The 144,179-nt window shown below is 42.2% G+C and overlaps 2 protein-coding genes across 2 annotated transcripts; both read right to left on the bottom strand.

Moving 5' to 3' along the window:
- Positions 1 to 29,420: 29,420 nt before the first annotated feature.
- LOC129149821 (glutamate receptor ionotropic, NMDA 2B) lies at positions 29,421 to 73,039 on the bottom strand. Its single transcript, XM_054719257.1, has 6 exons — positions 73,016 to 73,039; positions 44,865 to 45,025; positions 42,522 to 42,709; positions 39,858 to 40,096; positions 35,414 to 37,274; positions 29,421 to 29,547 (listed from the first exon to the last, which is right to left on the bottom strand). Exons 1-5 carry the CDS (start codon positions 73,037 to 73,039, stop codon positions 35,436 to 35,438), a joined length of 2,451 nt encoding a protein of 816 aa, XP_054575232.1. The 3' UTR covers positions 29,421 to 29,547; positions 35,414 to 35,435.
- A 5-nt stretch (positions 73,040 to 73,044) lies between these two features.
- LOC103285105 (glutamate receptor ionotropic, NMDA 2B) lies at positions 73,045 to 142,540 on the bottom strand (the record flags this gene model as incomplete). Its single annotated transcript, XM_054718620.1, has 8 exons — positions 142,524 to 142,540; positions 141,852 to 141,966; positions 86,608 to 86,810; positions 85,473 to 85,644; positions 85,006 to 85,159; positions 79,841 to 79,966; positions 77,243 to 77,472; positions 73,045 to 73,074 (listed from the first exon to the last, which is right to left on the bottom strand). Coding segments are annotated over exons 1-8 (1,047 nt in total), but the record flags the coding sequence as incomplete, so codon positions are not given.
- Between the last annotated feature and the right edge of the window lie 1,639 nt (positions 142,541 to 144,179).

Raw genomic sequence — 144,179 nt, 5'->3', positions numbered from 1 at the left:
TTATCTATCTCATTGGGTACTTGTGAGAAACTGAGAAACATAATGTAAGCCACTTGGCCAGTGAATGGTACATAATTATCTCTCAGTAAATGTTAGTATTGGTCACCTTTTCCAGAGACTTGTCTGTGGTGGGAACTAAAAGAGATCGGATTATAGCTAAAAGTGGATCCAGGACTGGGGAAGGGCACTGCTCACTCAGCACAGGAAAGTTTGCGTACAAGGGAAGAAAGAGTGAGCCAGGCTGAGGAGAAACACAACTTGCAGCATGAGCACTGGAGGAGAGCGGAGGGGCCGTGGGCTGCCGTCGGGTGAGCAGCTATACCAGACCTACTGTACTACCTGGAGGCTCGGTCAAGTGAAAGAAAATGACCCTGATTTTTGAGTGAATGACCGTGCTCATGAACTTCCATGTTGCTTTATTTTTCACTACCTTCTTATCTGTTTCTGGATTGGAGCTGCCTTGCCCACCTCGGGAGTAACCCCCTAGTGTGCTGTTGGCACACTTCATAGGAAGGGTGACCATTCACCTGAAGGCTCCAGCATGCTGTTTTTCACATCAACTTGGAATTCCGTGCTTCCTATGCTGTAGTCTCTTCCTTCTTGGAATTCAGGAGCAGTGGGTGTTGCAGGAGCACGTGAGCTGTGAAGTCAGATAGGCCTGAATCCCAGTTCTGTCGTCAACTAGCTGTGTAGCTGAGGAAAAGTTTCTTAATCTCTCTGAGCTTTGTTTCCTCCATGATGAACATGAGACCAATAATACATAGCTCATAGTGTTACTGGGTGATTAAACCTAAAAATGGAAAGTACCTAACCCACTGTCTGGCACTTATTAAGTGCTGGATCGGTATTTTTTATCATCTCAATTATCCCTGAAGTATACAAGCATGCAATAATAATATAAATGACAAATACAAATATGACAGAGTCATTTACTTAATAATTTTCCATCTATTTAATGGGGATAACAATAGCTACCCTCTGCATGGTGAGGATTATCCTGACCCAGGTATGTGTTTTCACACCTCTGTGGTTAGTTTGGCTATTGCTATCATGAAGGCAAAGGAAAAATGCCCAAGGCTACTTGCCATCAGGTCAGAGATCTTGGTACTAGATGCAATGAGGTGAAAAGTGAAGTGTGATTCTTGGTTGAAGGTCAGATAGGAATCCTTAAACTAAGGGGCAATGTGCACCTTCAACTTCAAGCAGGACTGTTTGCAGTCCAGCCAACATTTCCATGAGTGCTGACGTAAACACTCTACACGCGTGGACCGGTAACAGCGCCCTAAACATAATCCTCAACTTCACGCCACAGAATCTTCCTAGGCAGTGAGTATGGTTTTATACCAAACCATTGGCGTGACAGAGGCCTGGAATAAAGCTACATCCAGACAAGTCGAAGGTCAGGAGAGACATAGGTAGGTCAGGCCACCAGTGAGATCTCCTCTCATAAGTAAAGAGGGAACCCCGGGATGTAGCCTTGGCAGAGGTCAATGCAGGAACCCAGCAACGTGTGTCCAAACAGCCTGTGCTGCTGCCTGGTCCCCCCCCCCCCCCCGCCCCGTTACAGCACTCCTGCAGGGGTTCCCGCCACTCCCTGTGGTTTCTCTGTCCCTCTCAGATTTCTGTTTTCATCTGGATACTCTGCACCTGGGAATCCATCACAGGGACTGGGTGCTAGAGAAAGCTCGGCAGCCCTCCAAATGTTCTGTTAGCAATACAATTAACTAGTAAATGAGGACTTTTCAAAGAAAATATGCCCTTTTATATGTCACTTAGCCAGGCCTACTATGTCATCCAATGAGATGCAGAGAAAGAAACCCAGGGTTGGATAACGCCAAGCAGTTGGCACTGATAATACTGATTCTGTCTGCCATGATGGAGAGCATCTCTTAGAAGACAGTGAAGGTAGAGGGAAAAAGAGAGAATATCACATGTACCATTCCTCCTGTCGGTCCATCTTACTCTGCTGTTTCCCCAGGACAACACACAGGTCCCATTCTCCAAGCCTTTGTACTGGCCATTCCTTCTGCATAGATGCTCTCCCACTCTACCCACGTGGAACCTTCTCAGGGAGGCCTTCCTGGCCACTCTCTCTGGACTGTCTCCCTCCTTCCCTGTTTTACTTCTCTTCACAGCACTAATCACCACTAGGCACAGCAAATCTCTTCCATGTTTGTTTCCCATTTGTCTCCCTTAGCGACTCTTAAGTGCCACTTGGGAAGGGTTCTATGTCAGGTCTGAGTAGTGCTATAGCTGCAGTTGAAGCATTACCTGGCACATAGTAGGTGCTTAAACATGTGCATGAAGGAAGAGATAAAATGAGAAAGGGAAAATAAAGATACAAAGAAAGCCAAAGTTACAATTTTTTGCCCCCAAACTTTTCACTTACTTTAACAAGCATTGTCTCAACTTGACCACCATGCTGAGATCTTGCTCACAGTCTTGAGAACAGAACCTCATTGGTGGTGGCCTCTCTCACTCAGGCCCTGACTGTTAGAAAACAAGTGGCCTGAGAGACATGTGGGCATCACAACAAGGAAAGGCCACTCATTGGGGTGACTGGAAAATGCTCCATGGAAGAGGTGACACTTGAGGTGGCACTTTATGGGTTAGAGGAGTGGGACATTGTAATTTCCTATATAATAGAAGGCTAATATGCAAATAGACCGAATTGGTGAAACAATCAAACAACTGAACAACCGGTCGCTATGACTTGCGCTGACCACCAGAGGGTGTACGCAGAACATGGGGGTCATCGGCTATGGTGGGACGGCGGAGCAGGTGAGCGGGGGCACCAGACCAAGGCAGGGCGCCAGTTGCTACCATCTGGGCGAACCTCTGATGGTTACTGAAAATTCTTTGCTACCGCACATCGCCCACCTGGTGTTGGCCCTGATCACTCGATGTCATCAGTGGGTGCGAGCAGTGGCTGCCATCCCCAATCGCCCCTAAGGGCTTCTCCACCTCCCCCTGCTCCTGAGGGGAGATCGGGGCTGGCAACCGCCTCTCACACCTGCTGCCAGTGCCAGAGTCATCGTTCACACCCACAGCTGGCGCCGGAGCTGCCACTCACACCCGCTGCTGGTGCCCAGTGCCAGTCCCAATTGCTCAGCGCCATCAGCGGGTGCAAGCAGCGGCTACCAGCCCTGATTGCCCATGAAGGCTTCTCCACCTCCCCCTGCTCCTGAGGGGTGATCAGGGCAGCAGCTGCCACTTGCAGCCACTGATGGCACCCGCCCTGCTCACACCCGCTGCTGGTGCTGGCCCCAATTGCTCCAAGCCTTCAGCAGGTGCAAACGGGGCAGGTGCTGTCAGCACGTGGAAGCAGAACTGCTGGCAGATAGGGGACCTGGGGCCGGAGTGGGAGGGGTTGGGCGAGGGCATGGAGGATGGGCCAAGACCCATCCCTGTGCCTACCATAGCCTCACGACCCACAGTTCCTTTCAAGGTGCACGAATTCGTGCACTGGCCCCATAGTATATGAATAAAAATATATTGGTCTTCATCCTTATATCTGGTACAGTTTTTAAAACCCTTGTGATTTCCTGAGTGGTAAGAGACATAAAGTTGTCTTGTGCTGTTCATAAGAAGCCCCTTTCAACCATAGCTGAGTTTATGTTAATGAGGTGAGTTTTGGAAAGCCATAACCATGCGGGTGACTAGACCAGTGGTTGGCAAACTCATTAGTCAACAGAACGAAATATCAACAGTACAACGATTGAAATTTCTTTTGAGAGCCAAATTTTTAAAACTTAAACTTCTTCTAATGCCACTTCTTCAAAATAGACTCGCCGAGGTCGTGGTATTTTGTGAAAGAGCCACACTCAAGGGGCCAAAGAGCCGCATGTGGCTTGTGAGCCGCAGTTTGCCGACCATGGGACTAGACAGATGGAACTTTCACATCTACCCTCTCTCCTTCCCCCATCTCTGGGAAGAGGAGAGGAGCTGAAGGCTTAAACAGCCCATAGCCAATGATTTACAAGATGGAGCCTCCAAAATAATCTTGAACAATGGTGTTCTTTTTTTTGTTGTTATTAAATGACCATTTTAAAATAGTTTTTGTTGATTTTTAGAGAAAGGAGAGGGAGAGAAAGAGAAACATAGATCAGCTGCCTCCTGCATTTCCCCTTCCAGGGATGCAGCCTCTAGTCTGCAACCCAGGCATGTGCCCTGACTGGGAATCGAACCAGCAGCCAACAGGCTAGGACAAACAATGGTTCTGAGAGCTTCTGGGTTGGTGAGCACATGAAGATTCCGGGAGGGCAGCGAGCTCAGGGAGCTCCGCCCTCTTCCCCATACCTTGCCCTGCACATCTCTTCCACCTGGTGTTTCTGAGCTGTATCCTTTTATAACTGGTAATCTAGTACACAAACTGTTTTCCTGAGTTCTGTGACCCACTCTAGCAAATGAATTGAACCTAACAGGGGGAAGGGAGTCGTGGGAACCTTTGATTGATAGACAGCAGCACAGGTGACAACCTGATTGCCTGAATGAGTGATTGGCATGGGAAGTTGGGAAGGGGACAGCCTTGTGGGACTGAGCCCTTAACCTGTGACATTGAATGCTATCTCCAGGAGACAGTGCCAGAACTGAATGAGCTGTAGAATGTGCAGCTGGTGTTGGAGAACGCACACATCTGTTCACAGAAGTGCTCGGTGTTATAGTAGAGGAGGAACACAGGAGTGTTTCTTACTAAATGGGGTGTAAATGGGAATATCCCCATGAAAGTGGGGCAGTATGGGGTGCAACTGAAGAATAGTAACTTAACCAATTCGGGGGCTTCAGCTCAGACTGTGTAAGGGAACACTAGATAAGGAGGCTCCAGAGTGAGGCCAGACCAGCATGTCAGGGACAGCATTAGGGAGCCCTGGGTGGCTTAGGGTGGAAAATGGCCAGGGTTGTGTTGTGTTGTCAGGTCAGCCTAGCAGGTTTGAAGGAGGAATTGGCATGAGGAGCTGTGAGGGGAGAGGATCCTTCAGGACACCACTGCCATTGTCCCGGAGAGACCAAGAGGGCCTGACCCAGACTGAGGGAGGGCAGGGGAGGCATTCAGACATATTTCAGCAGCAGATTTGACAGGACTTGGCAACTGATTCATGTTGGGATGGGGGGCACAGGGGAGTCCAAGATGACTCAGGCTTCGAGCCTGAACACACCGGAAAGTGAAAACGGGCTATAAGGAGGAAAAATTCATGAGGGCAAAGGGGTGTGTATTTTTGTAGAGGGCCTGTGTGCAAAGCTCCAGTTGGTTCACCTTCTGAGTAGGAAAGACTCAGGACTAGGATACTGAAGCAGACACCTGTTCCCATTCGGCTCCTCCCTTTGGGGATCCTGCAGAACACCTGAGCTGTGGAGCGACACAAACAGCTGCTCAGCAACATGCTGCACAACAGAACATCCATGTCAGAGTCAAAGGACTTATCGCTGCTCCTGAGCTCTGAGTCACCCTGGACAAAACCCTGAACCAACAAGCGCCTCAGTTTTTCCTTTCTGTTGGCAGCAGACAATGGTGATTTCCCCAACACCCTCTGCAGCATTCACATCTGAAGACAAAGTTTGTTATGTGCACTGAACTCCAGGCCTGAAAGGGACTGTGCTGGAAACACAGTTGGTCTGTCCACACAAAGGGCCCGTTGTGTTAGAAGTGTTATTAAAGACCCCGCTGAGCTTTTCAAAAGGTGAGGCAGGGCGGGGCGGGTGGGGTAGCTCAGGAGCAGCCAGATTCCAGCTAATGGCATTCCTCTCTCCCTGTGGACCTGCCTGGCCCCTGCTTCGGTTTCCTTTGTGCCCAGCTCCCTGCTTGCTGCTGACCCTCAGCAGCAGGGCTCTCTGTTCCTGTGGGCATGGTTCACCCCTGCTAGGCCCCACCAGGGAAGGCATTGCATTTGTATGAGGACAGAAAGGGCACTAAATGGGTCTGAGAGACACCGGCTGTGAAGCCTGGGGACACTGCAGGGGCCTGAGCAAGGCGAGGTTATTATTTTTCCTTTCTCAACCATCCAAACAGGAAGCTACCTGAGGCCCCTAATTGCAAAGCCTAAGCTTGGAGCCTGCCTTGGACCTATTGGCTGAGAGTAATTGGGAAAAGAACAGGGAGTTCGGCCAGGCCGGCCCCATGTGAATGCAGCCGCTGCTGTGAGGTGGAGGCTCACGGTGCAGTGACTGCCCCTTTCCCACAGGATGTAAGGGGTAAAGCTTTCTGTCCTCTGCTATGGCGGTGGCAAAAGACTGCGAGTATTTTATGAACTGTAGCCCGGAAACCAGGGCTCTCATCTGAGTGGCTGGGGAACTTCGCACAGGTTGGAGGGAGCGTGGGTCAGGCGGCACAGGGAGAGGCTAGTGTGAGAGGTGCCCGTGGTCTTCCCTGAAGCATCTACGGGTTGACATGCCTCCAGGCTCTGTTTTTATGAGCCAGCCCTCCAAGGGCAAGCAGCTGGAGGGGAGAGCTTGGCTGGCCCTCGCTCACATGGAAAGCGTGTCCTTGAGGTCATGGGACTGTCTGATCCTGCCACTTTGGGGAACTCCTGTCATCTTCCTTCCCAGGCCTTCTCAGGCCATGGCGATGAAGTTAAGCCTGAAGCATGTTAAAGATGAAATCTGAGACGGAGACGGAAAAGCAAGGGTTCAAATTAAAAATAGAAATCTGACCCACATCTCACATTGACCTTCACGCTGAAAAGGAGAGGAAGGTTTGGCTTTCTATGTTTTTGTTTTGTTGGTTTGTTTTGCTACTGGGAAGGGTGACTTAATCATAGGGAAGGGTGTATGTCGGCGTCTATATTTGGTTTCATTTCACCCTCCCTTCTGCCAATCCTCACAAAATCGTGTAGTGAGGCATTGTGTCCTTTTTCCAAACGCTCTTGGGAAGGTCTCCTCCCTAAGCGAGCTGTTGCCTTTGCCTTCCCCTCCCCTTAATCGTGCTTGCAATTCTTCCTTCCAATCCTGCTTCTTTGCTATTCACCATGGAAGGTAAAGACCACATGGCTCAGAGCTCTCAGGAGGGACAGCAAGGCGCAAGAGCTACAGCAGTGGGAGAAACAGGGAGCTTCATCTTCTCACACTTAGGGCCCGAGCCCTTGTCACCCTTGGGCAGTGTGGTGTGGGAGTATCTCAATGGCCAACTCTGGATTTTGGGTGGTTGAATTCCTACAGTGGCTATGTGGCATCCTACAGGCTCCATCATTCATTTCTCTGTCCCACTTAGATAAGAATGGCCGTGAGTTGTGGAATTATGTGGGAGACAGAGGACTGCAACCCTATAGACTCTACAGGATGGGGCAGAGAGAGTTTAGAGCCTGAAACACCAGGAATTACTGGCAAAGCAGTGGCTCAGCAAGAACCTGGTACATTTCCTGCCCCGAGGAAAACATCTGTACTTGTTGACTTAGCAGGATGACAGGGGAGCAACATTGCAATCAGGGCTCCAGTTCAGGCTCAGCTCTGTGGGAAACCACATCGCAGACCAGCAGAAAGGAGGCTAAAGTGCAGCCCTCACTTTGTTTTTTTCTCAGGTTCCTCTGTGCAGTTAGGTATCGTCACCATGACGCCGTGGTGGTAAGACAAAGAGCTGAAGCACATTTTATGGATTTGTGCTGTTCCATTGTTGCGGATAAATGTTCAGAGAGGACCTGCCAAACTGTTTTCTTCAGGTGAAGGTTTTGTAATAGTGACTAAATCAAAGTCACGAGGCAGGATGTGCACCTGTCTCTCTATTTTGTTCCATTTTACCTTCACTTCTGTCATATCATCCTCAGCACCTTATGTCACATGTTTTCATAAATTCCCACAATTCCCCATGCCAATCATCATGAAACTAGGATGGTGCAGTGGGGAGAATACTGGGCTTAGAAAACCCGGGATTCACTTTTCACTCACTGTATGACCTTGGAAAAGTCACTTTTCCCCCAGTTTTCTCCTCTGTAACATGATAATGATACTCTCTGTCTTCCTACCTGTCAGGGATGCTATGAGACTCAACAGACAACTGGAACAGAATGCCATTTCTCTTCCTAAGTCACTCACCTCTATCCATCTCTCCTCTCCCAGCCCTCTACCCCAATTGCAGAGTTCTTACACTCTTACATATGAGTGTATCTGTTTCTCACTTCGATTCAGGTATGGTTTTCATAATGTTTTGTGGAAGCATCCCTCAAAATGCCTCTATCTGAAAGAGAATCCCTTCTTTGAAGAGGAATGAATGCATCCATTAATGAAGCTGGCACCTCATGCACAGGTAACACTTTCTGGGATAAGGGACTGGATCTATATCCTTAAGTATATGTGCCCTAGACCTCAACTCCTGGGTTCTCTGGGGCCATGTATGGTTTTTCAAGACACTACCAAACTAAGTGCTAGCTCGAGTTCCGCGAGGGCAAGATGATTTTTGTTTTCCAAGCTGCTGAATCTTTGACTCCTAGAACGACACCTGGCCCTTGCTAGACAATAAATATTTGAGTAACTGGGTGAAAAATAAGCAGAAGCAGTGAGAACAGCTCTTCCCTGAGAATCTTCACGTAGGCTTTGCCTGGGAATCTTCTCGACAGCTTGTCCCAATTTTTGTGATCATTTGTTAACTTGGAATGGACCATCTTTATCAAAATTTCCCAGTAAGTTTACCCTCATTAAAAGAGACATAAACAAAATAATTAAGACTTATCTCTCCCCCCACTGCCACCTGGATAAATATAAAACATGAAAACCTATAAACATCTACTTATATAAACCATATTATTAAACAAGCTACACATAAAATTGATTGTAAGTTATATATTATGTAACCAAGCTTATGTAAATATAATTGTCTATATAAAGCTGTCAGGAAATAATGTCTCCTAATTATATGCAGCTTGCAAGTTAATTGACTTGAATTCTCTTACCATGGTGACATAGCAATGGAGGCAAAGCAAAAGTCTATCATTAACTTAAAGAGTTGTTTACTGAGTAATTGTTTACTGGAAAAGTGCAACTGAACTCTGCATAGAATGGCTTCCACCTGTGGGACTGAGAAAGCATGACAAGGAAGGGACTTCACACTTGGAGGAGAGAGCTGCATGGCCGGGACTCAGCCCCTGTGGTGAGATCAGGGCTGCTGGTGGCCGGGGGGTGGTGGGGGTGGGCGGGGAGGGGGGGGCGTGGGGGGGAGGGCACACTTAGCTACACATGAAGACACTATCTGGAGGCTGTTCTGGAACCATGTTAACTGCCCACTGGTATGGTGTAGACCTAGGGCCAGCTGCTCTAGAAGCAGCCGCTTGCTGGCTGAACAAAACCCTTCCTCCACCTGCCTCCCAGCCTCCCTCCAGTGCCCTCTGCTGGCAGAGGCTGGCAAAGGAGAAATGAAGCTTGCAGGGACCAGCTCCAGCATCCAAAGCTGGGCAAGAAGGGTGTCTGTAGAATTTGGAGGCCAAACTTAGTAACTGACACATCCCCGAAAGATATATGGGGTAAAAAAAATATTTCTGGGTTTTATGAATTCCGTCCATGAGCCCACCGCATTCACTGGGCTGTAGAAATTTATTCCAGCCTCTCTCCATCTCCTGACCTGGTTTTATTTTCTGGCATTGACTGAAACCACTGTTCCCAATCCTGGCTCAATATTAAACATCATCCAATGAGTTTTCACAAAATACTGAGTATTTAGCATCTGTATCTTCAAAATCTCCTCAGGTAACTCTAATATGCAGCCAGAGTTGAAAACTTCTGGACTCGTCAGTGATAAGAAGATTACTACAAAAATAATGTTTTTTGGGGTATTATCGGCCATCCAAGGCTCTCCTGGGGAGAGGTTCAGGGGTGAGGTAGGTTTGTCCCACCTGAGCAACTCCAGGCAAGCTAAGTAACCTCACTAACCCTCGATTTCCTTCTCTGTAGAATGAGACATGGAGAGGGATATATGATCTGTCCTAACATTATTATGAACAAAATATGAGATAATATATGTGAAATATTTAGCATAGTGCTGGTAACTATTAAGTATTCAATAGATGATGTTTGTAGTGATAGAGGTGGTGGCTATTTTCACTTGCAAAGACTATTTCTGCATGAATTTCTCTGAAGGGCTACTAACTGTGACACTTCAGACAGAGTAGAGTATTACAGGGTCCAAAGGAACAAGAGTTCCAAGACTGGTGCGTAAGTATGTATACGTGACTAATTGTTGAGTATCAGAATCAAGCAAGTGAATACTAAGCCATTACTAGTCATAATAATATGATGTCACATTTATCCTGAGTATAGTTTCCAGGATAGCTTCACATTGAATGTTTACTTTTTTTTCAATGCATCTTCGTAAGGCTATTGAACTTCATGATGAGAGTGGGTTGTGTGGGACCAGCTTTCTGGTTTTGACCTGCAGGTCTTTCATTTAATAGTGTTGATATAAACTTCTAAGCCCAAGCTCCTTCCCAGGGTGCCATGTCAGCAACCCAAAACTTAGATAACTTTCATGTCCCTGTAAATGCGTTTCTTGACCAGAAATGCAGCATGCCCAGTCATCCAGTCCCCAGACACCATGCCAACTCTGGGCTCTATACTGACTCCCTTGTTCTCTGTTCTTTTTTTTTTTTTTTTTAAAGATTTTTAATTGATTTTTTTTTGAGAGAGAGAGAGAGAGAGAGAGAAACATCTGTGTGAGAGTGAGACATTGATCAGCTGCCAACTGCACACCCCCTACTGGGGGTTGAACCCGTGACCTTGGCATGTGCCCTGACCAGGAATCCAACTGGCAATAACCTTTTGGTGCATAGGATGACACCCAACTGAGGCACACTGGCCGGGGCCCTTGTTCTTTAGTCTCCATCCTATAAAAGTCTCTTGCTCCATTTTGCAGTTCTCCAAATAAAGACTGACCACTTCATGAAATGTTAAGTAAATATTAAATATAATCTGAAGAAATGGCAAAAGAAAGAGAAAAAAATTTGACATTCAAAGCGTTTGTGGCTGTGTGTACTTAAATGGTGTGGACAGTCAGGTAATGGCCCATTTTATTAGTCATCAGCAGGACATAGGTACAAAGATTGAGAGCAAGAAGAAAACATGGTCACTGCTTCTCCCTAAACAAGAAGTGCTATTGCATGGTGGAAACACAACTCTGTTGAGTATGCCACAGCAGCGAGGAGAATGGAGTTGTGCATGTGTGTGCTGAGGGCAGGTGGTAGGGAATGGGGAGAGTGTTGCTAACTTAACTACCTCCTAAGATAAGACAGGTCATGAAAAATGAAGGGATTGTGCTAAACTCAAGAGCACATAGCATTTAGAGGCATTCAATTGTCAATATTCAAAGGAGTGTGCCAGTCCAAAGAAATCCAGCTTCCAGCTAGAATCAGCCTGCGGGGCACCAGGTTCTGACCTTTGGGTTAGGCTCTGGTATCTGTAGGATGATACCTGGATGCCTACTGGCCAACCAGGAAAAACCTGCTTCCTACTCCAGTGGGGAAGCCTTAAAGAAGATTGAATGTGGGGACCAAAGCCCACCTTTGATTGTCCTGATGAAGCTCCTTGTGATGTCAGACTGCTTTGAATTGTTCAGATTACAGGGCATGAACTTGAGAATCACACCTAGGATCACCTGGGAGATTGGAAGCGGCTAATTCCTAGGCAGAGGACATCACCAGTTAGGGTAAGTTTCCCTGACTGAAGGGGATGGAGAATCAGGATTCAAGCTGTGGAAGGCTGAAAAGAGAGGCGCATCCTTGGAAGATGGAAGATTTTCTAAATAGTGGAGTAAACACAGGAATTACAGTATGTATATCCAGAAACCAACCTCTTGTGAAAGGTTTACTTTTTGGTTTTCCTCCCACAATCATGGGAATAGTCATATGTAATGTCCACCTCAAATTTAAAATTTACGTGTAGCATTTCCTTTAGATAAACAACTTTTCAGAGTGTCTCTCCTAGCCACGTATTGAGGTGGAATACAGAATTTAAGAACCAGAGTGTGACAGTAAATGGAGGCTTCCCTGTAGTCATGCTATAGCTCCAGGTGTTCCAGAGGGCAACCATCCAGAACTGAGTGGTGGTCCGTAGTGAGGTTGAGAATGATAACAGGCAGCAGCTGCAGCACAGAGTTGAATTCCAAGTAAGTATGAAACCTCCTTTCCCTCCCCTCATACACTGAGATTTATAGTGGTAGTGGTTCTCAATCTGTGTATTAAAATCACCTGGGAGGTTTTAAAATGCCCAATGCCCAAGTTGCACCCTGGAACAATTGAATTAGAATTTTTTGGGGGATGAGATTCAGGCATCAACATTTTCAAAGCACACCAGATGCCTCCAATATGCAATCAAAATTGAGAACTGCCGCTCTAGGTGACTTTTGTTAGGGGAGGGCAGGCAGGTTGATGTCTGTGTGCAGAGGTAAGAAAACTGTAGTGTACTGAAGTGAGATGATGTGTTGAAGACCACAAATTACAATTTTGGCCTAATTTTTTTTTCTCTTTTTTTATGGCCTAATTTTTTTGACAGGTTCCCAGACTCTGTATCAGAACCACCTTTCTGGAGCTCTTTCCCATTCTCTTGGTCATTCTAGAATTCTACAAAAAGTTGCTTCATGAGAATATATTTGTGAAAGGATTATTTTGGGCTTATAAAAGGATAAGGTAGGTGTTTGAGTGGCAGTGCAGAGAAAGGATATCAATGCTGGAGCAGCGGGGAAGCCCATCTTCCCGAGGCAGTCAGCTGACCAGGACAGGACTGCATGCCTCCTCCACGCATCTTTAGCCTGCTCTTGCTGACAGTCCCTTACAGTGGGATTCAGGGTGGTGCAGAGACATGAAGAACACAGGTGCTCTGAGCTAATTAATTAGGAGGTCCCAGGAGGTAGGCAAGGAAAACAGGATAAAGAACTCACACCTGCTACAGTCTCGAGAATTCCTACAGGGTGACCTGATTAGTTCAGTCTTTTTATTTATTTTTATTTTGAGGTGCTCTGGTTGTGATCCTAGCTCCAACTAAGTCCTTGCTGGTGTTCCCACCAGAAGTCAGATACCTGCTCTTATGCTTCCTTCCCCTTCTTAAAAGCAGAGCCAAGATTTGAGTGGAATTTTTATCTTCCCCCAACTTTTTATTTTGTAAATCAAGTCTCAGATTTTCAAATCAAACCTACCACAGAACTTTCAGATTCTTGCTAAAGTAATTCTATGGCAAAGAACAGTTTGGACTTGAAGGTGGTATCTCCACAAGTGAAGAGAACGGGCTATAACAAAAGAACTCTGGTTTTGTTAGGGCTTGTCTACTTCTGGGAACATTCAGGGAGAAAAGAGACTTTCTGTTTCAGTGCAGAGGGAAATACAGGAGGAACTGTCACAAGGAATCCCTCTGAGAGAACAACTCCAAAGAGACACCACGTCACCTGGAAGATGCCCTGAACCAGGTCTCAGGAGTGCTGGCCTCTAGCCAGGACCCTGCCACACCCCAGCTCCCTGAGGCTCCTCAGCCATAAGTTGGGTTCTACTAACCATTCTCTTTAAAAGTCCTTTCCAGTGCAGTAAGTCCTCACTTAACCTCATTGGTAGGTTATTGGAAACTGCAACTTTAATCGAGACCACATATAATGAAACTGATTTTTCTGCAGGCTAAGTGATACAAACAAGAGTCGAGTTCCTACAGGTATTTCTGATCATAAAAAATCACCAAACTTCTAAAGACCCAAAACACTTCTAATATTAAACACTGAAATAAACGTGAGTTATACACACCTTCAAGAAAGATTAGTAAAAAGAAGATAATTATTTTCCAACCTGCTTATTCCAGTTCAGGATCATGGACAGCTGGAGCCTTGTCCTGGCAGCTCAGGCTGCAAGGTGGGAACCCATGCTAGACAGGACACCTTTTGACTGTAGGGTACACTCACACCCACACCCACTCAGATGAGAACAATTTAGAACCTTCACCAATTCACCTCAGGTGCGCAGCCTTGGGATGTGGGAGGAAACCTGAATCCCTAGAGAAAACCCACACAGACGTGGGGAGAAACTCTATACAGACAGTGGCCCTGCTGGGAATTAATTATTTTCCCTCATCCACATTAAAACAAAACGACATTATTGGAAGATTAAAGGGGGAGCACATGGCTTGTAATAAAGCCATGCTGGAATGTGCTTTATGATTTCAATTTGGAAAGCTAAACCTATCTATGTTATTTTCATTTATTATGAGAAATATTTAACTTTAGTAATTTAGAAATCAAAGTAGAGTAAGAGAAATCATCCAGTACCCATATATGCAGTCAGTGACAGACTGGGACTAGATAAAAAAAAAAAAAAAAAGACCATTCACGTAAATGTCACCTTGTAAATAGACCCTCATTACTGTTGTCCATCTAGAACAGTGGTTCTCAACCTTTCTAATGCCTGACCCTTTAATACAGTTCCTCATGTTGTGGTGACCCCCAACCATAAAATTGTTTTCGTTGCTACTTCATAACTGTAATTTTGCTACTGTTATGAGTTGTAATGTAAATATCTGTGTTTTCCAATGGTCTTAGGCTCTACAGCAGTGAGAACAGCTAGCAGGGTTGCCTAAGACAATCGGAAAACACAGATATTTACATTACAATTCATAACAGTAGCAAAATTACAGTTATGAAGTAGCAACGAAAATAATTTTATGGTTGGGGGTCACCACAACATGAGGAACTGTATTAAAGGGTCAGGCATTAGAAAGGTTGAGAACCACTGATTTAGATGTATGTGATCAGCTAATTATTTGAAATACACTGCACACTGGTTAAAATGAGGGCCGTTTTGCTTTCCTGATACCTCTAAACAATGGAAGAAGAATTCATTAAAGAGTAAGACAATTACCAGTTTATAAGAAATACAGAGGGCAGAGGGACATGTTAAATATTATCATGGGACACCACCAGCAAAATCCAACTGTGGAAACCTCTACAAGACAAAAGGCTCAATTTCTTTAACAAATACATTTCAAGAAAAAGAAGAGTTAAGGGGTGATCTTATGATTCAAACTAAATTTAAGAAATAGCAACTAATTTTGTGGACCTTATCTGGTTTACAATAAAAAAAAACACACTTGTAAAACAGTACTATATTTGAGACAATTAGATTTTGAGCAGTAACTAGATATTTGCTAGCAAGGAATTATTGCTAAATTTTGATGTTTATAATAATATTATAGTGACTTTAAAATGGAGCCCACACATAGTGAAATATTTACAGATTAAATTACACAATTATGGAATTTGCTTCAAAATAATATAGAAAGGGGAAATGGATATGGTTGAAACAAGACTGGCATAAGTTGATCATTGTTGAAGCTTGGTGATGATTACACAGAGGTTCATCATACCATTCCATCTATTTTTTAATACGTTTAAAATTGTCCATTCTGAGAAAAAAGTAGATGACAATTATGTAGTAAAGAATCTTATGGAAACTAAGAAATTATGTTAAGATCATAATCTTATAATCTCCCCCAATCCTTACCAAGAGACGATAGCCTCAGTGAGTAGAAACAGATTCCTAACTCAACTGGATCCATCAGTCCAGGTGAACACTGACAACCAGAAACCACTGGAAAGAAGTTTTCCCAAAGAGGATCTTGTTATAACAAGGTTTCCCAAGCCACTGTAAAGAAAGCACAAAGACCCCTCCCCTGAAAAAAAAAAAAAAAAGGAAACAACTCTGATTCTTGATTGTTTTTACCCTGATAATTTGTGGTAAGTTTCTTTATTTTTTGAATATAAAGTGACAGAAATAATTTGCCATTAGAAAAGAGAAAGAATCTGACTATTTACAGCTTTTATACATCACAAAGTTTTTCTGGTTTTTATGTTGTGTCTTTTTTTAAATTCATTTTGATTTTTGTTCCTGCATCATTTGAACAAGTCCAAACTGGAAATCTATACAGCTCACAAAAAAGCCCTCCACCCAAAAGACCCCCCACCCCCACCCAACCCCAATGAGAAACAAGATAAATCAAAAGAATGAAATCAACTTATTTCTTTTTTTAAAGGTAAGTTATTTGCTTATATATATACTTGTGATTATTTTTTTTCAAGTTCAAACACCAAAATCCAAGAGAGAAAGGAAAAAATAAAAAGACCCAGTCATCCGCCCCCTCCCCCCCCACTCCAGAATCTCAATTGATCCCTGCACGTCCAAAATAAGAAATATATATTTACAGAAAACAAAAACAAAACAAACAAACAGAAAAGAACTTGGAGGTGGATGGGCTGGGGATCTGAGAGTTAAGAGGAAGGAGAGCCGGCCCCAGGGAGGGGGTGGGATCTGGGCCTCACAGATCCAGGCAAGTCTGAGCCTTCTGTGTCTTCCCTGGGGAGGATACCACACCGGAAATGGGGAGAGCTCTGAATGGGTCCCCTTTGCCATGTTGCCTTGGGAGGGGTTCTGCTCTGAGTCTGTAACCCAAGCAGCCAATGGATTCATATTTTTGTGGTTTCCATCATTAACCCCTCACACTCACTCACACGTGCACGCACTCACAGGCACACACACATGCACCAATCCTGTGACTAAGTATAATTATGACACTGCTGGAGCACTGTCCCCTATCTAGTGGAGGAAAAGAGATTTGCCCTTAGGGACAAAAGTTCATTGCTTTCTCCTGTCCCTTCTCTGATCTGCACTGTAACATGCCATCTAGTTCCCTGAAATGTTTCCACAAGCATCAGGGCCACTCTGAAGTATGAATGCTGGGGTGGCCATTGGGAAACAAAGCTCCCATGAAGGTATTCCCCACTTCTTGTAAATGCCCTTAAAAAACAGGTGCACCCACGGAACTAGGGTGGGAGGCAACCCGAAGGAGGGGAAATCTGAGGCAGAGGCAATGGGAGCCACATTGTTTTCTGCTCGCCCTTGAAAGGTTGCATTCCCAGAGATGAGAAAGCAGAGGGCATGACAAACACCATCCCAGGTCAGCTTCTTCTTTCCTTCTTTAATTGGCTTCTTTAGTCTTCAGTGTGTGAAGCACAGTATAACCCCTTGAATTGGTTGCAATATCCTTCCAACACAAGAACCAAAGCTCTGGCATGAGACAAGCCAGGATGAACACAACTTAATCTTCTGGGGAAAATGCCAGGTGGGACATGATGAGGCATGTGGACAGAGAAGTTGAGCCAGTAGAAGCAGAGTTTGTGGTCAAGTTCATGCCCTGTTCTAGATTCTGCAGAAGCTTGGAGAAATAGTGCACCAGAAATGGTGGAACAGCTTCTGTCTTTTTTCAAATTATGAGTGTTGTTTCTTTTTAAGGACACAGGAAAGAAAATAGAATCGGCACACCATCTGTGTCTGAAGTATGGGGAATGTTTCTGGGGTCAGACTCTAGGTTGCTCTTGCTAAATCTCCAAATGCCAACACTGTGGATCTCCCTCCACCCTGCCTCCCTTGGCCAAATTTCAGATTTTTTTTTCAGGTTCTCCCTAAAAGCCTTCACTTGTTCCCTTTTCATGTAGCACCACTCAAATTCCTCCCCCACCCACTTCTCTCCTGATCAAACCTCTTGCCCAAGGCTTTTGAAGACTTTTGATCATTTCCTTATGCTACTGTCCTACTGTTTGTCTCTGTCCCAAAAGAAAATACTAAATAAAAATGATCAGTCAGAGAAAACTTTCATTTAGCAGAACTGGGCAGAAGCAAAGCTACTTTCTAATCCTTTTACTTTGATTTTTAAAAAAGAGAAACGAGGAAAAAGGTGAACAAAGAATTATGATTTCCCCAAGGAAACTAACTTAGTTGGGAGCCTTGAAAATAGAAAGGACAAGATTTACTGTGCAAATGTGTTCTTTCCAGGGCAAATAATCAAAATGCAGCCTTAACCCATGATCACATTTGCTGACTTCTATGCTGTGACCTGCCTCAAATGGCAATAGTGTTTTTAGTGGAAGTTAAAAAAACAAACATTAGGACTGAAGAAGAGGAACCTATATTGTGTGTTCTGCTGGTGAGACCCTCCCCTGAGCACTCACAGCCTGACCACCTCAATCTGACAAAGAGACCATCTGACTGATGCAAATGCCCAAAAGTCTTGCCTGGGACAGTCACCATGAGAACTCTAAGACTTTCCGAATATCTCTCATCACTCAGACAACTACTCCCAAGTGACCAGGTACCTCCCCCATCTGTGCTCATTTCCCATCTTTTATGAACTCCCCAAATCTTTCCCTGAATCCAGGGTTCATCAGCCACAATCCTGACAATAAATTTTACCTCTTTTCTCTCACTGAAATGTGGCCCTTCCTTGGGAATCCTATCAGAGGCAGGCATCTCTGTCCCACATTCTCCATGCCACTGGGCCTAGAGGTGGAATAGACACCTTCCTTGCCACTTTTGGACTTCCCTTCCCTCTTCCTTAAAAATCAAGCCAAAACAACAATTCAGCTTTGAAGCATATCAGACTATACTAGTTGCTTCCTTTACTTGAAGCAGGAATTTAGATATTCCTGTCACTGTCTCAAAACCACTCTCATCATAATTTTTGTTGACTTGATAGTCAGATGAACAACTGTTGTTCCTACATCCTGGCCTCTCAGTTCCCTGGCCTCTGTTCCTTCAATAACCTTTTCCAACACCTAATCTCAGCCCACTCCCCACATCGACCCCAGATTATATCACTACCAATAACTACAACCTCTCCATCATCAAAGCCTCCAGTATCCCACTCTCTAACTCAGTTTCCAGTTTCCAGATTACTCCTTCTGCAACCAGATTCAATAATTTTGTGACTCCAGCCTGCATCTCAATCCCTTTCCCCTACCAGACTTCATTATTCCCGATTCCCTACTGCTGACTTTGCATTGCCATTAATTCTGTGTCTCTTGCTGCCTTCATTAGATTCACCTGGTTAACCCTCAAACCTGCTTAAATCCAGTTTGCCACACTATCAAAGCAGCTGAAAGTACCTGAAGAAAATTTCTTAAGTTTCTTTCAAACTCATGACCATAGAAACCTCAAGTAAATGTTTCATGCCACTTAGCATGTCTCTTACATATCCTTTGTCTCTTTACTCTTCTGTTAGATAGCTCTATAAGTAATTCATGACTTAGTCTCTTTTCAAACCTCCAATATCCACTCCCCAATACTCAGCCTCAATTGACAAAATACCTTTGTGTTTAATCAAAAAATTATCAATCAGAAAATACACACTCCCACTATCACTTTACCAATGCACTTGTATCTGTGCCCAAATATACTATCTGCCTGCTACTACTTTAGGGAGGGTCCTAAAGCCAATCCCTCTACTGTGCCCTGGATCCTATCCCTCTCATTTCATCCAAAACACCACTCCAGTAGTTATCCCCTTTCTTTAAACATCATTAATTTTCCCTCTCTTTTGGGTCATTCTGATCAGTATAAAACAGGTATAATTTCTCACATCTTAAAAAACATACACACAAATCCCTCCTCAGACCTACATCATTTACCATCTACTGTTATTTCTATGTTCCCTTTATACCCATACTGAAAGAGTTGCCTATTCATATTGTCTTCACTTTCTGTGCTCCCACTCTTTCTTGAACCCACCCCTATCATGCTTTTGTCACAAGCAGTCCGCTGAACTTTTCCAGGTCATCAATGGAGTGATCTACAGGTTTCCAGATTATCTTATTCTACTCAGTAGAGCCTGACTTACCCCTGGCCACTTCTCCCAGTGCAGGTCCCTCCTCATCTCCTGGGGCTCTGAACATCCTGGAAGCTCTCTTCTATCTGCACTCACTCCCTAGATCCAGCCTCATGGCTTCAAGACCATCCAAATGCTTATGAATTACAAATTATATCTTCAGGTTCTACCTCTTTCCTAAATTCCAGGTTCATATAGCCAATTAGCATTTCCATTTGGATGTCTGATGGGCATATTGCTATAGGGTTCTCTTTCCCAATCTACTTCATCTGCAGGATTCTTATGTTATTAATGGTGACTCCAAAATTCCAGTAGCTGAGGCTGAAAATTCTAGTGTGATTCTTGATTCTTTTCTTTCTCTTTCTTGATAACTAATTCATTAGCAAACCTTTAAAAATATTCCCAGAATTCACCACTTCTCACCACCTCCTTTGTTAGCACCATAGTCATTGACCTGGGTTATTGCAGTAGTCTCCTAACTGGTCTAGCTGCTTTTTCTATTGCCCACCCTCTCACAATATATATTTCAATACAACAGTCACAATGTTTCTTTTAAATGGAAGTCCAGGTTCATATCACTCTCTACTCAGAACCTTCTAGTGACTTTGCATCTTGCTTTTAGTAGAAACCCAAATATTTACCAGTAATTAGTGTACAAGCCTTATAGGTCAATAACACCTCTCTGACCTCAACTCTCACATTCTGCCCTCAAATATTGGCCTCCTGGCTCTTCCTCAAGTACTCCAAGCACGGGGCTTGACCACAAGGCCTTTATAATTATTTTCACTTGAAGAACCTTTCACATAGAAAGCCCCAAGTCTCATTTCCTCATTTCCTTTAAGCCTTGCTCAAACATTACCTTTTCATAGAAGTTTTTCCTGTCCACCATATAAAAGTAACAACCATTTGCCCACCTACTCCCTTAATCTGCCTAATTTTTCTCACAGCACTTTACAGTATCTGACATGAAATATGTTTATTTGTTTATTGTCTATTTCCTTTCAGTATGTAACCTTCATGAGGGCCTGATTGTTCACATATCCCTGGCATGGGGTTCCCACTCAGTAAATATCAATGTGTGACTAAATCATCTCTCCAAAACATTCTCATACACTGCAGGCCAAATCTCTCCAAAAGAAGAGTTTCAGGGGGAAAAATTCTGGATATTTAACCGAATATCTAAATGAGGATAGAGCTCACTTTCTCTGCTCTCTTATAATTTGAAGATTTAGGTTTATTATTATTTTTTAATCATTAAGAAATGACTTCGAGTCTCAGTCAACAGCTCTCTGAACCTCTCTTTCTGTTGCCTAACTCCCAAATCCTTTGTGGATACAGTAGAATTTATAGAGACTCTGAATGTTTCAGAGGAATAGTTAACATTTTAGCTCAGAACATTTGATCTATTGCCCTTCAATAATATTTTATAGCTTAAAAGATCATGTCTGAGTCAGTAAATTCCATGTTAATATGTGTAATACTCAGGATGAAATCAATCTGTAAATGTTTATTTGTAATCTAATCGACCCATTTCCTTCCTGAAGTAAATAGTAATCAGATTATAAACCTGGTGTTTTCACTGGAGATGAGGAGATATAATTTTATTTAAAGAGTTTCTTTCTCAGAGGTCACCTAACTTTGTGATCCAAAATCATTTCAAAATTGAGCAAAAGGTTCTACTAACTCTATTCCCCAGATGTGCTTTAATCCACACAGTGCCCTTGGCTTCCCAATTTAAGTAAGTGTAATCATAATGGCCTTCTACTCAGGATATTCTTAACTGGAGAATATAAATCACTTGAGAGGGGCTGCTCTAAAGGTTTGTAGGCAAGGTTTGGAAAAGTTAAGGTGTGATGCTCATCAGCGTCTTCCTGGAAGACAATGCTTCTCTCTAAAGTCAGGCTGTCACCATTTCCTGAATAGTCATCAGCAGCACAGCTTCTCCTTCTGCCAGAGCTGATAGGGAACAACAAACCAACCTCTTACAGAGTAAACCAGAGCATCTGAATGCCAGGGTCATTGTTTCTTTACCCCAAACCATTCTGCTCTGGCTTCTCCCTTCCTTGCTTCTAGGTTCTTCTCAGCTCCGTGAAGAGCATTCTTTTTAGGACAAACCTTTCTGTCTGCTTGTCACTGAATCTGTTTCCTAGTCCACCTCCTTGCTCTCATTCCAACAGAAGACACAATATTAATGGTTAAAGAAAGAATGTGCAACAACAGCTCATTGGGTGAAATACATTTAGAAACACAGTGGTCTTTGGGCTGTTCTGTCACCAGCATATTCAAACTGGAACTCAAGCCTCTCCCATCCTGCAGGGCCTGTGTTTTGAAACAATAAAAAAGAGAAGACAATAACAACCACAAAATGCTTCCATGCACATGACAGGTACCTCTGTCAAAGCTGCGGTGCTTAAAATTCCAGAGCACACCTGTCTCCACTAGCAAAACCGCAGGCTATCACTGGAGGTCACCCACTTCCCCAGCACTTGACCTTGAGTTGAAATATCTGGTAATAAAACCTTTCTTGTGTGCTTATCATTCTTTTTACCTTTTCCATCTTCCCAAGTTAAAATATAGTGAGAAAATCATGAGAAATTACTACCAAGGGTTTCTTTTAACAATCTAATAGGATAGATGATAATGCAGCTTAAGAAATACATCCCACCTTTATAGGAAAGAAGGTGAGGAGGGGAACCAAGACCTGAAGGGGAACCAGGAGAGCTGCCAAGAAGGCTGTGAGGTGAGAAATTTGGAAGGCTATTCTCAATGATAAAACTCACTTGGGCATTTTAGTCTATTTACAATTACAACTATCATTGTTTTTGTTCAGCACCAATGACTGAAATTTGTTGTGGAATCATGACTTCCCAGGAGAGGAAAGAGGACAAATGCCTCAAAGAAGAGATGACTCTGGGGGAGAGAATAATAAACCAAAAGACTGTCAAGATTAAATGAAATATGCTTATTCTATTTGTTCTTCATGTCAAACTTTGCCAATAGAATATTTGATTGGTAATGACCAGACTGGATAGGTTTTTCCATCATGTGGCAAAGAATACTGAAAAGGAAACAAAGGAAATCACAATACAATCATACCTGCCCCAGAAGATAGTTGTTTTGTTTTTAGTCTCATTTATCTTCTTGTCCACCAGGCCTTACCCAAACAGGATTATACAGATCATTCCTTCATGTAAGCTACAGGAAGCTAGAGGCCAAGGAAATAAAAGGTTCAAGCCAATAACCCAATGGACAAGCTTAGCTTGGGAATAAATCAAAACCATAAAATCAGAGGAATTATATTCTGCCCCCAGGCTGTGAGAAGGAGTTTGAGCTCATGTGAAGGCTGCTGCTCAGCAGTGCCTTGGGCTCTGAAATGGACTTTATCTAAACCATTCTGCCTTTCCATAAGACACTTAGTGCCCAGCACTAAATGTACTTCAAATGGGAAGGTACCTTCATTTTAAATGTGACATTGGCTTTAGCAGTGGCTTTAGTCTTGTGCAGATCAGGATCTTTGTGAAACTGTCCCTCCATAATGCTTCCCTAAACTGTTTTCTTGGTAGCTATGCTTGAGACTTGCAGTTTCTATTGCCACTGTAGTCTTGAAAAGTAAGCACAAGAGCTCTGTCATTTTGATTAAGTGACTCTCTGTTATTTCATGCCCTAGGGTTCCCATGAATCCTGTGATTTCCTTCTCCAATGAATATAGCTATAGCATAACAGGGAGTGGTCATCTCAGGGGACTGAGATGCTCCAAAGGCTCTCAGCTGTTGGCCCTCTTACTTGTCATCAAGAAGCATTGTGATCCAAGTATTTGTGATGATACTCCTGTGAAAGATGAAGCTACCCTAGGTCAAGATAGAATATCCCTGCCCCTCTCTCTTTGCTTACTATGATACCATCATGATTTCATGTGGCCTAGTGGGAGGAAAAAAGGAGAGAAATATTTGTAATTGGCCCTATTCTAAACTTTGAGCTTAAAGAGGGTTCTAGTAGCCCCTCCAACACCATTCCCAGGCATGAAGATAAAACTTAACTCTTCACTTTGCCCATATCCTCTCCTGAAGCCAGGCTTCTGAACCAGGCTCTGGGAATGACTACACTGTGCAGTTGATAGTATAGAAGTCTCTCCACTCACCCATTTAAGGATTTTTCCATCTTCCTACTTCCTCTCCTATCTTCCCTCTAGGAACAGGATGAAATGAAAAAAAAAATTCTACGTTAAGCTAGGACACTTAGAGCTTTTTCACTGCTCTTAGAACCAGCAGGATCTCTAAAGAGAATGTTCTATGACACAAACTAAAGTCACTGAACTCTTTGGAAAGACTGATGATTACTTCCTCAGCTTGATACCATTCATCAGCAAACAGGTAGACTACAAGAAAAGGTGGTTGTAGGATTCCCTGGTCCTTGGGTGCTTAAAGAAATCACCATTTTAATCTTGGGGTAAAATTCAGATATCATAAGAATCCTCTGGAGATCTTAATAAGTCTTTATAATACCCATACCTCCCTTCCTTCAGGTTTTAGGCAAGCAATAATTATTGTTTCTGGGGGATATAGATCCTTCCTTCTGGAATTCATTTGTATGTGAGTCTTCCTAATATTTCTATTTATGCTACCAGAACTAACTCATGCCTTAATACTAGAATCCAACTTGTGGTGTTAGAACTTGACTCAATTACGTAGCAGTCCCTAGAAAACAAATTTAGGGAATACTCTCTGGAGGTGGCCCTCCTCACTCTGGGCTGACCCAAACTACTGACACCTTCAGAGTATCAGGACATTCTTTGCACACATTCCTGAAGGCTGCCTTCCCCATGGAACACTCTGGAAGAAATCCTGTCTTAGTTTTTCTTGAGCTTTTATTTGTATGAGTTACATGCTACATAAAAAGCTTTTAATAATAAATAATTTTCCACAATGTCTTACCCCACAAAATTCAAAAATACTTACGTTATTCGGCCTTCAACCTCTCTTTATTATAGAAACTTTTCTACCCCTTCTGGTTTTCAAAGCTCTTGTTTTGTTCTTACTTAACTTGGTTCTGTAGACTCAAGTGAAGTGTGTGTGTGTGTGTGTGTGTGTGTGTGTGCGTGTGTGTGGTGTGTGTGTGTGTGTGTATGTGTGTGTGTATGGGTCTGTGAAGAAGACAAATTTCCATGGGAAAGATTTGGATAAATCAGCATCCAGTTAGATGCTGAACACTTAGGGTAGGGTGGACAATTCAGGCACCATTACTCAGTGGGCCAGGCTGAGAGTTGAAAAGTCAGACAAGTTTTGGTTCTGCCAAGAATTTCCTATATAGCCTGCCAAGAATAATCTATTCAATCATCAAATTTTGCTGTGCTCCAACTTTCCTATATGTAAAATTAAAAGATGATAACATTCTTCTGCCAAAGGAGGCCATTTGGTGGTTATGGTAAATTATTCCACATCCACATATCAATTACTTTAATTTACTCAGAATATACCACAGGCTCAAAGTGGTGGAGGCCTACATGGGCTGCTGGTGATTCTAGAAACTCCATCCTTCTCCACGGATGCAGATTCAGGCTACAAACTGCCATAGCTCGGGCCTTTTATATGTGACTTAAGCTAAAACTGTTTAAGGAATGATCCCTCAAAACATTTTTGTTATTCAGCCTTCAACTTCTATTATGGAAAGTTTTCTACTCCTTTTTTTTTGGGTAGAAAATGTGCTCCATATCTTGTGCCTGCTACCAAGAAATAACCAATATAACTTCTCTGATCATTGCAAGTGTCCAGGAGTCTCAGGAGCAATCAGTAGCAATGTTGTTCTCTTTTCTGGGACCCAAAGTACCCAGTCTTGCACAGCAAGCTCTGTCCTCTGTCATTAAAACATGGGAGTGCTGATTGTACCAGATTTGTTGGGTTCTGGTTTAGAAACATTAAAGTACCCAGTCTTGTACATGTTCAAGCTCTGTGCTCTTTCAGCTTCTCATCCTAACAGTGGTGTGTGTGTGTGTGTGTGTGTGTGTGTGTGTGTGTGTGTGTCTTTTGAGGGTGAGCTACTTGAAGCTGACTCAGGACATAGAATACCTCAAGACTCTTAAATTGAGAAACAGTAATAAGATAAGTCAAAGAGATGACAAGTGAATGAGGAAAAACACAGTTGTAAGTGCCCTGGTTGACTTCCAATTGTATTCACATCAAAGAAAGGGTATTTTTACTATGTTGTGTTTTTATCAGTAAGAGTTCTACCTAGATGCTTCTCTAGCCTCCTTGCTTCCTGCCGATGTGAAGTTTTGATATTTTCCTTGCTCCTGACCCTGGGAGAGAAAAAAAACTCCTGAATCACCTAAAGTACATATCACCATTTCCACCCCACTGAGGACACATCTCTCCACCCATGCTCATGGTGTTGTCAATAAGAGATGTGAGCACACATGGATCTGAATGTGTCTAAGCAAGGGGACTGTCTATCCCTAGGAAGACTGGCTTCTGCTCCACCATCCTCCCAGCACTGATTCATGAACCTGACATCAGAAGACCACACAGATTCCAGAGCAAAGCAGGGACAGTTGGCACAACAAGTAGGTTGGTCCATCACAAACAAACAAAATGCTCCCTTCACATAAAGCCTGGCTATTTCTGTCAACCCTGTAGGTGTTGGTGATCCACAGGCAAGACAGAGCAGAAGAAAAAAGAGTAGCTCAATAAAGTATTATATGTCTGCCCAGTTCTAAATGAACACTTTTACCTACCAAGAATGTGTCCCTGTTCCTCCAAAAGTGATTGAAATGGGCAATTTGGGATCTATTTGTTAGGGTGTGTGTGTGGGTGTGTGTGTGTGTGTGTGTGTGTATGTGTGTGTGTTGGGGAGATGCACAAGCATGAGGGAGCTCATGGCAAAGAGGTCAAATTAGGTGCAATAATTGTGTTGTTTGGGTGAATTTGTGGAAGCAATTTATAAGTTACTGATAGCACAACTCAAGGAGAGGCAGTGTAATGGCCTGGTCTCTGGTTTGCAGATGGATCTTATGTCACAACTAAAGGGAGCTTTAAAATAGCCTTTGATTTAAAATAAAATGATCAATTACAATTAAAATGTGACAGTGACATTGGGAGTTAACTACACAAACTGTTCTGAATATGACAGAAGTTTCAGGTAGGTATTTTTTGTTTTTCTTTTTTTAAGTACTCCCTCTGGAAACAGGTAATATCTATATCTAAGAAAAGCAGGTAGTGCAGGCCATTCATATTCCAGTGACCACATCTCCTGAAGCTGCATGTCTATCAGATCTGAGAGACATGCTCCTCTCCAAGCATCTGAAAAGCTCCTTATAACTAACATTTAATCAGTATCCTCCATGGTCTCTCCCTTTGTCACTTACTTTGTTTGCATACATGTATTCCAAGTACACTTTACTAACCGAAAGACTGTCTTAGAAAAATATGGAAACATGGAAAAATATGTAACGTGGAAATGTGGGCATGTGATGTACTGCTGTGATTGCGGGGAGGTGTAGAAATAGAGAGTTAACTTCAGAGGGATTCATCCTTAGATTTTTACTTCAGATCAAGTATCCTGAGGTTAAAATAAAGTGATTCCTTTTCAATTATAATTTATAATATCAAATATTTACTAGTGCCTTCCATATATAAGATGCACTGGTAGATGCTAAGGAGATAAAAAGATAACTAAATATATGACCCCTGACTATAGGTTGCTTATAATCTAGTCTAGTGAGGGAGATAAGATGTAGAAACTAATAACTATAAATTAAGATGGCCTGTGATAGTTGCTATTAGAGAGATACAATTAAAGTGTTATCAGCGTTCAAAAAGTACCTACTTTTTTCCTTGATAAGAGTTGAAGGAAAGTGAATATAGTGGTCCATTTGTTCTTTGAAGATTTTTATAGAGGGGGGTGTAAGAAGGGCATCAGATGGGAGATAGAGAGAATTTGGAGCAGTTTAAGTAAAGTAAGAAGTGGGAAAACAAGTCAGTATAGGAAGGTTAAGAGACAAATATCTTGTTCTTCGAATGAGGATGAATTCCAAATTTCCAGTCCTACACCCTACTTCTCACTTCAGCTTAGTGCACGTATTTCCAACCACCTTCTGAACAATTAACTTCATATTGAGTCAGATCCAAGACCATCTCTGCAAACCAACAGAAGGTGGCTGAAGATTTGGAATTTATTATCATTCAAAGAAATGCTGAAGCCATAGAAGACAGAGATATTGCTACAGAAGCATGGACATAAGGAGGATAAGAGTGTCAAGCTCAGAGCACCACGGCAAGTCAATGCTGAGGAGATGGGAGGAAGAGCAGAAACCAATGGTGGATACAGAAAAAGGACCAGAGGGCTAGGATGAAAACCAGAATGGGTTGCTTCTCCATCATAAGTTTAGGTTAATCTCCATGAAGCTGAAGAACAAGAAAAAAAGGGAGGTTTGAATTTTGTAACAAGAAGTTCATTGAAATTTGCCATAGAATACTTTCAGTAGAGTGGTAGGGTGATGCCCAATTTTAAAATTCAGTTCACGAACACTAGATGAGGAAGTAAAAAAGAAAGACTACCCTTTTGAGAAGTTTGGAAGTGAAAAAAAATAAATGGAGATAGTACATGAATTCGAGAATCTGATTGGATTGAGAGATTTGTTTTTCAAGATTGTTGTAAGATTTGTTTTTAGAGATGCTGCTGAGGCAGGTGTGTGGAAGAAATTAAAGATGCAACAGACAAAAGGATTATTGGCTGGAGTGGAACTTAGAAGAGGTTAGAGGGTGGGTACCAGAGACAGGGAGTGAGGATGAAAAGATGAATAAGGACAGAAGAAATTTAAAGTAGAGAGGAGAAGTTACATGAGAACTCGTAAATTAGATATCTTTTCTTAGTAGCATGATAGGAAAGACTGCCTGTTGAAACAGAGTAGATAAAATGATAGGCAAAATGAAAAATAAATTTAACAAACACTTGGAGAATATGACATGGAATTAACATTGGAGAATGAAAAGATGCCCAAGCTGGGTAGGGATCTGGTGAGATTAAATGGGTCAAGTTTGTGCACTTCGGCATCAGTTTAAGACCTTGGAGATGGAAGGAAAGAAGACATTGCTGGTGACAGTACTGTTGATGTGGTGAACATGGGGTTAGATCAAAGAGGGAAGTACATGAGGTCAGAGGGTTTTATGGACCAGAACAACAGAGGGAGCTTGAAGGAAGGTAGATAAGATATAGAAAATGCAAGGTTGTGGCCAGAAAGGGAATTTCAGAGTTTTACTTGAAATAATTCTCAGAAGAAGAAATCTAGGGCTAGCCATGATGTGGAAAGCTGAATCTCTGCAGTGTTTTTAAAAATAATATAATGGGTAATATATTTGATGCACACCCTGAAACCAGAGAAAATTAAACCTGCATGGATAAATATACTAATTTATACACAGCTATTTATACATACATACTACATACATTTAAATATTTTATACTTTTGTGTTCATATATTATATAAACTTAATATATGCCATTTTAAAATCTTTGCTATTCTTCACAGCACCAGCCCAGGGCATAGTATATACTTAATAAACATTGGTTTAATTTAACTTAACATATTCAACTATGTTAAAGAGCTTTTATTTCTTCCCTCCTACATAGTACAGGAATCTGCTCCACTCCCTAAAGTACAATGCTAAAATAATTACAAATTAAAGAGAATTTGGATTTAAAATGTGGAGACTAAATCTTTAAAGTAACAGTTTTATAGTGGGCTTAGTGTTGTGCTTTTAATTGTACCCTAACTCTTAGACTGAGTTCCATTTATTTTACCTTTGCCAAAATACAGATTCCATTCCCCAGTCTCAAGGCTATGTGAAATACTACTCTGCTTTCCACCTTCAGTTCTCTTCAGGAGTCCTCACCCTCCGACTTACACCAGCAATTATGTTTAGAAGTATGGAACAATGCCAGAAACTCTCTGTGATGATTCTGAAATGGATGCAAATGGGTACACAGGCAGAGAAGGGTTAATGATTTCTAACTTTCCTCACTTATTCCAGCACTGCTATCCTAACCCATCACTCTTGGGGCAAAATTCGTTTTCCTTGCTTCAATATTGTAAATGAGAGGCCCCAAACTTCACTAACCTACTTTTCTCTCTCCAAAGCATGGGAATAGTACTGACTTTAAGGTGTTTTTTTGACGGGGTTCTTGGCCATGAGAATAGATAGGTCTATATACTTGAAGTCATAGAACCCATAAAGCATGATTGAGTCGTGGCTGGAAAGAGATGGAGATGGGATGTATTCTGTTATCATGTGATTATATGTAATACTGGAATCTCCAAAATTAGAATGGAATCTTCCATCTAGATCAGTAGAAGTTCTCAGAATGACAAATATACATTTTAGTGATGCCCCAAATATCTGGTAGGTCTAAAAAAGAATTGCCCACTGGTTAAGTAGCACATGGTAGTCCAGTAGCTCCTTAACAGTTAGTTAAGTGTGTGTTGGAATCATTGGGCACCCTCTTTGGAGGTTGGGAAGTAAAACATACAGAACAACTCAGCAAAATTGGAAGATTAATTGAATTGGAACAGAGAACAGATAATTACAATAACTTTTTATTATCATAACATTAATTCAATTGATTTTTCTAGCTGCTCACTCCTGTAATGGAGGAGAAGCATTAGTATTCCATTTTGTGTTGAAAAAGTCATAGTCCTTAACCCACCCTATAAGGTACTGAATTTATAAATTTGTAAACTACATATTCATGTAACTGCTTATTGAAAATAATTCCTAACTAGGAGTCCTAATCCCATGTCACATGAACCTTAAGTAAACGCAGATGGAGGATGGGAGGGTTTAAATGTCCTTATACTCTAGAACCTATGTCTTTACTCTCTACTCTGTTACTCTCAGTGTTCTTTGCTCTCTCTGTCTTCTCCTATATCATTAATTTATTCCCAGGAAAATAAATGAGATACCTAATGTACACTAGGTATTACAGTGTATAAATCCCTAATATGGCTTAATATATCACCGTTCCTGGTTTCATTTAAATGACAGATGAGCAGCTCGGTGCTAACGGAGTAAATCTGTGTGGAAAGCCAGTATTTGGAGAAGGATGGGGAATGAAAAGTGAAGGTCTTCTCAGGACCTCTAAAATCACACCATGGATCATATGCCTTTTGTAAGGCCAGACACATTCCAGTATAACTATCTACTCTTAACTGCTTCTCATCCATATAGAGTTCCTAAGACAGGAAGGATAGTTTCTGACACTCAAGCGAAGAAAGCAAATGCTCTACCAAAGTATTTGGCAGTCTACTGAGCACACATTTCTTATATGGCTTTGGGCTCAGAGCACACATAATTTATGGCCACAATACCTGGAAACGCCTAATGCATTCATCAATAGCACTGCAGCTGCATTATTTATGCACACATCTAAATCATTCCTAACACAGCAAACAGACACATACAGGTGTTAAGCAATGACTAGGATTTTTATAGAGAGTTTGGGATTAAAAGAATAAAGTAGTTTTAGAATAGCTTTCTCCAAAGGCGACTGCCCAAGCCATCTGGTTATTCTGTCCATAAATCTTGAACTAACTAATCCAACCAAACAACAAACAAAACCCCAAAGAAACTCTAGTTCTTAAATGAGAGGTGCAGGTGACCAGCACACTGCAGTTTTGGTTACACATTTCTTCACCTCTCATGCAGAGAGTTTTCCTTTGGACAACTTTAGATATAAAGGGAGACTGGGTGATATTCACTTAATTATAGATGACTCTCATTTTATCACATTATACATGCATTTTGGCACTACTGACACCACCAACATTTAATGGAATCATTTGGGATTTTCTCCCCCAATCACAACATGGGTGGCTGGCACAGGGGAATCCACATCAAGAATGTTTCCTGCATTCTGGCTGAGAATACACAGTGAAATACTTTGAAATTACAAGACCCACTCTACATGCATCACTCTGAAGGGTATGCACATTCTTGACTCAGGCAAATTCAAGGGTCAGATTATTTGAGGTCAGTAGAAATGTTGAGATTTAAGCAACCCACTGAAAGGAGTGATACAGGACCATACCCACCGACCCACTTCCACAGTGGAAGGAAATGATAGAGGGCACAAAGATGGGAAGCATGGACTCCGAAGAATATTGGAACAACTATTGCTCCAATGGTGTCGGTGGAATCTCACAGTTTTGAATAGACTGGGTCTCTGTCCATCTGTGGAATAGATGGGGCTTATTGCTGAATTCATCCTCATGCATTTTACTGGTTTGTTATTTTGGAATGAAGTAACACCTAGAATTTAACAATGCTCAGCCATCCTTTCTTCATGCTTTCTTGAGCAGGCCATGAAAATCTTATTTGGTCCTAATTCAAATATCCAGTTGAAGAGAGATGACCAACTGGGGCCAAAGAAGGGGTTAAGGAAAATAAAATGACTCAGCTGACAGATTTGATAATAGAAGATAGGAAAAAAAAAAGTAATGTAATATCACAGGTAAATAGATTTGGAAATTTCACCCTGTGGTAAACATAGAGAGGCTGTCGTCATTCACAAAGCCAGAAGTCCAGTGAAAGAAATTCAATTTGCCTGGCTAACCCAAGGTCAGGTTAAGAATACCTGGCTTGAGGCAAATAGCCCCCTCGCGATGGCAGAAATGAGGGCAGACAAATATAAAGTCAGTGTTGGCACCATCCTTTACATACGTGCCCTTCTACCTCTAAAACCAACTTCTGCTACCTAAAGGAATGATATGGCCACTGAGTTTTGAGCATATCTGGTAATCTTTTCAGAAAACCATTTGAATTTGTAAGACAGGCATCCAGTGCTACCTCCCTGTAACCAGATCATCATGTTTCCAAAAGGAGATCTAGTGGGGATTTTCTAGGTGTGATTTCCGTGGAGGAAGGGAGGGGACAGTGAGAAGGGGGGTGCCCAGGTGCTAGAAAGAAGAGTCCAAGTGACTGAGATGGTTGTTAAACATCAGAGGGAGCTGCTGGGAGAGCCCTTAGGACTGAGCTTCCTGAAACCTCTCAGCCATACCGGAAATGACAGGTTAACTTGACCTCCATTCTGCTTTAAGTCCTCTTGAGAATCTTCCCTATCCTAAATACTGGCAGGGAAAAATATGGTGCCACCAGCTTGACTTTGCATGGAATGCTGGTGATCTATATCTACCTAGAAGTTAGGAGCTGGACCTGGGGTTTGCTTAGAGCCAAACTGGACCCTGTGCTAAGTAAGCTCAGGCCGATGGGCATGAACACTTCTCACAGACCAATAAGACCAGAGAGGTGGGGAAGCATGGACACAAATGACTCTCCCTGGCTTTCTCACCACAGTGGCCTCCACTCGCATTCACTTTTTTCCAGACACCCTGAAGCAAAAGCCATCCATACAATCTCCCCAATGGAAAATGAAAACCCATAACAGAACACTTTCCCCCCCTTCACTCCCATCCCCTCCCCACCCCCTCCAGCCCAACACCCTGAATACTCACAAGAGAACACTTTATCTATACAAAATTAATTAGAAAACAAAATATTTACATATGAAATAAACACCGTCTTGATTTCTGTCACCAGTGGAGACCAACAGAGCCCCCTTTGTTCTAGATTGCTGTTCGCTAGGTTAGTTGGTTTGGTTTTGTATTTGAACGGGGTGAGGTAAGAGGAAGAGTGAGGGAGGAGCCCCTGACCTTGGACAGAGTCAGGGTGAAGCAATGTTTATATGGCCCTTCTCCTTCTTCCTCCTGGAGACATCTCACACCCTCTGTCCTCTCTCTCAAAGTCTTTCCTTGAATCTAAAGTAAAGCACTCCGTGCTCCTCTCTCCAAACTTGTGAGAGGTTCAGCCCCTTGTCCCCAGGTTCATTTTAGAAAGAAAACAAAGCTTTACAAGGCCTTCAGTTGGCTTTAAAATGAAAGATACTGAGGTAAAAAATCAAGGAGGAGGGTGGGGATAGCAGTCAAGGGTGGGGAATGAGGAAGGGTGGTGAGTCAGGGCAAACAGAAGGCAAAGAGCAGCCCTGGAGGGTGTGACTTGAAGAGACATGGCAGCTTCCTTCCAGAGGAGGATGAGCACCTTTCTGGTTTGTGTGTCCTGTGTGCAACATGGAGGTCCTGCAGTCAAGCTTCCAAACAGACCTGGGCTCTGTGGCTGCCACCTGCGTAAGGGGAGGGCGGCAGGACAGCGGAACTGACCCAGAGTTTCAGGACCGGCAGTGACAAATATTCATTCCCCTTCTCAAGTTTCCGACTTTCAGTGAAAGGGGCATCACATCTGCAGGTACCCTCATTCCTGGAGTTTTTCTACATGTATATATTTTATTCTTGAATGGTATACTCTGGGAGAGAAGGGTGTTGCAGGAAGATGGAAGGGCTTCTACCAAGAGTGGTCACATTGGGCTCAATGTCACATTCTCAGGGAGCCAGACTCAATGGCTAGTAGGGGTGTGCCCCTCTCCTCACCACTTCCAAATCTCTTCCTTCCCTCCATACCTCCTGAGCTATACTCATGAGCGAGCTCCTTCCTCTTACCTGTTGCCTACCAGTTGTGATGGATTCTGAGGGAACAAGGCTGTTCTCCTAGCTCCAGGTTAAGTAAGAAGGGATCAAAGCATTGAAAACATCCCCCTCTCTCACTTACCCTACCATGAACTACTCCCCTATTTTCCAAAGCCTTACTTAGCTCCTCCCCAAACCCTGACCAGCTGAGGGTCTAAAGCTCAAGAGAGCTTTATAGAATCTTTTGCTCTCTAGAGGATCATGGCTATTTCTACTTCCATTTAGCCTTCCTGGGAAGTTCTTGGCCAAAACCAGTTGAAAGTATTGGCAGCTGGAGAAACCACTTTTGTACCTTGCTCTTGTAGGATTGTTTACCACCTTTTTGTCTAGACCACAGAATCTTCTCTGACAAGAACTTCCATTCTCTTCATTCAGGAAGGTGAAGGGATGAGGGAGCCAACATTCAGCTAACATATGACCATCTCTGCTTGTATATAAGCCAAAACAAGCACACTGCTGAGGAATATTGAAAGAAACACGAGGCTTGGTTGCTTTCTCTACATTTATAGGCCCCTGACTCTGTGTGTGTACAGATCATATATGTGCAAGTGTATTTGCACACACATGCACACACAGTCAGTCCATCCTCTCTTGCCTTTAAGGCACCATGAAAGATTGCTATGATGTACTTCCCATCATCCACCAATGACCTTTGTTCACCACTAATGAGTCTCATGGAATTGAAGCAAACATTTTGGCTTATATACCAACACACATGGCCTCCCCGCCTCTGCTTGGCACATGATTCCTAAACAGATGCCATCAAAGCCACAAGAATTTAGCAAAAGCCTCTCTTCATTCACAGGCAAGTATGCTAAATGGTCTTATTTGAATGCTTTTGCTGCCTCATCTAAACATAAAGATCAGTTTGGGAAGAGCTATCCTGTGCTCACGTGGCCTCCTTTTGCTTCTCCTTGCTTCACTCAAAGTGGGTGACAGAGTCCTTCCATGCTAGCAGGAAGCTCACGAGCAGCCACTTCCTTTCTTCATTTTGGCCTCCCATGCTGACCGAGCCCACTGCATCCTCTCTTGGGAACAGGAATGACTGACAGATGGGGGAAAGAGGAGCGAACTGGAAAGGGAGGCGAGATGGTGCTGGTCACCAGGGCTGCCCTCCGAAAGAATCAGAACTCCAGGATCCCATAAATAAATTAAAACAATAAGAAAGGAGCAAATGGGAACCAAGTTCACCCCCGTGACCCTCCGTGACATGCCCACCACCACAGGCCCACAGCCCAACCCTCCCATACCCACCTTAACCTCTCTCTTTCCTCACTCAGACATCAGACTCAATACTAGAAAGTTTCTCATAAACATGACCATTGCTGGAGCCATTGAAAGCCCTGGGGTTTTTGTTGTTAGGCACACAGGGGTTGGACTGGTTCCCTATACAGATGTCTTTCTGGAAACGGCCTGGCACAGCCCCATGAAGGGCCGAGACCACTGGCTTGGTGGTGACAAGGGCGCGGAAGTCCGGCCTGGCTTTTGGCGCCCCTGGCACCGAGGGCTGCCTGAAGAAGTAGGATTTGCTGCCATGGAGCAAGCACTGGTCGTCCCCAAAAGTGGGGATGAATGGGTTTTGCGTGACCCGGTCAGGGTAGAGCGACTTGCTGAGCATGTAGCCGCCGCCGGGGTTGTTGTGGTGGTGTCCGGCAGTGGGCACTGAGGACTTGTTGTTGGCAAAGGTGCTCTCGCCAGCTGGCATCTCAAACATGTGGGCGTAGGGACTCCCATCCACGAACCGGCCCTTGTCTTTCAGGCTCACACTGCGCGGGGCCAAGGCGGCTTCTTCCTTCTGCAGATCCACGAAGGTGTCGTAGGAGTGCTGCCGGCGGAGCTTGTTCCGGTTCTTCTTCTGGGCCTTGGAGTTGGTCGGGCTCTGGGGGTACTTGGTGGTGGAGGCGTTGGACGTCACGGCCACCGGGGCCGCCGGCTGGTCCAGCTCCTGCAGGGAGTTGTCCTCGCTGATGTCATACAGGTTGCCCGCTTTCTTGCAAGCCTCACAGCGGATGCACGCCTGCCGCCCCGAGTTCTGCCCTCCCACCGACGCGGAGTAGTTGTGCAGCTTGGAGGGGCAGCTGCGGCAGAAGTTGCCCCCGGAGCGGTCCTCCCACTCCACGTTGGTCAGGTTCTTCTCCCAGGGCGCCGGCACCCCGCCGACCACACCGTGCTTGTCCCCGGCCCCGTGTTTGAGGTGAGACCTGTTGGTACAGGGCCCGCCTCCGCTGACCGAGTCGCTCCGCTCCTTGTAGATGTCCGTCAGGTCCACGTGCTCCCAGTGGGGCGAGTTCTCCTTCGGGCGGAACTGGTCCAGGTAGAAGTCCCGTAGCCCTTCCTTGTCCCTGAAGTAGCGCTTGTGGTCCGGGGAGCGGGGCGGCCGGCGGCGGTAGGCCAGCTCGATCTCGTCGAACTCCCGGCGGGACTTGGCCGAGGCCGGCCGCTTCTTCAGGCTGTCCTTGTACTGCTGCTTGCGCCTCTTGGCCGCGTTGCCCTCGATGTTGCCGTAGGTGACGGTGTGGGTGGAGATGTCGGACACGTCGGAGCGGATCAGGTCATCGTGGCCACCGTAGCGGTCGCCCTTGAAGGAGAACTTGCCGTACAGGTCACTGAGCTGGCTGTGCTTGGAGGAGGGGAGGCCGATGTCCAGGGGCTTCTTGCTGATGGAGCGCGGCTGGGCGGTGAAGGGCGGGTTGTCGCAGTCGTAGAGCCCGTCGATGGAGCTGGTGCTGCCGATGCTGTGGGGCCGGTGGTGGTGGTGATAGTGGTCTTGGTACACGTTGCTGTCCTTCAGCTGCAGGTTGCCGAAAGTCCTCTCCACCTCGCTGATGTAGTCGCTGAAGAGGTTCTCCTCGCAGGGCGGGTTGTTGTAGGACTTGCAGTCGGAATGCGTGAAGCTGCGGCGGTGCTCGGAGATGTCGTAGACGGAGGACTCGCGGCGGATGAAGTCCAGGGCGCTCTGCGGGGAGCCGTTCACCCCGGACAGGTTGGCCATGTTCTTGGCCGTGCGGAGCAGGCGCAGGATGTTGGAGTGGGTGTTATTCATGGTCGCGGTGGGGGAATTCATCACGGATTGACGCTCCTCGATAGCCACTCCATGGATGCAGCTGTAGATACCCTGCGGAACAGGCAGGATGGGAAGGATTAGGTCTCCAGTGAGGCTAAAACATGACTGTAAAGAACCTCCGTCCGCCCCCACTACTAATTGCCTAATGATAAGAAAAGTTAGGGAAAATATGAAACGGATAGCCTTATACACTCATAAAAAGATGTGGCTAGAAGTTGCACGATTTATCCCCCTGCATTTAGAAGTCTCATATTAGGAGCTAATGTCATGGCCTTGCTGGTTATCTGAGAGGGTACATGATTACAACAAGTGACTTGAGCAAAGAGGATAAAATCATAGACATTCTTGCTCTGACTCCCTCAATGACTTGCACTGATGTTCCTTTTTCTGCCCAGGATTCACATCTTAAAGTTGATGCATGGCATTGGCCAATAGCAGAAAATATTGTCAGCCTCCTGGAAACCAGTGGCAATGCTCTACAGATGTTGAGCCTGCTCTGCCCTGGCTGGCCTCACTGGCTGGCAGGAAACCACAGGGAAGCTCTGTAGCTTACAATTGCCATTCTTTTCCAGCTCTGACAAATTTTGAGCAGCTTTTAGAATTTTGATCACCAAATAACAGCTGAGCAGTTCTCTTCTTGAGCCAAGCATGAACTAAATTCAAAGAGAGAATTAGGAAGCCCTTGGGTCAAAGACAGATTTTTCTCCTGCTGTGTCCCACACCATGGGAGGGAAGAATTGGGACAGAGATCTACTACTAAATAGGAATAAATAATTTCCTTGTTGAATTCTTTTATATGTTCTCTCTTTAGCTCCTGCTAGTCTTCTTATATTTTTTCCATTCAATCTTATAAATATTAATTAATATCTTAGCAAATTAGTACTGATTGAGCACTCCCTGTATGCAGGACCTTAAACACCACTACCCAGGAGAAGGAATGGGTTGGGTTCAATTCTAAAAGTCAAGCCAACCTCCTGCTAATATTTTGCCCCCTGCCTTGAAAGGTGAACAAATTTGGAACTTTTCTCCCTGGCAAGGGAAGGTATTTGAAGAGGTGGTTGTTTGAATTGTGTCTTTAAAAGAAGGGGGACAATTTGAAAAGGGAAGTTGTCCCAATGGGTGAAGATGGGAGGAGAGAAGGTTAGGAAGGAGGATGATAACTAAATAGCAAAGAAGAAAGGTTTAGACGAGATGAGCCTCAGTGTCCCAGAGGACACAGCAACATAGATCAAGGTAAGGTTACTCACTTTGTCAGGCCTCCTTTCTAACCATTCTTAATTATGGCCAGGAGAAAATGCCAAGCATTTTTTCTGGACAGAGGCACTGATTATGTAGAAGGGCTATGAATGGGGTTTCTATTCCAGGTCACCAGCTCCTATTGTTTCTGCCATCACCCTATCTAGGACCTTAGGGAAGGGCCACACAAGGAATCAACATGACTCATGGTCCACAAGTTCTGTCATCCTGGTCCAATGTTACTGAATAGCCTGAATAGCCGAGAGGAAATTGTTCTGTATCACTGAAATACTACAGTAAAATGATCAAAAGATGGAACAATTTAATGAGAAGTCTACTTTCCTCCTCCTCTTTTCTTACTTTTCCTTGTGACATGTTCATATTAAAAATGTTATAAATCCTTAGTTTGGACTAGAAACATAGAAGCCTAAATAAAGAGCAATTTCAGAGTTATACTTTGCTCCAATTAAGGACATTTCTGGATGTAAATTTCTTATGGGTCAGGACTTATTTCTGAAGGTTCTGTTAAGTTTTTTAACTCCTTATAACTCACACATGGTTAAAACGCAGAGGGGAACAATCTCTATATATAAAAGCCTAAGTGACCGTTTGACCATTCAACTGGTAGCTATGACATGTACTGACCACCAGGGGGCAGACGCTCAAGAAAGAGGCATGGAAACATGGAACAGACTGATGAATCTCAGAGGGAAAGGGGGAGGGGGAGGGCGGAAAGAGATTAACCAAAGATCTTATATGTATACTAGAGGCCTGGTGCATGGATTCGTGCACCAGTGGGGTCCCTTGGCCTGGCCTGCAGGGATCAGGCTGAATACGTGTACAAGTGCTCTGACATCCCCCAAGGGGTCCCAGATTGCGAGAGGGCACAGGCCAGGCCGAGGGACCTTACCAGTGCACGAACCTGGGGGACCTTACCAGGGGGACCTTACCAGGTCCTCTAGTAAAACAATAATATACGTTTGTATGTTAGAATAAGAGAGACATATTACATTTCTCTATCTGAATAGAAATATCATTTTTTAAAAAAAAGGATTAAATGATTATGGCAGCCTATACAGAATTAACTAATGGTGATGAAAGGCATTTGGTAAAAGGCCAACTTTTTTATTCTGATAGATCTGCCAGTTCTCATTGAGAACCAACTGTCCAAACCCTACACAGAAAGCTGTTTCTTGAAGGAAAAAAAAAATAGCAGCACCTGTTTTTTAAGCCCCTGGAAATTATGTCATGCAACCCTACTGGGGAAACATACATGATGTGGTTTCTTGCTTCAACAGCACAGGCTGGAGTCAGTGCCCTCCTGGGTCTCTCGGCTTTGCACAATGCTAGACTAAGCTGTCTTTTATAGGCTCCAGGCACCTAAATCAGCCCACTTACTCTGCTGATGGAGAAGACCATGCCAGGCTTGCCGGAACAGACGCCCATAAAGCAGTGCCGGAACTGCCAATAGAAAAGGTGTTCACAGATGAAGGTGATAAGGCTGAGAGCCATGGCTGCCCCCAACATGTAGAAGACTCCTGCCATGTTATCAATGTCCAACTGGCTGCTCATGACCTCGTTCTTCTCATTGTGGCAAATGCCAGTGAGCCAGAGAGCTTCCAGCTCCTCCATCTCCCCTGGAAACAGGGCAGGAAGAATAGGTAGAGAAAAGAGCAGAGGAGTAAAAACAAGGAAGAAAGAGGGGTGTTGGGGAAGAGAGAAAAACATGAGAGAGAAAGAGACAGGGAGACATAAAGAAAGAAAATTAATAGAGAGTTAACAGTAATTTTATTAATACTATTATATTCAACAAGTATTTATTGTATTCAACAAGTATTCATTGAAAACTTAATGAAGGTACTGCAGAAAATACAAAAGATATGAGACATTAACTGCTTTTCATTATCTAGCCAGTGTAAATTAGCATATACATAATCAATATGATAAACTATAAGCAAGTAACAAGAGTTCAAATTAGTGCAAGTAATTTTGTAGGTGAGTGGCCAGTAGGTGTTCATGAGAGAGATAAGACTTGGAGGTGGGCATGGTGAGTGAGTGTATTTTAATGTATGTTGTATAGAAATGCGCTCCAGGCAGCAGAAATAGCAGGATCAATGGAAGGAAGGTGGAAAATTGAAGGCTTATTTAGGGAAAAGCATGCGGAACAGTTCAAACAGAATACAAGTAGGCAAAGAAAGCTGAATAAAAAAGGTTGATGCAGGATTGCTGAGGGCTTGTGCATCAGACTAAGCATTTGGCACTTTATTTTGTCGACAGTGAGGAATAACATCATCAAACAAGTGATTCAGAAAATTGCTCTTAAACAAATGTGCAAAGCAATTGGGTAAAGGGAGGAAAGACAGAGATTAGCAGAGATTGACTGATTCCCTAGGGACCCTCACACTTACTGGTCTTTTGTTGCCAAGGAAAATACAAACATTAAGAGTAGAGGGAAGTGAGCTTGAATAAAATGAGACCACCAAATTCAGACCTGCCTCCTCTTAACACTGCTTAAGGGAGCTTTGATGGACTCAATTCATGTCAGGTTTCAATAATCTTTATCCATTTCACTAGATACTAGGACTTAGAAATGTAGAGAACCTAAACAAAAGGGAAATGAAAGAAACTACATCCCCTAGAATGCGTCTAATTCTAGATGTGTAACATTCAGAAAATCTCATGAAGGGAACTGCCTGTTCCAATAGTTCTGGTTTGGCTAAAAATCTGAACTTTGTGTATTCTGACTAGAGCTTTGGTCACTTTTTCAAATCGTATCTATTGGTGTTCTTCCTCAGAGATAGATTTCTGTTATTGCTAAAACCATAGAAGCTCTCACAAAAAAATGTCCAGTTTACAGCCCAGCTATCACCCCTCCTCTTTCCAACATCAATCAAATCATCTTATATTCATTTCTTTGACCAAACTATGATTTTCCTAACTAGTGGAGCAACCACTTCACCTGGAGTCTGAAAATCCAGCTGTGCTCTTCTGCCTCTTATCTTATGCCAAACAGCAACGATTCTGCAGACATAATTTAGAGAACTGCTTGGTTGATGGCCTGTGGGACCAAGTAGAGCAAGTTGCTCAACCGTAACTGGATTACCTTCTCTGAGGCCAACAGGAGGAGGAGGTACTTTGGACAATAAAGTGAAAAGGGATGCAGAAAACATGCTATACTGAAATAGGAGATGAGATTTTTTTCAAAGCAAGTTGGCTGCTCAGTCTGCTGCTGGAATGGCACTGGGGAATACCTTATGGTGTCTGCCTCCTACCTCTTCCAGCTGAAAGAGCATGATGGGAGAGAGGGAAGAATGAGTAGATGGCCACAATTTGATTTCTCTACCCTTTCTCTGGGTACATACAGAGCAGAGACCTTTCCAAAGTTCTATCCACTTTGGCCACATGTGAGATGATTGTTTGGAACATCTTATATCAGCCTCTCTTACTCCCTGGAGATTTGATCATAGCCTGCAATTCCGAAACATACCTCCTTGATCAACTACTTTAATCTTTTGTCCTATCTTTCACCCTGTCATAGGTTGAACTGTGTCTCCTAAATTCACATGTTGAAGTCCTAACCCTAGTACCTTGGAATGTGAACTTTATTTGGAAACAAGGTCATTGCAGATGTAATTAGTTAAAATGAGGTCATTCTGGAATAGAGTGGGCCCCTAACCTAATGTAACTAATGCTCTGAAGAAGGGGTAAATTGGACACATACACAAAAAGGAAAAAACACGCACAAAGGGAAAAGTCACTGGAACTTGACAGCAGAGATGCGATAATTCTCCCTTAGCAGCTCTCAGAAGAAACCAACGAACACTTTCATCCTGAACTTCTGGCCCCCAGCACTATAGGTCAATATATCTCTGTTGCTTAAGCCACTCTGTGGTTCTTTGTTATAGCAGCCTTAGGAAACTAATACAAACCCTCAAATCTCATAGTGTATTTGTGACATGCTTTCCTGGAAATGCAGGAATTAGCAGAATGGAGAAATCAGGTTGATGTTTCAGACTGGCCATCAAAAGAGGCTAAGAAGGCACTTTTCTTTTATTAACTCACCATCTCCAAAAAGTTGCAGGATAGCAAGGTCCACCTGGCGTTTCCACCCAGAATCTTTTTGGATGGCAATGCCATACCCAGTGGAAGCAAAGACTTTCCCACTGCCAATGGTCACCAGCTTGCAGCCTTCATCTCTGCCTGCCATGTAGTTGAGCACTGCTGCATCATAGATGAAGGCATCCAGTTTCCTGTGCAAGAAAGAAACAAAGAGACCAAATCCAGTGGAGGAATTTTAATACAGAACTACCTATGGGGACATTAATATGAAGCAGTAGGGCTCCAGAAAACTGTGGGGAGAATTGGTTCAAAGAAAGGCTCAAGTTGGAACTCAGCCAGAATCTAAAGCTTACACCCCAGGTTATTCTTTATGTGATTTCAAGTAGAAAGGAGGAGTTCTTTCTCTCCTACTGGGAATGATGAGAATGTAAGTTTGGCCTGAAGCCAACTTATAAGCTGGGTCTGAAAGGGAGAGGAAGTAAAAAGGAATCAATAAAAATAATAACAGAAATAATGAAAAGTAACCATCACAATGATAACAACAAATAGTGTGGGTTAGATTTATATAACATTTTTCATTTTCCAGTTCATTACAGTCCAGAGTGGGGATAAGTGTAGGTGTATGTATTTCAATAGATGTGCAGTGCTATTTTTGTGGTCCGAAAGGTTTCAATATTCTGCTTTGCCGCACAAGGAAAAACGAATAGTTGAGGTGGTGGCAGCACAGGCTTGTGTTAAGAGCAAATGTGTGAAACTAACAAGAGATTGCAACATAGAGAAGAACTCAGATCTCTCGAATTCCTAAGCATATATAAGAACCTCCTTTTACAGGGGTGGGCAAAAGTAGGTTTGCAGTTGTTTGTATGGTAAATATAAGAATAAACAAATAATACAAGAATAAACTCTGTGTTTTGTATACTCATAACTATAAACCTACTTTTGCCTACGTTTGCATATTGTACTTTGTAAGAAGGGAATATGTAGGGAAGTGAGTAGACTAGGAGTAAGAGTGGGAAGGCATAAATCAATATTTGAAACCAACATTCAAGCACATAAAAGGTAGAGGAAGAAATTCAGACATAACCATATGGATAATAGAGAGGCCTTCAAGGAAAGCATGCATTATCCTTTACTTGTGTAAGTAAAGCTAGCTTTATTACCCCTCAGGAAAAAATAAGCCCTTTCTGGAATGATAAGACTTGCACCAATGATAAGACTTGCACCATAAAAGGTCCATGAGGACCCTGTAGAAAGCTTTGATATGATTAATAACTGTGGTGTGCCAAGGGCCAGACCAATCAACCCAGTCCTATCCCCAGCTCAAATCCCATCTTCTAAAATCTGCTGTGGCTTTAAGGTGATAAGATAGAGTCATATGAAGGTGGGGATGAGTAGGTGGGAAGAGCTTAACCAAAGAACTTATATGCATATATTCATAACCCATGGATGCAGAAATAGTGTAGTGAAGGCCTAGGGCAGGGGGTAGGTGGGGTAGGCTAGAAGGGGCTAATGGGGGAAGGGAAGGATACATTTGTATTATTTTCAACAAAATAAATTTAAAAAAAGAGAGAGTCATATTATAACATATCGAAATACTTAAATAACAGTATTTAGATAACCATACATCTGGTGGCTCTTCCAGAACTGAAGCCACCAGAAGGTACGACTATTGCTAGTTATCATACAATACAGGAAATTAGCTACAGGACCCTTTGACCCCTCAAACTCCAATATCTATAATGCTCAACTGTGGTTTCAGGAGGCCAAATGAGTAAAGAGATCTATGTGGCTGGGATTATGCAAGCCAACACATTTGCAGATCATGAGCTCCTTTTAAAGAACAAATATTTCCCAGCGTATAGAGCTGGATCAAAGAAAAACAACAACAAATACAGAATGGGAGATCACTCAACATATTCTTATTGTTTGTTGTCTAAACATTTTTACCCTTTTTTTTTCTTTTATTTCTCCTTTGTCTATGAGATACTAGAACCATCATTCTCACCTCTTGTTCAACAGGTCTTTATTTCATGTGTAACACATGAACCTTATCATTGACTTTTCGCTTCTACTTTTATATCTATTCAAATTCCTGTTTCATGGTTACATTAATGCAAGTAGAATATAATTTGTAAAACATGTACATAGAAGTAAATAATAGCATAGGAATCCTTGTGCACTGGCCTGAATAATACTGTCAAATTTAACTTGGAAATCCATGAAGAGCAAGTGAAATATTCCCTGCCATAACTTTGTATGGCACCCCAACATAGTACGTCTGATTCAATGTAAGTTTAATAATGTGAGAAACATACCACGGACTCTGAGCTTGGAAGCAGTTCTTACCCTGTTTTCAGGGAGAGCAACGCATCATCCACATCCCTCTGGTTGAACTTCCCCATGTAGGCATGCATTTCCGCGTAGTTATTGCGAATATTCCTCTCTGTGCTGCCATTGGGCACCGTCCCAAAGCGAAAAGGGGGTGAGAAGTCATTAGGTCTCTGAAACTGGAGAGATAGAAAGGGAGAGAAAGAGAAAGAAAATGCTTCAGAAAATGTGAGTAGCAGTAACATAAAGTTAGCATTAGTGGATTTATAATGGAACATACCCAACTATAGTTCACCAAATACACTAGCCCTCACCCAGGAGTCACCCAAAAGTGGACTTCAATTTAACTCAATTTGCGAGTTATTTGCCTGACTAATCTATAACCCCTGTGTGCTCCTTTTATGCATACTGCACAATACCAGTGACAATGGAAACAAGCTGTGGTACACTAATCACCTTTATTTCTGAACATTGTGTAAAATCTTTTTCCAGGCCTCTTATTTAGGGGGCTAAATATATCGTCCCTGCACTATTAAGGCCACAGGACCTTGATGAGGCAAGCTACACAGTACTCTTAAAAATAATTTGCTGGGTATCAAATATATTTTACTAAGAAATTTTCTCTTGACCTTCCCTGATGCAGTTTAAGGTCACGTTCATCCTACATAAGTTGTAGGATAAATTTTAAAATCAAATACAGTTTTAATTAAGTTTCTTCCCTTGCTTAAGAACTGAGAGTGGCTTGCTAGTGCCTACCATAATAAAGTGAAATCTCTTGGATTTTCACCCAATGACATCAGTTTTATTTCTGACTTTTGCCCTGCAATGACTAAGTCTGTGTGTTGCTCCCTAAATATATCATTTGTTCATTTGTATCTTTATAGTAGGTCCCCTCAGCATGAACTCACCTTTCTCTCTAGGCCAAGTCATATTCTTCATCTCAAAATATAACTCAAAACAATTTCTCAGGAAACCTTCTATGAGTTCTTTCTTCCATTAAGTCTACCCAAAGTGAACCGTCAGTCCTTGGTGTTCTTTGTTTAGATCATTCTAATTCATACTACAAATTCCATTACTCTTTAAATGAGCTGATTAAGTTATGAGAGAGAGTTTCTGATGTAGTCACTAAGAATTTAAGCTCCATGACTGAGACAGATATAGATTGATGACCAGCTCTGCCACTTACTACTGTGTGACCTTGTGCAAGGAACATGAACTCTCTGACTTTTTGAGATTGTTGGGAGGATTAAATTATATAAAGTATAATAAGTTCTTCACACAGCACCTTGCATACAATAAGTGCTTAATAAATAGGCTCAATAAGTGTTCCTTTTATTATTTTAATTCATATTTATATTCTGTATTCTCTAGCAAACTTAATGCTCTTGGAGCTTCTCATTCTATTAGTACAGCGTGTCCCAAAAATGTATGTACACTTTAACAGCTGATAGCTTAATTTTGAAAATGAAATGTATTTTAATAAACATTGCCTTTATAATTATTCAAAGTGTGTGTATACATTTCGGGGGGCCATCCTATATAGCAACGAACAGATAGGATATGACAGGAGTAGCTCTGTTATGCCTCGACATAGGAAGTGATGTAGATATTTTTAAAAGTCTTTATAGTTTCAATACTATACCATGCACTTGGGAGATACATTTGAAAATCTAACCTGCCAACTCAGGAGCACACTGAACCTTTGGAATAGCCTGGGCTTAGAGTAATTCTCTTAGGGCCATTCTCTTAAAGCCATTCTTTCTCCTTTTCTTAATCTGAGAAGCTAAAGAGCATCTCAGAATATGGGGTTCAAGGGCCACAACATGTCACAGTACCAGGAACCATAAATGCCATCTTACTTTCTCAGAGTTGGCCATAGTTAAAACTAGAATCATGCAGTGGCATTAGGTAATCTGTAATATATCAAATATCACTACTTTCTGACTTAAAAAGCTCCTGGTCTGACTTACCACAGTGCTTTTTGCCATTAAGAGTTTTTGTTTAATTATTTTGAAAAGGATTGTGATTTTTAAGTCAATGAAATTACTACAAAAAAGTCAAAAGAATTTTTGGAGTTGGATGAGCCACTCAAGGTTAGCTAGTTCAAACCTTTCATTTTACAAATGAAGAAACTAAGGCCCAAAGAGAACAAGTAGTTTGCCAACTGTCACACAGTTGTGGCTAACATTATCAGGGATCAATTAATAGTACAACTCATTGTCTCCAGCAGGTAGCACATTTAAAGAGAACAAGTATATGCTTTATTGGAAGAGACAGACTAAAATGCTATGCATGTCACTCTCAATTATAACACTTTAGACACTTGAAAAAAGGTTTCCTCCAAATCACAAGTAGAATAGATACCACTGCAGGCAGCATGTAACCAAATAAACTCCCTTTAATCGGTAATTCTCCACTTTGCCAGGACATTGACAACCAATGCTCACTGTGACTAAGATACTCTGGGGCCCAAAATATCTTCTGACACATCAATTCTGGTATAAATTTTTATATTCTAATTTTTTGAAAATTGGAAATCTATGAAAGGTATATGGAACAATTTTGATTAACCAAATGGAATCTGGAGTACCCTGAGTGCCTCATTTCCTGGTGAAGCTGGATTATGGAAAGTTTCCATATTATTCTTTAATAACTTTGAATTTTAAGTTATGTTTATATTTCTAGATGCTGTTTTATAACCACATGCCTGAATAACTAAAAGCTAAAGAAATTATAAAGGACATCATAGACAAGAGAACTTTGAAAAAAAAGAACAAAGCTGGAGGAATTATGTTATCCGACTTCACGACTTATTTTAGTACATGACAGTGTGACATTAGAATATAAATAGTAAAGAGATGGCTGTAAAAAAATAAACCAACACATGCCCACCAACAGACCAACACATGTGTATTGCAAAGGTAATTCAGTGGAGATAGGACAGTCTTCAACAAATGGTGTTGGAACAATTGGATACCCATATGCGAAAAACAGAACTTCATTCCACACTTCACAAGGTATACAGAAATTAACTCAAAGTGGGTTGTATCTCTAAATATAATTACTAAAATTATAACATTTTTGGGAGAAAAATCTTTGTAACCTTGAGTTAGACAATGATTTCTTAAATACAATACCATAAGCACAATACACACACACACACACACACACACACACACACACACACACACACACACACTCCTGGTCTTCATCAAACAATTTCTCTTTGAGGAACACAGGATCATGAAAAGAAAAGCCAGTGACTGGGAGAAAATATTTGAAAATAAATTAAAGCAATTAAAACACTGAAGGAATTAAATAAGAACATAGCAAGGCTCTTACCGTTAAAGCACCTTCCCTAAGAAAACAATCAGAGAAACCAGTCAGCCCTGGAAGAATGCAAAGGCACAGTCCCATGGAAGGCAGACAATTTGGAGGCAGAGGACATACTAGTAGATTTGAATCCCAGCTCTGTTTCTGATCAGCTGTGTGTACAAGGGCAAGTTACTATATTCACGAAGCCCCATTTTCCTCTAAGTATTATTTTTCATGAATAATAAGATAATGTATAGGAAATCACTTAATACAGTATCTGGCACATGGTGGAGTCTCAAAAATTATTAACTGCTTTTACAAGGATGAAGTTCTAATCTTTAAAATTGTCTTATGGTAGGCAATGTTCCCTAAGATTGAAAACTCTTGTTCTCTCATTTGTTCCTTAAACTAGGCCAGTCTGGGGACCAACGGGGCGGGAGTGCATCACCCCAGAAGCACAAGCCAAAGCAGAAGCAGAACTGAGTTGGCCTTTTCCTTTGAAAATGCTTGTCCTAGCTTGGTGAGGTTTAAATAAAACACAGGTTTTTAAAAATAATCTTCCAAATACCTGATGCTTCCAATAAATGCCGTGTAATAAAACACCCCAAGCCGAGAGGCATTATGTAGCACTTCTTTAACCTGAGAGGCAATCAATACTCTCTGGGGTTTGAGAAAGGACAAAAATTTAGTACTGTCAAGACCCAGGAGTCTTACAATCTATTTCTTGACCCCAAGAAACAATTTTTTTATAAAAAATTTTAAAATCTAATACATCAAGGAGACCAGCATTGGGTTAAAAAGCCCAGTCTTATTTTAAAGTAGGGAATTTTATACAGTACTTCTTTATTTTACTTTATTAAATTTTATTGGGTTGACATTGGTTAATAAGATTATATAAGTGGTCCTAGCCTGTTTGGCTCAGTGGATAGAGCATTGGCCTGTGGACTGAAGAGTCCTGGGTTCGATTCCGGTCAAGGGCACATGCTCGGGTTGCAGGTTCAATCCCCAGTGGGGGGAGGGTGTGTAGGAGGCAGCTGATTAATGATTCCCATCATTGATCTCTCAATCTCTCCCTCTCCCTTCCTCTCTGAAATCAATAAAAGTACATTTAAAAAAGCTTATATAAGTGTATATTTCTATGATACATGGTCTGAATATTGTATTGTGTGCCCACCACCCAAAGTCAAATCACCTTCTGTCCCATATGTCTGGTCCCCTTTACCCTTTATTACCTCTTCACCCCCTTCCCACTGACTCACAGATATATGAAATGATGCTCAACTTCATTAGCTATTAGGGAAATGCAAACGAAAACCACAATGAGATACTATCTCACACCTGTTAGAATGGCTATGATAAACAAGACGAGTAATAACAATTGTTGGAGAGGTTGTGGAGAAAAAGGAACCCTCATTCACCACTGGTGGGAATGTAAACTGGCATAGCCAATATGGAAAAAAGTATGAAAGCTCCTCCAAAAAATAAGAATATGACCCATCAATCCCTCTTCTGGTTAAAAACATTTATTCACAAAGATATATGCACCCCTATACTCATAGCAGCATTATTCACGGTGGCCAAGACATGGAAATAACTCAAGTGTCCTTTGATGGAGGACTACATAAAGATGTGGTACATATTCTATCTAATAAAGAGGGAATATGCTAATGGACCATCACACCCTCACAAAGATGGTGGTGCCCACAGCCAATAAGGAGGGAATATGCTAATTGACTGCCACACCCTCAAAGATGGTGGCGCCCACAGCCACAAGATGGCGGCACCCAGTCCCCTAAGCCCCGCTGGGGTGGCCATCGTGCAGCACGGCCGGGCCCACCCCCAGGCAGTTCCAGCCACTCCGTGCACCTGCCTCCAGAGTCCCCCAGCCCCCTCAGCCCCCCAGCCACCCAGGGCTGGCCTAAGGTGCAGGCAAGCCTCGGATGGTGGCTTCCCAGCCACACAGGGCTGCCTAAGGCTCAAGTAACCAGGGCCGGCCAAGGCTTGCGCTGCCGGCAATGGCAGCAGCAGAGGTGTGATGGGGGCATCACCTTCCCCTGATTGCCAGGTTGTCTCCTATCCCTGAGGGCTCCCAGACTGTGAGAGGGGGCAGGCTGGGCTGAGGGATCCCCGCTCCAATGCATGAATTTTCATGCACCAGGCCTCTAGTATACAATAGCATACTACTCAGCCATAAGAAAGGAAGAAATAGTGCCATGTGCAACAACATGAATCTTGAGAATAATATCATGCTAAGCGAAATAAGCCAGACAGAAAAATCTAGGGACCATATGATTTCACTCATATGTGGGATATAAAACTGAAGCTCATATACAGTACTTCTTTCTTACTAGTCACCTGTGGTCAAAACAGGGCTTCTTTAAACTTGGAATTTTTTTCTAGACTTGCCCAGATTGGGATTGTTAAAACAAAACAAAACACACACACACACACACACACAACACAAACACAAAAAAAAACACAGATTCAGATAGGGAAATAAAAACACAAAATGGAAGGTACCTGAAGCCCTGAAGAGTTCAAGTAAATTGTCTGAGGCCATGTGGTGAAGGAGAAGGACTTGTCCCCCAGGAGCTGAGCCTTTTCTAGGTGGGCTCAAACGCTAGCCCACAAGTCCCATTCCTGCTTACTGGGGAGTGATGGCATATCAAATGCCAACTCCCACTCCCTCTCTGGATCCAACTCATGGCTTTCAGCACTTACTGTAAGCACACACTTGTGCAAGGGCAAAACAATGCCAGAATGTTATGGGAGCTATAATTTCACTTGCTCCTCCTTGAGAGGGGCAGGGAGTCAGAATCTAGCCATCTGAGCTGTTCAGCTCATCATCTCAGCCTCATCGTAATGACCTCAAAGTGAATTAGACTTGGAAGTCATGCAAGGAGAAAGGAGCCAGGAGTAAAGGTCCCTGCCCCCACCCAAAGGTGATCAGATTGGAAGGTTCTGTTATGGCTGCTGCCGAGCCTCTTACATGGCCTATTAAAGAGAAAAAGGGAGAGGGGAAGAAGTCAGGGAAGTGTGGATCTGGTCCATTTCATTTTTATTTACTAAATAAATATATAAATTGACTTTCCTATGTATAAGGCATTATTAATTCAACACCTATGCATGTGCTTGGAATAAGTCATATTATCTCCTTTAACAATAAAAATTAAAATGCATTAATTCATTTGGCAAATATTTACCAAGCATCTATTAATGCAGATGACTGTATCAGGAACTGAGAATAAAAGATGAAAAAAAAAATCAGAATCTGTTTTTTAAGAAGTTTCCATACCAGAGTGTCAGAAATCTAAACATTAATTTAATTTTTTATTCATTTATTTTTTCATTAATTCATTTGCCTATTCGCTTATTCTTTCATTCATACAGAAATTCAGCAAGTATCTGTTGGCATCTACCATGTGTAGACACTTTTCTGGGTGCTGAGGACACAGTAATACAGAAGAATAAGATCCTGCCTTCAAAGAATTGACATTGTAAAGAAGTGGGGCAGATAAGCCTATTTTTTCACTTCTTTTTTAAATTTAATGTAGTAGACTAATGTCAGCCACAATTTCTTTGTCACTCCTTGCATCAAGAGGTGAGGTCTATGTCCCCTCCCCTTGATTCTGACCTGGCCTTGGTGATTTGTTTGACCAATAGAATGTGCAGAAGTAACACGCTGGGACATCTGGGACTAGATCACATGAAGCTTTGCAGTTTCCACCTGGGCCTCTTGGAACCTCGTTGAGAGGGAAGCAGTCCCCCCTCTAAGAAATCCAGCAACCCCAAGGCCACCATGCTGGAGTCACCACATGTAAGTACTTCTGCCTACAGTCCCAGCTGAGCCCAGCATTTCAGTCTTTCCAACCAGGGCATCAGACATTAGAGTGAAGCCATCTTGGACCTTTCAGCCCAGCCCAGCCACCAGCTGAACACCGAGTGACCTCAGTTGATGCCACACAAACCAAAGAATCACTCAGTCAAGGTTTGCCCACATATCTGACCCACAAAACTGTGAAATACAATGAAATGGTTCTTGCTTTCAGCAACTAAGTTGGAGTAGTTTGCTGTGCAGCAATAGATAACTGGAACACAGATAATTTCAAGTAGTGAAAATGAAGTGCTATGAAGAAATGGAAACAGCTATTATATGGAATAGAGAGTGATTGGTAGGAGAACAAGTTTAGACTCGCTGTCCTGAAAAGGCCTCTCTGAGAAGGTGACATCTGTACAGAGAGCTGAATGATGAGAGGGGAGCAGACATGCAAAGATCAGGGGAATATGTATGGAGCCCAGGGAACAGGATACACAAAAGCCTGTCAAGGGGACAAGCTTGGTGTGGCTAGGGTGTAACGAATAATGTGATGGGTGCTATGGAGCAACATGTGCATTTGGCAGTGGGTGCACAGAGCAAAGTGTACTGCCCGGAACAGGGTCAAAGAGGCTGTTGTATGGGGCTAAGATTTGAAAGGAGAGTGTTCCAGTTAGACAAGAGGAGCAAAGAGGTTTCCAGATGGAGGCAACAGTGTGTGCAGACAGAACAGTGTGAGAGCCTGGGCATGATCACAGACCACGATAGCTTGTCATTGCAAGAGCCTAATGAGGCTGAAGAGGGGGGCAGAGCTGGATCATGAAGGGAGTTGAATTCTGTACAAATGAGTTTAACATTCATGCTAGAGGGGATAAGAAACAGCAGAACCTCTGGAGCCAACTTCTTGAGATCCAGTTCTAGCTCCACTGCTTGAGAGCTGAGTGACCATTTAACTTCTCTATGCCCCAGTTTCCACATTTGTACATTGAGGCTAATAATAGTGCCTATGTAATAAGGTTCATAGTATTCAACCAGTTAATCTGGGCAAAGAGTTAACATAGTGCTGGTCACATGAAAAGTACACTAGGTTAGCTGTTGTTACATTATCATTATTATTAATGTCATTGCCATCATCATCATTATCAGAAGCAACTGAAAAATTCTGGTCCTGTCAAGACTGAGTTTTTGTGTTAGAAAGAGCCTGGAGGAAGAGCAGGTTCTCAAAACAGAATAAAAACTCTCCTAAACATTGAGGGCATCCAGGCTCTTGTACTGACCACCAGGTCCTTACGAGGTCAATCAGAGTTAGATCTCGTGAATGACAGCACGCAAATGAAAGCAGCTCTACTACAATGAAGAGGGCGAGCGAATGCCTTCATGGGTAGTTGGCTCCTCTGAAAAAAAGGCTCTTCTCATTCGGTCGGAGTCTGATCAGCACATGCAGATTAGGACACACCAGCACTGTGACCTTGCAGAGATGGATATTGTACGTCCTGTTTGCAGGTTCATCCGCATGAGACACGGAATTGGGGGACTTTTGTCTTCAAAGCTTGACAATCCAACACATAAATATTCATTCCATTACTCCTGATTTTACATTTGAATCACAAAAAGAATCAATGCCCAAATGCCACTCAATTCTCTGAGGCACCCAAGAGAAAAAGGGGGGAGGCTTAGGATGCAAGGCCTGCTTTTGGCTTGTGCTACCAATTATGAGGGATGGCAGAACATCAGAACTCTGAAGGGACCACTCTTTTACCTCCCCAACACCCTCCCTTATCTCTGTGATCACCATCAGTAGCCTCTGTTTTCAGAGTACTTTTTAAGTATTTGACTTACTACTTTTTAAAAATATATTTTTATTGATTTCAGAGAGGAAGGGAAGAGGGAGAGAGAGATAGAAACATCAATGATGAGAGAGAATCATCGATTGGCTGCCTTTTGCATGCCCCCTACTAGGGATCAAGCCCACAACCCCTGGCATGTGCTCTTGACCAGAATTGAACCCGGAACCCTTCAGTCCTCAGGCTGATGTTCTAACCACTGAACCAAACCAGCTAGGGCTGACTTACTATTTTTATGTAGAGTTCTATGAATTTTGTTATTCTATCTATTTACCTATCTATTTATCTATTCATTCATTCATTCACTTATTTAAATTGTGATAATGTAAACATAACATAAAATTTACCATTTTAACTATTTTGAAGTATACATTTCTGTGGCATTGAGCACATTCACATTATTGTGCAACCATCACTGCCATCCATCTCCAGGACTTTTATCTTCCCCAACTGAACTTATGTATTTATTAAACATGACACCCCCATCAGTTCTATGAATTTTAATCATATATGGAATCTTATAACCACTACCACAACCAGGACACAAAACAATTCCTTCACCCCCAAAACTCTCTTGAGCTACTCCTTTATAATCACCTTCCCCTGACCATTAACCTCTGAGCTGTTCTCTAGCTCCACTGTTTTGTCTTTTCTACAATGTCATATAAATGTAATCGTGCAGTATGTGACCTTTTGAGATGGCCTTTTTCACTTATAAAGCCTTTGAGATGCATCCATACTCTGCTTGTATCTGTAGTAGAATTCCATTGTAGGAATGTATCAGTTTGTGTATCCATTTACCCATTGAAGGACATTTAGGTTACCTTCAGTTTGGGGTAAATATGAATAGAGCAGCTATAACATTCAGGCATAACGTTTTGTGTGAACATAAATTTTCACTTCTTTAAGGTAATACCCAGGAATGGGAGTGCTGGGTCATATGTTCCCTACCCCACCCCAAAGTGCATCATGTTTTGTATTTCTCTCTTTAGATCTTCTCGCTTTTCCCATGAACTCCAAAGTAAGTACAGCATCTATTATGATTCTGTCTGCTACTCAATCTTCCCATACAATATCCTCAGCCTAACTAAGATGCAGTAGGTATGTATGTGTGACTTCAGACTCTGAGCAATGTCTGAAGACAGGAGGAGGTGGCCTCCTCCCTCTCCCATCACGATCCCTTATTTGCCCAAAGGGGGAAGAAGAAGGTCAGACCAGGACACAAGAGCAGAATTTTTGAAGGCACTATGGCCATAAATGGCTAAAAGGAACAGATGGCTAAAAGGAAGTAGTTTGTGCTTACATTGAAAGGGCAATTTAATGATAAAACAGTGAATAAACACATGAGTTATGGGCTTAAAAGATCTAAGCTCAAATCAAAGCTCCACCATTTATTAAGTGAGTGACTTAAACTTTGAAACTGAATTTCAACAATGTTCTAAGAGGAGAAATAAGGTATGGCATTTCATTACAAATCCTCCATTTTAAAACCTGGGGCCAAGGGCAGGCACCCAAGATCCTACCCATGGAACCTAGCTGTAGATACAGCAACAGATTAGAAAGTCAGACTCACTTTCATGGAAGTTATAATTGGGGATGTTGTGCTAGCTAACTGAGCTTTGGTTCCTGAGCTACTAGAGCAAGTGGGTTTATTCCTATATTAACTTTACTAAAACATAACCTGTACCTGAAGTCTTAGGTGTTTTTGCAAAGTCTTATGTCTGACCATAAAATATCATCATTAACATATATTTAATGGGTAAAATCTATGCATAAATCAGTGAGCTGTAAAATGAATATCTCAAATGAAATGAGGCAACAGATATAACCCCTAAGTTACAGTTCAGTTGGAAATAACAATGATAATAAAATGATAGCAGCAGCTAACAGGTCTCTGTTAATGTATCACACATTAAGTAACTCATCAATCTTCCCATTAACCCTATGAAGTAGGTATTATTACCTCCATTTAACAGACAAGGAAACTGATGTAGAGAGGTATGCAATATGAATAAGGCCATACAGCTAGAAATGAGCAGAGCAAGGATTCAAAGGCAGAATCCTGACACTTAACTGTAAAACACATCACAGAATTCTATGTTCATAGAACAGATGCTCAACCAACATATGTAGAATAGAAAAATCCCACGACTAAATGAGTATGCCAAGTTCCAAACAGGATGAAAGGAAAGTAAAGGCAATGGAAGTCTAGAGGGAGTGGAGATTATCATAGGAGGACAGTGATAGGGAAACTATAGAGAGAAAGCAGAGATGGAGATTGGAGATTATAGAAGCAGAGGTGGGGCAGGGCACTCAGGGCAAGAGGAATGGCACAAGCTAAGATGCAGAAGGACCTGAGCACCGTGTCTTAACCAAAGTTGAAAAGTATGTTCGTACATGTATGTGGAACACAGTTGGTGCATAGAGAGAAGCCATACTGTAGAGCATGCTGAATGGTCAGGCTGGGGAAGGATGAGGTGTGCACATCACAACACTTAGGTATCATTACTCAGCTCAAGCATATGGCTTGAAGAATAGAGAGACTAGAGGAGGGACATTCACTGGAAAATGACTTAAGGGGCTGGCCTATTTTCAGAAAAAAATGGAATATATGAACAAGACATCAAAATGGAAGCCTTGGCAAAATCCAATTCACAAGAAGGCAGGAGAGAAAGTGGCAGGGTCGAGCTCATCCCCACCACCTCATCTCCCACTACGCTCCCTCACTGCCCTTCAGTAGCCACGCTGGCCTCCTCATAGTTCCTAGAAAACACCAGGCAAACTCCTGTCTTAGTCTGCTCTTCTCTCTACTTGGAAAGCCCCATATATCCATCACTCCATCACTAACTTCAGGTCAGACTTGATGGTCTTCTCACTGAGGCCTTCCCTGACCACACAACTACAGTTGCAAGTCCTCTGCTAACACTCACTATATCCTTTCTCTGCTTTACCTCTTTCTGTAGCAGTTGACACCTTCTAATATTGTATATAATTGCCTTTCTAACTTGTTTTCTTCATTCCACCTCCTTTAGAAAGTATGTGATATGAAGGACAATATATTTTTATCTGTTTTGATCACTGCTATCTCTCTTGTGCTTAGAACAGTACCTGGCACTTAGTAAGCTCTCAATATGAATGAATGAATGAATGAATGAATGAGTGAATGAGTGAATTTCATAGCACAAATGTAGATACATTTATTATATTAAAAAATTAAAGGTACCCTCCTTACTGGTTAATGCATTATCATGCAACACACAATTAAATATTAACATTTCTCAGATCTAGTGTTATTCTGGCATCCCTGGTGAATAAGGAGTTAATATGTCTTCATGCCAGATGAGGACATCTTTCCTGGCACCTTCTCCATTTTCCCTTCAAAAAATATATCAGATCTGAGATCCCAAAAGAGCTTGTCAAATTTAGGACTTGACAAAGCATATGAATATTTCTTTGGCACCAAAAATGTGACAGAGTTGGAGATAATTATGATAACATGGAGATGGAATGAAACAGAGGCTTAAGAACTAAGGCATCTGAGTTTTATCCTTAAGTCATCCTGTGCGTTACAGGTGGCCTAGCCTTAGATGAGACTGTTACAAAGATGTGTGGTTGCCACCACTCCACTCCACAGACTGACCTGTGAGAATGCAGGGATGGTCACGGATATTTTATAAAAGCTGTGGGTGTTAGCAAGGAGAAATTGCCTTAAAAGAAGATTTTAAGTGAAGGTTACAGATGGATTCATTATGGAAACTGAGATGTCAGAACTTCACTACATGCCCCAACACCTATATACAGTTTTCAGGAGAATACTGAAGGTTCCTTCCAGGGTTTCTATATGCAAGATGACCCAATGAATTTAGGGATGCTGCAGTTGTTAGCATGATAACCTGAGGTTCCTATCACAGTGACAATATTCTTCAGAGTATTGAAGCTGGAGTTGGGATTGGATGGCCAAAGGTCTATGCCAGGCAGGGCCTGGGGTGAGTGAGGATCCAGAGAGAGGCATGTTAGGGTGACAGGCACACTTCTGATCTCCTGTCAATCAATTGGATCACTCAATTCTATCCTGAGAAATGAAAATGCCAGCATGTGCATACACGGTCACATTGTGACCCATTTCAGGACAGCAGAATTTCCTGCTTTGGTCAATAAAGTCAGCCCTATGTGGGGGTACTCCAACTGACAGAATATCATCCCTGGGAGGGACCCTCAGGGATTCTACTGTGCAAACTGCATCTCCTTTTGGGGCTCACAATGGAACCTCACAGGAGAGAGCCCTGACAAATCATTTGGGGGAAAAAACAAACTTATTTAACATTGACATAGCATTTCCTCAACAAACTTTACCATACATTTTTCTAAGAATAGCCATTATGTCTCTGAGACTGTGAAACCAAATCTGAGAAAGCTGATTGAACAAATTTCTCTCTGCATGAGGCAGGAAGCAGAGGCCTAGGCAGTTCATTGGCTATCCAAGCTCAAACAGACATTATCTGTTCCTGTCCCCTCTATCTCTGCCTCCGTCCGGTCATCACATAGGTTCTGAGTGCCCACTCGGCAACAGGCACTGCACTAGAGCCAATGGCAAGGGAAGGCAGATGTCTCCACGCCCCACTCCTTTTGGGGTCATGAAAGTCCAATGTGCCTAAGTCATCCTAAATAGGACTCCAATTACAATGTTAACATAATTATTATAAAGTGACTGCTACAGAAGTAAACTATCAACACCCCTATTAGAGGAATGGAATTCAATTTTTCCAGTTGACTAAGTGTAAAGTCCAAAAGCCCTTTTACCTTTAACCCTTCTGTTGGAAATCATTCTAAACTAATTCACATTCCTCTTTAGGGTTACCCTTCATCCAGACATATGCAATGGGCACCTGCTATATACATTATGAAACTGAGATGTGAATGCTATGCAGGCATTTAGATACAAAAGATAATAGATGATTTAAGAGATTGGGTTAAAATGTTCTTATTCCAGGAAGATCTTAAAAACTGTTTTTACTTTTAATCATTCCTTTATATAAGCTTCTTTTGTTACCATGCATATCTTTTCCCCTCTGAAAGTGGAAGTGGCATTGTGATAGTTATTCTATCTCTTGTTAAATGAGGGATTGGAAAGGAGAAAGCACTCAGTGAACACTGATTGAGAAGCTGAGGTCTCATTCAGAGAATAGTGCAGGCTTGGCGCATGGACACACATAGGGGCCTACTGTACTCCTCTCACACAAGATGAGGAGCAATCAGTAGCTTCAAAGAAAGCAAGTATCTTGCCAAATAAGCCCTGAAATCACTTTATAATTTAAGATCTGATAAGCTACAATAGTAGTACAGTTGGATACCCCATTTACTCACTGTTCTTTTTAAATAACTGCTCAATTTAGATTATTTCATAGCAGAAACCCAAGATGAGCAAATTTTATCTGAGACAATGAATGTAAAATATTTCTTATCTATATTACCTCTCTCTCCCCAATCATTAGTTATGAAACTATCTCTCACTGTTTGTCAAGTTCAAATGGCTAATAAAGAAAGAAAAGTATCCACTTATACTATGAACACTATATGATTTATATAACTATCTTCTCATCCAGTACTTACTCATTCATTGACTAAATGGTTAATTCATTCTTTAACAAATATTTGAGCACTTATATTTGCCAGTTACTGAAGATACATGAGAAACAAAGACAAAAATTCTTGTCCCCGTGGAAGTTACAGTCCAGTAGGAAGAGACAAATAAACATTGTAAATATGTTAAATATTAGTATGTCACACCATATATCAATTTCCATTAATGTAAAACAAGAGAAAAACAGACAGCATGAGATAAAGCTATTTTAGGGCCTCTTCCAGATTTTAGATCAGATGCTTAAACTTTGGCCGTAGACTTGTCCTGTGTCCTTTCATCTCTTACAGGATGTGCTGAGCTTAGACTGTCTTTAGGGACACAATGCCACTGTTCTCTGGAAACTCTTGTCTCTAACAATGTACCACTTCTACATTCCTTCCTCTTTGAAGCTAGCCCCATCAGCTTGGTCTGATGCAAATTTTCAGTGGGACAACTTCAAGTTAGCATCAGATAAACATATTAAAATTTTTTTTCCACTTAAAACAAAAACTAAGGTTTGTTTCACCCCAGGCTTGGAAAAGATACTTTTTCTAGAATAAGCAAATGGCTAAAGAGATAGGATTACTGGCAGGATGGCTTGCCTGTAAATCACAACACACTTATTTTGGAAAACAATCGAGGTGAGTCCATTTCACACTGACATTTTAAAAATCTTTGTCTAGGTGGACATACTAGTAGTTAGAAGGAAATATGCATACTAATGGGGCTATTTTCTCAGCTCCCTAGTAGGGCATTATTCAAAGGCTTCCATAGTGAGCTATATGATTCTTTTAAGATACCAGGCTGCTGGGTCCTTTTGATGGTCAAGTACATATGTCATGTTTACTTTGTCAATGGGTTATAAAGAAGTTAGTCTTCTTCAAAATTATTCTATAATTCCAAATCAGGAACCAATTAACAAAATGAGAAAACATCTGTAGCCAATGACAAAGTAAGATGCAAAGAAAGAAGTTTCTCTTTATCAAACCAGAGGCCTCTCTGACGAGGCAGGCGGGACACTTGGTGAAAGGGTGGACATGACCAGCTTGAGTTGGGAGTCTGGGGTAACTTAAGAAACACACAGGGAAAGGCTTCATCTTCTTAAACGACTTAGATGATAGGATGGAAAACTTTCTCTTTAAATCTGCATATGACACTAAATTGGATTGGATAGCTGGCCATTTGGGAAATAGAATTAAACATCAAAACAATATGTCTAGCATGATGAGGAGAATATTAAGAGGATGAAGTTCATTAGGAAGCGTACAAAGTAACTCTCACAGGATGTAACATCATGCAGCCCTAGAATAAGAAGAGAAAGGAACTGGCTTTGTCAACAGCGTGGTCGGAAAAGCTGCGGAGCCTTAGTGGAGCACAGCTGTCCGTGCGAACACCATACTGCTGTTTAAATGTGAGACTCTCAGGGGAAGCTAAGGAGCAATGTGGTAGATGGGAAGGCCGTGGTCAGGCCCATGCCAGTGGGAGGACTTGACATTCAGTGTTTATTTCACCCTGGAAGGAGCCCCAAGAAAATTCCTCTATCACTGGACCTGCCATCTTACATCTTTAGAACCATGTCTGCCTTCCGCACTGGACTATGACCCCGAGACCTCCTCAGCACACCTCCAGCACCTCATAGTAGCGTGTCTTTGAAGTTGCAGGACATACTTTATACTAAAATTATGTTCATGGTTTATCAGAAATTCAAATTTAAGTGGGTGCTCTGTGTTTTTATTTGCTAAATCTGGCAACCCAACTCACAGGGTAACTAGTAACCATCCAATAAACAGTTGTTGAATTAATTGCCCTTATGTGCTAAGTATTATGCTAAGTGCAGAGAATATAACAATTTAAATAAAAAACCAGGCAGATGATACAACAGATGCCTTAGTTAATCCAAAGAACTGTGGAGAGGGACAGGATTCTGTAAGGAGGCAGAATCCAAGATGAACAGAGGGTTAACCACAAAGGGCAGGAGGGAGTTTGTGGAGAGACTATTGGTCTTTCTAATCCCAGGGCCTCTAGGCCTTAGCCATGGACAGTGTGGCAGCTGCTAGGACTCTGAGATGAACTGTGTGGTTGGACACTGAGCTCAGTGCTGACAGAAAGGTTAGGGATAACGTGCTTGCACAACATTGTCTGATCTTCCTATCTCCTGTCTTAGTTAAGTGGTGTATGGTAGCTGTTTCTTAAGGCCTATGTGTTGAATGAATAAGTGAAGATGAGGTGATGAAACTGAAAAACAATGAAACTGATTATTTAGAGCAGGAGTGGGGAACATCTGGCCTTATACGGCTTGATAAATCATTTGGTCTGGCCCTGCCAAGGCATTAGGGATGAGTTAATTAAATGTTTGACCAAATATAGCAGGCTAATTTTTAAGTTGATAGTTTTGTATAGCCCATGAATGATGATATAAATATCCAAATGGCCCTTAGCAGAAAAAAGATTCCCCACGCCTGATTTAGAGAATACCATTACATACAGATATACAGGTTAAGGCTTATTAACATAGTGTGTGTTAAGTGGGATTTGGCCAGTAGAGACCCTAAATGGTGTGGAGGATAGAAGACAGCTCCCTGGGCTGGGCAGCGAGCAGAGGGGTTTCGGGGACTGAAACCATTGCGTCTCAGGTTCTCCCAAGCCCGCTCTTTTCTTTTTTAAAAAAAATATTTTTAAAATTTATTTCAGAGAGAAAGGGAGAGGAGAGAGAGATAGAAACATCCATGATGAGAGAGAACCATTGATCAGCTGCCTCCTGCATGTCCCCTACTGGGGATCAAACCCGTAATCCGGGCATGTGCCCTTGATTGGAATCGAACCCGGGACCCTTCAGTCTGCAGGCCAACACTCTATCCACTGAGCCAAACCAGCTAGGGCTAAGGCTCTTTCCTAAGTTTCCAAGATAGCAGGAGGTAGGAGCAGTTAGGCTTACTTTTCCTAGGAGTCTGAAAGGACAGACAATTCTTTGTCAATATAGACCACACAAGCAGGGAAGACTTTAGGACAAACCCAGTTCTCTTAATTTCCCCACTCCTGGAAGAAACTATTTGGGGGAGGGCCCAGTAGTAGTACAATAAAAACATAATTAAAGTAATTGTGTTTTCTTAAAATATATTTTTATTGATTTCAGAGAGGAAGGGAGAGGGGAGAGAGAGAGAGAAACATCAATGATGAGAAAGAATCATCAATCAGCTGCCTGCTGCACACCCCCTACTGAGCCCACAACCCAGGCATGTGCCCTGACCAGGAATTGAGCCGTGACCTCCTTGTTCAGAGGTAGATGCTCAACCACTCAGCCATGCTGGCTGGGCTGAAGTAATTGTTTCCTATCACAGCAATGAGTGACAGACACAGATTTAGAAACATTCACTGAGCTCTTACTCTGCACCAAGGAGGATGCTAAGTGCTTTCTCTCAAAAGACCCATAAGGATGATTGCAAAGAGGTACCCAGCACCTGGCAGATACTCTTCTTCCAGCATCCTTGGATCCAGAGCTACTTTCAGATAGTCTAAGCACTGAGAGCAACTCTTCCATTCTCCCTTGCACACCTTCACAGCCCTCACATATTCTTATTTCTTGTCCTCCACACCCCACCCCCTTCCTGGAATCTCATTGAAACAGACAAGTACAGGGAGCAGGGTGGGTGGAGGGAGGACAACATGTGGGCTCTAGAGTAGGTTGGTAGCAGTTTTTCTATGGCTTTCAAAGTACATGTTAATCACTAACTGGAAACAGTATGGGCTTTGTGAGAAGGATTTAGGCACAAACCCTGGATCTGCAGAAGGATCTGATCCCTAACATTTAATGAGGGATTAGAATGCAGGGAAACAGTTTCTAAGCACTTTATGGATATTGTAAGTCTTTAATCAGCACAGCCTATAATGTAAGCAACATATTTATCCCCATGTTATAATTAGGAAACTGAGGCACTGGAGTTTAGGAGCCCAGCCATCTCACATACTTTGAAGTGACTGAGTCTTAGTTTTCTTTCTGTAAAGCAAAGGTAGCACCTGCCAAAAAGGTTTGGAAGGAGAAGTACATAAGGGGAAGAATGTAAATCATCTAGCCCAGGGAATGCCACCCATGGTCACTAATGACTGGTCCACTCCCTAAGACTGTAACTGTTGATGTGGTTTTACATAGTGATTACCATGGATGCGGGCCATGGTTGCTAACACTGCAAAAGAACACACCATATAAAGGTTAATTTATCTTTTGGCTTTGGAATTGCAGTTTTGAATAGGCAGGCTCTAACCTATGAACACATCGTCCTCAAGAGTTCACTTATAAATCAGCTGTTCAGAAAAAACAGAAATACATTTCCCCAGAGAAACAATACTGTAAATGGTTAGCTCATTAAAGGCAATTTCATCCATAAGAGGGCATAACTTTCATGTCAATATTGTTAGTTCATGTTCTGGGGACATTCATTCACTTAACATACTTCTATGATGTAACAGGCACTGTCCCAGGAGCTGAATAGACAGTTATTGAAATCATGTCTGTTGTCTCAAGGAGCTTACAGTGCAGTGAAGGAAATGGACATTCGATCAATGATTCCAGTGGAGGGTGACAGAGGTGGGTTCTGGCTGTTGTAGGAGGACAGGGTGGGTATCTGGAGACCTGGGAGGGGCAGGAGATGGGTGATGAAATATCAAAGAAAAGCAGAAGGAATTTTCTGGCATGGGTTTAGGGCTTGCTCTTGCACTTCACTCTCCATATTCATACTCTACTTCTGGCCCTTCTCCTTTCCTAAGCTTCTCTCCAGGGCATCCAAACCTGACAGTCCCTATTTTTTCTACACGATCCATTTTCACAAAATCAAATGCCCCACTTTTTCCATCCAAAGTGATCACATCTATGAATACAACCTTAAAATAAATGTCTCACTAATTGAACTATCATTCATTCAATGCCCCCAAGATATATGCATTTTAAGAAGCAGATAGCTTATTTTTATTTTTTGTTCTGATATAAATGCTTAAACTAGAAATATAAGCACAGGAAAGCATCCTAAAAGAGTAGTGGCCATGCAGACCCAATTGGCCCAGCTGTGGACTGCCTTGGGATTCATTTTCTTTCTGTGATTTCTCCTTCTTCACTGAACCACACAACCTTCAGAGGCTGCAAAGATGTCATGTTGTTCCTTTTATGTGAACATAGTAAGCCACCTGGAGTGCTGGTACCAACAACAGTGGGGTGGTGTTAGAATGGCTACTTGTATCCTGGAGGGATTCATCATGGAGTGTGTTAGGTGATGTGTGATTTCACCACACTCAAACCCAAACTGAAGTCATAATCTGTAGATAAACCCAAACTGAAGTCATAATCTGTAGACTATTCAGGAGGAGCTGGAAAACTGCCCTGCTTCCCAACACCAAACGCCTCCTAGCCCTACTCCATGTCACTGAGACCACCACAGCTGCCAAGCATAAATGCCCACACTGCTATGTGCTCTGTCTGGCTTGTAACATCCCCAGGAGAGAAGACCAGGGTGACAATTACATAATTTTATTAAAAGCTTATTTTCCATTATTTGAGTTTGAGTCAGAGGCAAAGATTGTAATTCAAATTCAAGAGGAGATTTTGAACTGCTGGGACAAGATAACAAGGTGGGGCAGGGAAGAGAGACATAAGTCCTCACAACTGTGATGACTGAGAAGTGAAATAACTCTTTCTCTGTATAAAGTAGCTCCCAAATGAACAAATGGCTGAATGTTCAAGCCTTTTCCAAATAAAATAATCTCACAATAAGAAATATCAGTGTTCATTGATATCTGCCTCTGTGCTTGTGTGTGCATGTGCATGTGTGTTGATTGTTTCTGTGCATGATGGATCATGCTTGCCCTTGACTACAGATAGTTTTGAGTATCGGTTATTATGGCCACACCTGACCCCATACTTACAGATGAGAACACAGGGGTATTTAAAGAATCAAGCTATTCTGTCTAGACTATTTGGACTCCAAATCATCTCAAATCTTGTCTGACCTCAGGGCGACCTTCCATGTCGGCGCCCAATTCACATCAGGTAACCGGTACTTGGACTCTGCCTCCATCACCACTTGAAGCCCTCTCAGTCCTCTCATCATCATCAGAGGGTTAAACCAACTCCTCTCCCAGCAGCTCCCTCTTAGCATCCCAAAATCACTGCTGTGCTGAAGTCTGCATTGTTCTTCAGCCTTTGAATATCAATTTGCATAATGAAGTAGGTGAGAGCACCTCTTTCCCATCAGGCAGGCCTGATTGGCAGACAGAAAGGGATTTGTATGTAATTGGCTGCAATTAATTTGACTTTCTTTTATATGGAGAAAAGGAAAAAAGCAAAAAAGTGCTCAGTGTTCCCAGTCAGAGTTGCACCTGCACACTATGTGGTAATGTGCATGTGATTTTGGGAATGGGTGTGTGTGTCATGTAAAGGCGTGTGAGTAGATAACCTTGTGTGTTCAAGTACAAATTTTTTTTTTTCTGGGATCAATAAAAGGCTCACTCCCCAGAGGCTCCTCTGCCCGGGAGGTCCCTGGCTGCAGTGTCCTTCATATTGCAATGCTATTAGGCAGCTTGTTCAATTTGTATTTGAGGCCACTAGGAGACATCAATGGACATCACAACATTCTTTCTTCAGTGCCAGGATGACACCCAGCTCAACATCTCTTTTGGACTCAGTCCAACAAAGGCTGAGTTCCAGCCATCTCAGGGCCTACTGGCAATCAGTTCTTGCAAGAAATGGAACTGGCTTATACTTAACTCAGAATGTACTGTGATGCTAGTGATAACCTGAGTGATGTGTGAGGAAGTTTTAAGGATTTAAGCATTTAGCAAATTTAATATCAGGATGGTTTGTAGACTTAAGCTATTCCTGGTTTCCTTGCTGAAAGTAATTGAAAAATAATCGATACTGTTCTTGCTTTATTTTCCTCCTAAGATGAGATGGAGAGATAGAGTAGGGTGCATTTCCCTCCTCTCCAATTCCTTCCTCTCTGTCTTCTTTCCTTTTCCCTAAGGGGCAGGCTCCTGGGAGTGGCATGTTGTTCTTTCTAGTTGGATTCAGTATAAGTCTATTGGTTACTTTCTAGAAGAGAGAAAGCATGGCACCTGACAACATTCCACATCTCTTGGATCCATTCATCCTGTCAACCTTCATTAAATAAGTGGTTTGTAATGTACAGAAATGAAGACAACAGAGCCCTGTTTAAGATACTCCTAGATTCCAGTGAACAAAAGTCTCTTCTAGGTTCCTGTGCACTCGCAGCTGGGTAGAGAATGGCCTAAGGGTCTGTGGGGGTTCATAAGCACCCCCTTGAGAATCCAGAAGCCAGGGGAGAGAGAGTCCCCATGGCAGGGGGCTTGATTGGGTTCTGCTGCACCAAGCCAATGCCTCTAGAACAGGGGTGGGGAATGTCTGGCCCACAGGCCATATAAGGCCCATGAAATCATTTGGTCTGACCCTGCCAACGCATTCAGGGTGAGTTAATTAAATGTTTGACAAAATGTAGCAGGCTAATTTTTAAGTTGATCATTTTGTATGGCCCATGAATTATGTTATAAGTATCCAAATGGCCCTTGGCAGAAAAAAGGTTTCCCAACCCTACTCTAGAACCATGCACCTCCTTCCTGTGTTCACATAAAGACACAAGGCTATAGCAGTGCAGTATAACAGGATAGCTGTGGGCTGTGGAGTCAACTCTCCCTGGATCAAATTCTGTCACCCTCACTTCCTAGTTGTGTGACTTCAGGGAATTTGCTTAACACTTATATGTATCACCTCATCTGTAAAATGAGGTTAATAACATCCATCTCAAAGGATGGGCATGAGGATTAAAAGTAGTAACAGATATGAAGAGTGTAACAGTAGGCCTGGCACATAAAATATGTTCATTAAATAGTACAATACATGTTCAGTGATACGGGAAGAGAAAACCGGGCAGATATGCCCCAAGAATCCCAGTGGCAATCAGCTAGCCAAGAAATAAAAAGCAAAGTGAAGCCCTCTCTTCTAGATTCTGTATTCTAGCTGCTTTCCTCCCAATCTTTGGGGTGGGATGAAAGACAATGGGGGCAGGACAAGGAGGAGCCATAAGGGGCAGAAAGCACTCATTTGGGTGACACAGCAGTGATCCAGTACTGCTGCTCTCTAGGCATAGCTGGTGTTCAAAGAAGATTCTTCTTGTCAGGCAAGTTCATGGGTTCGCCAGGGTCTCTCAGTTAGAACCTTGGTCTGCAGCTCTCTCAGTGCAGCTGGTCGCTTACATCAGTCCCTTTAGCTTCTCCATTGAGTGACACCCCTCCAGAAAAATTCCTTATCCTGAGCAGGAAGTCCTTTGGGCAGGGTACTTTTAAAAATACCTCCCTCCACTCCAGGCTCACACTGACTCTCTCCTTCCCATGTGGCCTAATCTGGTCTTTAAAAACACAGACCTTTCCTGTCACTGGTCAGAGTCTGGCCCACCTACTAGGTGATCTGCTCTAGCCAAGAACTGCCAGCCTTGGTTTTCCCAGGTATGGGTCAAATGCTAGCCTCTCTCCATTCCAACTGCGGGGGATGAATACCAAGCTCTCCAAATGGTCTCCTCAAAGCCCCTTTGGTAGGTTTTAAGGCAGTGAGAGAAAGAGGGGGATGTCACATCCCTCCAGTAACCGCCCCTCAAAGTACCAAAAGGGTTCTCAAAACACATTTTATACTTTTGGTTCTTCTGGCTTCCTCCTGACAGGCCCTGCTTGGTGGGCATTTTTACCACCTGTACCTATATTTCCAGCCAGCTGGACAGAGGCCTAATTAATTTGAAAGGGTTCCCCAAGTGACTTCGATGTCAACTCTGCGCTCTACCCCAACCCTTCCTAGGCAGCCACTCCTCCTTGGGTCCCCACAACAGAAAGTACTACTCATATAAAATAACCCTGTAATTTTTAAAGGGGGCCCTGAGACCCTGATATTCCTCACCCTGACTCTTCTTCCTGAAAGTCTAAGCTGCTTGCACCTGAGGGAGCTTGCCTGCTTGCTTGTTTTCTTCTTCCCACTAGGGCAGCTCTCAGGATCCTGTGGGCCTGAAGCTCATGCCCTTGACACTACAAATCAAAGCCTCTGAATATAAGTGGAATAAAATACCAGAGGAGATGTCCAAGACAACAGTGTTTACAGAGTGTGAGTGGCCCTGCCATGGCCCTCGGTGACCTGTGCTGGAAGGGAAAACTTGGTTGCAAATTGTAAACTAAATGGTTGGGTTTCTCCAAGCCTTAGGCACTCTCAGACCCTACTGGCCCTAGCACGTACCCAGCTATGCAGAAAACTTCCAAAAATATAACAGGCTGCACACAATCCACTGAGACCTTTGTCTACTCTTGCCATCAAAGCAAGGGGACATTGGAAGGGCAAAAAGGCTGAAAAATCCACAAAAGTCCAGAGCCAGCCCAGGCCACAATTTTCACTGTAAACATAATTCTGACATCCCAGAAATCTGATTCATTTGAGGCCCAATAGCTTTGACCACATAGAAATTATCTTGGCTGCATTAATGTGTCTCAAAGGACTCAAACTTAGTTGTCCAGAGGAGAAACACTAATTCTTAAAAAAAAAATCCTTAATACATAAGTCAATATTTAGTGAACATATAAAAGATTAGCCCCCCTCAGACTAAACCACTTATTTATTTTTTAAAAATATATTTTTATTGATTTCAGATAGGAAGGGAGAGGGAGAGAGAGATAGAAACATCAATGATGAGAGGGAATCATTGATCAGCTGCCTCTTGCACACCCCACTGGAGATCAAGCCTGCAACCTGAGCATGTGCCCTTGACCATAACGGAATCTGGTACATTTAAAACTATTTTATGGGTCCAGGAAGTTTTCCATTCCTCTAATGTCTTGCATAGTAACACCTTTCTAAAAAGAGTTATATAGAGTAGATCAAACCTAGGATTGGGTTTTGATGCTTTTCTTCCTTCTTCCCTCACTTGCTATTCACTTTTTTTCATTTCACAAAGATGGTTCTTCTAGTGTCAGCAGAATGAACCAAAATTTCTTCTTTTTTCCAGGTAAGAAAGACAACCTTTCTAAGATCCACTTTGTAAAACTTATGTTCCATGCACATAGGAAACTGGTGTTCCTTAAGCAGCTTTGCAAGTACCAAGTTCTTAGTTACCCAGTTAGCTCATTATCTTTATGTAGTTTTGGAGGATAGAGTTACACCTGGTCGTCTTTGATGACAAAAAGTATCAACTGTACTTGGTAATCAACTAAAGTCCCTTCCAGTTCTCTGATTTGAACAACACAGAACAATCCAGAATGTGAAAGGGATGCATTAATAATATTTTCTCCAGAAAAGAGTTATGAAAAAAATACATCTTAAAAAACATGTCCTCAATCCCCTTGGCCAGCGATATTACTACGAAGAGGTCTAGAAGGTGTGTGGGAAGTGTGCACACAGATGCCACACTACATACTGTGAGAAACTGTCGTTAATCAGGCTCAGGGACAGAGCAGAAGGGAGCACACAATGGCAGTTAGGTTTTTCACCCTCTCCCTAAAATTAACCAGCATGCAGAAAAATCTTTCTGCATGTAAAACATGTCTCTGCAAATCTTCAGTGTAGATCAGTTCTTTTAAGCAAAGGAGATTAGAGAGGAGAGGAACAGAATCGGATCCTGCTGTAAGAAATACCCACTTTGGAAGGATAGGGCTGGGGGGCTGGTGAAGGAGACTGAGATGAGTAGGAGAAGCACAGGGTGCACCAAGCTCAGAGTATGGGTTATAAAAGGAGTCAGTATTAGTGTGCTAGTTTCCTGTGGCTGCCACAACAAATCACCACAGACTCGAGGCTTAAAACAATGCACATTTATTCTCTCAGAGTTCTGGAGGCCAGAAGTCCAAAATCAAGGTGTCAACAGGGCTATGCTCCCTCCAGAGGCTAAAGGGCAGAATCCATTCCTTTCTCTCCTGATGTCCGGTGGCTCCAGGTATTCCCTGTAGCCACAACAGCCCCAATCTCTGCTTCTGCCTTCTCAGGGCCCTCTCCTTTTAGGTGTCAAATCTCTCTCTGCCTTTCTCTTATAAAGATCCTTGCAACTGATTTAGCATCAACCTGCATAATCCAGGATGATCTTATCTTGAGTCATTAACTTAATTATATCTGCAAATATATATTTTTTTCCAAATAAGGTCTGCATTCAAACGTTCTAGGGGTCAGAATGTGGATGTATCATTTTGGGGGGCCATCATTCAACCCACTACTGTCCCCAGCAGCATAGCAGAGCTGGGAGGTGAGGAATCCTGTGTGGGAAACATGGAATGTCAGAGAGCAAGGAGAAGAGAACTAAGTGAAGCTGGATGCTGTGAAGGAGGAAAAAAGGACAATAGGGCCTGCACAGTAGTCAGTACCAGCGCATCTGCAATCTGGGACTAGGAGTAACCACTGCTAAGCCATTGGATGCTGAGCCGAGGGTAAGGATTTCCTGCGTTAGTCAAGACAGACTTAGGAATTAGGATCCATAGGGCTTGTTGAAGAGTCATAAGCAGTCTTGTTCTCAAATAAAACCAGAGAAGAGGTGATAGCTGACCTGACTGACAGACATTGGACTGGCCAAGCCCAAGGCTTTGTTCTGGATCTATATGGATGGAGGCCACCCTGGCAAGAATGAAGGAGCCACAGTATGTGGGGCAGAATCCATGCATAGTGTCAGATTGGCTCTGCTAATTAACAGACAAAGAGGCAGGTGTCCCTTGCCCTACCCGTGCATGTAGTGTACTCCATATACTGGCAGGGTTTGGGGAGTTTTCTTCTCTTGTCACTTCCTCCAAATCTACTCTTGACCAGCAGTTACGAGATGACCAGTTGCTTGACAGCTCCAGAATAATGAATCATGGTCTTTCATTTTGCTCAGCTACCAGGAGGTCCCGCCCAGGCCCTCATTTCTAGCTCCCTGGCTACTTAGTCATGCCTGTCGCTTTCTCTAGTAAGCTGTTTTTAGGCCAGTATTGCATGGTCTGACCAAGATGGTCTGGGCCAAAACCAGGTTGTGACAGATCAGGCGTGAGGTCAGCTGTCTCCCACTGGCTTTCAGCCTAAAGTTAATAGGGTGGAAAGCATGGCCCATTTCCTCACACATGCTCAGACACCATCCCAACATTTCAGTGTAGTTGTGGTGTAAAATGCTGATTTTCTTCCAAAAAATGCCTCTTTACTTGTTTGCATGTTGACTAATCAAAGCCATACCCTGCCTTTATCCCCAAAGGGTAGGAGGTGACTTCCAGACTCTATGGGACTCTGAATCATCGTTATCTGGAAAAGCCAGGGGGGTTAACATTTAGTTGTTAGTCGGCCATTCTAATCATACCTCCAATGATGCAGGCGGAGATGCTGCCCTCGTTAACCAGATGAGCACCTCTGTGACAAGCTGAAGTTAATAAAGTTCCACTAGTTCCTTATGGAACAGAACTGCAAAATATGATGTGGGTGTATATCAGACTGACGGTAGGAATGTGTGAAGCAGGACAGAGCCACATACCCTCAGGAGCCTGGTGGTCAGATGGCAGCCCCCAGTGACCTTAGCAGCCTTTGGCTCCCTGCAGGCTTTCTTCACCCCTGACTTCATAACCGACCTCTCTCTCCCCTGCTGCTACCCACTCCCACCCTCCAACAGCGGCGTAAACCTCAGAGTCACAATGGGACCACACTAAAGTCAATTTGAAGGCCATTAGCTTGCCCAATTACTAGAAATCATCATTATTCTCTGTTTAAAGTAAAACCTCTGAAAGACATATTATAGAAAGTGCAAATGTTAAAATACTATCTACTTATATGGACCTGTTAATCAGATAGTTACTTTTTAGGAGAGGAAAAGGATCTAACTTGGTAAACTTGTCATGACAAGGTAGATGGGAGGATAGGTAGGAGGGAGATTAACTGGAAAAACCATGGGTATCTGAATAGGATGGCACACTGTTTAGGGGCTATAGGCAGCCAGGAACATCAGAAGGGCAAATTACCTAACCTCTCCAAGCTTCAGCTTCCTCATGCACAAATGATGATATTAATAGCACCATTACATAAGGTAATCTATGTAATGTATTTGGCATTATGCCTGACTCGTAAGAGCTGAAGAAATGTCAGCAGAGATATTATTGTTGAGGTTATGTTAACTGTTATTATTTTTACCAGTAATGGTAGTAGTAGTAGAAGTAGGAATACCAGTCTTGGTAGTGTACTGTGCCCTGAGAAGGGTTGGGTTAAATGATGCTGATACAGTAAGTCCTTAAAGGAGAGTGTAGGCAATGAAATGAGAAAGTGGGGACAGGGGTGTCAATCCCAATCCTTAGCTATGCCATAGATTTGTCTGGGGTTAGCTATAAGGGAGACATCCTGGCAAAGTGATTTTAGAGCCAAACACACAGGGGCTCAAACCTTGGCTCTGTCACTTGCTAATGTGTGACTTTAGGGAATTACTAAACTTCCCAGAGTCTCAGTGTCCCTATTGGTAAAATGGGAGTAATCATACCTGTATGGAGATTATACATATAACATATCCGTGACATACTTAATGTGCCCAGTGCCCAGCAAATATGTCCCATCTTTCACCTGGCCAAGCTCTTTCCCCTCCATACTGTGGCTGGCAGACTGCAAAAGGAGAAATCCATCTGGATAGGTGAGAAACATGAGAATTAGCATTGTGGACTCTTTGTTAGAAGAAGAAAGATGTCACCAGCTTCCTCCCATCATCCTCCCACGGGGGAGCTGATGGAATGTACAGCAAGGCTGCTAAATGTTAGCACTTGCACCCATATTTAGTTATAGCAAGTAGGGGGGTAATTCTGAATTCACTGATGTCATGCGCTATTGCAAAATGGAAGCCATCCAGTAAAAAGAAGCCCCGAAATATATTTTCATGGAAATTTAACTCTGAGCATTCTGACTTTGTGCCTTAACATGAATGAGATATGGGAACATGTCTCTGCCATAAAATTGAATATAATTTTTCAAAAATATATAAATGTAATGGCTACAAATATCTTTCCATCATAATCTAAGATACTTATCATTTGATATGAGTTAATAGAAGATATGTCATCTGTGATAGTTAGAATAAGTTTAGAAATCTTTCTTCATTTTAACTGTTACTTTCCTTGATGAAACTTTAATTACACTGAAAAAATCTTCAAAATCACCTCATTTCTATTCTGAATATTGTTTTGATGACTTTATTCTTTTCTTTTTCTAAATGCACAGAATACACTTCCTCTCATGCAAAGTTAGTCCCAAGTCTATATTTTCTTTAGGCGTTCTAAGTAAAAAAACAATAAGAATTTTGACATTTTCAGTGTACTAGTACTTTAAAAAAACTCTCTTTCTAATTTATATTACTGCTCCTGAGATTGATATATAGTTATATGTCATTAGTTACTAAAAATGTTTTCTATAATTATGTAAATTATGTTGACACTTTCTGGTAGGATGCTCACACTTCACTATTTTGTCATTTGCAAAGTTCTGAAATGTATCAGAGATAACCATTTTGAAGCATTTTCAAATTAAACAGCTGTTAACCTTTTGCACTCGGATGTCGAGTGTGACTCGACATGGTTAGCATCGGTAGCAGCTCGTATGTCGAGCCACACTCAACACGTAGTTTCACCGCGGGGGGAAGGGGGATTTTTGTCTATTTTTCCAGTATCTTTTCTTGTTTTCATTAGCATGAAAGGACAAGTAAAATGTAAATGCCATCTCAACTGATGCCAAAAAAGAAAAAATGAAAAACCGATAATGCATGTGAAATTTATTAGGAAACTAGTACATGATCTTTTTGGAGAATTCAGAGATGGTACACTAACTTCCAGGGGTAGATTATTATCCACTAACTTAGAGCAACGTTTAGATGGAAAGCTCCATATAATCACACCTCACCCTAACAAAAAACACAAAGATTGTGTTGTTTGTTCTAACAGAAAAATCAAAGAAGGAAGAAGAGAGACGATTTATATTTGCGAAACATGTGAATGTAAACCAGGTCTTCATGTGGGTGAATGTTTAAAAAAATATCACACCATGAAAAATTATAGAGATTAAAATTACTCTTTGAATGTATCAATAATTTGAAATATAAAAATATCCAAATAAATAAGTTTGTATGAAAAGAAACTCCGGTTTTTTATTCTACTGCCACGCTTTGTAAAATCTGGGGTATTTAAAAAATTAAATCCCGAGTAGAATAAAGGAATCGAGAAAAAAGCAAGTGAGTGCAAAGGGTTAAAGGGTTCTGGCTCTCTTGCTGCTTTCTTTGCCTATAATGTTTAGTAACTCGGCTCTGCACAAGAGGCTCTTCTGTAAATATACCCTCTTTCCCTCTCTCCCCACAGACTTAAAAAAATGTTAACCAAGTTATGACCACTGACCTTTTGGAGCTCATGACCAGATAGAAGGAGATATAGTCAAGTACAGACCTGCAGGTTATTACAGTACAATGTGGAAGACAAGAGTTATGATAAAGGTATGAATGATTTCCATGACAGATGAGAGAATGAATAACTGCCCAGATGAGCTAAGGAAAGCTCCACAAATGAAGTGATCTCTAATCTGGGTCCTGAAGTTCCAATAGGAGTTTGGTGAATGAAGTGAAGAGAAGAACATTTTAGGCAGATGCATGGATAGACGCATGGTTGGGGAGGATAAGGAGTGGAGGATGCCTAGAATTGCAGGATGCAAGAATCTAAGCACTGGCTAATGAGACACATGGGGAATCATCTGTAAAAGCTCTGAAAGCCACATATGAAAAAATCTTCTTTATTCTGTAAGCAGTGGAGCCACTGAAGTTCTTTATGCAAAGAACTGACAAGATCAAACATTTCAGATCATAGGCAACATGGTATGGAAGACAGACAGGTGAAGTATTTCTGGTTCCAGCAGCCTAGAATGATGTCTTTCAAAACCACAGAAGGGAAAACAATCCCCCTCCATCCCAATTATGCTTAGTTCCAATAGATCATTCCATTGTTGCGGGGTAGCCCATGAGGGTCTGAGAAAGACAAATACAGTGTCTAAGCAATTCTCAGACATTTGAAGAAAACAAAGTGATAAATATGGTGGATTCCCTATTTTACATCCCAGAGCCCCAGGAATGTCTGTGACCCACCACACTGCTACCATGCTGCTTACTGCATGGAAACAGGGTCCTGCCATATTGTATGTGGGGACATGATCCACCACACCTCTGTCATATCCTGGTGTGAGGACATGGCCTGCCTTACCTCTGACAAACCCACACATAGGCACATGATCTGTCATGCTTCGGCCAACCCCACCCCAGCCACGCCACATCCCAGCATGGAGCCCTGAGGAAGCAGCTGTGTGTAGCTCCGCTACTGCCCAGGTTACAGAAAGAGGCACAAAAAGTAGTGGTTGTAACAGGGGGTTGGGGAGAAAATGATGAAGGAAGGATGTAGACAAAGGAACAAGGAGGAAAAGGTTTAAAAATGGATGAATAAATATATGAATGAATGCATGATAAATCATGAGTTGGAAGAGAGAAGTAAACAAATCTTAAAAATAAGGGAGAAAGAAATACCAGAGAGGAAATATTTTTTAAAATAAGAAAGAAAAATAAAGTAAAAAGGAAGATAAATCAGAGAATGAAATAACATGACGAGGTAAACATAGTGAATGATATATATTTTTTTCATTCCCCTAAGAAGCTTATTTATCTTTCTCACATGCTTTTGAATATTCTTAGTGAGTAGTGTTGAGCATATGGAGAAATCAGAATAACGCCCCTGAAGAGAATATCTCCTCCTTTCCACTCTTCTCAAACCATTTGCTAAGTATTTCAACTTTTATCTTTGGGAAACTGCACCCATGTGATAAATCATTCACTGTCTGACTTAGCTGGTCTAAACACACATCTCTATATTTCATGGCTTCATCATGGTGGAAGGGGTGGGAAACCAATATTTTCTACATTTTGAGGAAACAGAATAGAAAATTTGTTGTAAGTACAAGTCTCCAGAATCATTTTGGGGGTACCCAGGAGCTTTACTGGACACACCATGAAGGTAGCTCCTATTACTGGTCATGGACCATCTGGTTATCATGGTTTCAGAAGACAGAGCTGCCATGGAAGCCATGATGCTTCTGGCAGACCTAGAGAGTCAGATGCATTCAGAATGGGTTGTGCACATCTGTACCCAGAAAAGTTGGAAGCCAGCAGACACTTTCCTTCCTGTCTCAACTGCACAGGCCAGCAGGGAGGCCCGCAATTGGTATGGGGGCAGCCCATTCATCAGCATTACACAGGGTAATCAAGTTAAGTAGAAGTTACTTCTCTTCAGGACACAAGGAGAACAACCCTCCTGCTCAGCCATGGGAACACACGAGTGTGCAGGAGAACAAAGGGAGAGCCCACAGCAAACCCCACTGGGAGGAAAATGAAGGCCACAATGGGCCAGTGCCCTCAGCATGGGTGCATGGGGCAGCCTTCTAACAACACCAAACAGAAGCCCCGTGTGGATAGGCCACCCAAGTGTATCCAACAAGTACCACGTACTCAAAAAGCTGCTAACATACCAAGCCCCTTATTTGCAACCCAGGGTGTACTTCTAACAACCTTTCACAAATCAGAAGGCAAATGTGAAGTAATATTATTTCAGTAGGGATACTGTTTTCTGCTCCCATTTAAGTCCTCCTCCAGTTGAAGGAAACATAAGAAAGAACTGTGGATTCTAAAGATTTAGAAAAATTAATAGGTATGTGAAAACTTTGAGTATGGTTCAGAATGAGACTGAGGGAAAGATAGAAGGTTTTAAATGGTCCTCTTACCTTTTTGTCACTCAGGCCGGAAACCTGGTCCACATACTCCTCTTGGATCATGAAGGCAGCTAAGTTGGCAGTGTAGCTGGCCAGGAAGATGACAGCGAAGAAGGCCCATACTGACACCATGATCTTGGAGGTGGTCCCCTTTGGGTTCTGCACCGGGACGGAGTTGTTAAACACCAGGCCCCACAGTAACCAAATAGCTTTGCCGATGGTAAAAGATGGGCCCCCTGGCTCTGAAATGAACAAAAGACAAAGACAAAAAGTTAAGACAGAGTCACTGGTTCTGTTGAAACCTACAAGCACACAGAACTGGTAAGTTCCTGCTCAGAGGAGGAAACCCTCCAACCAAGACCCAGCCCTTTCACAGAAAGCTTTTTTAAGTAGAGAGCTTGTGTCTCTCTTCTCCTGGGAACCCCTGAAAGACATAAGGAAGTTTCTCAGGAGAAAAAGCAGAGGCCTGGGGTGCATGTGGGATCTTGCTCCAACTAATGGTCATGACTCAGCCAGAGCACTGGAGGGGCTAGCTTTCTTCCCCTAAGATTGAGACCCTCAAGATCATATCAAATCCGAATAACAAAGGCAACCACCCCATTATCATCACACACATGTCCCTATTCCTGTTGTTCCTAAAATTTACATTACTATCTACCAAGGAAATATTTCAACTTCAAAAAGATCAGTAAGAACTGTGTGGGGTCTTTTTCTACCATTGTCAAAGACCTCCTCCAATTTTATTCACACAGATGCTAAATGGCTTTCAATGCACTTTATCCTGGTTTTTTCTTAGCGTCTAGCATCAAGCACTGAATGTTTCAAGGACAAGTCTGACCCCTCTCCAATGCCAACACTTCCCAAATGGTTTTCTACAGTAGCAGCTCCTGTGCAGAAGAATGTCAGGAAGCCCAGACAGGTAGTCATAAACCCCTAGCTTTGCCACAAGAAGGTCATAATCTTCTTGTGACCTTATTGCTTTCTCTGCTTGGCGATGATGAGATCTTGCCTGATGCCTAGGTCTGCATGTAGCCCCTCCACTGCTGAAATGAACATCTGCCTGCACAGTTTTACAACACATTAGCTCAGGTCTTACGATACTATCTGTGATCCTACAGCATCTGCTCAGCCAACTAAATCACCGGTGACTACACATGTCGAGCCTAATATCTAACTGTGCACACACATCTGTGCGTGCAGACCTGATTTCATGGAACAGATGTGTAACTAAAAAGATGTTTATAAATAAAAGTTTTATACATTGTAAAATGCCTCAAGGAGTCTTAATATTTAAAGTGGCCCCATGTTGAATGCCATTGTGAAGACAAAGCATCGTTTTGGTAAAGTAATTGTAAAGTAAGCCTTTGCTCTGAATTTTATATCTGAATTTTTGCCTCCTTTATTTTCTTCCAGTGTAGGGGAGGGGGCACACTAACTTTAGCTCTTGACATGGTCAACCTATGTATGTAGTCAGGTGCTTCTCAGATGTTTCACTTGTTACCATTGCCCATTGGGATGGGGAGCAGGTCATGCTTCTGGATGACCCTCTAGCAGAGGTGGAAAGCCCGGACAGCACCATGCTGTGGAGGCAGCCAAACTTCCACCCAGAGTTCACACAACAGATAAGAAGGTAGGTCGGCACCTGGAAATACTTCAGTGCAGTGGTGGGTCACAGCATGGACTGTGGAGTCAACAAGAGCACTAGGGAGCTAGTCCAGAATACAGCAGCCTAGCACCCATCTCCAGAGATTCTTATTAAACTGGTGTGGTGTGGGATTGTTACTCTAATGCCCCACTCTGGACTTAGCGAATCAGAATATTCAAAAATGAAGTCCACGCACCTGTTTTTTGTGTTCCACAGATAATTTTTATGTGTATCCAGGGTTCAGAATCTAAGAATCTTTCATCTTGAAGGTCTAACTCCAGGATAAAACTCTCAGAAAAGGTGTAATATTTTCTAACCCTAGGGTGTCAGAAAGTTTTAGAAGAGCTATTTATAAGGACCTCATCACCCCCTTCCTAAAACTAGTGAACTTTTTTGTGAAATCTCATCAATGCTTCAAACACAGAGGCAGCTCTCACATCTCTGGACTTACCTAGCCAGGAAACTGGACTCCCCCCAGTAGTACCAGTGGGTGAGAACTGTTATCTCCTGGCCATTGTATTTCAAATGTCCAACTCCTATACTCCCTGGCAGAGGAATAGAGCAGGACACATGCTTTGGAGATGTTGTACCTCAGTGGTGATCCTTTGGCTATGGAGAACTCTTTCAGCCACAACTACTCTCATAGCCTGCTCTTAGCCTAAGGTTATCAAAATAGCTTCCTCTTACACATCTATGCTACAGGTATCTCCTGCCAGCTTTCCTCTCATTTCCTTATGGGTGGAACTGGGTTTGGGATCAGGCTTGAGCCAGGATGAGGACATATAGATTCAAATTAACATCTTAATTGGGGTATCTCTAATGAATCTTCAAGCTGGTGACATAGAAAGCGGTGGGTTCATTTTCATAAATGGGTAAGTTAAGGAGAAGACAGCAAATGAAGGGTACAGAGGTTCGAAATTGAGAGCTAGAAAAATGCAGAAATGCAGCAGTTTTAATGGCCTTACCTCTACCATCAGCGAGGCACCTGTTATAACCCACAGGGCTGAAGTACTCAAAGACAAAGACAGCCACAGCTGAGACAATGAGCAGCATCACAAACATCATAACCCAGACGTCAGCGCTGAAGGGCTCTGGGGAAGGAAGAAAAAATCAGTGCTGAGGGTTAAAACAGGGAACAAAGAGATTCTAATTAATTTACCTATTTATTCACTCATGCAACATGCATTTTTGAGGGGAAAACAAACTAGAAGTGTGTACATCCCTTCAGACAACCAAGGCCTGGACTGGGGAGGAATAAGAGGCTATGCCTGAGCATCTCCATTTATCTGATGGGCAAGTCAAGGTTTATTTTCTTTCAAGCACATAAAAAGGACAGCCTCTTTTTTGAGACTATAGAGATAGTTTCTGCATTGGACCAGTATCTGGGTCTTTCGGTAAATGGTACAAGTGTGAAGACATACCAGCTATGGAGTAAATGGATCATATTGGACTGATTCTTTGTTTATGGTGTCATCTACATGGCCACACCACATAGTGGAGACCTAGGAAAAGTCTTCACCAATGCTAACAAGCCTCAGAGCCAAATTCATTCTCAACAGACTTAGCTACTATTTCAGGCCTGAACTGATTCTATAATAACTACGTACAACAAATAGTTCCCATCCCCCACTTCTCTTAAACTTTCCTAGACTTACATTTTTAACCCAATTTGATGTATATATTTTATTAGACATCATTAGGGTGTGAGAATATGTCAGTGTTCAAAAACACATCCACATTGAATAGCAGTATCTACAACAGTGAGAATTTAGCAGATGACAAGGAACATGCTTCAGCTATAATTAAGCAGACAACTACAAGCCAGGCTCTATCATCAGGTCACATAGTTGATGAGACAAGGTCAGGCAAGAGGGCAATAATGTTCCACTATATTTTCTTTAATCGCTTTAGCTGAGTTCCTTCCAGTTGATCTAAATCTCTCTGGCTTACAGGTGTTCAGAAATTGAATACTACCTTCTAGTAGCAGTCTCTCTGAAGGCCTATAAGAAGAGACACTCTTCAGTCCCATGATACAATGCTCCCTCAATGTGTCTCAAAATAGTTCTGGTCTTTTTAGCTAATACATCACATTGTAAACTCATAACTATGTGAATTAATAATATGCTGTTTTTTCCATCTTCCAAATCATTAATAAAGATGAAGTTTAAAAAAAAAGGGAAAATGGCTGGAAATTAGAAAATATTTTCTTACTTGAAACCTTTACTTGTGAACCCTCAAGGGAATTATAAAAGCCTGGCCACTTAATCAATTTGAAAAGGACTTTTATAAGAGGCATGCCAGCTGTGAAATGGAAAACCTTTTAGTGGCAGCCAGAGATGAGGGTAGAAGGTACAATTCAAAGCCTCTAAGCAGTGGAGTAGAGAACATCTTTCCCCATTGGCTCCAACTGATTGCAATGCTACCCTGATTTCACTTTTGTTTAAGATTAGGGAATAACTGAGTAAAAAGTACTTTCTCTATGCTTTCCTTCCCCTCCCCCCCCCCCCCATTAAACTTAAGGAAATTTTCTGTATAAAAACAACAACAATCATATTTGTATTGGTCTTTACAATTTAGAAAGTGATTTCTCCACATACTTTATCCAATCCTTATAATGGCTCTTTCATTTTGGGTTTACCATATTTATTTTACAGAGCAGTGAACTAGATTCAGAGGTCATGGTCCTTTCAGGACCAGTTTATGAAGTGAGGTCAGTGAAGGCAAAGGACTGTGCTTTCCCATTGTATTATCTCACATCTTAGTCTCTGACCACCACATTTTATTTTTTTAAATGTTTTATTGATTTTTTTTACAGAGAGGAAGGGAGAGAGATAGAGAGTTAGAAACATCAATGAGAGAGACACATCCATCAGCTGCCTCCTGCACACCCCCCCACACACACACACTGGGGATATGCCCACAACCAAGGTACATGCCCTTGACCGGAATCAAACCTGGGACTCTTCAGTCGGCAGGCCGATGCTCTATCCACTGAGCCAAACCAGTTTGGGCAGACCACCACATTTTAGAGCTCAAACTGTGTATTAGAACACAGGCTCTGAAGGCAGCCATATCTGGATCTGCCCATTACTAGCTGAGAGACTGTTGGAAAATTGCTTAACCTGAGACTCAGTTCTTAAGCCAAAAATTGGGTATAATGATAGTATCAATGAGATAATATAGTCACAGTTTATACAATAATGCCTGCCACATCACATAGTAGGTGTTCAATAAATATTGGTTTCTCTTACCACTGCAATTAACTTACTGTTACACACACACACACACACACACACACACACACACACACACCCTGCGTGGCATTCCTATGTCATTCTAGGGCTATCCCAATGTATCACTGGCTCTTCTAGTTTAGAAGCTAAGTAAGGTTAATTCTATGCTGACAGGGTTAGAATTAGAATGTGATGTGTGGGTTTTTTTTGTTTGTTTTTTTTGTGTGTGTGTGTGTGTGTGTTTTTATTGATCTCAGAGAAGAAAGGACAGGGACAAAGAGATAGAAACTTCAATGATGAGAGAGAATCATTGATCATCTGCCTTCTGCATGTCCCACACTGTGGATGGAGCCCGAAACCTGGGCAAATGGCCTGAGTGGGAATTGAACCATGACTTCCTAATTCATAGGTCAACACTCAACCACTGAGCATGCCGGCCAGGCCTAAACTGTAGTTTTGTTTGTATATCTTAATGTTACAATTATCCTTGTAAAGGAAAAAGCAAATAAAATACATAAAGCTGCTATGAGGATTAATGCAGACATAGAGTGTGTGCTATCTAATAACATTTCATATAAAATTGGAAGAGCCAGAATTGGCTTCACTGTGAGTAAGAAGGTTGGCTGAGAAACTTGAGTAATTTATAGAAAACTACAGAACCTCTAACACCACTTTCCAGTGCTTTAATTGAATACCACCCCCTCCCCCATAGAGCCTAAGGAAATGTTAATCATGGTTTATTCCAACATCCTCATAAAAAAAAGTTGATATCCATTAGAGAGACTGTGACTTGTCCAAGGGCTTACAGCTTATGTCCAAACCAGGCTTCCTGTCTCCTATCCCAGTGTTCTGTTTTCAAGGTGACACTTTAATTTTCAACCCCTTGTTCTCACAGCTCCTGCCAAAAATATAGGGTATGAGCTCATAAGAGAGCTCATCTAATTGAAATCCTGGCCTCACCTAGTCTTATATCTAAAGCTTCTAACACCTAAGTGACTAGAATTTCCAGTTTGTGAAGTGGGGAGCACTGAATGGTATGAGGAAGTTTGGGGTGAGATGGGGAGGAGAATCAGATCAGCTTTATATGACAAAGCCTCAGAAAATTAATGTAGAAATAGAAAACCTTTTTAGGTAGCACTGAGCTCAATTCTTGAAGAACATTTAGAATCATTGGTATTTCACTCCACTGGGTAGCTCATTTGGTTAGAGCGTCATCCTGATATGACAAGGTTGCTATTCAATCCCCAGTTAGGGCACATATAAGAACCACCAATGAATGCATAAATAAGTGGAACAACAAATCTCTCTTTCAATCAATATTTTTTAGAAGTCATAGGTATTTCAATGATATCCACAATTTGAAATTATTAAAGCAGGAAGCAGCTTCAAAGATTGGCTAGTTGAAATGTCTTCAATGGTTGAGGAAGCTGAGTCTAAGGATAAAGAAAATTTGCTCAAGGTCAAATGATGATTAAGTAGCGGGAATGGGACTAGAGTAGGACCCCTGATTACCACTCCAGCACTATCCTAATATATAAAAACCCTGGGTCTGTCACATCCACAATGACCAGAGGCTCAACTAACCAGAAGTTAGTCCAGCAGTCAGCACTGGGTTGCCATGACTGCTACAGCTGTAGGCCAGTGACCCAGCACTGACTGCTGAGGGGGCTGCAAATCAGGCCCAGAGAGAGGCATAAAGAGAGAAGCAGGGTCTGATCCGTAGCCTCTGTGGCAGCTGTTGATCAGCACTTGCCTCTCTTTTTCTCTCTGGGCCTGGCCAGCAGCCGTGCCTCCATTTCTCTCCAGGCCTCCACCAGGGCTGCTGATCAGCCTGCCTTTCTGATCAGGCCCCATTGATAGACCCAGAGACACTGACTGGCATAGAAACTGACCAATTAGAACCAAATCTGGGTCAACTGTGAGGAGCCAATGGCTGCCTGGAGGCAGAACTTTTGAAGCTGACTGGCATAGAAACCAACCAATCAGAACCAAATCTGGGTGAACTGTGAGGAACCAATGGCTGCCTAGGAGGTAAAGCTTTTGATGCTGATGGAAACCGACCAATCAGAACCAAATTGGCCGGCAGAGGAGGGCAGTTGGGGGCAACCAGGCTGGCAGAGGAGGACCATTGGGGGCCATCAGGCCAGCAGGGGAGGGCAGTTGGGGGCAAGATCAGGCCGGCTGGAGAGGGCAGTTGGGGGGACCAGGTAGGCGGAAGCAATTGGGGCGATCAGCCTGGCAGGGAAGGGCAGTTGGGGGTGAGATCAGGCTGGCAGGGGAGGGACAGTTGGGGGCCATCAGGATAGCAGGGGAGGACAGTTGGGGGTGACCAGGCCAGCAGAGGAGGGCAGTTGGGGGTGATATCAGGGTGTCAGGGGAGAGCAACTGGGGGCGATCGGGCTGGCAGGGGAGCAGTTAGGTGTTAATCAAGCCACAGGGGAGTGGTTAGGGGGCAGGCAAAAGCGGTTTGGGGCAATCAGGCAGGCAGACAGGCAAGAAGTTAGGAGCCAGCAGTCCCGGATTGTGAGAGGGATGTCTGACTGCTGGTTTAGGCCTGATCCCTGTGGTGTCCCATATTGGAGAGGGTGCAGGCTGGGCTGAGGGACCTCCCCACCAGTGCACGAATTTTGTGCACTGGGCCTCTAGTTTTCTTATAAGGTATCACACCTTTCTATTTTTTGGGGGTAGTGTTCTTCAGTTTTCATGTTGGAGAATAATCAATTTTGAAGGCCCCCCCCCCCCCCCCGCCCTGCCCTGCAATGAAATCCTGGCTGAGCTAAGCTTCCAGCAAACCACCTCCTGGCTGAAAGAGCCTGGCCACCTGCCCTTTACTGTGCCTCATTCCATCTACCTGCCTTTATGTCTATTTCCTTCACATCAGCAAGCTCATCACATACCTAAGAAGGCAGACGGTGAGACAGTCCCATTGCTGCGTGACACCATGACACTGATGCCAGTCTCTATGAAGGGCACAGAGAAGTCGACCACCTCGGATCGTTCCTCATTGATGGTGAGTGACCCCACTGCCATGTAGGCCCTCTTCATGACCACCTGGGGAGAAATACCCAATGCTCCCATTAGAACATTCAGGAAGGGGAGGGGCCTCCACAAGGGAAATAACTCATAGCCTTATAATGGTTTTCTTTGTGCAGTGGGAAGAGTATATTCTATTTACTAGTATATATTTTATAAGATTTGTAAAATGAGTGTTTTTGATATCTAAATGAAACAGTGTAAACTTGAATCTCCATCAACTGGAGGTCCTAGTCATTGAGACCAGGCAAGGCCAAAGAAACATTAGTACAGTTAGCTGAAAATTTTCCAGGTCATGATCTGGAAATGGCCCTTAATTCCTGATACTCACCTCTCCAATCATACCATTCCAGGTTCCATTGATTTTCTTCCCATGTTTGCCATTGGTGACCAGGTAAAGGTCATAGGTGAACTTTACAGATTTGGAAATTTTCTTAAGGATGTCAATACAGAAGCCCTTGCAGCATTTTTTGATGTAACCTGGCTCCTCATCTGTTTTATTCCTAAACAATTAAAGAAACAAAACAAAACAAAACAAAAACACGGCTTTATATAAGAAGCAAAATATTACCCTTTGCCATTACAACTTACATCAGGCCTAAGCGAGGGAATAAATCAGACCACAGAGCTGCAATTCTCTCATTAACTCACTGCAGCAAACCAGATTTTCTTACAATTTTTAATGTTCCTTTGAAGTATAATATACATCAGGAAAGTGCACCTGTCCTAAGGGTTCAGTTGGATGAATTTTCACACAGTGAATGCACCAATTTAACCAGCACCCAAATCCAGATACAGAGAAGCTGCCAGCACCTTAGAGGCCTCTTTTACTTTTGGAGTTATAATGTTTTTATTTTCTCCCCCACCCCAATCACCATTTATCCCCCATACCCTCTTCTACCTGCACCCAACCTCTTCTCCCCTACAATCACCACTCTGTTGTCCATGTTCATGAGTTCTTTCTCTTTTTTCTTTATTGCTTAATCCCATCATCTCCCCCCAACCCACCCACCCCATCCTCACCACCACCAGAGCTATCTGCCTGCTCTCTTAGAGGCCTCTCATTCCTCCTTTCAGGGACTTCCCACCCTCACAAAAGGGAACCATTTTCTTGATTTCTAAAATGTTTCTAAATCTCAAAATTTCCGGACACGTTGACTCCCCCAAATATATTTCATTACCAATGTAAACTTGAATCTCCACAAACTAGAGATTCTAGACGCTGAGATCAGACAAGGCCAAAGAAACATTAGTATAGTTGGCAGAAATTCTCCCAGGTCATGATCTGGACAGAATCCGACATCAGACCACAGGGCTGTCAGTAATCCTATTGCTCAATGGTAAATGAAAATCAGGCATGGTGCTCAATTCATTCTAACTTCAAGTCCCAGGCAGGCCAGGTGATAACAGCTGGGTCAAATCTGACTATCCCATGCCATCCGAAGCCACTGGGGAAGGTGCCGTACTCAGAGACGATGCGTTTTTGGCAGGGGACTGTGTTCCTCATGCAGGTTCCACTCAGAGGGTCCACACTCTCCACAATAACAAACGGAGCCTCCTCCAGTGTTACGATGCTCAGATGGTCATCCTCCTGCTCTTCCGTCTCAGGACACATTCGGGGCCACAAGTAGTACTTCATCTGCAGAGACTTGTCTTTCCACTTCCCCACCTGCACAGGGATAAACAAAAGACCCAGAAACCATTGGTGGAGACATAGCAATGTCTCCTAGCCTCACCCAGGAAGATTTAAACAAAGGCCAATGTACATAATAGAGAGAAGAAACCATATGCTCAAAATGAGACTACTGTGTCCAAATCTAAGAAAAGCAATCTATTAATTTACTCACCTACTTACCAAACATCATGAGAGGACCCACTAAGACCTGTGGCTCAAAGGAGCATCATTCTGCCTTTCATTCACTTCACACTGAGTGAAGGAGTCAGAAATGTAAATAAATGTTTATGGTGCTGTTGGGGTAAGTGCTAAAACCGAAGCCTCCACCAAGTGCTGGGAAGATGCCAGTTTCCTGCTTGTGTGACTGTTGGTTTTTTCTACTTAACTATGACAATGCGTATGCTGGTGAGAGCAGCAAATCTCTTTGAAAAGGTTAACAGAATGACTGAAACAAATGAGCCAGAAGGATGTGTTTTGGCTTGTAACAGAGGTCCAGTGGGAAGCCATGAGGAAACTGAATAGATCTGAACTGATATAAAATGGTAAGTCAGGATTAAAGAATACTGACTCAGCTTGGCTGGGAAGGGAGTGTGGCTGGGCTGCTGATGAATGCCACAGGTCATTGGAGATATGCACCTGCTGGGCTGGGTGAAAGCCCCAGGATGAATCATATAGGTCCCTCTGTGAGCTGTCACATATGGCCACACAGGCTGTGTACCCAACTTCAGGGAGCACCATTCACACATACTCCAAAGTGAAAGGTGGGTGCCCCCTGGAATCATGCTCTTGGTGGACCTGCTACCAATCATCAGGAGAAATGTGTGGGTTCTATTATCTTTTAGAAGAGCCATTCTTTCCTGTTTTCATAATAGAATCTGCATGACTGTGTTGGTGGGTTTTCGTTCCCACTCTGTCATTAAGTTTATTGAAGAAAGAGGGAACACCTTTTAATTTTCTGTAACTAAAAATCTTGGATTATCACAGGGAATTATGGATTGCAAGCTCTTGCATTTTCCCAAGCTATAATTTCCTCCATACCGCAATCAAATTAGCTGCACAGGTAAAGTGCTAGGACTACGAAACTACTTAATGTATTAACGCAATAAGATGCATTAAATCAATAAGAAGCAAAAAAAAAAAAAAATGGGCAGAGCTTCATACATTTTCAAGCAGGCTTAGATTAATGGGCTTAAATGTCCACATTCATACAAAACCCAAATCCTCTCCTTTTGTTTCTGCTTGTTCTACACTTAGGTTCTACTTAGTGCCTCTCTAGGTGTGGTTTGTACTCCTCTCCAAACTGTCTAGAAGGTGCTGCCCATTTCCAGGCACAATTAGGCCTACACAGCCACTGCCCTTGTCTAACTGTGTCACTGTAACACAGGCAACAGCTTGGTGTCCTGGGCCATCTTGGAATTAATCTTATTGCTAGTTAGTTTTCTCCCAATTGTGTCAGCCATATGTCACTTCTGGGTTCAGAACCAAGGGTTGGCTTTCTTGTATATTTTTTAGTCTGATCTGTACTATTGGTCCTCATTTCAATGCAAGTCTGTTGGCCCTCATATTGCTAAGACTACTTATTTCTAAAGCAGAAATGTCCAAATAGCTTCTAAGCCATGTGAAGATATCAATGTCTTCTGCCTGCGGTTGGCGGGTGGGAACTTGGAGAAGAGGAGACCCTGTCCTGTAGACCCATGATATTGGGTCACCTCCATCTCCAACCAGCCCTATTTGCCCCAGTGGCCACACTGATATTTTCTGCATATTTAATGATGTGGAAAAGTTCAAGAAGTTCTAAAGTACTTATTTTTATGTTATGTTTTTCTACTGCTAAACTTTCCCTTCCAATAATCCCTTTGCATTTTTTCCTTCTAAATCCACTTTTATTCTCTTCCATCCTTATTGCTACTAGTCCAGTAGCCCAGCAGCTCCTTCTGGGATTATTGAAGGCTACTTCAAACATTGCATGAGGTTCCTCCTGGCGTCCATTGTGGACACTGCTGCTGGATGGCTCTTCTTAAACATCACTTCATCATAGGATACCTACTCAAAAACTTCAACAACCTCCCATCACCTTCAGGATTGTGTCCACACTTCTCATACAGGTATGTGCATTAGGCCTAATCTACCTTGATAAAATTAACTTCACCATTTTGAAACATGAATGCTTTGTTCAACTTAGAAAAGGCAGTGGTTGGTATTGGAAGCTAACATGGGTAAATCAGGAATAGGCTTCAATAAGCTAGCTGCATTTTCTTTTCTGATAGATTCCCTATATCTGTGACTCAAAAATGCTGCAGACATAGCATTCTGGCAAACATTTTCATGGCACCCTTATAAACAAGATGAAATATAATATAGATTATTAAATACTTTGCTAGATTTGAAAGGAATGTAAAATCCATATTTTAAAAATATATATTGTAATGAATCAGTGCCAACATTTAAAGAGGTCTCTAGTGACATGTCAGAGAGCTCTGTTCTTAGAAGTGGCCTGTATAGTGTTTCAAAAAACAAAATAGAAGTCATAGCCATAAAACTGTAGATACAGAGGTAGACAGGGTAGAAGATACACAGCATTGCAGAATCAAGGTTGGAAGCAATGTGACTTAATTGGCATAATAGAGTGAAACAAATGGAATGAAATCTAGCAGTATTTATACTTAAAGTCTAGCATTTAGATTTTTTTAAAAGCAACTGCACAGTATTGAAAAGTAGATACTGAAGTTTACAGCAGACTATATAAGCTATTGAGTAACAAATGGTATGTTTATAGGCTTAGAGTGTCAAGCACATGGGATGAGGGGAGGGCAATTTGGAAAAATAATCTGCTCATTGTTCATCATGCCACAGCTGGAAAACTAGGTTCTGATCTTAGAATTCTATGATCAGCTGACTCTTGTTTACAATATCATTTTCGTTTACCCAACAATAATCTGTTCATGCAGTCCCCTCTAGCACACTCTCTCCCAACTTCCTGTCAAGCTAGCTGGATCACATCATTGCTTCACTTTAATGCAAGTCAACCAACAACAACTACACACCAATTCTGTGCCATGCACTGGGTTATATGGTAGAGATAACAATACCAGAGAACATTAATTGAAGGCTTAGTATGAGCTAGGCACTGAGTGCACCTAGTAATCTCCTTAATCATCACAGCACTTGTCAGATGGAGATTACTGTCTAATTTCTCATTTTTACAGATGAGAACAGAGGGTTTGATGACTTGCTCACCATTTCGAGGTGAGTGAGTGCCGTGTCAGGATTTGAAGCTGAACAGGCTGGCTCCAGAGCTTGGGATCTGACCCACCACACAGTACTGCTTCTCAGGCAATTCAAGAGTAAGACAGTCCCTGTCCTCCAAGGACAGTCTAGTAGGGAAAGATACCATCCATGGACAATAATATCAAGTTAGGCTTTGGTAATTGCTCTAATAAAAGGTACACACACACACACACACACACACACACACACACACACACCTGGGATTCAGAGTAGAAGTGGTTATGACAGAAAGGGTGAAAGGGTCAGGGATAAGGAGAAGCTTGGTAAAGTTCCTTATCTTTAAGCTGGGCCTTGAAATGTACGTGATGGCTCATCAGGTGAAGAGCTATCACTTTATCCACTGAGGCCAAGGCAAGAGCCAGGGTTGCATTCCTACAGTTGCCTGATGGAGAGACCAGGGATAGTCCTTCCCAGCTGAAAGAGACGATGTGTGAGGAGGAATGGTCTAGCCCAGTTCTCCTCCTCTTTAAAGGCCTGATCACGCTAGCCAGGCGATATCTATCACTCTCAAGAGCCAAGTGGATTGTACTCATCTCTTCCCAACTTGTTGGTGTCTGGTTGGTAGTTTGAAATTGGCCCTGGGCACCCTGAAAATGGAAACAGAACTAATCAGGGCTTCCTCTCTCCACCCATGCCTCCAGTTGTTAAACATTCACCAGCTCACCTCTACCCAGAGCAACCACATCATTCATTATTTCATGCTATTTCATGCTTTATTTAGTGACTTTAAATTCCAGATGTCTTTTCTCCTAGACTAAATTGTAAACATGCCCTAAATGTTTCTGTGACCATGGACACATTTCTAACACTCTATGAGCTCTGTTTCAACACCTGTCAAATAGGGAGTGATTTCTAAGGTGTCTCCCGCGCACTCTCGTGATCCCAGGATCTCTTTAGGACAAAGGTTCTCTACCCTACTTCCCTCTGATTAGGCCCCAGTAAAAAGAAAGGTGTTCCTGGTGGTTAATTCCTGAAGGAAGGGGAGTATCTGTTTGTTTATACAAAAGACTAATTTGTCATAATTCATTATTCTTTTGTTATTGTTTCTTCATGGATTTGTGCAGTGAGAAAACAAGTTAACAAATCCCTTGAGGATTAAAAGAAGAAAACAATTTGGAAAAATAATCTGCTAGGAATATCAGATTCACAATGCCAATACACAGTGTTCATATTAAAGAACATGTTTAGCTACTTCAAATGAGTTACTTCATCTTTTTAATGTAACAAGATAGAAATAAGAGAATAACTAAAATATAATAGGGATTATTTATGTAGAAGAACAAGGTATGCTTTAAGCAATTCTTCTTTTAAGGAGGAAGTACAGTGAAAATATTAAAGATGGGAAAGTTTTTAAGATTGACAAAGAATAGTAAACAGAAAGAGAGAAGCCTGAGACACTGAGTATATGATACTGGAAATTCAGAGAGTAGTAGGAAATGAGGTTAATGGGAGATCTTTCAGAGAAAATCCAACGAGAAAAACTGAATGAAGAAGTTATAGTCACAATTAAAATATGATCAGGAAAAAGATAAACCTTAAGAAATAATGAAGAAAGTGGCTGTAAAGTGCCCCGAATTCCTTAGAGATAGGCACTAAACAAACATCATTACCACAAGCACATTTAGCAGCAACATCTGTCTATAAAAATGCAGTTCTCAGCCACACTAACATTTAAAAAGATCTCTTGAGGACCAAAATCATCTTTCTCAAGAGAAACAAAAATATAGCTGATTAGTTTTCTCAGAAAAACATGGAGTCATTTTAGGGTTTCTGGTTTGCTTCTCTCAGTACAAGCTGAGCACCTGCTCAGCTGGGAATTTCTCCTCAGAAGGAAGTTTACCTCGCAAACCCACAGCACATCATTCCATAAGCCTTCTCGTCTGAAAATCCTAGAGACCAATCTGTGCTGATTTTAGACTCCAAAGTCTCCCTTCTCCTAACAGATTTCCTCCATTACTGGCAGTGAAATTGGCACCAATTAGCACTCTGACAAGGCCAACCATAAGAAAAGACCACAGGGACAGGATGCCTCCTGAAAGCCCCTGTGTTTGTCCGTCTCTCCCGTGACCCTCTCATCACCAAGGAGAGAGAGGGGATCCCAGCAGGGCAAGGCTGCTGTGAATGCCCATGCAGTCTCTGCCCAGAGAGCAAAGGGTGCCCGTCTCCCCGGGCTGCCTCTCTGGTCTGCACAGAAAGTCATGGTTTGAGATCCTGGAACGAAAGCATTCATTACAGCCTTTTTAGGCATCAAAGGTAATTTTAAAAAAATCAAAGCATTTTTGTTTCTTGCTTGAGATGACATCTGAGATTCAACACTACACACTTGCTGCTTGTTTTAAGCTTTCATCTGGTTTTTAAAATGCAAAATTTAAAACGATGTGCCATTTCCCTGGGCAAACTGAGGGGACAGGCAGAGTCTATGCAGGGCATCCTGGGTCTGCATCCCCTTCGTCTAAAGCCACTAACTCTGGCTGGCATGTGTTGGTGCTTCCCCTGCGCAGGCCTGAGACACCTAACAGCAGAGATCGCAGGATAGGGGGCGCTCCCATCTCTCCTCCCCCAAAGCTGCACAACTTAGCTCTGAGGACTCTGAAAGGTTGGGTGTCTGATAATATTTCATTTTGCTCCATCTTTTTTTTTTCCTATCCATTCCCACCCCAGCCTTTGTATGGCTATCGATTCTCTATATTCATACAAAATGTGTAAGTGTGTATGTATGTCTGTTTTTCCAAAATCAGATCGTATCATACACGTCTCTGCAACTTGCTTTTCCCACTTAAGTATACATCATAGGCTTTCTTCCAATTCAACAGATGGCAGATATAACTCCTTTTAAGAGTTGCATGGCAGTCCATAAAATGGGTGTGCCTCAATTCATTTAGTCCTAATCCTATTGATAAATATTTATGATATTTCAAAAATAATTAACTAAAGTACGTAATACATAACTTGTTATTTCCAATTCCTAATAATGAAAAAGCAGAATAAAAAGATATTTATGTTTTTAAATGCTCTTGATGTTGCCAGAACACTTCACCAAAGATGGACGGCAACTGAAATTCCTATCAGCAAAGCATGAGAGGGCTCCTTGCTCACATGCTCACCTTCTCACCAGCACCAGACGTTTATCACTGCTAAACGTATGCCAATCTGAGGAATAAAAGATGGCACGTAATGGCTCTCATTTTCATCTCCTTGACTCGCAGTGAGCTGGAGCACCTTCGCGCATCTGTTCACCATTTAGATTTCCTCTTTTACCCTCCAGTCACATCCCTCACCCATTTTCTATTGAGCTGTTTGTCTCTCTTATCTACTCCAAGGGAGCTCCTGGTGTAGCATGATAGGAACGCTGTACCTGTCAGATATGCTGGAAATATTGTTTTCACTCGGAGATTCATCTCCTGACTATTTTTGTATCTTTTATGCACAAAACATCACTTTTACTTCTTTTCTTGTGGAGTAAAATGTCTTTTTATATAGGATATTTGGCTTTCTACCTCACTTTGAAAGAAAGCTCTACCCCTCTCTCAGGCTGCTCTGTTTGTACTTGCACGTGGAGCTGTTTCTTCGCTTTCTGGGCACACAGTCTTCCCTCTGTCAGCCCCTCCCATGTTTTTCAAATGCTCTGCCCCCTGCTCAGCTTCTCTTGGGCCTCATCACCTCCATGATGCCATGCCTGGTCACTGCTGCCCAGAGAAAAAAGCTCCATTTGCTCTCCTGTAATAATTATGTGGGTCAAGCGCTCCCTTTGGCTCTCATACTAAAATGTTAGTTATACCTGATACACAAATCCTGTCTCTGGATGGCTTTAAGCACTTCAGGGCAGGGACTATATTATTTTACCTCCTTTGTGTCCCTTCTATGGGCTTGAACAAGTGTGTTCTCAGTAATTATCGACTGATGTCACTGGAGGGGAAAATACATCATACCCTCCACAAAGTCTCCACTAGACATCGCTTGAGTGTTCTTTCGAGAAGAGGCCACAGGAGGTAAAGTCAGCCTCACTTCCCGCCTCTCGTCATTCTGTCTCTTCAGCCTTCCGGACTGTAAGGGGCCCTGGACAGGCTCATTTCCACGTGGACTGTGTAAGTACAATGGTGCAATCTGCTACACCGATCATCCAACAAGGCCAGTGGAGCAGCCAGATGCTCCTTCTCCTAATCATCGCAAACTCAGTGACCTTTGAAAATAATTTCCATATTCAAATTTGATCCCCGACTGCCTTGGCCTATTTGTGCTTCTGCACTTACTGAGCTGGGGACCGATGGCTCTGGGCTCACAGGCGGAAGGGAGGCCCAGCCAGCCAGCCTGGCAACTGTGTGGCTCTCCCAGTAACACTAAGATGTCGGTTGTCATCTCAGGCCTCAGCTGCTATCCCTGGCTGACCCCTGCCTCTGCAAGAGAGCCTGGGGCTCCCTGGGGACTGTGCATTCCCCACTCTGAGTGATCCCTGTTCTCCACTGTTTCTCCCTCCACATCTGCTCAGCAGAGTGAGGGGATGGGAAAGCGGTGAGCTGGAGTAGAATCTGGTGCCAAGGACCGAAGTGGCTGATTCCCTCGGCACAGAGAAAAGTTACAGTCATTTCAGATAACACCATGAACTGACCTGTGATATTATTAGAGGAGCGGTAGCTATTATGGGCCAGGCTATGGGCCAGGCATGTCATATAGGATTATGGTATTTCATTGTCACTAACTTCCCAAAAGGTAGATATTGCTATGCCCACAATATAGGCAAATAAAACTGAGGCTCACTGAGAGCCAGGATTTTATCTCTGATCTGTTTACCTCTAAAAGCCCATGTTTCTTTCCCCACACCATGTTGCTAGGAGAATATTTCTGACCCCTTTATTCCTTAGCTTACTGTGATCTGAGAGAGTAAAGCCTGTCTTAGCCGTACAGCCTCCCACCCTCACCTTGGCCTCCCAGAAACTATGATCGATGGTTGTGTCCAAAGGCTGCATGGCAAGTGGCAACTGAAGTCTATGTGGGAGCCAGACAAGCGTGATGGTAGCAGGTGGCAGCAGCAGGCAGGGTGTTGACGAGGTGTGAGACGCAGGTGAGTTATTTCATCTCTGTGCCTGGTCAATATTGGTTTCATGCAAGTTGGTGCTATTTTTTCTCCTCCTTCCCCGCTCCTGGTTTTGACCATCACTCCCACCATTGAGAACACCAGTGCAATGCCTCTGTGCCTCACTTCCTCCCAGAAACAAAGTTTTTTGTTTGCCAGGGGCAAGGGGGAAATACTGAGCAAACTCCAACTTCTCAAACTTTCAACACAATTTGTTTCAAAGTGTCAGGTAAGCTTTACACAATCCTTTCAGTTTTGTGCCTTCCATCTCCTTTCCATCCCCCATGAACCCCTTCACAAATCCTTTCCCAAGATTAAGAGCTCATAACCAGAGGTTCCTATAAGATCCCCATGTAAGAAGCTCCCCAAGTCAAGCAAGTGATTCGAAGCCAGGCAGTTTGACATCAGAGCCTTTGCTTTCTGCCACTCCTCTTATTGCCTCAAATATTAGATGAGATACATAAGGACAGTGTCAGGCATGTAGTAATAATTCTCAGCAAATGATCCAGAATAGTCCACCTATCCTGTTCTCCTTAGGCAGCCCACGTGCCTTGGGCCTGCCATAGCACTAGAGACCCATGGATCCAGAGCAGCAGGAGGATGAAAAGCATGACGTGGTAGCAGTGCCACCATCTAGAAGCTTATCATGGAAGACCCTTAGGAGCCAGAGACAACCATATTGCTCCTCAAACAATGCCAGCTGGACTGATCCCAGCTCACTCTGACCTTTGTCTCCTGGTGAGTTTCATCACATCCTCCACATGACCCTCCTCTAAATTTTAAATGTATGTAATATGTTTAAAGACAAGGTTATCTCCAAAAATTCAGGAATCTATCTATAAATCTTAAACACACTAGCCTATCATCTCTCTCACGTACATCTCAGGACACTAAGAAAAATGATGCCAATGGGTGCACATTCAGTAAACCAACCATCCCAACAAGCAAAATCAGGTTCTCAAGCACATTTTCAGGAGCTAGAAAAACTGGGAGCAGGACCCCATCAGGTGAGATTGTGGAGAGCTGTTTTTAGCATTGCAGGGTGTTAGGCACAAAGGCCAAACAGAAAAGTAATGGGAGACATTCAGAAAAGGGAACATATTGCATAAGTATAATGACAGTGTTTTCCAGACCACAAATCTGAATGTAAACTCGAATGATTGTGAATGTGTTTTCAGGGACAGCAAAACGGCATAGTTGAGAGCATGATCACCCAGGAAACCCAAGGCATAAGGCTGAAAATATATATGAAAAGAAACAAGGCATAAACACTGAAAATACACATAAAAATTACTGAGGCAAAAAAGGGAGCACAAAAAGAAGAGGTCAGAGTCATTGAAAATGCATCATAATTTAAAAAGACTAGAGCACAGAGAAAAGAAAGAGAAAAGAACAAAAATCATAAAAGATGTGAAGTGTGTCCAAAAAGGCACCTCATAGAATTCATAAAATAGATTCCTCACACCTTGCTAAGGCTATGCAAAAGAGCACTAAATCCCTAATAATAACACTCATTCTAAGATTGGCTGATGTCTACCACCCATCCTTAGCCAGAAAATGCCAATTTTATGGTAAAGGATACCTGTTAAGTATGTAGTAAATAGTTTTTTTCTGGAATATTCAGGATTATGCTGTTATAAACTAGGATTACAGTCATTCCATTTTTCACCGACATTCTTTCCCTTAGCTTTGGAGGGTAGAAATGACAGAAAAGGATCACATGCTGACTTTTGTTCTGATATTCTATCTCTTGCCTGGATTTCTACTAATTGGTTTCCCCACCTGCAATCTTATCTTTCTCCAGTTCATCCTCCACTTGGCCTCAAGAATGATCTCCTAAAAACACAAATCTGCCCTGTTCAGTGTGGCTCAGTTGGTTGAGCATCGTCCAGTGCCAGTTTGATTCCCGGTCAGAGCACATGCCCAGTTTTTGGGTTTTGTCCCTGGTCAGGGTACATACAGAAGGCAACCAATAGAAGTTTCTCTCTCACATCGATATTTCTCTCTCCCCCTCTTTCTTCTCCTTGAAGATGAGCAAACATGCAGATGAGGCCCAGCTGACATCTAATACCAGCAGCTAGACACAGGAGTAAGGCCATTTTGGATTACCCACCCTTGGTTGAACCACCAGATGACTGTAGCAGATGAGTGACCCCATGTGAGACGAACCCAAGAACCACCCAGCTTATCCCAATTCAAACTACCTACCCATAGAATTATGAATAACAATATGATAGTGGTTTCAAGCCGCTAAATTTTGAGGTGGTTTTACATAGCAGAGGTTAACTAAAGTATATCCACTTTGAGAAAAGGCTACACATATTGGGCCAAACCAATGAAGAAGATAAGAAGCAAGAAGAAAGACAGAGATAAAATTAATAGACAAAATAGCACCAAGTTCTTTAGAGCTCTTTAATATAAATAAATACAGTGCTGACGTAAGTCCCTCTTAATTGCAGTACTGTTGAGATAGTGCTAAACATAGAGCTGGAGGTTCTATAGTACAGGCCTGGCCCTACCACTGACAAGCCCTGTGAATGTGACAAATCACTTTACTTCTTGGAATCTGAGTTTATCAGCAAAGAGGGAAGATATATATGTATGTACTTGTCTATGTATTGTATGTCTGCATATTTTACGACTACTTAGTCTTACAGAGCTAGTAGGAGAATCAAATGTACATTACACTGTCCGAATATAAGTATTGATGTTATTGATATTGGTTAATAAGTTTGGGTTACAGCAATTACTAGTGATTTACCTATGAACCAACAAAGGTGGTGGATCAGTAAGGGGGATGCTATAGAATGGAGAGCCAGAGTGAAACTGTCGCCATGTTTCTGTGTATCAAATCATGTTTCTCTAATAGTTATTTCAACACCTTTAGCTTCAATGGTATTTTATCATTTTCTCTTATAAGGTGCTATTGGGACATCTTGTGTAACTTTTTTTTTTCAGTGTTTATAATCTATTTTTATGTCACCTATTAAAGGTCAGGGGAATATCCTGGTCTCAAAACAAGAATACTAAGTCAGGTGTGTGAAGACTAGGTCAGGCTCTGCCTCTAATCAGCCATGGGACCATGTTCCTTAACCTTGACGAACCTGATTCTTTACCTGTAAATCACAAGGGTAACAACATGTACCAAAACTACCCACTGGGGTTCATGAGTGACATGTGGTAATGTATGTGGAAGTATCTTGAAAAGGGAAGTATCTACTCCTTGCACAAAAGCAAGGTAGTGTAAGTGCTCCCATTCAACAAAATACACCCAGTGTTTAGAGGTACTAATATTTATTTATTTAGTGGTATTTACTAGTATACTGACGATGAGCCAGACACTGGGATAAGTGGTAGGATTTGCAGGGGAAAATGGGAAATGACATTTTGAGATGTGACGTCATTTGCCTGTGGCCACATAATTAATAAATGGCTAAGTTGGATTCAAATCCTTATCTGCCTCCCTCCAAAGCCTGGGAGGCCTCCAAATGGAACCTCTTCAGGCCATAGGAGAGCAAAATTATTGGCCAGGTAGTTTACCATTAAAAGGGGTCACCAGCTTGTGGCTAAAGAAACAGATGATGAAAAAAGTGCTGGAGGACAAAATGTCTGTTTATAAACACAGCTTAATTAATTAGTCAACTCAGATGAGGCCGAAGAGGCGGGTTTCCAGATCCCTGACAAGAAGAATTAATTAGCAGAAAAGCACCCATCCCCGGCCTGGGATGCCTCTTCAGACACATGGTAGAATTAAATTACTAAATTTCTTCAGTGCCCCCCTCCTTCACCAAATTGTCCCTCAACTTAACTAAAGCCATTTTATTGGAAAAAAGGTTAACTAAAACCTTATTGAGAATGACAACTGAACCGAAAATGATCCACCAATGAAAGCTTCAAGTGCAGTCCAGAAAAGAAGAAGATTCCAGTGTTTCTACCTCAAGTTAGGAAGGGTCAGACTAAAGTGAAAGTGAAGTTAGGTTATAGCCCACTCACACTTGGAAATTACCAATGCGCACCCACTAAGGTAAATGCAGTAGAAAAGCCAAGCAACACTCAAATTCCCACCCTGCAGAGCCACCACGTTCACTCCCACTTTCATCACAGCTGCCACGAAAGTGCTCTGGAAAGCCAAAGAGTCCACACCACGGCCTCCGTTTTCTCGTTAATTCTGCCTTTTTAATGGATAAAAGGTTATTTGGGAAATAGACAAGCCCTTTCACCTGAGTTACTTGATATAGATGTGAAGCATGTGCAAAATCAGTAGGCACCATAACAAAATGGGGTTGGGCCAGCCTAGGAGAATGAATTACTTGGAGTCAGTGTTAAATGAGACGTGTACTGTTCCAGCTCTTGTGTGACTTTGCATCAAAGTGACTCTCCAGGGATGGGTACCTTCTCGGCTTCCACGGTTAACATTTTCTGGGGGTGCTCAGAGTGCTCCTAAATTGCTGTGTAATTTTTTATCAGTGAATTTCCATGTATGCTGCAGTTGTTTGGGACCTGTCCTCTGCCTAATGAAGCAGAGGAAGCTAATGAGGTATGAAGTGACTTTGTGCCACACAGTAAACAGAATACAATGTGCACAGAGAGAAGTGAGTGAGGGGTCAGGGCAAAGAGTCAAGTGTGACTTGAGGGCTGGGGACTGAGAGCTGGGAGCTGGGCAGAGGGTGGAGGGACAGCATACAAGGTCAGATTTCACTAGGGTAGGGGGCCAAACACAGACTCTCAGGTCTGACGTGATCCAGAGAGCCTCAATGGTTTTCCAACCAGGATCTGTACTAGATTCCTCTGTAAAGCTACTAAAATGCTCATTCCTGAGAGCCCTGGGCCAGACTAGTTATGTTGGCATTCCTAAGCAGGATGTAGTATAAACCACAGAATAGAGGAATTTATTTGGTGATTCTAATGGGCAGCAGGATTGATGACTATTCACCTAGACCCATCTCTTCGTTTTGCATTTTACTAATGGGAAAATAAGGGACCAGATTTGGAGATACACAAGATAGAATGTGGCACAATGATGTTAGGTGATATTTCACTGAATGGCCCTGAGGAAATCTACTCTCGATTCGCAGCTTCAAGCTGGCTGTATGGGAAAGGGGATCTCACTGCAGGATCCTTCGCCTTGCCAGGCTTCACACTTGTGCATGCTTGTAGACTCCTCCATCAACGTGGAGTGAGGCTGAAGGGGTTTAGACCAGTGGTGCCCAATGTGGTCCTAAAATCAGCAGCAGCAGCATCCCTGAGGAACTTGTTAGAAATGCAAATTCTCAGGCTTCACTCCAGATTTACTGAATCAGCAACTGTGGGGGTGGAACCCAGAAACCTGGGTTTAACAAGCCTGGTATACACCAAAGCTTGAGAAGCACTGGTTCAGACCACCATTTTTCAACAGTGGGTCTTCAGAGTCAGGGAGCAGAGTGGGAGGTCATGGCAGTAGGAGCTTCATGAGGACACTGGCCCCTGATTCTGAGGGTGAAGGCTGGCAGGGTTCTCTGGAGTAATCAAGGACCACAGGGTAAAAACTGTCTACAATGAGGATTTTCGTATTTACCATGTGCCACCTGCCTGACCTACAGCTAACTGGTGGAAATAAATTGCCTTTGTTCCCTTAAAGGGATCTGGTGCCAAACAAATAAGTGCCTGCTTTGAAAAAGTTCCAGGTTTTTCCTATGATGGGGGTTTATTAGGTACCCTGCCTGGTATTAACTTAACTATTCCTACCATCAACTCTTGGTTTATGCCTCAGATAATAAGAAAGATGCATAGAATAGTAAAACAGATAACATTTTGTTTGCAGAATGTATTCACAACTCATACCCAGTGACACAAGCACCCACCCCCAAACCCACCCCCACCTGTTTCTCATTCTCACTTGGCTCAGGGCCCTTCTCAGTGCCTACCACACAGCTGTTGACTAGAGGATTGTGCCAAAAGGATGGAAGAGTGGGTCACAGCAGATAATACATTTATAGCTAACAAAAAATTCATGTCATACTTTGCTGACCATGTCAGTTCTGAGCTGCTATCCTATCTAATAAAAGAATAATATGCAAATTGACCTTCACTCCAACACACAAGATGGCTGCCCCCATATGGTCAAAGATAGCTGCCCCCATGTGGACACAAGATGGCCGCCACAAGATGGCCTGCAGGGGAGGGCAGTTAGGGGTAACCAGGCCGGCAGAGAAGGGAAGTTGGGGGCAACAGGCCTGAAGGGAAGGGCAGTTGCGGGGAACCCAGGCCTGCAGGGGAGAGCAGTTGGGGGGGACCAGGCCTGCAGGGGAGGGCAGTTAGGGGTGACCAGGTCTGCAGGGGAGCAGTTAGGCATCAATCAGGCTGGAAGGGGAGTGGTTAGGGGGTGATCAGGCTGGCAGGCAGAAGCAGTTAGGGGCAATCAGGAAGGCAGGCAGGCAAGCAGTTGGGAGCCAGCAGTCCTGGATTGTGAGAGGGATGTCCGACTGCCTGTTTAGGCCCGATCCTACCAGAATCAGGCCTAAACGGGCAAGCGGACACCCCTCGAGGGGTCCCAGATTGGAGAGGGTGCAGGCTGGGCTGAGGGACACCCCCCCCCCATGCACGAATTTTGTGCACCGGGCCTCTAGTACATACATAAGAGATTCTTCATACTCAAGACAGATCTAAAAGCAAAATGAAAAATCCATATATGATTTGGCTATGTTCCTAACTCATCTTTTAACTCACCCTGGAATAGAAGGTAGAAATAAATTCTCTGACCAGTAACTATTATGTATCCTGTGCTGGACTCTGTGTGAGGCCTGCAGGGGCTACAGAAGGCAGCAACACAGATTCTGGTTTCAAGATGCTTATAATCAAATGGAGAAAAAAATAAATACACATACTGAAAAACAACTTATAACATCTGGTGTATTAATATGGCAGGGTACCTGCTGTAAAATGTATTATAATTCCAACACAACAGAACTTCATTTCTAGTTCATGAAACTGCATGAGATTGGCAGGGAAGCCTCCTCCATGCAATTATTTGGGACCCAGGCCACTGGAGAATTGGTCTCCATGGAGGTGTCTCCATTCCAGCTACCCAGACACAAAAGGAGTGTAGTTGAGCTTGTGTGTGGGGTTTTATGGGCCAGGCCTGCAAATGACACCCATCACATTGTATTGGCCATGCCTAACTGAAGAGAAGCTGGAGAATAGAGTCCAGCTGTATACTTAGGAAGAAAAGCAAACACGTTTGGGTAAATAGCTACAGTCCTTGCCATACAAGGCATAGTTGGGGAGGGTATGTGAGGCCCAGGGGGAAGTAGTTACTTTGTTTCATTATTTCCCATTATCATTCATTCTATAATTTCTGAGGATCCTACTACCTGTACTCATATAATCCTTGATTTTTCCTTGAGTTCTGTAGAATACTACCCATATAGCCCACTTCAGCCATGAGTGTTATTGGGAGGTTCTGGAAAAATTCAGCAAAAGAGGGGCCTTCAAATGATGCTCCTTTAGTCTCTTTTAGTCCCACTTTTTAGCCAATATCACTGGTTGATACCAATGCCTGAAAACCACTTGCCAGGAAGTGACCAATTTTGTTCTGCTGCCTGGACCAATGGAGGATCCAATAAGGTAGGGCACCAACTGTTTTATTTAGTGTGAATATTTGTTCTGGGATCTGAAGAGATGTTACTACTAACAGAAGGTTTAAAAGAATTATAGAATGTAGAGGACTATGGGGAGATTTCTCTTCACATTAAGAAGAGCAGGATGGTGAAACAAAGTCAGGAGGACTAAAGAGGGACTGGAAATGGAGAAAGCCATTTGCATTTTTTCCTCTTCTTCTATAAAGAAGGGGACTCAAAAGATCCTCTTTAAGAGCTCCCTTTGGGTGAAGAATAGTCACCTATCTCATTTCTCCCTTTCACTACCCTGCCAGCACTTTCCTAGACATTTTATTAGTTCAGGAAGGAGCAGAGGAAGATGGAAAAGCATCACACATTTGGACTTACACCCCCCTGCTGTTTTTCCGCAAAGGTAACTTTCTAATTGGGATCAACAGACACTCAGTGTCTGTTGGAAACAACATACATAGGTAGTAATCAAGAGATTGAGTGTGAGCACAGAAGGATGAGCAGATATGTGAACCTGGGATCTATAACTTGGTGCCTGAATCTAGCCATTTGCTTGCTTTAAGCAAGACATTCTACTTCATTTAGGAAGTTGGATGCAGTGAGGAAATGAGATATGTTTGAGTTCCCATACTTTATGCTTGAAAAGGTGTCTTACACCTCGGGCATTTTATGATGGAGACATAAGTGCAGGAAGAACTTCCATGTACTGATACCTGTAATTAGAATACAAGTTTGTTCTTTAATCCATTCATTCAATCGCTCAACAAGTACTATTATACTCCCATCAGAAGAAGGGCACTTTTCTGGGTGCCAGGGATAGAGATGAACAATCCAGGCTCATCCCTCCGGAAGTTTACAGTCTAGTGAGGGAGAAAGGGAATAAGCAGATACATATGAAAATGTCAGCTAGTGAGAGTTGCTATTAAGAATTAAAACATAGGAAAAGATGGTATGTGATGGGATTTACTCTGGGTGTTCAGGAAAGTCTTCTCTAAAGAGGGGAAAGGAGAGCAGAGGCTTGAATGAGGAGAGTCATGTGAGTAACTGAAGGAGGAGGGTTTCAGGCAGAAGACTCTGTAAAGGCAAAAATCTTGCTGTGGGACCTTCCTGGGAGTGTGCAAGGAATAGCACATCATCCAGTAAGGCCGGAGGTGGGAATTTGAGAGAAGAGTGTTAAGAGATGAGTCTGGAGAGAGAGCGGGGAGACACGCCATATAGTAAGGCTTTGGATTGTTGTGTTTGTTGGAGGAGCCATTGCAGGATTTTAAGCTAATAACTGACATGAACAGTTAGTTTTGAAAGTAGCACTTTGGCTGCTACATGAAGAATCGTCTATGGGGAGCAAGTGTAGATGCAGAAGGTCAGTGAGGAGATGGTAACTTTGTCCGTCATGGTAGGTAATAGGGAAAATATGAATTTGGTATTTTCAGGATATATTTGGAGGATAAAGATGACAAAATTTGCTGATGAATTTGATATTGAGTGAAGATAAAAAGAGGAAATGAAGATGACTCTGAGGTTTGGAACCTGAGTCACTGGGTGAATGATGGTGCCATCTACTGAGACCCTGTGCAAAGCAGTGAACAGACAGTGGCCAGTGCAGGCATGAATGTCAGGAGGTCTGAGGTTAATGCCCAGATATGCTGCTTATGAGCCCTGTGACCTCAGGCAAGTTCTCTGTGTATCTGTTTCATCCATTGTGAAGTGGGGATATTAGTAATACCTATTTCATGAAGATGAAAGAAGTTAATAAATGTAAAGCACTTAGAACAGGGTATAGGAAGCACTCAGTAAATATTGGTTAAAATGAGAAACATGGAGGGTGAGAGCAGACCTGCAGAGAAAATCAAGAACTTGATTAGAAGTAGGCTAAGTCTGAATTGCCTATTGGATATCCCAATAGAAATGTCAATAAGCAGATGGCCATTAGTGTCTAAATTCAGGGGAGAGTGCCAGACTAGAGATACAATTTTGGAAGATATCCCTACATAACAATGTTGCAAGTAAAGGAATTGGATAGTATAATCTTGCCCTTATTGAGCAAATACAGACAATGAACAATAAATTTACATGATCTGAAAGCTAAGAAGGAAAGGCAGGATGGCAGAGCAAGGTAAAGAGGAGCTAACTTAGACTGAGGGCCAGGAAGGCTTTCTTGAACAACTGATGTTTAAGTTGAAACCTGAAGGAAGAATTTCCGCTCATAATTATGCTCAGGGCTCCTTTTTGTATATTTTTAGTTATAACACTCAGAGCCCATATTGAGCACGTTGAAATATCTGAGTAAAGAAAAGGGCAATGAGAAATTAATTGTGCACTGTGTACATTTCCTTAAGAAAGACATCAGTTGGTCTTCTTCCATGAGATGCTCTGTCTCCAGTAAAGTTTTGGTATCTACCAGTGAAAGGAAATGTCAGAATTTCCATGCATTTTGCACTTTCAGAATGCAAAGAAATAATGCATGGTTTAGTCAGCATTTTCTCAAAATGATCATAATCATGACACAGGGCCTTACCTAAGCTAACAAATCATTATCCTTCATAACCTAAGTGTAAACAGACCCCTGATGAAAAGGTGTTCTTTGCTGTTCAGGACATTAGTCCCGTGATCTATACATAGAAGCTGTATATATTAAGATGCCTATTCATATAGTCCACCTAATATTTTTATACTCTTTTCCCTTTACCTTCCACTTTGTCTACCAAATAAATAAAGCCCATGCTGCATCAATAAGTTGTTACGATAACTCAAGCAGAGCTTGGTTAAGAGTCTAGGCCAAAATGATGCCACTGACCTGTAAATAAGTGGGCAGGTCTGATCGGCAAAGGGGATTTAAAAAAACACAGATTAGATTTCCCACTGAAGTGGAAAGGAAGGTTTCTACTCTTCAGAAAGACCTGCTGTCATTTCTACTGTCCCAGATGGTGAAAGTTCTGCACTGCTTGACCTGAGCCAAAGATAATATAAAAAGAAAACAAAGCGACAAACAAGATATGCTCAATGAAACCAAGCAAAAGCCCATTTCCTATGGCTTTAAATACAGAAGATGTAACTTCCCAGACAAGGACACCTCCCTGGCCTTATTTTCTGCACTGTGGTTTATAAGGTAACTAAAAGGACCTCCTAAGAGACTAGTCCAAGGTATCCCACAATACCTGGACATAACAGTAATATACTTAAAGGGTTCTGAATTTTTGTTTTTTGCAAGGAGTAAACCCAGGCCAAGGTATGTCCATATGCATGCTTAAGTGCTTGCTGAATGATATGAATGGACAAGTACACGCACGCAGGAGGTTATTAGCAGAGGCAATCACTGGGCACCAGGTACTGAACTGGGGGAAAGTAACATCTGGGGAAAAGCCATGCCTTCCTTCTGAAGAAAGTCAAAATTGGAGTTCATAGTTTTCAATTTGGCTCTCAGTCAAACGCACAGGAAAGGGACTTTTTAATTTGTAAGTTAAACACATCTCCAGAGTGTAGAACTCCGTCTCCATTTATAGGAGGGCACTTGAACTCTCATTTCAAAATGGTCTGTCTTAATAATGTAAGAATCAGAGCACAGATGTCAGCCTTTAATGCTGAAGAACCACTTGGCAAATGTGGATGGAGGGATCTTTTAGCAAGTCACAACACTCAGAGAACTGTGTACTCCTAGTGACCTTACCACCACAAGCCCCATCCTATCCCGGCTATGAAATGGAAATGGGTCTGAATTTTCTGGACATAGGACATTACCCCTCTTACACCACTCTTGGCTCCTGTACTTATGACAACCCATGGTGAAGATGAGGCATTCTCTTCACCTTTGTTGCACGCCATGGGAAGGAAAAGGGAAATGAAACATAACATTTAGGGAATACCTTCCATCTTCCAAGCCCTGATGAAGGTCTACATACAGAGTGAAATGTTGCATTTTCTCCATTATACTGAGGAGGGAACGATGTTCAGGAAAGTTGAGTAACTTGCCCAAGGTCATCGAGCCAATAAGTTGCAGTGTCAAGATTGAAACCCAGTTGTCTCCCCAAAGCTATGTGCTTTCCTGGGAAGACAGTCTGCTTCTGATCATGCCTATCCTACGAAATTTCAGTAACAATGCTTCTTGATTCACTGTGACAATCAGTCAATAGCAGACCTTACTGCAGCTAATGCCTTGGATCACTAAAATAAAAAAGATTTTGCAGAGGTAGAGGCAGTAAAAGCTGTCACAGTGTTCACACATTGAGGTCTATTCTACTACCAGGTAAATTCTGCCGTTTTCAGCAGTCGGTGTTAATAGCTTTTTCATACCTGAAGACCATTAATAGGTCACTTCTCAATGTTCAATCTCCCATTTTCTTTAAAGTTCCCACGTGTGCTCCATTTACTACCCTTTTAATCATTCTCTTGCTATCCAATAGACACTCACCAGGTTCTCTTTAATTTCTGTGAATTCTGCAATCCTCAAGGAGACCCAGCACTCCAGGAAGATTGGAAAAGTACAGTATGTCTTGGAAGAAGGATGTCTCGATCAACACTCAGAACACTCTTGTCAGAAGCATACTGTGTCCTCTGCTGGGGTTTCACAATTCCTTTCCTTCATTTCACTGCAGCCTTTTTATTTCCCCTGTTTCTTACTTAGTGCTCCCCGTCATTGTTCCTTCCTTTCTTTCCTTTTATCCTGACTCTACTCATATTCTCTTTTCACCTGTCTCTTCCTTTTACTTCTTAAATGTCCCATGTTTTTTTTTCTTTACACTCTCCATCTCTTATTCTTCATATTTTTCCTCTTTTATATTTTAGAGACAACTTACTTGAGTTAAAGTCATGCAACTCTGGTTCCAATGCTAATTCTTCCACTTAGTGTGCCCTTAGATGAGTTACCATCCTGTCCCTTCCCTCAGTGTTCCCATCCATGAAATACAGCTGTCAACTGTATTTATGTTTAGGTTTGAATATTAAATGAGATAACCTGTGTAAATCAGTTCAGGACTTCGTACGGAAGGAGAACATCAAAAAATCATAGGCAAGACCCCTACTTCTGCCTGGTCTCTTGCCCTGCTGTTGTTAATCCTACCTTTTCTCTGTTACTCCTCACAGCTGTTGTGTCTGGTCCTGGCTTAGCATCCAGCTCACGCACCCTCATGGCCTATGCTCCTCTATTCCACTTTATGTGGAAATAATTAGACAGTATAGCATTTTGGATGTAGACAAAATGTTCAAGCATCTCAGTGATGTGCTGATTTTAAAGAGTGGTCACAATAACAAGATAGGGTGTGGCCAAAGCAGGTTTATAGTTGTGAGTACACAAAACACACAGTTTATTCCTATGTTATTATTTATTAATTATTATATTATTTTTCATATGGACAACTGTAAGCCTCCTTTTGCCCCATCCTGTATTACATACTTCCGGACCATTCTGAACTACCTATTAAGAATGAAAAGCTTAGGGTCAAGAAATGGCCAGGTTGCCCTGTACCTCCCGCAACCAAATGTGAACTGAAAAGGAGCCTACACTTGCTACCTACCCAGACAGCCAGAAGATTATGAAGTTTGTCTTAATTGGAAGTTTAAAAAATTGTGAGCAATATTAACTACTATCTCTTATACCAGATTACTTTTTGGTGGACGTAATTCAATTATAAGGAAACTAAGAGAGAAACCTTCCACAAAAACTCCAGTAGTTCTCCTTACCATAAAATTTAGGACCCCAAATATATACATTGACCTGCATAGTTGCAAACTGCATCCTCTGCTATGTAATTGCCTCATGTTTGCTTTGAACCCACATGTAACCCACAGATCTCTTGGTAGTTCTCACCCTGACTTGCCATTTCCATGTCTCAGACTTGTCTTGTCTTTATTTTCTCTGAGTTCTCGACTTCCTATTGCCCTTGTCTTTACTGAACTTCATCCTGTTGGTTTCTGATTACTTGTCCAATTTGTTGAGGTCATTTCCAATTCTAACTGCATCCCCCAAGGCTTTAGCCTCCACTTTAAATTCAGTCTCGTCTATGAACTTAATGAGTATGCTGTTGTGCCATCCTAGTCCTTGATAACAATCTCAACAAGAAGTGAATCCAGGGCCGAGCCCTGTGCAACACCATTTTTATGTGTTTACTTGTCAAAATAAATGTATGTGTTTTTAACAAAGTTCAGTTTTGAAAATATATGCTTCTCTCTTCAGAATCTGGAATCATCCAGGTAGAATTTGTGACATTTTTGGCAATTCAAGGATGTAGTTCTATACAAATAAAATTAAATAACTTCAATGCTCAAAAATGTAACACTCTTTCTTTTAAAATAAAATCTCACTAGTTGGAATGTAAAAATCAGTAACTATTTTCACCTTTCTTCCCTGGGAATCACTCATATGCACACTATGCCCCACCGAGGGGGCACTGGGTGGGGAGGGCAAGGCCCTGACTTTTAGTTACATCTCTGCTAGTCAGTGTATGACCTTGGTTGATTCACCTAACCTCCATGAGCTGAGACCTTACTAAATTAGGGGTCTAATCAGATGACCACAAATGTGCCTTCCAGATCTGAGAGTCTGTGATTCTCTTGATTAAGAACCTAATTATTCTCAGTAGCAAATTACTACATGCACTCTTTATTATAAGCTTTCCCCATGACACTTATTTAATATTATAACTTTGAACACATTTAAGAAGTGACTGTTAGACTAACTCTGCACACTGTCTAGAATTCATTTGCCAAAAATACATATTCATTTGCTTATGTAATCCTTCTCCATGTATTCTCACATATTTGAATGGTAGCTATGTGCAAGATGCTCCAATGCATGTCATTTCCTTGTGCTAACACTAACAACCAATATTCTATTTCAGAATTCCCCCACCCACAAAAAAAATGAGGAAATAGAGGTCCAGACTGGTTTAGTAATTGCCCAGGGTCACAGAGCTCACTTGTGGCAGAGTTGGAGCTTGAACTTGGTTTCTGGACACAAAGTTCTGAGCTCTTTCCATGTAGCATGCACCCCTGGCCAACTAACTTATTGTTCAAACTCAGTACAGCGTATGCTATAAAAGAAAATACTATCAATTATATCAACAGTCAACTAAAGTGCCTAGTCACACAATGAAGGACCATCTCTTTTTTCAATAATAAAGGACGATCAACACTGTCCTTGGAGACAAAAGCAGTTCTAATTTTTTTTACACTGGGAATATGTAAATAATTTTCCTTAAGAAATATATAAAGCCTATTTTCTAAAGATACTTGGCTCTAGGTCTGGAAAATAATAATTTTGAACAAAAATAAATAATTTCCTCCTCCTCCTCTTGCTCTTCTTGTTTCTCCTCCTTCGCCTCTACCCCCAAGCCTTAATATTTCATTTTCTTTCCCACTTGATATTGGATTAGGACTCCAGGTAGGAGGAATGATGTCAAACAGCTCCCTGTCCTGAACTTCCTTAACATCTTTATCCTCCAATTCACTGATTTCTCTGTTTCACTTGAATTTTCCTGCAAGGCAAGATCTACACAAATAAATGTTTAAACAGCAGGCGGTAAAAAGGGCAGAATTTGAAAAGCTAGTTGAGAAATCTAGGGAAGAGTAAAAAGAAAGACATATTTGAAACAAATGATTAGAAGAAACTCAAAAGCATCATTTCACCTCAGAAATTTGTTTAACAAATTAAGACACTGAAAGCTTTTTCTTTTTTAACTCCCCAGATAATGCTCACTAATAAACAAGGGAGCAGTGTGCAATAGCTGCTACATGGAGCAAAAACAAGAACGTGACACAGAGTAAATCATAGGAGGTTAATGATCAGAAGTTCCTCTTCCTGAAATTACAAAGAAAAAAAAAAGGATCCGAAGAGATATATGTGATGTTTCTAATGAAGAACCATATATCTTCTCCTTCCTGAGTTCTTCCTTTATTACACATTTTTCTTCCTCCAACTCCAGCCATTGATTTTGTCTCCTCTACTATTCTCAGATCACCTGCCTTAGTGTCTCTTCCAAATAGGAAGAAAGAAGCTCATATTTGTTATATGTTTTACCTAGATTATCTCCTGGAATCCTCACTGTAACTGAATATGGTAGACATTTTTATGGTGAATAAGCCCTGCAGTGACCCCCCAGAGTTACTACTACCTTGTACCATCTCCTAACCTTGTGACTTATTTCTAACAAATAGAATATGGCAAAGATGACAGAATGCCACTCCTTAGATTAGGTAATGCCAATAGCAAAGGTGATGTGATTATCACTCCCATGATTATGCTATTTTATAAAATTTCTTAAGATACTGGAGGGAAAAGTTATCCTTTTGGCCTTGAAGAAACAAACAGCCATATTGTCCATTGCACATGGAAAGGGCCACATGGCCAAGAGTTCAATGTGGCCGCTAGCCAACACCCAGTAAGAAGTCACATAGCCACCAACAAGTGAATTCTGCCAACAAAACAGAATAAGCTTGGAAGTGAAGTCTTCCTCACCCATGAGAACACAGCATCGTTGACCCTTTCATTGCAACCTCGTAGGATGCTGGGTAGAATGCCCAGTTAAAGACATGCCTCAATCCTGACCCCCAGAAACTATGAGGCAATAAATGTGCACTGCAAAAGCCACCAGGTTTATGAAAATTGGTTATGCAGTAATAGAAAACTTATACAACTGTTATCTCTATTTCATGGAAGAGGAAAGCAAGCTTTGAAGAAGGTAAGTATGCGAGCTTTGGGGAACTTAAGTGACTTTGTTCAAGGTCCCATAATCAGTAAGCAACAGGACGTATATGTAAACTTAGGTCTCTTTAAAGCACAAAGGTCAAATGCTCTCCAATACACTATGTTGCCTTTCCACATTTCCCTTCTCGTTACCTGACATTATTGATGAGATATTACGAGGTATGGGTCACACTATGACTTCTGGCAGTTATGAACCTATACTATACATGGTCTTGAAGTTAAAAATTGAATAACTCAAGTCATGTGTTCGTCACCCTCTCCATGGCCATCCTGTTGAAGAAGGCTGCACACTCCTCACCCTGAAAGAGAGGAGGGAGGACAGGAAAAAAGCAGAGTAGAATGGAGGGAGCCGTGTTGGAGAGAGGTTCTCACCCACTCAAAAGGGATATTAAGTGAATGTCTTTCAAAACAGAATTGCACCACCTAGGATAAAGTTCTGAGGATATAATAAGCCTCCCACCAGGAATACCCAGAGGCAGAAGCCGGAAACTGATTAATATGGTTCCATACTTTGAGTTGATGCTGGGCAACAATTAATCCTGCAGCTTTGCTTCAATACAACTGGTTTGGGTTGAGGGGAAAACACTGACTTTGAGCTTGAAAAGTTAAGGATATCTTAGGGGCTTTTGTTTGATGTGGCTTATAGAGGCTGAAATTGCACTGGTTAGGCTTGGCTGGGCTTGTTGGCTGTTAGGCAGAGTTGGACTGTTACTTCATATGCGCCTCAGTTAAATTATTGGAACAGTAATAAACTAGGCCTGTCAAAATTTTGACATGCCACTTTACATGGGAGCATATCTAGGAAGTAGTATAAACCTTAGCTCTATCTAGTCCATCATAATCCTCAATTTCTAAAGCACAGCTTCAGGAAGAATTCAACAGTTGTGAACCTATTCCATGCCAGGCCCAGGGCTGAGTGCTAGGAGGAAAACAGGTGAGATGTAGTCCACAGCCTCCCAGAGTCTATAATCCTCTAAGACAGAGAAGCATGCACATCAATAACTAAACAGCCTCCCACACATTTGGAGAAGACCAGGAGACAGGTGGAAAAGGTCTAAGACCGTGGTCGGCAAACTGCGGCTCTCGAGCCACATGCGGCTCTTTGGGCCCTTGAGTGTGGCTCTTCCACAAAATACCATGGCCTGGGAGAGTCTATTTTGAAGAAGTGGCGTTAGAAGAAGTTTAAGTTTAAAAAAATTGGCTCTCAAAAGAAATTTCAATCGTTGTACTGTTGATATTTGGGTCTGTTGACTAATGAGTTTGCCAACCACTGGCCTAAGAGAAAGACAGTCATTTGCTCTAAAAATTTCAAATCCCTCCCACTGCTTTTCCTTTGATGAAAGACCTTATTGCAGTTACCTCCTATGATAACAGGCAGGGTCCAGTGGAAAAGGGGTATGAGATCGATGAACACTTTTCTACTTTATTATCTTCACCATTTAAGTAAAAGGCCTATATAGACAGTGTGGAATGAGTACTTAAGAATACAGATAACTAGATCCTGTGATCTAGTTAAAGAAAATTAAATTACATGCTAAATTAAATACCTAAGAGGCACAGGAGATGTAAGAGCCTTCTTGTTGCATCTCCTTTAGAGTCCAGTATCTCCTTTAACTTATTAGGATATTGGTTTTAACGTTTATACCTGGTTGGCATTGCAAGGGAGAGAAGGAACAAGGAAAGGGATAAGAAGAAATAACCTGGGGAAAATAGCACCAGAGTCAAAATACTAGCTTTAATCAAACACTGGTTTGAATCTGGGCTCCGCCACTAATTTCCTTGTATTATCTCGGGCAAGTTACCTACTATATCTGAGCTCAGTTTCCTCATTTGGGCCTTCCAGATAGCTGTTAAAAACAAGCAAGGTGATATATACGAGCATGTTATGTAGTCCATAGATAGTGAACACTCAAGGGTTATTGTTTGAAGGAAGGAATGAAGGTAGGAAGGCAGGCAGAGAAGACAGAAAGCAGAGGGAAGAGCACTGGCTCTTCTTCGACTCTCTTATTTTCCTTGATTCTCTTAAGGCTTTCCTCTGAAACCTCTCATTGACCTACCTTCCTCTTTTAACAAGAGACCAACCTCTACTGAGGACTGATTGCTCGTGGTTTCCAGAGGCAGTTCCATAGGATTCAAAGTGCTTAGTGGAGGGGGACCCCCCCCAAAAAAAAAAAAAAAACATGGCAAAATATGGTGTGTTTGAACATATGCTACAGAAAAATTAAAACATTCTCTTTACTATAAGAATTTTTAGGTCCTCTTTCCTCCATTTTTCCATGCTGCCATAGCGGTGACGCTGAGGCTCTCGAGTATCAACAATGCTGAAAATAGAGGGAAACACCAGGTTCTTATTAGGCTGTGCTCCAAAGTCATTGTCTGGTTTCTAACTGTGATGAAGACATTGGTAAATTTGAAATTACTGATGACCACAGAGCTGGGAAAATTGTTGTGAACCTCACAGGTAGGCTGAACAAGTGTGGAGTTATCAGCCCCAGATTTGATGTGCAACTCTAAGATCTAGAAAAATGGCAGGACAACCTGCTTGCATCCCATCAGTTTGCTTTCATTATACTGACAACCTCAGCAGGCATTATGGACCATGAAGAAGCAAGATGGAAACAGGAGAGAAAATCCTGGGATTCTTTTTCTAGGGATATAATACATATGTGCAAATATAAGGCCTCAATGGGCAAAATTTTTTTTCACTATTTTTTTTTCTAATGTACATTTTAACTCTTCCACGTGATAATATGGTAGATAGCATCTCCCAAGTTAACTTGCAAGAAACCAATTTTTTCATAGTGGATCACATGAGGCTAGGATTCCATGGCATACCCCCTTGAGGGATACTGATGTATATCAAGATAGAATACCAGTGGGCAGCACACTGTCTGTCTGAGGGACAAAGTCCCCAGAAAATACTGCTAATAAAATAATCTGGAAGAAGAACCCTACGTTCCCCATCAACTAAGCTATACTAATCATTCAAACCTCTCTGGCCTTATGTTTCTCATATGTAAAATAAGAGGTTGAAGATACATATTCTAAGTACCCTTCTCACTTTAATAGTTTAACACTTGCACATGGGCATGAACTACACAATTGAGAAACTGTTCACATTACTATTTTCCTTCTTGGATAACCAGCAATTCACTTATAGGAAGCCTTCATGATGTTCCCTGAGCACCCACCACAATCTGTGCTCTGTGATAGATGCTCCACACTCTTCAAGTCCTTTCAATTGATTACTAATGCAAGGAGTCTTGTTAAGAACAAAGTAGAAATGGAAAGAAATCACTTTGAATCGGTGGTCAAGACTTTCCAGAGCCTAGCCATTTTATATTCTTCATCTCTCAATAACCCTATGTCAACTTTGGGAACTCAAGGCAGGGGCAGTACCCCAGGCCAGGATGACATGTGGTAGAAAATAGAAAGAATGACAAGACCTGATTTTCTTATAAGAAGAAAAGGTAATATGGATCCAGAAATGTGAAAAGGAACCAGAGAGTGTTCTGAATAGCTAGAAGCACAGCTACTCTGACCTCCATTCAAATGGGACATACGAGCAATAAAATTAGTCATCAATCATGTGTAAATAGATAGATCTCCATCTTTTCCCAAACTCAGTGGGGAGAGGAACCTAGGAAGAAGTTTAATTTCCTCTGAGGGAAAGATGCAAATTAGAGGAGAGGGGGAAGAAAAATATCCCAATGCAGACTTCTTCAAGAAACAGCTATCCTACCCTAGCCAGTTTGGCTCAATGGATAAATCATTGGCTCAGGGACTGATGGGTAACAGGTTTGATTCTGGTCAAGGGCACATACCTCAGTTGAGACTCTATCTCCAGCCCTGGTCAAAGCGTATGTGGAAGACAACCAATGGATATGTCTCTCTCACATTGATGTTTCTCTCTGTGTGTCTCTCCCCCTCCCTTCCACTCTCTCTAAAAATCAATGAGAAAATATCCTCTGGTGAGGATTAAGAAAAAAAAGAAATGGCTATCCTAGTTTTATATTCTCCACAGCCTCCTTTCCACATAATGATGGTTCAATGAATGTTAGCTGATTGGTTGGCTGGTGTTGATTTTCTAGCATTTGTAGAAATTCTGGGACAAAAATAGAGGCCAACATAAAGTCCATTTGTTTCATTGGACTTTAGGACCTATTGCTGATTTTCCTGTTGGCCTCATGTTGACCCTATACTTCTTAATATGAACTCTTCCTAACACTTTCCTAACCATGCTGGGCACTGTTCTACATCAGAGGTTGTTTCAGAGTACCAATAGATAAAATTAGTCCACCAGCCCAACCAAAATCCCCATGATATTCAGACCGATCCATGTTGCTCTGTGACTTAATATTTGTGTGATTCTGAACAAGTTATGTAACCTCTGCAGATCTGGGTTTCCTCATCTATAAAATTGGAATACTGTTTACCCAATGTGAAGTGATGTGGATTAAATAAGAAAATTTAGGATTTCATTTATTCATTCATTTAACATTTATTGAAACTTCACTATGTACCAGGCTGCGTTATACACTAAGGATATAAATAAAAGACTCAATTTCTACTCTTCTGGAACTCAGAGTCAGGGGGAAAGGGACGTGTAAAAAATGAACAAGTACAAGTGTATGGATGAACGTATGTGTCAGTTGGTTCAGGAATACACATACTCAGTTTCTAATCCAGGGAGGACAGGAAAAGCTCACCAAAGCTGGCAACATCTGAACTGAGCCTTGAAGAGTCATTAAGAGCAGCCAAGTAGAACGGTCAGAGGTGGGAAGACAAAAAGTTGACCCTTAGAGACAAAGGGAAAAGCATATATAAGTTCAGGGTAGTAAGAGTATGATAGATTCGGAGAACCATAATCAGTTTCCTATGGACAGAACTTTAGATTTAAGTTGAAGAATGATAGAAAATGAGAATGTAGAGGAAGGCAGGAGTCTGCAGCCAGAAAATAAAAATCAAAGCTCTTTGGTGTGTTTTTTCAGTTTTCATCTTGATATCACTGGAGAGCTATTGAAAATTTTTAGTCAGGGAACTGACATGAATAATTTTATATTCTAGGAGGATCCCTCTGACAGTGTGAAGGGCAGATTAGAATAGGGCTAGATCATGGTCAGGGGAAGGAGACAATTGCAGTAATTCACATAATAAATGACAAAGGCAATAAGAGAGGAAATAAAGATAAGTAGGTACATAAAAGAGATAAATGAGAAAGAGAATCACTCCCAGGTTTCTACCTTGGAAAACTGGGTAGATGGTGGTGGCAAGGTTAATATAAGAAGAGAAGAACATTGAAAAGAGAGGGGAGAAGATGGGAGTTTAGTTTTGAGTTTGGTGAACTTGGGGTATCTTTGGGACATAAAAGTGAAGATTTTAAGAAGGTGGTTGGGCACATAAGTCCAGAGTTCAGGAGAAAAATCTGGGTATAGAGTTTGGAAATCATTGCTTTTAGGCATAGGTGTTCTACAAAGTCTATGTAGGTAGGTCCTTGAGAAGATCAAGAATGGAACACTGGAGCATACCAATAAACAAGCGTAGGTGGAGTGAGAAGAAGGGTGAAAGGAAGGAGAGACAAACAAAACAGAGAGGACGTTGCCAGAAGAAAAGAGGGGTCACTCATGTCAACTGTCAAAGAGAGGTCAGGAGGTAATAAATCAATTTCTTGGACTGAGAGCTAGGATGTCACAGTAACAGTAGGAAGGGCAATGATAATGGAAGCACTTCGTACAGTGTTAACAGACAACTTCCATTCTGTTTCTCCAGTATACAGTGTGACCCTATATTAACCACTTGATGTAAGTTTGTCTCTTAAAACTTTTTTAATCTTTAAATTTAAAAGATTATTACATTGTGGTAAGAATACTGAACATGAAATCAAGTCTTTTAACACATTTTAAGTGCACAATACATATTGTGAACTATAGGTACCACGTTGCACAGCAGACCTCTGGAACTTACTCATCCTGCACAACAGAAACTTTATGCCCAATGATTAGCAACTGCTCATTTCCCACTATTCCCTAGCCCCTGGCAACCACCATTCCACATTTTGAATTTATGAATTTGACTATTTAAAGTATCTCATATTAGTGGATTCCTGCAATGTTTGTCCTTCTATGACTGGCTTATTTCCCTTATCATATGTCCTCCAGGTTTGTACATATTGTCGAATATTGCAGACATGACTTCTTTTGTAAAGTCGAATAATAATCCATTGTTTCAAGTAAATATGTCTCCATCCACTTACAGTGGCAATTTGTGTCTCTAACCATTAATTGGTCATCTTTCCCCTTTTCTGCAATAGAGGCCTATGGTTCCTTTACACCAGAATTTCTATTTGTTGAGCCAGACATAGAACTAAGTATCTGATTTTGTTTTAAAAAATCACCTCAAAAATGGTTGCACAACTCTGCTACCTCCCTCCTGCACTCTCCTCTGGCTCTCAAAGAGTGTGTTTCCAGTACTTTCCCTTTGTGACCCAAAAGCAGAGGAATGCTGCAGGAGACATGGGGTTGCTGACCAGACCTCACTGCTAGAGGGGCTCAGTGGGAATCCTCAGATAAAAGGCAGGAGAGAAAAGATAGATGTTATTTCTGAAATGATCATGATGAGAGATGTAAAGAAAAGCTCACTGCAGGGCTAGATAGAAAGGTGAACCAGAAGGTGGCAAGAGAAAGAAAAGCTTCCCTGGTGTCTTTGCAAAGGAGCTGTAGGGAAATATTTAGAATGTGTGAATATTGAGAAGTCGGAAACTGAAGCATGAAAGACCCCAGCGATGGTTAACTAATGCCATGTGCTTGTTTGCATATAAAAGATCAAGTGAGACTCTTGACATAAAGCACATATTTTAAGAAATCTGTTGCTGACTCATAGGAAGACTGGTGGTTGCCAGAGGGGAGAAGCATTGAGGGACTGGGTGAAAAAGGTGAAGGGATGAAGAAATGCAAATTGGTAGTTACAAAATAGTCACAGGGATATAAAGTACAGCATATGGAATCTGGTTAATGATATTATAATAATTATGTATGGTGCCAGGTGGGTACTGGAAATATTGGGGGGAACACTTTGTAAAGTATATTATTGTCTAACCATGATGCTGTACACCTGAAACAAATACAAAATGTAAAATGCAATTAAAAAATAAAATTAAAGTAAATAAATAAAAAGAAATCTGTTGCTGATGCTTTATATCTGACTGTCTCTGCTTAAACTTTCAGATAATAGCCTTGCAGGGTGATGCCAATTCGAGATGCACAAGGTGTTCCCAGCACTGGCTCCCCCAAACTGCCTGCTGCCAGTGAGTCAACTGGTTCTGTTTCTGACAGTTTATTTTCGATTTTGCCGAGTTTCTCTATACAAGTGCTGACTCTGTTCTCTTTTGTAGCTGAAACTGTAAAAGATCTGGAGTCCAGTTCTGGGCTGGTCCTGTCCAGATAAATAAGGTCCCGACATCTCCGTCCACCATTGACCACTAAGAGGAGGTAAAGCTAGCTTTGCCTCCAATTCTGCAAAGCCCAGCCAGAGGCTTAAGAAGAGTTCTCAGGTTGAAGATGAATATCTGGCCCCAAGTTCTGGCTACTTCCCTACAAACTAGAGAAACAGAGGTTCCCAGAGAGGGTAGGAACAATAAGAAACAATATTTCCACTGAGAAGTGGAACTGAAACCCTCAGGCTTCCACAGCCTTCCCTCACCACCCCTGAGTAAAAAAATAAATAAATAAATTGGCAATTACCTAAATTAGGCCAGTTTTATTACTTGTTTAGTTGCACTACACTTTTGAGACATGTGGAAAGATTAGAAATTAGTTGGGAGTTAGTTGCATGTCATTTTGAGGGAATCACCATTCAATCAAGAAAATTACCTGGTACAAGGTATCCAAGGTATTCAAATGGCACATAATGCTCATATCTATTTCTGCGTACCAGCAAACCTGCGGGCCAAATGCCACGGCTCTTCTCAGGCTTGTTCTTCTTACCTGCCTCAGCTCAGAGGAGAACCACAAATCCCGACCAGCTATGACTGTACTCAAAGCCAGAGGCAAAAGCAAAAAAGCTGGACAGCTTTGACAAACACTGTGCATGAGGCTTAAATTTCAGAGCAGCAAGAACTGATGGGAAAGGGAAGCAGGCATCAGGACACTCAGGAGCCAGTGAGCATGAATCCACACTGCACCCCCTGCAGAACCAGCATGGGAGCAGATCCTTCCCTACCCTATGTTCCCATGGGCATGGCGTGGTCAGGAGAGTCTCTGGAATCTGACTGCACAGTCTAAATCCTGGCTCCTCCACTTCCTAGCTGTGTGACCTTCAGAAAACCACTAAACCTCTCTGGTCCTCATAACTGTTTGTGTGTGTGTGTGTGTGTGGGGGGGAGGTTGTTTTTCGTCTTAAATAGCAACACCATAGGGATGTTATAAAGATTAATGTGAGTTAATACAAGTAATCTGCTTAGAACAGTGCCTGACTTACAAACACTGACCTATTATAAAAGTGGTAGATAGCTATTACTAACACTTTATTATCTGTTAGCCAGGGTTCCCACTGCTTTAGAGAATCTTCTACAGAAGAATTGGTGCAAACTAGGGTTGTGACTCCCTACATCTTCTGAGGCCTTTCCTTTCCCCTGCTTTCTGCCCTGGGTGGAGTCTTCACAGTTCCTTACCCCTTTTGAGAAATGTCTTCCCTTTTTTTCTAGTTTCTCTTGGAGTATCTTCCCTTTTTCTAATTTCTCTCTTTCTTTCTCCATCTATCTGTCAATTTTCCCTCACATTCCTTTCTTGGCGAACAAAATCCAGAACACCGCAGGCACTAATTTAAAATGTGTTGAACAAATGGTAAGCCAGAGCGTGAACATACATACAATTTAGTCCCAGAATACAATAATGACTTCAAACTATAAAAAGGAAAAAACAAAGCCCTATAAATCATTTCCAATTTTGAAGAAGGGGACCACAGAGGAAGAGATAAGTAGTCACTTGCAAAACAATATCCAGAAACACAGAATAAAATAATAATACTTTACAGTGGGGACTTTGGTGGTCTCTGTGTATGTAACTGTGACACAGTCTCTGACTCCATTCACCAATGTCTCCTTCATGAAGGAGTACAAATGATCCTATTGCATAAGGGAAGACAGTCAGAGGTTTCTCTCTGATTGCTCAGTAGTAAGGTCCCAAAGAAGGCTTCTCTGGGTCGTTAGTGCAGCAAATTACTGAAGAGGCAAGAGAAGCGTGACAGTGGAGAAATTCAACTTCCTTCCTAATCCCCTTCCTGGAAGGTAGCTGTTAATAAAGCCCAAGGAACCAAATGACTGAGCTCCCCCATCTACAAAAGAAAGTTCTAAAAATAAACAATTCTTATAGCTAATTAAGGAATAAATAGTAGTCACTAAAAATATGCCATAGCACACTTTGGAAAATCCAAAAGGGGACTTGTAACCACAGATTGTCTGAACTAGGAGGGACCTTAGGGATTGCACGCAACCCTCTTGTTTGATACATATGGAAACTGAAGCCCACCATTAGTAAGTGGCTTGCCCAAGGTCACCCTGCAGATTGATGGCAGAGCCAAGACTTGACAAGCCCAGGGGAATGGACTCCATATTTCTCCAATTCTAGAACCAAATTGAGTCGTGCAGCAGCAAGGGGAGGCGGAACAGAGAAGGGGATTGGGAACATCCCTGCCAGCAAACTGGTTATAGAGATTTAGTGAAAGTTGAGTCCAAGATTGAAAAAGCAACCCGAAGAGGAAATGGAGCAATAAGACCCACCAGGCAAACCACTTGCTGTTCCTGGAGCGCTTGGTTATTAAAATGGTGTCCTGGGGAATTGGGGATGTTCCAAGAATTAGCTCCAAAGGGCCAAATAGGCTTTTCATGTACTGAAAATGGCCCGAGCTCTCCCTGGTGAAGAAGGGCCCAGGTGTTCATCTATTATTGAGCATGTTTAAAAAGGCATTTAGGAAAGAGCACCCAGAGACAGATTTGCAACGACAAAGTCAGTCCCGGGAGAGCAGTGCTTGCTTAGGAAGGGAGCAGAGTTCATGTTCAGCGATATGGGAAGAGCCAACACAGGCAGGTGTGCGGCATCCTCCAAAACACCTGTTGGCATCTATTCCCCCTCCAGCAGTTCCCCGGGAAGTGAAGAATACAGACCATGAATGCCAACAATGACAGACCTTCTGATTGTCAACACACTCAGACCAATGAGTCATAGCCAATACTTTGCACCTTGTGCATGGGGGTGGGAGTTGAGGGATGAATTTTTAAACTTATATACATACAGACACAGTTTCTAAATAATGGGATAATATATAACACTAAAAATTATGTAATAAACAGATGAATAGAAATAGATAAATAAATATACATATTTAATGATATGTTTTATGTCCAACTTATATTTTTATATTTTAACGATATATATTTATAATATACCACTCACAGCATATTGTTAAAGGAAAATGTAGATTACAAAACAGGATGTATAAATACCATCTCAATTTTATAAAAATATACTTTTATATTAATAAAGCACATTTATAATGGATATGAATACAGAAGGAAAAAGACTGAATGATAGGGACCAAAATGTAAACAGAAATTATCTCTGGGTGGTAGACTTTGAGATGAATTTTATTTTCTTCTTTATGCCATGCTATATCTTATTAGCTTTTCCTTAATGAAAAATTACTATACTTTAGGAATCAGACACAAATGAAAAATAATTATTACATAAAAGAGAGGTTTATTACTCCAGATGAAACAGGAGTCCTCTGGTTCTGAAAAAGAGCCTCAGAATTTTCTGTGCAATACATTTAAAACCACTGTTTAGTCATAGCTGGTTTGGCTCAGTGAGAGAAACACATAGATTGGTTGCCTCCTGCATGCACTCCAACCAGGGCCCAGCCTGGGAGGAGCCTGAAACCGAGGTACTTGCCCTTGACTGAAATCGAACATGGGACCCTTTGGTTCCCAGGCCAACGCTCTATCCACTGAGCCAAACCAGCTAGGGCTATTTGTTCTGATCCTTATTGTTGAAAGTATTACATATGTCCCCTTTTTTTCTCCATTGACCCCCTTCTAGCCTTCACCACCCTATTGTCTGTGTCCATGGGTTATGCATATATACATAGAAGTTCTTTGGTTGATCTCTTCCCACCTACCCTAGCCTTCCCTTGGAGATTCGACAGTCTGTTCTCTATTTCTATATTTCTGGATCTATTTTGTTTATCAATATATTTTGTTCATTAGATTCCACATATGAGTGAAATCATGTGATACTTGTCTCTCTCTGACTGGCATATTTCGCTTAGCATAATACTCTCCAGGTTCCTCCATGCTATCTTAAAGGGTAAGATATCCTTCTTTTGTACTGCTGCATAGCATTCCATGGTGTAAATGTACCACACTTTTTTTATCCACTCATCTACTGATGGGCACTTGGGCTGTTTTCAGATCTTAGCTATTGTAAATTGCACTACTATGAACATAGGAGTGCATATATTCTTTCTGATTGATGTTTTGGGTTTCTTAGGATATATTCCTAGAAGTGGGATCACTGGATCAAATGGCAGCCCCATATTTAATCTTTTGAGGAAACTATACAGTTTTCCATAATGGCTATACCAGTCTGCATTCCCACCAGCAGTCTACTAGGGTTCCCGTTTCTCCATATCCTCATGGTAGTTCTTTAGGTATAGGAAATTCCATTCTGAAATGGAGTGGTTCAAATTTCTGGAGTTGGGAGGGGGGGGGGAAGTTCTAAAATACCTTGTCTCCAGAACAAAATAAGACCCAGCACTCCCCTTTACAACCTTATTAGCATTTGCACAAAGAAAAAGATGCACATGCCATTACTTTCATTATTAACTCTCCTTTCCTTCCATCCTGGAGGCTCAAAATCTCATCTGAGTGTGGCTCTTCTGCCTGGACAACTTCAACTTCCTCTCTTCTCACTCTGCTTCTTCCCTTTCTTTCTCTCTGCTTTATTTAATCAGTCTAGTGCGACTGAAATCATCTTGCTCGCTCTCTCCACTCGGACTCTGCCACTATCTCTTTAACTGCTACCAGCAATCAATTTTCTGTTCCTAAGACGTGGCATTTGTCCTGCCTTCACTTCTAATTTCAGTTTTTCCTACTCCACATCTTTCCTTTCATTTGCCCACCCCCTTTCTTTCATTTTTCTGATCTCCCGGCTGAGTTTTTCATCTGCTGATGCCTTCCTTTCTTTGCCAGGTAAATGCCCTTGAATCACTGATATTCCCCTTGAAAGCTCATGCCTATGAAGCCTTCCCAGGATATTCTCCCACTAAAGAATAATTTGTTACTTTGTGAAGAAAAAAGACAAATTCACACCCTCCATATGCCTAAAACCTTTTAAGGCATGAAACGTTTATATTTCTGTATTTCACTGTCATCCAAATAGAAAGCTCTTTGAATGTGTAGTGTCTTTTGCCTTCTACCATTCTAGGGTGAACTGGGGGATTCAGTATAATACAGAACTGATTTCCCTGTGCCCTGATGCATGGAGACAGCACTCTGAATTCTCAGAGGTCTCCTAGAGGCTCCAAGGTGAACTGCAGCCAGCAATCAAAAAGCTGTGTCAGCTCCATAAATACCCAACTCCCCATACCTGAATGTACTCATTTCCAAGGTATACATTTTAGATTTTAAGGAGGGACAGAATCTTTCTGAACTCATCGCTATCCTGGGAGTTGCAAAGTCCAGTCTATAAGAACCAGGTAGATAATTAATAAAAGGGTTGGGACACCTGGGGGCTGTGTTGAACTGGAGGGAATGTACTCCATCCAAGGAGGGTCACCCCACCCACCCCAAGCCCCTGCGGAATGTGAACCAGTGTTGTTGCCAGTGTTGTTCATTTTCATGAAATCCAGAAATGTGCGGTTCTAATGAAATTTCCAAGTGTCTAAGTGCTAAATGACAATTTATTCTCAGGCCACATATAACATGTCTATGATCCAAAAGCAGTTTGGGGACTGCTAGTTATGACTTTTCCTAAACATCCTCACCGGGTCCTTACATTGTGACTACAGGGTCCAATGGAGACAACTGAGGAAGTACAATAATTGCCACAATAGCTGCAAATGTCATGCTCACTTAAAACAACAGGTTAGGGTAGGTAACTTACTAAATGCAATCAGTTTTTAGTAAACAAATGAAAGTTAATGCTTCTTGGTTTCCTGGGAAAATGAAATATAAATATTGGAATGCTCATATCCTGATGTGTCAAGTTAGAAAAAAAATTCATATTCCCAAGTTCTAAAACCTAGTAGAAATGTTAAAAAAATGGAAGATAAAATATACACACATTTCCCCTGTGGCTCAGAAGTAGATCTGTAGACTATGTATTTAAAGTAAACAGTATCAATGTAAAGTGTAAACAGAGAATCTATGGGAATAATTTGAAAATTTTTTACTATAAATAAATAAGTTACCAGTTAAAGTTCTAACAACAGCCATTGGACAAACTCCTTAGAAATTTAACTGGCAACTTATTTAAAATAATAAAGCCATTTCAAAAGCCCCTGTGGGGGGCTGGCATACCATGTCTGAGAGCCACTGTATCCTATCTGACCACCTTAACAGCACTTGGTGCCATCTGGAATGATCATACTTATTTATTTGTTGATATGTTTGTTGTCTGACTCTCCTCACCACTCCTTGAGGACAGGAAACTTGTTAGTCTTATTTAGTTCTGTTCCTCCAATACCCAGAACAGTGCCTAGCACCTAGTGGGGACTCGGGGGATATTTACTGGATGAATAAACCCAGACAGTCAGCCTAATATCTGGGAGTTTCTATGGCAATTGCCGAAGACCACAGATAATTCAGAATCTCCTAGAGTGAGTGGGACAGGCTTCAACTCTTTCTTGTTGGACTTCTGACTCTGTCCTCCACTTTTGGAGAGAGAAAGATTCAGTTTTATTTTAAAGTTAATGGCTGGGAAATAAAATGAGAACAGAGAACAATGACAGGGTGGCAGTCTTAAATATCCATTACATAGATACTTCTCTTCGTGAAAGGGAAATGACTGTGCTTTATAGGTCAAAACTCATGTTGCTGACCCTCAACCCTGGAGTGTCTGGGGTGGGACCTGAGAACTGACTCTTCACATAAATTCCCAGGTGATGCTGATGCTGTTAGTCCAGGGATTACACTTTGAGAACCACTGGCGAAAACTGTAAAACACTATTAGGTGTCAATTGTTACTATCATTCACTCTCCATTTCACCATCATCTCCTTTAAATTCAACCCAGACTGTGACATATCTTTTGGTATAAACCACTTTCCCTTGTGGAAGGTTTTCCTTTAATGGCTGTGGGCCAATCTACCCACCACACAATAAGGAAGTAATAAAGGGGAGGTGGGCAGTTCTTTATTTTCAACCACAAAGTGGTAGTTTATAAGAATGAAACGAACCCAAGGAGATCGAATGGCACAAGGACGCATTACAAGGTTTCATAAACTGTCATTATTGCTTAATGTGTGTTTGGTTGATCCTTAATGGTTATTGAGAGCCCACAACATACTAAATCTAAGCTGAGGGTTTTAACTCCCTGATTTCTGAGGAATGGACCCAAGCACAGACTGCTTTGCTGTGTCATAGACTTTGCCATCATTTTCTTATTATAAGACTTAATTTTTGTAACCCCTATGCAAACACTTGTTCATATATAGCGGAAGAAAGCTTGCTCATTGCCTATTTATCACCAAGCACGTTGAGAATTCTATTTGCTGTTCCTAGCTCCTTCCTTTTAGTAGCTTGAGGCCAAACCAATTCTGTGCTGTTTTGTGATCATTTTCCTCCTCTTTCTTATTTCTGGACACAATTTCAATTGTATTATCATTGGTTGAAAATACATTCAAGTGAGCTAACTGAACAACTGCATAACACTTGCTACATGCTAGATATTGTACTAAGAGTTTTACATGAATGAAAACTTCTTTATTCCTTATAGCAACAGTTTGAGGTAGACAGTATTATTCTTCTTATTTTACCTGGTATAGATGAGGAAACTGAAGCATAGAAAGGGAGAGCAACATCTATTTACATTTCTTCAGATAAATCACTGTGTTAAGCAGAGGTAATATAGGAAGCCTCTTGGCTTTTAAACTATGCCTCACTGAACAGTTCAATAATCCAAGGTTAAAGGGAGAACATAAGCCAAGGCATGTAGGCACAAAAGTACAAGAGGTGTTAGAGAAGGGTTGGTTGCAGTTACATTGGCATGTTAAGCTAAATGCAGAGGTGAAGGGGGGAGAGACTGGAGCGTAGGTTTGAATGCCCTGTCTTGAGAGCCAGGGTTGGAAGCACAATTTGTCCTGTGGAAGCATATCTTAAATTTCTGTCATTTAAGTACCACTGTAACAATTTTTGCCACATCTGTGTACCACCTACACTATTTTTATTTTTTGTTACTATTTTTTATTTTAACATTTATATAGGATTTTACAGAGATTTTTAAACTAAAGGTCATGCAAGTAATTTTAGAAAAATAGATTTTAAAATTTTATTTTATTTTTTCCATCACCATTTATCCCTTTCTTGCCCTCTTCCACGCCCCCCCCCCCGACTCAGCCCCTGCAATCACCACACTGTTGTCTGTGTCCATGAGTTCCCTCTCTTTTCTTTTTTCTCTTTTGCTCAATGCCTCCACCCCTCCATCTCCCCCCGCCCCCTGAGCTGTCTGCCTGCTCTCTATCTAAGAGTCTGTCTCTATTTTGCTTAGTAGTTCAGTTTGTTAATTGAATTTCACATAGTGAAATCGTATGGTACTTGTCATTCTCCGACTGGCTTATTTCACTTAGCATAATGTTATCCAGGTCTATCCATACAGTTGCAAAGAGTAAATTTCCTTCCTTTTCATGGCAGAGTAGTATTCCATTGTGTAAATGTACTACACTTTTTTATCCATTCATCTATTGATGGACACTTGGGCGGCCTCCAGATCTTGACTACTATAAATAATGCTGCAATGAACATAGAGGTACAGTGCTCAATTGTCACTAACCATCAGATAAATGCAAATTAAAACCACAATAAGATATCATTTCACACCTATCAGAATCAACAAACCACAAGTGTTGGCTAAGATGTGGAGAAAAGGGAACCCTCATACTGTTGGTGGGAATGCAGACTGTGGAAAGCAGTATGGAGTTACCTCAAAAAATTAAAAATGGAACTGCCTTATGACCCAATGATTCTACTTCTGGGAATTCATCCAAAGAAACCCGAAATACTAATTCAAAAAATATATATACCACCTATACTATTTTTACTTAATATATGAAATAACCTTCCTTTTAAAAATAAATTTATTTAAAAATTCATATCATTATAAATATGAGATGGGACACTAGCCAAAAACAGGAAATAACTATAAAAATAAGTAGATGGTTATTTAAATAAAAGATATGTATCCCTCTTAAATTAATTCATACACCACAGTGAAACCCACAATTACACTTGGAGAAACATGAAGTGACAATGATGAATCACAGAAGATCAGTGTTCTTATTTGTTGAGTTTTGCTCCTACTCTCTATCATAAATACACTGAGTGGCCAGATTATTATGATCTCTGAACGCATAATAATCTGGCCACTCAGTGTACTTCTCTTGAGTACCTCATTTATTTGATATCAAAGATACTATAAATCATGCACCTGATCAGTTTTCCCCTTTGCACTGGCTGATAGAAGCTCAGGGCAAATAGGTGGCTGATCTCCAACAAAAGTCTAGAGTACTTTTGGTACCCATTTGATATAAAAATACACTGAGTGGCCAGATTATTATGCATTCAGAGATCATAATAATCTGGCCACTCAGTGTATATAAATGAACCTTCACCTAGTTTTATGAAATCTCAAAACTTCTCTCTCATAGCTAATTGAGTTCACAAAATATTTGGCTGGTTGTGTTTTATGAAAAACAAAGTTAAAAATCACATCACTCTCCTCCTCAGATTTAAGGACTGTTTTGTAGGTCAACTATTTTAAATTCCCCCTGGTGTTTCTGCATTTATCTGCATCTCCAGCAGATGTCTGATCAACAGGGCTATACGGCTACAGTGGCTGCAGTGGTGGCTGCATTTTAGAGGAGCTTTAATGATAACTCTTTCCTAGAGTTATCATTCTGTGCAATCAGGACCTAGACAGCTGCTTTTATAGGTAGTTATGGCCTTTGTTATTGAAAGAAAGATCTTTCCTCACCATTTGAGGAGATAGGTTCTTGTTCTCAACTGAAAAGAGAGTGTGTGTTTAATAAAAGATAGTGAGAGGGTATAGGGATGTAGGGTATACAGGAGGCTTTTTTGTTGTCTTTATCTTTCTTGCCTCCCTCCCTCCTTCATTTATCATTTTTGACAGGAAAATGTTACACTGAAACAGCCAATAACTGTCTGGGCTAACTACTCTCCTTGCCCCATCAGGACCATTTCTTAATACTTAGTTTAAAAACTCTTAGATGATGTGGCCCACGTGTTTCCAGGGTGTGATATCTTCTAGTCTACAAACTTATTCCCACTGAGATTGCTGTGCTTTGACCCTATTAGCCTAGTTGTGCTCTCATACTGTGTGTTAAGGCACAAAGTATCCTGGACTTAAATGGAGCTAGATGTAAATGACTCCAGCCAGTTCTGCCACTGCTTAGCTGAGGGAATTTCAGCAAATCATGGGAGCTCTCTGAGCCTCAGTTTACTTATTTACACAAGTATTTCCCAAAGATAGGAATCAAAACAAGATCATATATACTAAACTTTTTCACCATATGGTTAGTAAGGTGTTATATAAATGTCAGATGTGATAATGGCCAAATCTTTTTAAAATCCCTTAATCTCCAGCTAGATAGACTGTTCTAGAATTGTACATCTTTCCCAGCTCCTATTGGGAAAACAGAATTTTTTTCACTAGTCTATAAAGAGAATGCTGAGGTGGCTTAACTATCCACCAGAAATTCTACCTGAGGGTTGATATTCTGTTCCTTTGCCAGCAAGCTCCCTTCCCTATGGGCTGAATAAAGAAAACTGGCACACATTATTCCAAGAATAGCTGAAAACAATGATCTTAGAAGATATTTCACACCAAACTGTTGAAGTAGAAGAATGTGGAAGGATACCTAGAGGAGGCTGGTGTAAATAGGAATGCTGTGCACCTGGCAAATATGGCATGAAGAATGGCTTCCTTCCCCCTAAAGTCTCTCCCTCTCCTGACCACTGCCCTCTATGTGTGCCCTTCTCCTCTGTATTTGCCTCCCCAGGATCACATTTTTCCACTCACTGCTCCCCTGGCACAGATTCACTTTACATTTAAACCTTCTGAACATTTAGCTGATGGAGCTGTGACCTGAAATGCCTTTAGAAGCAGCAGTGGGACGTCTTCATGGGCAGGAAACACCTGGACCCTGGATCACAGGTGAGGTGACAGCTTCCAAGCAACCTTAAGATTTCATCTCTCTCTCTCTCTCTCTCTCTCTCTCTCTCTCTCTCTCTCTCTCTCTCTCTCTCTCTCTTCACTGAATGTGTGTGTGTGTGTGTGTGTGTGTGTGTGTGTGTGTATGATGAACAGAACTAAGCTAATAGAGGAAATAATACAATCACCCCGAATAGTCTGAGATCTATGGCTATTGTGGGAGATTTATATCCATGTTTTTTATTAATAGCTTTAATTCTTAAAGACAATTTGTTGTCTTAAGTGGCCAACACTTCCTTTCAAATCTTGTTCTGCAGTCCTATTAACAGAGTTAACATGCCAAGGTCAGAGCCTCTCTCCCTGTGTACATGAATTACTTTTACCCTATTCCTGGCCAGCTCTCATAAACAGGGATTATGGAGAGAGACTGTGTGTGGACTAGTACAAATCCATCATCACTGTAGGAAAACCTCACAGTGGAAGATCTCCTGGTGCTAGGTCAGCAGAGGCTTGCTTGTATATGAAGGACATTCAGATATTATACTTTAATGTAAAACTTGAGATCCCAGAAAATGTCGATATTATATTAATACTAGAGGCCCAGTGCATGAAATTCATGCACAGGGGGTTATGTCCCTCAGCCCAGCCTGCACCCTCTCCAATCTGGGACCCCTCGAGGGATGTCCAACTGCCCATTTAGGCCCAATCCCTCTCACAATCCAGGACTGCTGGCTCCCAACTGCTCGCCTGCCTGCCTTCCTGATTGACCCTAACAGCTTCTGCCTGCCAGCCTGATCACCCCCTAAACACTCCTCTGACAGCCTGATTGATGCCTAACTGCCCTCCCCTGCAGGCCTGGTCACTCCTAACTGCCCTCACTTGCAGGCCTGGTCCCCCCCTCCCAACTGCTCTCCCCTGCCGGCCTGGGTCCCCCCAACTGCCCTTCCCTGCAGGCCCACTCACCCCCAACTTCCCTCCTCTGCAGCCCTGGTCACCCCTAACTGCCCTCCCCTGCTGGCCTGATCCTTCCCAACTGCCCTCCCCTGCTGGCCTGATCCCTTCCAACTGCCCTCCCCTGCTGGCCATCTTGTGGCAGCCATCTTGTGTCCACATGGGGACAGCCATCTTGCATGTTGGAGTGAAGGTCAATCTGCATATTACTCTTTATTAGATAGGATAGAGGCCTGGTGCACGGGTGGGGGCCAGCTTGTTTGCCCTGAAGGGTGTCCTGGATCAGGGTAGGGGTTCCCTTGGAGTATGGGGTGGCCTGGGCGAGGGGCGTGTAGTGGTTTGCAGGCCGGCCATGCCCCCTGGCGACCCAAGTGGAGGCCCTGGCATCTGGGATTTATTTATCTTCTATAATTGAAACTCTGTAGCCTTCAGCAGAGGCCAGGGCAGGCCAGGAACTTGGCTTCCTCCATCGCCAGGGAAACCCAAGCCTCCTGCTCTCTCCGTGGCCGCAGCCATTTTTGTTGGGATTTATTTAGCTTCTGTAATTGAAACTTTGTAGCCTTCAGCGGAGGCCTGGGCCAGCCAGGGTGTGCAGGAAGCTTGGCTTCCTCCATTGCCAGGAAAACCCAAGCCTCCTGCTCGCTCCGTGGCCGCAGCCATCTTGGTTGGTTTAATTTGCATACTCACTCCTAATTGGCTGGTGTGCATGGCTTGTGGGTATAGCAGAGGTACAGTCAATTTGCATATTACTCTTTTATTAGATAGGATATGCACAGAGTAGCTTGTTTAGTGGGGAATACATAAAGCTATGAAAAGAGTAGTACCTGCTATCAAGTTCCAGTCAGTCTTTAGGCACATCAGCCTGTGGGTATGTGAGTTAGCCACATGCCCTACCCACTGGTGAGAAAAGGGGATTGCTCTCCCTTCTTCCTGTGTCACTTGTGGCAGAAAGAATAGAAATAGCACCAGAAAGCCTGGCCACTGTGGCTCAGTGGTTGAACATCAACCTATGAACAAACCAGGAGGTCACAGTTCAATTACTGGTCATAGCACATACTGAGTTGTGGACTTGATCCCCAGTGTGGGGCATTCAGGAGGCAGCTGATCAATGATTCTTTCTCATCATTGATGTTTCTATCTCTCTTTCCCTCTCATTCCACTCTCTGAAGTCAATAAAAATATTTTTAAAAAGAAAGAAAAGAAATAGCACCAGAAGGAATGTCACATCAAACATGAGCCCTACTAGTTTCTTGGGAACACAGGCCTGAATTTTACAAGCCTCTGACCCTCAAGAAAATAGTCCCATATGATAAAAATTGCAGACACAGAACACATAGCCAATCCCTTTCTCTGTGTGATGTAACTACCAAAGAAAAAAATATTGTCATCAGCAAAGTTAGAGGACAGCACCTCCAATCAAAAGATCAGAAAGGGAAAAATCCTCCGAAGACCAGAAATCACAGAGGAGCACCTTCCCCACCAACTGCATATGTGTCCACTGGTTGCTAGTGACTGAATATAACCTAAGTAATTCTCAAATTAAAGGCTGTCTTTTTAACATTCAGGACTGTTAGATAACAAAGAAAGTGGCCAAACATTATTGCCTTGAAAAGCAGTCTTATGGCATCAAAGTTGGACTATCAAAAACTCAGAAATTGGCCCTGACCGGTTTGGTTCAGTGGATAGAGCGTCGGCCTGCGGACTCAAGGGTCCCAGGTTCGATTCCGGTCAAGGGCATGTACCTTGGTTGCGGGCACATCCCCAGTAGGAGGTGTGCAGGAGGCAGCTGATCGATGTTTCTCTCTCATCGATGTTTCTAACTCTCTATTCCTCTCCCTTCCTCTCTGTAAAAAATCAATAAAAAAAAAACAAACTCAGAAATTGTTTTTATATAAGAAGCAGAGTCTCTGTGTAACATACATATAAATATCTAATCATGAGGGATCAGCTTGGAGAAGCATGATCTATCCTAATAATGGACTATTAGGTAGTCATTAAATTTCATGCTTATGGATAATATTCATAAAGAGGAAAAGGTCTATCATATCATAGTAAGAGAAAAAAAGCAGATTGCAAACTGTTCACATACAGAGTGGAGCAAAAGTAGGTTTACAGCTGTTCATATGGAAAATAACACAAAAATTAATAAATAATAATACAAGAATAAACTCTATGTTTCATGTACTCAGAACTCTAAACCTACTTATTCCCCATCCTGTGTTATGTTCCCAGTTCTATTGCATCACATTGAATTCACACATACTATAAATACAATATGCACAGAAATAAAACACCAGTAAGAAATAGAATAAATGTAAATGCTAATTCTTTGTTTGTGTATATACAGGTAACTTTTATTTTATCCCTCATAATGGCTTTAATAAGTGTCAATTACCTTCATAATAAGAAAATCATAAATATGTTTTAACCTCTATATTAACACAAGAATCCTCTAACCTCTATACTAATATTTCTTTCAATACCACTACTGACAAAACATTATCGCCTAGGAATTAGAAAGATAGTGCAGAGGACTCGGGAGCCAACCATAAACAACTGTCATGGAATAAAAATCTCAATAAAATTTAAACAAGATGGATGAAAGTCATATTTGTGCTCTGGAGACATGTTCCTCTTTACCGTGTTTCCTTAAGTCAAGGTTAAGTCAGAACTCCTGTCTCTGGGTTCAACTCTGTTTTTTCTCCCCACCAGCATGTGCAGGTTTCAAAAGCAGAGCTGACCAATATTATCTTACTGTTTTATCCCTCATTCGGTGGCTCACGATAAATATACAAAGACAACCAGCCTTTCTGAAATGAGATTTCTGAAGTCTATTCCCTCATTACATCCTGCTCTTCTCTTCAAATTATTTTACAATCGTGCATGGGGGTAGAAGCTGCACTTTATGGATTAAGTCTAACAGCAGTGCTGAGAGTTTGTGGGTTAAGGGCACACCTCCTATTCCCAGGTGTTGGCCCCCAGTGATCTCTTTCTGGAACTCCAAAACCAGTATAGGCAAAGAGGATGGGCTTGGCTCTTGGAGCTCAGGGAACAAGAAGAATGGAACTCTTGGATGTGAGAATCGATGATAACTACAACTCAGAAAGATAGCCAAAAATGTGTAATCTGGTACCCTGTCTGTAAGTCATCATCATAAAGAAAATGTTTATGAGCAGAGCCTTACTAATCAAGCAATATGAAACATCCACCCAATTATTATTCCATACCAAATAATAAAATTTAACAATCAACCTAGGTTATAGAAATATTAAGTGTCACAATAAGCACTCTTCTCTTTGCAGTGTCCTTTCCCCGGCCCTCAGACACTAGGAAAACTACAACATTAATCTGATGGTGGCTCATGGTAGGTACTCAATAATTATGTGTGAGAAGAAAGGAAAGGGGAGGAAAGGGAGGAAGGAAAACTCTCAACATCATGTAGTTCATGTATTGGTTCGGGGGCAGGACTGTACATTACAGAGCGATAAGAACATATTCTATGTCATCCCTCCTGTTGTTAACAGTTCTGATACTCAACACATCTCTCTATTAAGAAACTTTCCCTATAGCTCATATAAATCCCCTCTGCTTGATCTTAAGCCCACTTACTCTGGTTCTGTCTCAGAGGAGAAAGTGAACAGCTGATCTCAACCTTTGGAACAATAATTATTCATACATTTAAGGAGAGTATGCCATCACGTCAGTGCCTTTTCTTCTCCCCCTAATGACCCCAATTCCCACAGACTTTCTCCAAAGATCCTGTTTTATAATCCCTTAATCCAATAATGCATATTAGTACTCAGTTCTAAGTCAGCAAAAATAGCATATTGTCAAATGGCAGTATCAGGAGATCCAGAACAAACATGTCGAGCATGAGGAGCTTCTGTTTCACCTCTCAGACACCTTCCACAGAGTCTGGAGAGAGCAGGGCTATTCCCTAGCCTCTCCTATGAGGCTGGAGCAAAACATGGCTTGTACAGGTGTGTTTGGGCATCACCAAATACTTACTGGCCTACTTTACAGTCTTACACTATGCTGGGCACAGACACATAGTGGAAAACCAAACAGATGTGGTCCCTGTGTTCATGAGCAGTCTGTCCATTTGTACATGAGTGAGTCTATGTGTATGTGTGTGTGTGTGTGTGTGTGTGTGTGTGTGTGCATATAGTCATGTGAGTGGATGGAGAGGCTGTTTTATTTTACCAGTCAATGGCTTTCAAGTGGAATATGTCATAGCAGTGATTAACTTCAATTGTACTATCACCAAATGGGCCACCCTAGTCCAGTGGTCGGCAAACTGCGTCTCGCGAGCCACATGTGGCTCGAGAGCCGCGGTTTGCCGCTCTTGACTAATGAGTTTGCCGACCACTGACCTAGACTCTCGATTCCAATAATTACAGGCTGTTGTTGTTCCTTGTGATTAAGCCCCTATCCCAGTGGTCGGCAAACTCATTAGTCAACAGAGGGGCAAACCGCGGCTCTCGAGCCACATGTGGCTCGCGAGACACAGTTTGCCGACCACTGCCCTAGTCCTTCGGTGCTAGTATCACCAGAGCACTCATACCTGGAGTTAGTGCTGTCTCCTGGGTATTGCAAGCCTAAAATGATAGCTGGGGATTGTGAAGCCCAAAGAATGACCCAACCATGACCTATGTAAGGAAGGCCATCTTCTGGTAGGTGGAGGCAGGGAAGAGGGAGTGGGCTTCTAAAGTACATATTTTGCCTCTTTGGGGCAAAGACAAGCAGAGATGGAAATCATGCCTATCCTTCTGCTATTCTGGCTCAGTCCCTTTAAGGCCTGTTTACATCTTATAGTCTAAAAATGCACCATCATCATTTCTTGAAGTCATTACCCAGAACACACCCCCACTGCATTTCATTTTTATTATCCCCATTTTAGGATCATTTAAATGGAAGCAGAGAGCAGTGGCAATGAAGCAAATCATGAGAGGCTCTGATAAAGACAGAAGCCTGGATGCTTGTTGGAACTGCTTCTTGGTGCCAGACTATTTTTAATGTAAGTTTATGAAGCCATTCCCCACTTACAAATGAACCTACCTGGCACACAATTAATTTTCACCACTCCAACTTACCATGCTATGCCTGCATGTGTGTGTGTGTGTGTGTGTGTGTGTGTGTGTGTGTGTACATTCCTTTTTAAATGTTCTTCTCCACATTCCTACATACCAGAGTGAGGTACTGGCTTTCTGTGAACATAATCTGATCTAGAGATCCCATTGCTATGCTAGCTGCACCCCTATCCTCCTTAGTGGCTCCTTACATAGTATCCCATCAAAGGCTCACAAGAGCTGGTACTACTTGTTTTTAAAAAAGGAGGTTGGTGAGTTCATATACAAAATTTGTATGTGCTTGGAATATTTTCAGAGTGAATACATGAGACATTAGAAATAATAACTGCTCTAGGAGAGGCCTGAAGGAACCAAGGATCACAGATGATAAGAAGACATTCTTTTAAAAAATATATATATTTTTTATTGATCTCAGAGAGGAATGGAGAGGGAGAAAGAGAGACAGAAAGATCAATGATGAGAGAGAATTATCGATTGGCTGCCTCTTGCACACCCCCTACTAGGAATTGAGCCCACAGCCTGGAATGTGTTCTGACCGGAAATCAAAACATGACCTTATGGTTCATGGGTCAATGCTCAACCACTGAGGCACACCAGTCGGGCCATTTGACTTTTTTTTATACCATTTGACTTTAAGCCATGAGTAAATATTACCTTAAAAAATTACACTAGGAGAGTAGGAACTACCAAATGATACTTGTTGGATACTGGCTGTATTTCAGTCACTACTAACTGTTGTTTTACTATAAAGTCTCCTTTAATCTTATAACAGCCTTACACAAAGCCCTATTTTACAACATGGAAAGAGACTCAGGTAATATCAGTGGCTTGGTTTATACAGCTGATAAATGGCCACATAAACTGGGCTCTTTCTGATTTCCAAAGCCATGCTCAGTCCCATAGACTATGTTGCCAGGACTTCAAGTCTTTTGAAAATAAACCACATTTATAATATAGTACCTTTGAGACTACTTTTAAAAATCCTATGAAATCCCATCACACGTTCGCCTTCCTGGACCTGCTTGCTAACCGTGGTCAGGCCTGCGTCCACTGGACACTGAGCCCACTGAAGACTGTCCACCAGTCCTCTGCTGGCACTCGGAGCACTCACTCTGAAGGCGGGCACCGTACCTGCTCTCATGCTCCCTTCAGTAAACCACTCTATCTAAATGGGAGACTTTCGTGTAGAAATAAAGTGGCTGGTCAATACTCTAAATCTCCTATGCCTATGGATTCTTCATCTATTTAACAATTATCTCTCAAGTGTCCACTCTTCTTAGTGTAAGAACTAAAGGAAGCAAAAACAAGATCCTTGTTCCCATCGAGTGTTCATCCTGGTGTGAAGAGACAGGCAATAAACAAACAGCAGTCAAATGAGCAAACATCAGATAATAAGTATATTGAAGACAATTAAAATTAAAATAAACTGTTGTGATAGAGTGACTGGGTGGCTACTTTGTCTCAAGTCAACAGGGAAGGCCTTCTGATGAGGTGATGTTTATTTAAATGGCAAGAATGACGCTTTGTCCTGGGAGCTACTGTCCTTAAAAACAGACTCGGGTTTCTTTTGTATGCTCCAGCTCTCACCTGATTTTCATTCCAAGCGCCTGTTTACAATGTGAATTTTTAATCCCAGAAGTTAGAGTTGGAAAGGACCCTACAAATCTTCTTAATCTCATGCCTCGATTTTAGACACCAGGAAAGAAAGATCTAGAAAAGTGAGAAGAGTGGGTCACACAGCCAGTTAGGAGCATGGCTGAGAGTCCAGTCTCCTAGCCAATGTTTCTTCCACAAACCTAGATTCCTTTCCTGCTTATCTTCTTCCCCCTCCCCCTTTCTTTGAATTTATTGGAGTGACACTGGTGAACACAATTATACAGGTTTCAGGTACACAATTCTACAACACATCATCAGAAGAGTGTGTTGTGTGTTCACCACCCCAAGTTATCTTCCCAGTATCCATTTCCTCACTGTAAGATCCTGCCCTGGTGCCTGACTCTCTGGAGTCCACATATACTAAAGCTCCCCTGGACCACAAGGAGGGACCTGCAGGAGTGGTATCAGGAATCCGGAGAATGCAGAACAATGCTGGGGCTTGGGTTACTGTGGAAGAAAAGGTACAACTTCCCACAGTGTGATTTCACCACATCTCAGACATGCCCTGGAACTGTGCCTGTCTCCTGCCACCCCTTCCTGCCCACCAGAGAGCCCTAACAAGAGCCTCCTGGTTTAGAACTTGTGTGGCTCTGTGAACTCAGTGAACACTAAAGATCTCTCCCCAGCAGTGTTCCCTGATTTAACCAAGTCGATACGAAAATATTCTATTCTGTGATTTCAACCCCTCTCCAAATGCTTTACAAAATGATTAACCACAGAATTTCTTTAAATAATAAGTTCCATTAGTATATTTAAAGTATGATCTATGAAAACTCAGCCTACACACAGATCTTATTTCCCACCACCAGAAACAACAAAAACCCAGCTACTGTATCAAGGGCAATAGCATAAACTTGGATTCTTAATGATGGATTTTAGACTCTTGTGTTATGTAATGGTTCTCATTCATTGGACAAATATTTATTGAACTGCTCAATGTAACACTCTTCCAGGTTGCTGCGAGGACACAATAAAAGACATCCTCTGGCCGCCGGAAGCATGCATGCACACAGCCCTAACACAGGCAGATGTGATGAGTGCTACAACATAGGTATAGGCAAACCCTACAAGGGATGAGGGAGTAAGATTAAATTTCGGTCAAAGATCAGGGAAGGAGACAGCAACATTTTAATTGAGTTTCAAAGGCTGGTTATTATTTGTATAATTGTACAATTCATCCCAGGAAAAGAAAACATCATGACATGTTGTACATACAGGGGCACACTTTCAGGACAGAGAGGAGTCCAGCATAGCTTGATGGTAGACGGGAAACAAAGAAGAAGAGAAAGACAGGAGTTGGAAGGTAGACCAGAGCCTTGAATGAAAGAGTAAAGTTTAGACCCAATCCATAAACCACAGAACCTTTGAGTGGGTTTTGGACAAATAAAAAACATAATCATAATTATGCCTTAGGAAGCCTATTCTGCATCCATGTTTAAGGGCTGATCTGAATGGACAAATGTGGGAATCAAGAGGCAAGAAGGCATACATATCACAATCACTTTGTTCCTGGATAAGAGAAAAAGTAAGGAATACATTCAAGAGCTAGAATAAAGGTAGAAGTGATAAAAAAGGGAGAGGATCCAAATTCCAGGGACGAGAATCTAGTTTTGGAAAGGGGTGGGAACCGCAGGCCTCAGATTCCAGCCTAAGGAAGAGAAGTCAGCACGAGTAACAGTAAGTAGTGTCTCTTTAAGAAAGGACAGTTTGAGATGCCCCATACTTGAGACAGTAATCATGAGTCTACCGCACAAAAGCTACCCCAGCTGGACGTCTTCTGATCCATGCCTGAAGCCTCAGTTATTAATAACTCCTCTTCTGGAGATGTACAGAAGTGCCTATTATACACGAGGGTCCCAGCATACTTCTTAAATTATTTTGTCTCTACAGCAGCAGTGAAAATCAGCTTGATTGGGATGAAGAGCAGGAGCCCAGGGAAGAACCATTTCTGAACAAATGATAACTCAGAGGAGGGCGGGCAACTTTAATCAAGAACACCAGGCATAATGTAAGCCTTATACTGTCCCTGAAATGAGGAAAAACATGACAGATGGAGGTCTTTCAATCTGAAGAATAAGGTCCTAGGTTCCACTACCTGAGCTACATATGCCCAGTTTCACAGGTGAGCAGTCATATACTATCTGTCCAGGGCTCTCTGTAACAAGGCCATGAATTTTAAGTTGATCTCTGGCCTCTTTTCCTGGCTACTCTGTCGAAATATATAGCTTGGTTTCCATCCTGGTCAGAGTCACGCTGACATCTTAAAGCCTGCTCTCAGCCTATCGGTCCATGGAGTCTGTAGAAATTGCCTTAAATCAATGTTTCCCAACGTGTTTCACAGAATATGAATTTCAGGAACAAAGGGGTGTTGTGTTAAAATAAATTTTGGAAATGACAAGTTAAATAATATAAAATATGTTTGTTCGGTTTTTTTGCTACAAGATACCTCTGAACTTTCAATTGCTAACATGTTCTGAGAATCTCTCAGGATGAGAAAGAGTAGGTAGCATCTCCCAACCTTATTTATCTGCAGAACCATTTTTCAATAAAGCATCTCAAGGGTCCTGCAGAACATACTTTGAGAAATACCAGTGATGGCATTACTCTCAGGACCATTTGTACTTGAATAGGAATCAGGAACAATAATAAAAGCTCATACCTGTAGAGTACCTACTATGTGCCAGGCACCTTTTCAAGTTGTTTACATCTATACTAATAAAAGGTTAATATGTTAATTAGACGGGAGACTTTCTGGATGATGGTCTGGGGATTAATGGTGGAGCACAGGCCAGGTGGGAAACACCTGCCTCTGCTCTGCCATTGATCCCAGAGCCCCAACAGGGTAGCCAGGGCCTCCCTCTGCACAGCATTGATCACAGAGCCCTGGCAGGGTGGGTAGGGCAGGCAGGGCCTCCCTGTGGGCGGCAATTGATCACAGAGCGTAGGCTGGGTGGAAAGAGCCTCCCTGTGAGTGGTGATTAATGGCTGAGTGCAGGCCAGTGGGAAATACCTGCCTCTGCTCTGCCATTGATCCCAGAGCCCCAGCAGGGTGGGCAGGGCCTCTGTGTGGGCGGGGATCAATGGTGAGCCCAGGCCTGGTGGGCAGGGCCTCCCTGTGGGCCAGGATTAGTGGCGGAGTGCCAGCTGGGTGGGAAATGCCTGCCTCTACTCTGCCTTTGATCCCAGAGCCCCAGCTGGGTGGCCAGGGCCTCCCTCTGAGCATCATTGATAATAGAGCCTTGGCAGGGTGGGCAGGCAAGTGGGGGGGGCAGTTGGGGTGAGCAGGCCAGCGAGGGGGCAGTTGGGGGCAAGCAGGCCAGCAGAGGGGACAGTTGGAGGTAATCAGGCTGGCAAGGGGGGCAGTTTGGGGGCGAGCAGACCCGCAGGCAGAGTGGTTAGGGGTGATCAGGCAGGCAGGCAGGCGAGTGGTGAGGAGTCAGCAGTCCTGGATTGCGAGAGGGATGTCTGACTGCTGGTTTAGGCCCAATCCCTAAACCGGCAGTCAGATATCCCCCAAGGGGTCCCAGATTGGAGAGGGTGCAGGCCGGGCTGAGGGAGACCACCCCCTCCCCCCGCACGAATTCCGTGCACCGGACCACTAGTATAATAATATTTAATCCTCATAACAACCCTGTGATAATGGTGGGTGCTATTATTATTCCCATTTTACAGATGATGAAGTGGAGGCACAAGTGGTGAAGAGAACTGTACAAGGTCCCTAAGTAGATAAGATGGTTAGTAGAGGACCTGGGAATTAAACCTAGGCCATAATTTCTAATGGTAGAATTTTAGACATTGTGATTAGCTGGCAGTGGGAGAGAGCCTGAGAAAAGACTTGCATGGCAAGCCTCATCACTGTAAATCCACACCTGTATGCTCATAAATTAGGCCTCCCCAGTGTATTGTGTAGGACACGACTTCTAAATTGTATCACTGACACGGTTTCTTCACCAAAATGTGTTACATGGTACATGCACAACCTTTCTTTAAAACAAAGTCATGATTCAGACAACACCATACTAATAAAAAGGGCAATATATAAAAAATAATCATTTGATTAACCAATGTAGCAAGAATATGAAGATACGAGTTTGAGAAATGGCTTCTTCTGTGTTCTCAAAGTATTGATTTCTTGCTCCCTGCCTCAGAGAGCAAAACCAAGAAACTGCTTTCATTTAATGTTTTGCAAACTTTCCACCCATTCCACTCTAGTGTGCTTGAGAATTGCCAAAGACATGTCCTACCCTCTCCCATTTCCTCTCCTTGTTCAGAAGGATTATCACCAGTTTCGGGTGCATCTGGTAGCCATCTTCACTGAAGGACAGATTTCTCCCCTCAAAAGTGACATTGATCAGATACCTGTGAAGATAAAATAAAAGAAAGATTAAAAGTATGAAGAAAGTATGTCAAGAACAAGATAGCTAGGAAGAAAGAGACAAAGGTGGATGGAGATAGACACATAGATAGATATATAAATATATGTGAAAATGTGGTACCCCTCAAACTTTTGGTTACTCAATAGAGTCATCAAATTTTCACATCATAGGAATAATATCTACACTAATAAAAGAGAAAAATGCAAATTGACCATATCTTTGCGATGCCCACCAGCCAATCAGGAGTGAGTATGCAAATTAACCCAACAAAGATGGCAGGTTAATTTGCATACACAGGCACAAGCGGCCAGGGGTGGGAAGGAAGGCCCATTCTTGCACTAATCTTCATGCATCAGGCCTCTAGTGAGAAGATAATATAATAATTTGAAATAAGGGCACCGTGTTTGAATTTAGTCTATATCTATGACTTTGAGCAAATCACTTAGCCTTTTGAACATCACTCTTCTTCCTTATCTACAAAACTGGGGTAATAAAGAAATTTACTTTATTGGGTTTATCGGCTTAAATGTGATAACTCACCATGGGACCTGGTGCATAGTGCACTCTCATTGTGTTAACAATTATTTTTAAAAGCAGTGGAATAAAGGTGGTAGAAACAAGAAAAGAAAGTGGGAATGTACCATGACAACTTTCTGCTAAGAAAGGTGGCATATTGGAGCTTAGGGTCTCACCCCCTACCAGAGATATTCATAGGCTTTTGAACTCTTGCTAAGATCCAGCCTAGTCCATACTTCTAAGAGATGTGAGATGAGTCAAGCAGTCAGGGATCTGGTTCCACAAGATGCACCTGGGAACTAGGACTATTGTACTGTACACTGTGAATAGAAAATGCTGGGGGCAAAGGGAGAATGAGGGAGAGGCATTTCACAGAGAGAGAGTTCTAGGCACAGGCTTATAGCAGAAACTCTGGAAATAACTAGAATCAGACCAATGAAATTCTTTCTCCACAACACCCGCACCTACACTCTACCTTGTTGGCCACTCTGATCTGTTGAAGAGTTCCCTCATTGGGAATTTCCACAGGCATGCTCATTACAACCAAATTAGTTCAACTGTGCTGATGGTAATTAATGTCCCTTTACCATAATGGCCCAAAGAATCAATAATGATTAGCTCTGTGTCCACAAGACATGCTATTCTGGAGCCTCAGCCTGATGCTACTGTGAGATGTGTCTCTGCTAAGAAGCAAAGGGGGTATCTTATCACTGACACGAGGTCCTAAAGGGCTTTGGAGATATGGCCAACAATGATTTCCTAATATTACACTGAAGGGGAGAAGAAGAAAGCATCAGGAGGCAACTTAAAGTTATGTTAATTGAATTATCTTAAGTAAATGATGTTGTAAATATCTAAATGGTCCTTGGCAGAAAAAAGTTTCCCATCCCTGGTTTAGGCAATGATAAAGATGACTAGGCATCATAAGCCAAACTCCCATGGATCTCTTCTCACTTCTAGGGCTGCCTGGGATTTTTTAAGCCTCTCATTCTCTGGTCTTGTGTAGCTTCACAAATGTAACCAGGAAGAACCCTTAAGATCACAGAGTAGAGATCCTAGAATCTCAGAATTCAAAGAAACATACATAATCAACTAGCTCACCACTTCTTACAGTTTATACTTCCTGTCTATAGCATCATACACTTGGGCCTCACAGCTCTTTTTGAATACTCCCACTGATAGGGAGTTCATCACTACTCTCCATCCTCAAGGTAGCCATCTCACTGCTGCCCTGCAAGCCCTTGAGCCTGGACTCCTCCTTAGATATTATACAGTTTTGGTCTAAACCTTCTTTCGCATGAGAGCTCTTGAAGTATTTGAAGACATTTATCATGCATCCCTTATAAAATAAATTTTAATCTTTGAAGAAAGCTTAAGCTCATTTAAGTTGCACACTTTTAAGGAGACTGATAAGAGAGGTCGGATTATTTGCCCAATGTTCCACAGCTAATTGGAAGCAGAAATAACATTTTAAGCCACATTCCCAGTCCCATGTCCTCTCTCCCATAACATCCTGATTCTCATATGCCACATTGGGTTTATTATCCCCAGATCCTTCATGTAGTTATCATATGCTATGGCTTCAAGTTCCCTCCATTATCCCTTGGCTGCTCTCTCTGGGAACTTCCAATTGATAAAAGTGTAGCACCACTAATTCAACCCAATGCTCCACATGGCATG

This window comes from Eptesicus fuscus, chromosome 7 (genome assembly GCF_027574615.1).
Source record: "Eptesicus fuscus isolate TK198812 chromosome 7, DD_ASM_mEF_20220401, whole genome shotgun sequence".
In the NCBI taxonomy this organism is placed as follows: domain Eukaryota; kingdom Metazoa; phylum Chordata; class Mammalia; order Chiroptera; family Vespertilionidae; genus Eptesicus; species Eptesicus fuscus.
This window is presented reverse-complemented; position numbering and strand designations above follow the sequence as displayed.

What these genes read in the sequence shown, in the direction of transcription:
- LOC129149821 (XM_054719257.1), bottom strand. Translation starts at nt 73,039, where the DNA reads ATGGAGGGGAAAGAGCTTGGCCAG. An exon ending in AGGGGAAAGAGCTTGGCCAG is followed by an intron (nt 45,026 to 73,015) that starts GTGAAAGATGGG and finishes CTATCTCTCCAG; the next exon opens with TTTCAGAGACCTAATGACTT. An exon ending in TGGTCTTCTCCATCAGCAGA is followed by an intron (nt 37,275 to 39,857) that starts GTAAGTGGGCTG and finishes CCTGTTCCGCAG; the next exon opens with GGTATCTACAGCTGCATCCA.